Raw genomic sequence first — 144,179 nt, forward strand, 5'->3', positions numbered from 1 at the left:
TCCACCTCCACGACAACAGAAACACGCCCATGCTATTACGACACACACAAATCCATGAGGCGGTCTTTCAACCGTGGTATTCCATTGGCGGTACACACCGCTGCGCCCAAAATACACACACAGCTCCAAAACACCACCACATTGGACAATTCCAAATACACACACCTGATACACATACACACACCACTCCCACACACCCAACACAATATAAAACACACACACACATCACCCACAAAGCCCTACAACCAAAAATTCTGAGAGAAGGCCAGAGAGAGAGCACAGCTATTGACAACCCCATCACACAGAGGCACACAACACCATCACCCACACAACATCCACGCACAAAACACCACATACCACTACACTCACCACACTCATCACCACATACACCACCCCAAACCTCACACACACCACCCCATGTCACGCCAAAGACACCCCCGCTTCTCCGAGCAGCAGCTCAGGGTCATGGTGGAGGAAATCGTCCGGGTAGAGCCACAGCTATTTGGCTCACAGGTACAGCACATATCAATAGCCAGGAAGATGGAGCTATGGCGCAGAATAGTGGACAGGGTGAACGCCGTGGGACAGCACCCAAGAAATAGGGAGGACATCAGAAGAGGTGGAACGACCAACGGGGGAAGGTGCGTTCCACGGTCTCCAGGCACAACATCGCGGTGCAGCGGACTGGTGGTGGACCCCCACCTCCTCCCCCACAACTAACAACATGGGAGGAGCAAGTCTTGACCATCTTGCATCCTGAGGGCCTCGGAGGAGTCGGTGAAGGATGGGACACTGGTAAGTCAAATCTTAACTATCACATCCCCCACCCTACCTGCATGCTATCACACACCCCCACCCTCAGACCCTCCCCTATCACACCAAATCCTCACTAATGTACCCATACCACAAACCACCCATCCAACACCAAGCCCTGCATGACACAACTAAGCCTGGGCACCCCTCACTAAAGCATGCTCACTGCACATACCCAGAACACCCCCCAACCATCATCACACAAGCCCCCACACAGGAATGCCTGCACTGGGGTTCACGCACACCCACCCATTGCACACCTTGAAACACACACATGCAATAATCATGTTCTTATACCCCTGCAGGAACCCGAAGGACCGTCACCAAACCAGAGGGTCCAGACAACACCACTCCACCCCAGAAGAGGCCCACAGTGACGACAGCAGCTCTGCCCCACTGGATCTTGATGACCAGCCCGGACCATCGTGGGCCTCAGGACAGTCGGTTCCCCTTGCCCAGCCACATCCCAACACCGAGCTTCCACCCTCTGGTAACACCAGCACAGCACCCACCCAGCGGGCCCAAACCTCCCTACCCAGGACAGGTCAATCAGCGGTGTGTCCACCACTACAGGGCACCCAGGATAGCCCCCCACCCCAACAACAACAGGGACCTGGGGGCAGTGGTAGTGGGCACACAGTCCAGGGGAAGGAGGCACAGGAACACAGGGGAACTGGGAGGGCTGCTGTGCGACAGAGGGAGGACAGGCCAAGGGAACCAACTCTTCACGAGGCCCTCTCCTCCATCATAGGAGCATACCACCACTCCCAGGAGACGATGGCGACGGTCCTGGACAAGTTGCAGGAGACCCTGCGTCTGCAGGAGGAGCAGTATTTGGGGTTCAGGGAGGAGCTCAGGACCATCGGCTCCGCCCTGGGCACCATCGTAGGGGTGCTGACGGATTCAAAAGACCTTGAGGGACACCGTGGCACTCCAAGGGGCCCCTGACACTAGCCAGGACGATGAACTGCCCACCACCTCCGCCGGCGCTAGTGGACAGGACGTCCCGCCACAGGACCACCACACCAGCACCCCACCCCCTGCAGACAGACAACCACCACGCAAGCAGTCCCTGAGATCCAGGAACAGGACAGAGCAAGATGGCAAGACCCCCGCCAGGAAATAAGACCACCCTGATTGTCCCCCCACTGTCCCACTTTGTTACCCTGTCCAGATTGGAACTGCCCCAGCTCCACTTCCAATGCCCAGATGAGCAGTGCACCTGTGAGACTAATAGACTGGACTCTGCCATGGACATTCCTCCACCATCACCCATCACCATTTTAAAACCCCCCTTCATTTTTTGAGCACTTAAATAAACACCCTTGAAACACCCAAAAATCTGGAGACAGTCTATGATTTGGTACTTTGTATTATCAATCACAGTGTCATAATGGGTTACCCATTGTAAGGCTAACATACCTATGTCACACATCACAAGCCCCTGAAGGATGCAAGAAGTTGACACGTAGGTTACCACACTTGTGAAACTGAAATGGAAGGGTACAACTCAATTAACAAATAGTGAGTGAAATGTAGGTACAGGATAGAGGTAGACGTGTGAAAGTTAATGTAATGTTAAACCAGAAAATGTTCTCAACTGTGTGTCACTGGAAATATTGCTGTATGACTGACTCCCTGTTGTCGTTTTCTTCTTCCTCAGCTTCATCCTCATCACTGTCCACAGGTTCCACAGGCTCCACAGCTGCTACGACACCGTCATCTGGATCATCCTCCTGCAGAAAAGGCACCTGGCGTCGCAATGCCAAATTATGGAGCATGGAGCAGGCGACGATGATGTCGCACACCTTCTTCGGTGAGTAGAATAGGGATCCACCTGTCATATGGAGGCACCTGAACCTGGCCTTAAGGAGGCCGAAGGTGTGTTCGATAACCCTCCTAGTCCGCCCATGGGCATCATTGTACCGTTCCTCTGCCCTGGTCCTGGGATTCCTCACTGGGGTCAGTAGCCAGGAAAGGTTGGGGTAACCAGAGTCCCCCAATAGCCATACACGGTGCCTCTGGAGTTGACCCATCATATCAGGGATGCTGCTATTGCGCAGGATGTAGGCGTCATGCACAGAGCCAGGGAACATAGCATTTACCTGCGAGATGTACTGGTCTGCCAAACAGACCATCTGGACATTCATGGAATGATAACTCTTCCTGTTCCTGTACACCTGTTCACTCCTGTGGGGGGGACCAGAGCTACATGGGTCCCATCAATGGCACCTATGACGTTCGAGATATGTCCAAGGCCATAGAAGTCACCTTTCACTGTAGGTAAATCCTCCACCTGAGGGAATATGATGTATCTCCTTACGTGTTTCAGCAGGGCAGACAACACTCTGGACAAGACTTTGGAAAACATAGGCTGGGACATGGCCACTGTTGTCTGAAAAGAGCCACTTGCAAGGAAATGGAGCACTGACAGCACCTGCACTTCAGGGGGGATTCCAGTCGGATGGCGGATCGGTGACATCAGGTCTGGCTCCAACTGGGTACATAGTTCCTGGATTGTGGCACGGTCAAACCTGTAGGTGACGATGACATGTCTTTCTTCCATTGTCAACAGGTCCACCAGCGGTCGGTACACCAGAGGATTCCGCCATCTTCTCATATGTCCCAGCTGACATACAGGACAACAGCGAAGAACCAGTCACTATTCCTCCAGGTATGTACCCACAGTTACACACAAGACTACACCACTCACAGAACCCTTTCTGTATGTGTGTTGAGTGTAGGCCTAGCTATGTGTGACGCAGAGGTAAATTAAGCCATGTGGGCCCCTGAAATGGCGGCTGCCTGACCTCTAAACTGGGACAATGGGATTGTGGGATAACTGCGCTGGCGCTGCACACCGTCGCGGTAGGCAGTCGTAGAGCGCGGCGCAATGCTGCATTGGTTAACATTGGACCCTATGGGTCCCAGGAGCCAATGAACAAGTGCGCCGGCGGTGATGATGCGCACCGCCGCGGACGTCACCGCCATTTTCTATCTCTTCAATCACTAGATACCTGACCTTCGACAGGAGAGGACCTACACTGCTAGTGCTGCTCGGTCTGGAAGCGACGATGGCTGCTGCGTCTGGGGAAAGGGCCCCTGCCTTCACTGCACAGGAGTTGGAGAAACTTGTGGATGGGGTCCTCCCCCAGTACACGCCACACTACAGTCCTCCAGACCAACAGGTTAGTACACAGGGAGCACGTTGTATGGGCTAGGCCTGGGTGGAGAGGGCTGGGTGGAAGAGGGAAGGGGGCAGAGTTCATACAACATTAATGCATGGGAATTAATGGGCCACATGGCCAGAGTAGGGAGGGGGCCACTTACATTGACGGTGCACTTGGTAATGACTGCACCTCTTCCCTTGTGCATGTCATGTAGGTCAGCGCCCACCAGAAGAGGGACATTTGGCGTGCCATCGCCAAGGAGGTCCGGACCCTGGGGGCCCACCAGAGACGGGGCACCCACTGCCGGAAGAGATGGGAGGACATTCGCCGCTGCAGGAAGAAGACGGCGGAGGCACAGCTGGGGATGGCATCCAAACGTGGGAGGGGTGCCCGTCGCACCATGACCCCCCTGATGTTCCGGATCCTGGCGGTGGCCTACCCGGAGATGGATGGGCGCTTGAAGGCATCACAGCAGACACAAGGGGGTGAGTACAACCTCATTCTGCGGACTTTGCGTGGAGTGGAGGTGTCTGGGTGGGTTAGGTCGGCTGTGGGTGTCCCTAGGCCAGGGCGAGTTAGGTAGGCAAGGCCCCTCCGTAATGTAGGCCATGTGGCACTCTACCCCACCTCAGCAGAGGGCCAAGTCGAGGTATAGTTGCCCCTGTGGCATCCATGTGCGCCGATGTCCACCATTGCCATGTAGGCCATATCCCAGAAATTGCATGTGCAGAGGGCAGGAGCACGGCGTTATGCAGGGGGCTGCTGCGTCTGTCTTGTCCGCCAACGGTAGCGGAATGCCATGCACTAAAACTCTCTTTCTTCTGTCTCCCCCCCTTTTCCTGCTCTCCCTGTCCTTTTGTACATCAGCATCAACAGGCAGAGGTACAGTGGCACTGGAGCACGAGGGAGCTGCATCCCACATGGCCATGGAGGGCCACAACACAGACTCTGAATGCACCAGTGGGACAGAGGGCGAGGGGAGCTTCACGTTGGCCACCGGATCACCAACCAGCGACACGGACTCGTCCGCCGATGGGAGCTCCCCTGTGGTGGCGGCACCATCTGTGCGCCCCACTTCTACATGTACAGCCGCCACCTCCCCTACCAGCACCGCCCTCCCAGCAGCCCCTCAGTGTTCGCCCCGTGCCCGCTCACCCAGGAGGGTGGGCATCACCTTCGGCCCAGGCACCTCAGGCCCTGCCCCAGTCACCCAGCTGCCCTCAGTGAGGAGGCCATTGACCTCCTCAGGTCACTCACTGTTGGGCAGTCTACTATTGTGAATGCCATCCAGGGTGAAGAAAGAGAGTTGCAACATGGTAATACATTCCTGGAGGTGTAGGAGGCTGGACTGGCTTGTAGTGAGCACCAAGGGGTACTTACACCTTGCACCAGGCCCAGGTATCCATTATTAGTGTATAGGGTGTCTAGCAGCTTAGGCTGATAGATAATGGTAGCTTAGCAGAGCAGCTTAGGCTGAACTAGGAGACGAGTGAAGCTCCTACAGTACCACTAGTGTCATATGCACAATATCATAAGAAAACACAATACACAGATATACTAAAAATAAAGGTACTTTATTTTTATGACAATATGCCAAAAGTATCTCAGTGAGTACCCTCAGTATGAGGATAGCAAATATACACAAGATATATGTACACAATACCAAAAATATGCAGTATAGTATTAGAAAACAGTGCAAACCATGTATAGTTACAATAGGATGCAATGGGGACACATAGGGATAGGGGCAACACAAACCATATACTCCAAAAGTGGAATGCGAACCACGAATGAACCCCAAATCTATGTGACCGTGTAGAGGGTCGCTGGGACTGTAAGAAAACAGTGAGGGTTAGAAAAATAGCCCACCCCAAGACCCTGAAAAGTGAGTGCAAAGTGCACTAAAGTTCCCCAAAGAGCACAGAAGTCGTGATAGGGGAATTCTGCAGGAAAGACCAAAACCAGCAATGCAACAACTATGGATTTCCAGACGAGGGTACCTGTGGAACAAGGGGACCAAGTCCAAAAGTCACGACCAAGTCGAGAATGGGCAGATGCCCAGGAAATGCCAGCTGTGGGTGCAAAGAAGCTGCTACTAGGCAGTAGAAGCTGAGGATTCTGCAGGAACGACAAGGGCTAGAAACTTCCCCTTTGGAGGATGGATGTCCCACGCCGTGGGGAGTCGTGCAGAAGTGTTTTCCTGAAGAAAGACTGCAAACAAGCTTTGCTAGCTGCAAGTCGTGCGGTTAGGGTTTTTGGATGCTGCTGTGCCCCAGGAGGGACCAGGATGTCGCCAATTGCGTCAGGGGACAGAGGGGGCGCCCAGCAAGACAAGGAGCCCTCTCAGAAGCAGGCAGCACCCGAAGAAGTGCTGGAAAAGGCACTACAAAGTGGAGTGAAACAGTGCTCACCCGAAGTTGCACAAAGGAGTCCCACGCCGCCAGAGGACAACTCAGGAGGTCGTGCAATGCAGGTTAGAGTGCCGTGGACCCAGGCTTGGCTGTGCACAAAGGATTCCCTCGGAAAGTGCACAGGAGCCGGAGTAGCTGCAAAAGACGCGGTTCCCAGCAATGTAGTGTGGCGTGGGGAGGCAAGGACTTACCTCCACCAAACTTGGACTGAAGAGTCACTAGACTGTGGGAGTCACTTAGACAGAGTTGCTGGATTCAAGGGACCTCCCTCGTTGTGCTGAGAGGAGACCCAGGGGACCGGTGATGCAGTTCTTTGGTGCCTGCGGTTGCAGGGGGACGATTCCGTTGACCCACGGGAGATTTCTTCGGAGCTTCTAGTGCAGAGAGGAGGCAGACTACCCCCACAGCATGCACCACCAGGAAAGCAGTCGAGAAGGCGGCCGGATCAGCGTTGCAGAGTTGCAGTAGTCGTCTTCGCTACTTTGTTGCAGTTTTGCAGGCTTCCAGCGCGGTCAGCAGTCGATTCCTTGGCAGAAGGTGAAGAGAGAGATGCAGAGGAACTCTGATGAGCTCTTGCATTCGTTATCTAAGGAAATCCCCAAAGCAGAGACCCTAAATAGCCAGAAAAGAGGGTTTGGCTACTTAGGAGAGAAGATAGGCTAGCAACACCTGAAGGAGCCTATCAGAAGGAGTCTCTGACGTCACCTGCTGGCCCTGGCCACTCAGAGAAGTCCAGTGTGCCAGCAGCACCTCTGTTTCCAAGATGGCAGAGGTCTGGAGCAAACTGGAGGAGCTCTGGGCACCTCCCAGGGGAGGTGCAGGTCAGGGGAGTGGTCACTCCCCTTTCCTTTGTCCAGTTTCGTGCCAGAGCAGGGCTGAGGGGTCCCTGAACCGGTGTAGACTGGCTTATGCAGAAATGGGCACCATGTGTGCCCATGAAAGCATTTCCAGAGGCTGGGGGAGGCTACTCCTCCCCTGCCTTAACACCATTTTCCAAAGGGAGAGGGTGTAACACCCTCTCTCTGAGGAAGTCCTTTGTTCTGCCTTCCTGGGCCAAGCCTGGCTGGACCCCAGGAGGGCAGAAACCTGTCTGAGGGGTTGGCAGCAGCAGCAGCTGCAGTGAAACCCCTGAAAAGGCAGTTTGGCAGTACCCGGGTCTGTGCTACAGACCCGTGGGATCATGGGATTGTGCCAACAATGCCAGGATTGCATAGAGGGGGCAATTCCATGATCTTAGACATGTTACATGGCCATATTCGGAGTTACCATTGTGAAGCTACTCATAGGTAGTGACCTATATGTAGTGCACGCGTGTAATGGTGTCCCCGCACTCACAAAGTCCGGGGAATTGGCCCTGAACAATGTGGGGGCACCTTGGCTAGTGCCAGGGTGCCCACACACTAAGTTACTTAGCACCCAACCTTTACCAGGTAAAGGTTAGACATATATGTGACTTATAAGTTACTTAAGTGCAGTGTAAAATGGCTGTGAAATAACGTGGACGTTATTTCACTCAGGCTGCAGTGGCAGGCCTGTGTAAGAATTGTCGGAGCTCCCTATGGGTGGCAAAAGAAATGCTGCAGCCCATAGGGATCTCCTGGAACCCCAATACCCTGGGTACCTCAGTACCATATACTAGGGAATTATAAGGGTCTTCCAGTATGCCAATGTAAATTGGTAAAATTGGTCACTAGCCTGTTAGTGACAATTTGAAAGAAATAAGAGAGCATAACCACTGAGGTTCTGATTAGCAGAGCCTCGGTGAGACAGTTAGTCATAACACAGGTAACACATACAGGGCACACTTATGAGCACTGGGGCCCTGGCTGGCAGGGTCCCAGTGACACATACAACTAAAACAACATATATACAGTGAAATATGGGGGTAACATGCCAGGCAAGATGGTACTTTCCTACACAACCCCCCCCCCTACCAAACGAAGGGCAATAAGACTAGCCATGACCTGATGAGTCTTCATTGTCTAAGTGGAAATATCTGGAGAGTCCATCTGCATTGGAGTAGATACTCCCAGGTCTATGTTCCACTGTATAGTCCATTCCCTGTAGGGATATAGACCACCTCAACAATTTAGGATTTTCACCTTTCATTTGTTTTAGCCAAAGTAGAGGTTTGTGGTCTGTCTGAACAATGAAGTGAGTGCCAAACAGGTATGGCCTCAACTTCTTCAGTGCCCAGACCACAGCAAAGGCCTCCCTCTCTATGGCAGACCAACGCTTTTCTCTAGGGGTCAACCTCCTGCTGATAAAAGCAACAGGTTGATCCTGGCCCTCAGAATTAACTTGTGAAAGGACTGCCCCTACCCCTAATTCAGATGCATCACTTTGGACAATGAATTTTTGGGAGTAACAGGGGCTTTTCAGGACAGGTGCAGAGCACATGGCCTGCTTTAGCTCCTCAAAAGCTTTCTGACAGCTAGCTGTCCACAATACCTTTTTAGGCATTTTCTTGGAGGTCAGGTCATTAAGAGGGGCTGCAATGGAGCCATAGTTCTTTATGAACCTCCTGTAATACCCAGAGAGGCCTAAGTAGGCTCTCACCTGGGTCTGAGTTGTAGGGGGAACCCAATCTATAATAGTTTGGATTTTCCCCTGAAGTGGTGCAATCTGTTCTCCACCTACCAGGTGTCCCAGATAAACCTCCTTCCCCTGCCCTATCTGGCACTTTGAAGCCTTGATAGTGAGGCCTGCCTTTTGCAGGGCCTCCAAAACTTTCCATAGGTGGACCAGGTGATCATCCCAGATGGAGCTAAAGACAGCTATATCATCTAGATATGCTGCACTAAAAGCTTCCAGCCCTTGCAGGACTGTGTTCACCAACCTCTGAAAAGTGGCAGGTGCATTTTTCAATCCAAAAGGCATTACTGTGAATTGGTAATGTCCTCCAATGGTTGAAAATGCAGTTTTTGCTTTTGCATCTTCTGATAATTTGATCTGCCAATACCCTGCAGTCAAATCAAAAGTGCTTAGATACTTGGCAGATGCCAGTGTATCTATGAGCTCATCTGCCCTGGGTATAGGGTGAGCATCAGTTTTGGTTACCTGGTTGAGCCCTCTGTAGTCAACACAAAACCGCATTTCCTTCTTTCCATCTTTGGAATGGGGTTTTGGTAGAAGTACCACAGGAGAGGCCCATGGACTTTCAGAGTGCTCAACCACTCCTAGTTCAAGGATTTTCTGTACCTCTTGCTTTATGCAGTCTCTGACATGGTCAGGCTGCCTATAGATCTTACTTTTTACAGGCAAGCTGTCTCCAGTATCTATAGTGTGCTCACACCAAGAAGTGGTGCCTGGCACAGTAGAGAAGAGTTCAGAAAACTGACCCAGGAGATTTATGCAGTGGTCTTTCTGCTCAGCAGTAAGACAATCTGCCAGTACAACACCTTCCACTAGAGCATCTTGTTCTGTGGAAGAGAAGAGATCAGGGAGAGGGTCATTTTCTTCTTCCTGTCCCTCATCTGTTGCCATGAGCAGGGTGAGATCAGCCCTGTCATAGTAGGGTTTCAGGCGATTGACATGGAGCACCCTAAGGGGACTCCTGGCAGTGCCTAAGTCAACTAAGTAGGTGACTTCACCCTTCTTTTCAACAATTATGTGGGGTCCACTCCATTTATCTTGGAGTGCTCTTGGGGCCACAGGCTCCAAGACCCACACTTTCTGCCCTGGTTGGTACTGAACCAAAACAGCCTTCTGATCATGCCATTGCTTTTGGAGCGCTTGGCTGGCCTGAAGGTTTTTGCTGGCCTTTTTCATGTACTCAGCCATCCTTGATCTGAGGCCAAGTACGTGGTCCACTATGTCTTGCTTTGGAGCTTTTAAAGGTTGTTCCCAACCCTCCTTAACAAGTGTTAGAGGACCTCTCACAGGGTGTCCAAATAGGAGTTCAAAGGGGCTGAAGCCCACTCCTTTTTGGGGTACCTCCCTGTAAGCAAAAAGGAGGCAAGGTAATAGGATATCCCATCTCCTGCGGAGTTTTTCAGGGAGTCCCATAATCATGCCTTTGAGAGTTTTGTTAAATCTCTCCACCAGTCCATTTGTTTGTGGATGATAGGGTGTGGTGAACTTGTATGTAACACCACACTCCTTCCACATGGCCTTTAAGTAAGCAGACATGAAATTGCTTCCTCTGTCTGATAGCACCTCTTTTGGGAAGCCCACCCTGGAAAAGATTCCCAGGAGGGCCTTTGCCACTGCAGGAGCTGTAGTGGTCCTTAGAGGAATTGCTTCAGGATATCTGGTGGCATGGTCCACTACCACCAAGATAAACCTATTGCCTGAAGCAGTAGGAGGGTCAAGGGGGCCAACTATGTCAACCCCTACCCTTTCAAAGGGAACCCCAACCACAGGCAGTGGAATAAGGGGTGCCTTTGGACTGCCACCTGTCTTCCCACTGGCTTGACAGGTTTCACAGGACTTACAAAATTCCTTTGTGTCCTCTGACATTCTAGGCCAATGAAACAAGGGAACAAGCCTGTCCCAAGTTTTCATTTGCCCCAAATGTCCAGCTAAGGGAATGTCGTGGGCTAGAGTTAGGAGGAACTTTCTGTACTCCTGAGGAATCACCAATCTCCTGGCAGTTCCAGGTTTTGGATCCCTTGCTTCAGTGTACAAGAGGTTGTCCTCCCAGTAAACTCTGTGAGAGTCACTGACATCCCCATTTGCTTGTTTGACAGCTTGCTGTCTTAGACCCTCTAGTGTGGGACAGGTCTGCTGTGCCACACTCAGCTCCTCCCTGGCAGGCCCCTCTTCACACAAAAGCTCAGCAGTGTCTGCTTCCAGCTCCTCTGGTGTAGGTTCTGCACAGGGTGGAAATTCTTCTTCCTCAGAAGAAGAATCCACTGTAGAGGGAGGGATAGTAGGTAGTGCTTTACATCTACTAGCCCTAGCTTTAGGGAGCACTTGGTCCATTCTTCCAGGATCCAAGTCACCCTGTCCTTTTTGCTTTTTGGCCTGAGCCCTTGTCAAAGCAAAAATATGCCCTGGAATGCCCAGCATTGCTGCATGGGCCTCCAACTCCACAACTGACCAAGCTGATGTCTCTAAATCATTTCCAAGTAGACAGTCTACAGGTATATCTGAGGCAACCACAACTTTATTTGGACCAGTAACCACCCCCCCCAGTTGAGAATTACAACAGCCATGGGGTGGCTAAGTGTGTTGTTGTGAGCATCGGTTACTTGGTACTGGTGACCAAGTAGGTGTTGTTCAGGGTGGACCAGTTTTTCTATTACCATTGTAACACTGGCACCTGTGTCCCTGTAGGCCTGAACCTCAACACCATTTATTAGGGGTAGTTTCTTGTACTTATCCATGTTAAAGGGACAAGCAACTAAGGTGGCTAAATCAATAGCCCCCTCAGAGACTAACACAGCCTCTGTGGTCTCCCTAACAAGACCAACCCCAACTAAGTTACCATAAGTGAGCCTAGCTACTCCCTTGGATTGGCTATTAGTAGGTTTGCTCCCACCACCACTGCTATTACTAGGGGCACTAGGTGTAGCAGCAGGGGTTGTAGTGGTAGGAGGATTGGTGCTTTTCTTTGGACAACTGGGATCTGATCTGTTGTCCAATGGCCTTTTATTTTACATAAATAGCACCATGGTTTCTTTTCTTTGTTTTGATTTGAAGAGGATTTGGACCCACCACCCCCACCAGAGTGTTTTTGTGGGCCTGATGAAGACTCATTTTTAGATTTGTCCCCACCCTTGTCAGAAGACTTACCATCCTTCTTCTTGTCATCTTTGTCACCCCCTGTATGAACTTTTCTGTTCACCCTTGTTCTGACCCATTTGTCTGCCTTCTTTCCCAATTCTTGGGGAGAGGTCAGATCAGAGTCCACCAGGTACTGGTGCAACAAATCAGACACACAGTTATTAAGTATATGCTCTCTCAGGATTAAGTTATACAGGCTTTCATAATCAGTAACTTTACTGCCATGTAACCACCCCTCCAAGGCCTTCACTGAATGGTCAACAAAGTCTACCCAGTCTTGTGAAGACTCCTTTTTGGTTTCTCTGAACTTCATCCTGTACTGTTCAGTGGTTAAGCCATAACCATCTAGGAGTGCATTCTTAAGGACTGCAAAATTATTGGCATCACTTTCTTTCACAGTAAGGAGCCTATCGCTACCCTTTCCACTAAATAATAGCCATAGGAAAGCAGCCCACTGCCTTTGAGGGACATCCTGTACAACACAGGCCCTCTCAAGTGCAGCAAACCACTTGTTAATGTCATCCCCCTCCTTATAAGGGGGAACTATCTTGTGCAGATTCCTAGAATCATGCTCTTTTGCAGGATGACTATGGGGAATACTGCTGCTGCCACCATGGGTTTCTAAACCCAATTTCTGTCTTTCTCTTTTCACTTCTAAGGACTGTCTATCCAAATCCAGCTGTTGCTTCTTGAGCTTCAGCCTGGTTTGTTCCACTCTCAATCTATTGAGCTCCCTTTCTAACACTCTGTCATCAGGGTGGGTGGGTGGGACATGCCTTGAAACAGAAGTATGGTGAGAATGAACAGAAGGAGACCTGTCCCTAACAGATGGCACCCTAACAGCTTGGCTAACAGAAACATCACTTCTACTATGATGAGAAGGAATACTCTTACTATGATGTGAGACAACACTATCAGCATGGTGTGACTCTACATCAGTACCAGCTATGCTAGGTTGTCTGATAATGGGCAGGCTAGGAAGTTTCTTCTCTAAATCTTTTGCTAGGGGTGCCCCAGGGTCAGATTGGGAACCATCAGCTAATTTCTCAACAGAAGTGGCACCTTTGGCCTTATCCTGTTCAACAAGCATAATAACCAACAGTTCTCTAGAGGGATTCTTCCTCACACTTAAACCTCTTTCTATGCAGAGACTCCTTGCTCCTTTCCAGCTAAGGTGATCATAAGCAAGTTTGGACAGATCAACAGTTTGGCCTGTGCCAGACATTTTAGAAAGTGTTTAAGGGATAGAAAAAGTGAGAAAAAAGTTTTTCAGAACTTTTGGAAAGACAGAAAAAAAACTTTTAAAACTTTTAAAGAACTTTTTAGAATGTTTTAGAGGTACTTTTCAGCACTTTAGAAAAGAAGTGAGAAAAGAAAAGCAAAACTTTTTGGTTAGGTGTACATACACTGAACTTGTTTTGTATATTTTTCTCTTATGAAAAGTACAATGACAAAAGTGGTAAGTAGTTATAAAGTACTTATCCCACCGCTGCACAACCAATGTAGGAGGCTGGACTGGCTTGTAGTGAGCAACAAGGGATACTTACACCTTGCACCAGGCCCAGGTATCCCTTATTAGTGTATAGGGTGTCTAGCAGCTTAGGCTGATAGATAATGGTAGCTTAGCAGAGCAGCTTAGGCTGAACTAGGAGACGAGTGAAGCTCCTACAGTACCACTAGTATCATATCAAATCAAATCAAATCATTAACATTTATAAAGCGCGCTACTCACCCGTGCGGGTCTCAAGGCGCTAGGGGGGAAAAAGGGGGGGTTATCGCTGCTCGAACAGCCAAGTCTTTAGGAGTCTCCGGAAAGCGGAGTGGTCCTGGGTGGTCCTGAGGCTGGTGGGGAGGGAGTTCCAGGTCTTGGCCGCCAGGAAGGAGAAAGATCTCCCACCCGCCGTGGAGCGGCGGGTGCGAGGGACGGCAGCAAGTTCGAGGCCAGCGGAGCGGAGGGGGCGGGTGGGGACGTAGAAGCTGAGGCGTCTGTTGAGGTATTCCGGTCCCTTGTTGTGGAGGGCTTTGTGTGCGTGGGTGAGAAGACGGAAGGTGATCCTTTTGCTGACTGGGAGCCAATGCAGGTGTCTCAGGTGTGCGGAGATGTGGCTGTTGCGGGGTACGTCGAGGATGAGGCGGGCCGAGGCGTTTTGGATGCGTTGCAGGCGGTTTTGGAGTTTGGCGGTGGTCCCGGCGTAGAGGGTGTTGCCGTAGTCCAGGCGACTCGTGACAAGGGCGTGGGTCACGGTTTTTCTGGTGTCGGCGGGGATCCAGCGGAAGATCTTGCGGAGCATGCGGAGAGTGAGGAAGCAGGCGGAGGACACGGCGTTGACTTGCTTGGTCATGGTGAGAAGAGGGTCCAAGATGAAGCCGAGGTTGCGGGCGTGGTCTGCGGGGGTCGGTGCGGTGCCGAGGGCCGTGGGCCACCAGGAGTCGTCCCAGGCGGGCGGGGTGTTGCCGAGGATGAGGACTTCCGTTTTTTCAGAGTTCAGCTTTAGGCGGCTGAGGAACTTTGAAGATGATGGCGACACCTCCTCCTACTTGGTCATATGCACAATATCATAAGAAAACACAATACACAGATATACTAAAAATAAAGGTACTTTATTTTTATGACAATATGCCAAAAGTATCTCAGTGAGTACCCTCAGTATGAGGATAGCAAATATACACAAGATATATGTACACAATACCAAAAATATGCAGTATAGTATTAGAAAACAGTGCAAACCATGTATAGTTACAATAGGATGCAATGGGGACACATAGGGATAGGGGTAACACAAACCATATACTCCAAAAGTGAAATGCGAACCACGAATGGACCCCAAACCTATGTGACCGTGTAGAGGGTCGCTGGGACTGTAAGAAAACAGTGAGGGTTAGAAAAATAGCCCACCCCAAGACCCTGAAAAGTGAGTGCAAAGTGCACTAAAGTTCCCCAAAGAGCACAGAAGTCGTGATAGGGGAATTCTGCAGGAAAGACCAAAACCAGCAATGCAACAACGATGGATTTCCCGACGAGGGTACCTGTGGAACAAGGGGACCAAGTCCAAAAGTCAAGACCAAGTCGAGAATAGGCAGATGCCCAGGAAATGCCAGCTGTGGGTGCAAAGAAGCTGCTACTAGGCAGTAGAAGCTGAGGATTCTGCAGGAACGACAAGGGCTAGAAACTTCCCCTGTGGAGGATGGATGTCACACGCCATGGAGAGTCGTGCAGAAGTGTTTTCCTGAAGAAAGACCGCAAACAAGCCTTGCTAGCTGCAAGTCGTGTGGTTAGGGTTTTTGGATGCTGCTGTGGCCCAGGAGGGACCAGGATGTCGCCAATTGCGTCAGGGGACAGAGGGGGCGCCCAGCAAGACAAGGAGCCCTCTCAGAAGCAGGCAGCACCCGCAGAAGTGCAGGAAAAGGCACTACGAAGTGGAGTGAAACGGTGCTCACCCGAAGTTGCACAAAGGAGTCCCACGCCGCCAGAGGACAACTCAGGAGGTCGTGCAATGCAGGTTAGAGTGCCGTGGACCCAGGCTTGGCTGTGCACAAAGGATTCCCTCGGAAAGTGCACAGGAGCTGGAGTAGCTGCAAAAGACGCAGTTCCCAGCAATGCAGTCTGGCGTGGGAAGGCAAGGACTTACCTCCACCAAACTTGGACTGAAGAGTCACTGGACTGTGGGAGTCACTTGGACAGAGTTGCTGGATTCAAGGGACCTCCCTCGTCGTGCTGAGAGGAGACCCAGGGGACCGGTGATGCAGTTCTTTGGTGCCTGCGGTTGCAGGGGGACGATTCTGTCGACCCACGGGTGATTTCTTCGGAGCTTCTAGTGCAGAGAGGAGGCAGACTACCCCCACAGCATGCACCACCAGGAAAGCAGTCGAGAAGGCGGCCGGATCAGCGTTACAGAGTTGCAGTAGTCGTCTTCACTACTTTGTTGCAGTTTTGCAGGCTTCCAGCGCGGTCAGCAGTCGATTCCTTGGCAGAAGGTGAAGAGAGAGATGCAGAGGAACTCTGATGAGCTCTTGCATTCGTTATCTAAGGAAATCCCCAAAGCAGAGACCCTAAATAGCCAGAAAAGAGGGTTTGGCTACTTAGGAGAGAAGATAGGCTAGCAACACCTGAAGGAGCCTATCAGAAGGAGTCTCTGACGTCACCTGCTGGCCCTGGCCACTCAGAGCAGTCCAGTGTGCCAGCAGCACCTCTGTTTCCAAGATGGCAGAGGTCTGGAGCACACTGGAGGAGCTCTGGGCACCTCCCAGGGGAGGTGCAGGTCAGGGGAGTGGTCACTCCCCTTTCCTTTGTCCAGTTTCGCGCCAGAGCAGGGCTGAGGGGTCCCTGAACCGGTGTAGACTGGCTTATGCAGAAATGGGCACCATGTGTGCCCATGAAAGCATTTCCAGAGGCTGAGGGAGGCTACTCCTCCCCTGCCTTAACACCATTTTCCAAAGGGAGAGGGTGTAACACCCTCTCTCTGAGGAAGTCCTTTGTTCTGCCTTCCTGGGCCAGGCCTGGCTGGACCCCAGGAGGGCAGAAACCTGTCTGAGGGGTTGGCAGCAGCAGAAGCTGCAGTGAAACCCCTGAAAAGGCAGTTTGGCAGTACCCGGGTCTGTGCTACAGACCCGTGGGATCATGGGATTGTGCCAACAATGCCAGGATGGCATAGAGGGGGCAATTCCATGATCTTAGACATGTTACATGGCCATATTCGGAGTTACCATTGTGAAGCTACACATAGGTAGTGACCTATATGTAGTGCACGCGTGTAATGGTGTCCCCGCACTCACAAAGTCTGGGGAATTGGCCCTGAACAATGTGGGGGCACCTTGGCTAGTGCCAGGGTGCCCACACACTAAGTAACTTAGCACCCAACCTTTACCAGGTAAAGGTTAGACATATAGGTGACTTATAAGTTACTTAAGTACAGTGTAAAATGGCTGTGAAATAACGTGGGCGTTATTTCACTCAGGCTGCAGTGGCAGGCCTGTGTAAGAATTGTCAGAGCTCCCTATGGGTGGCAAAAGAAATGCTGCAGCCCATAGGGATCTCCTGGAATGCCAATACCCTGGGTACCTCAGTACCATATACTAGGGAATTATAAGGGTCTTCCAGTATGCCAATGTAAATTGGTAAAATTGGTCACTAGCCTGTTAGTGACAATTTGAAAGAAATGAGAGAGCATAACCACTGAGGTTCTGGATAGCAGAGCCTCAGTGAGACAGTTAGTCATAACACAGGGAACACATACAGGGCACACTTATGAGCACTGGGGCCCTGGCTGGCAGGGTCCCAGTGACACATACAACTGAAACAACATATATACAGTGAAAAATGGGGGTAACATGCCAGGCAAGATGATACTTTCCTACAGGAGGGCATTCACTCTGGTCAGGCTGTCCTTCAGCGAACCCTGCAATCTCTGGCCTCAGCACTGATGGCAGCCATTGTCCCTGTGTCCAGCCTCCCCCTCCAACTTCCTCCACCCAGACACAATCCCCTGTACCCCAGCCCATCCCAAGCACACCTACAGACCAGCATGCACACAAGTCACCACACACAAGTAGCTCAAGCAAACATAGGCATCACACACACCACAGGCACTCACGCAAGCCTCACCCACATACAGACACAGCAACAGCCGCTGTCTCCACTGTGTCCCCCTCCTCCTCTTCTCCCTCCTCCCTCCCAGTCTCGTCTACACACACACCTGCATGCACCACATCTACAGGCACTAGGACTCGCACCAGGACACCCAGCACCACAAGCCGCTCACCTGCACTCACCACCTCCACTGCCATTTACACGTCCCCTGTGTCCTCTCCCAGTGTGTCTGTGATGCCCCCTCCCAAAGTACACAAACGCCGGCAATCACTCACCCAACATCCATCCACCTCACAACAGCCTCCAGTACCTGCACCCAAAACACCTAAAGTGACACCTCCGACAACCACCTCCTCTTCCTCCACTCCCAGACCCCCTCCAGCTACCCATCCCAGTGTCCGTCAGAAACTGTCCCTATGTCAAATTGACCTTTTTTCCCCAACCCCCTCCCCTCCAATTCATCAGTCCCGTCATAGCGCCTCAGCCAAAAAGCCTCCAATACCAGTGGTGCCTGTTCAATGTTTGTGGAGTGCACCGGCCACCAGGGCAGGCAGTAGGACCCGGAGCCAAGGCACTGGCAGCCCACCCCCTGTAAAGGCTCTAAAATTGGAGAGTGGACGACGGGACCGTGCAAAGACAACAAGTGACATGGGTTCGAAGGGGATTGGTGAGTCAGCTGTAACTCCAACAAAGGTGGGGAAGGTCCAGAGGAAGTCTGCACAGCCTGTTGTGAGTGTCACGGCGGAGAAGTGCGCCATCATTTCCGGCGGTCCAGACACAACCTCCAGCACCGTCGTCACTGGTCCTGAGACCACCGCCACCGCCGGAGTCACAGCCCAGGAGGGCCCAAGTATCATCACTGGTCCAGAAACCACCGCCGGAGTCACAGCCCAGGAGGGCCCAAGTATTGTTACTGGTCAGGAGACCATCGCCGGAGTCACAGCCCAGGAGGGCCCAAGTATCATTACTGGTCCAGAAACCACTGCCGGAGTCACAGCCCAGGAGGGCACAAGTATCGTCACTGGTCCAGAGACCACCGCCGGAGTCACAGCCCAGGAGGACCCAAGTATCGTTACTGGTCCAGAAACCACCGCCGGAGTCACAGCCCAGGAGGGCCCAAATATCGTCACTGGTCAGGAGACCACCGCCGGAGTCACAGCCCAGGAGGACCCAAGTATCGTTACTGGTCCAGAAACCACTGCCGGAGTCACAGCCCAGGAGGGCCCAAGTATCGTCACTGGTCAGGAGACCACCGCCGGAGTCACAGCCCATGAGGGCCCAAGTATCGTTACTGGTCCAGAAACCACCACCGGAGTCACAGCCCAGGAGGGCCCAAGTATCGTCAGTGGTCAGGAGATCACCGCCGGAGTCACAGCCCAGGAGGGCCCAAGTATCGTCACTGGTCCAGAAACCACCGCCGGAGTCAGTGCCCAGGAGGGGCCCGGATGCCACAGCCCCGCTGGGCAATGATGGAACGTCATGCCACCCACCAATGCCCATTGTGGAGATCGTCATGCCACCCACCAATGCCCATTGTAGAGATCGTCATGCCACACTGTGAGAAAGTAGCCTCTTTCTAGCCTTGTTACCCCCACTTTTGGCCTGTTTGTGAGTGTATGCCAGGGTGTTTTCACTGTCTCCCTGGGATCCTGCTAGCCAGGGCCCAGTGCTCATAGTGAAAACCCTATGTTTTCAGTATGTTTGTTATGTGTCACTGGGACCCTGCTAGTCAGGACCCCAGTGCTGATAAGTTTGTGGCCTATATGTGTGTGTTCCCTGTGTAATGCCTAACTGTCTCACTGAGGCTCTGCTAATCAGAACCTCAGTGGTTATGCTCTCTCATTTCTTTCCAAATTGTCACTAACAGGCTAGTGACCATTTTACCAATTTACATTGGCTTACTGGAACACCCTTATAATTCCCTAGTATATGGTACTGAGGTACCCAGGGTATTGGGGTTCCAGGAGATCCCTATGGGCTGCAGCATTTCTTTTGCCACCCATAGGGAGCTCTGACAATTCTTACACAGGCCTGCCACTGCAGCCTGAGTGAAATAACGTCCACGTTATTTCACAGCCATTTTACACTGCACTTAAGTAACTTATAAGTCACCTATATGTCTAACCTTTACCTGGTAAAGGTTAGGTGCAAAGTTACTTAGTGTGAGGGCACCCTGGCACTAGCCAAGGTGCCCCCACATTGTTCAGAGCCAATTCCCTGAACTTTGTGAGTGCGGGGACACCATTACACGCGTGCACTACATATAGGTCACTACCTATATGTAGCTTCACAATGGTAACTCCGAATATGGCCATGTAACATGTCTATGATCATGGAATTGCCCCCTCTATGCCATCCTGGCATAGTTGGCACAATCCCATGATCCCAGTGGTCTGTAGCACAGACCCTGGTACTGCCAAACTGCCCTTCCTGGGGTTTCACTGCAGCTGCTGCTGCTGCCAACCCCTCAGACAGGCAGCTGCCCTCCTGGGGTCCAGCCAGGCCTGGCCCAAGATGGCAGAACAAAGAACTTCCTCTGAGAGAGGGTGTGACACCCTCTCCCTTTGGAAAATGGTGTGAAGGCAGGGGAGGAGTAGCCTCCCCCAGCCTCTGGAAATGCTTTGTTGGGCACAGATGTGCCCAATTCTGCATAAGCCAGTCTACACCGGTTCAGGGGACCCCTTAGCCCTGGTCTGGCGCGAAACTGGACAAAGGAAAGGGGAGTGACCACTCCCCTGACCTGCACCTCCCCTGGGAGGTGTCCAGAGCTCCTCCAGTGTGCTCCAGACCTCTGCCATCTTGGAAACAGAGGTGCTGCTGGCACACTGGACTGCTCTGAGTGGCCAGTGCCACCAGGTGACGTCAGAGACTCCTTGTGATAGGCTCCTTCAGGTGTTGCTAGCCTATCCTCTCTCCTAGGTAGCCAAACCCTCTTTTCTGGCTATTTAGGGTCTCTGTCTCTGGGGAAACTTTAGATAACGAATGCAAGAGCTCATCAGAGTTCCTCTGCATCTCTCTCTTCACCTTCTGCCACGGAATCGACTGCTGACCGCGCTGGAAGCCTGCAACACTGCAACAAAGTAGCAAAGACGACTACTGCAACTCTGTAACGCTGATCCTGCCGCCTTCTCGACTGTTTTCCTGGTGGTGCATGCTGTGGGGGTAGTCTGCCTCCTCTCTGCACTAGAAGCTCCGAAGAAATCTCCCGTGGGTCGACGGAATCTTCCCCCTGCAACCGCAGGCACCAAAAAGCTGCATTACCGGTCCCTTGGGTCTCCTCTCAGCACGACGAGCGAGGTCCCTTGAATCCAGCAACTCTGTCCAAGTGGCTCCCACAGTCCAGTGACTCTTCAGTCCAAGTTTGGTGGAGGTAAGTCCTTGCCTCCCCACGCCAGACTGCATTGTTGGTAACCGCGACTTTTGCAACTTCTCCGGCCCCTGTGCACTTCCGGCGGAAATCCTTTGTGCACAGCTAAATCTGGGTCCACGGCACTCTAACCTGCATTGCACGACTTTCTAAGTTGGTCTCTGGCGACGTGGGACTCCTTTGTGTAACTTCGGGTGAGCACCGTTTCACGCATCCTCGTAGTGCCTGTTTCTGGCACTTCTCCGGGTGCTACCTGCTGCTAAGAGGGCTCCTTCTCTTGCTCGACGTCCCCTCTCTCTCCTGGTCCAATTTGCAACCTCCTGGTCCCTCCTGGGCCACATCAGCATCCAAAAATGCTAACCGCACGATTTGCAGCTAGCAAGGCTTTTTGGCGTTCTTTTGGCGGGAAAACACTTCTGCACGACTCTCCACGGCGAGTGGGATCCGTCCACCAAAGGGGAAGTCTCTAGCCCTTTTCGTTCCTGCAGAAACCTCAGCTTCTTCTGTCCAGTAGAAGCTTCTTTGCACCCGCAGCTGGCATTTCCTGGGCATCTGCCCATCTCCGACTTGCTTGTGACTTTTGGATTTGGTCCCCTTGTTCCACAGGTACCCTAGATTGGAAATCCACAGTTGTTGCATTGTTGGTTTGTGTCTTTCCTGCATTATTCCTCTAACACGACTTCTTTGTCCTTAGGGGAACTTTAGTGCACTTTGCATTCACTTTTCAGGGTCTTGGGGAGGGTTATTTTTCTAACTCTCACTATTTTCTAATAGTCCCAGCGACCCTCTACAAGGTCACATAGGTTTGGGGTCCATTCGTGGTTCGCATTCCACTTTTGGAGTATATGGTTTGTGTTGCCCCTATCCCGATGTTTCCCCATTGCATCCTATTGTAACTATACATTGTTTGCACTGTTTTCTAAGACTATACTGCATATTTTTGCTATTGTGTATATATATCTTGTGTATATTTCCTATCCTCTCACTGAGGGTACACTCTGAGATACTTTGGCATATTGTCATAAAAATAAAGTACCTTTATTTTTAGTATAACTGTGTATTGTGTTTTCTTATGATATTGTGCAAGTGACACTTGTGGTACTGTAGTAGCTTCACCCGTCTCCTAGTTCAGCCTAAGCTGCTCTGCTAAGCTACCATTATCTATCAGCCTAAGCTGCTAGACACCCTATACACTAATAAGGGATAACTGGGCCTGGTGCAAGGTGTAAGTACCCCTTGGTACTCACTACAAGCCAGTCCAGCCTCCTACACACACACCAATGCCCAGTGTAGAGATCGTCATGCCACACACCAATGCCCAGTGTAGAAATCGTCATGCCACACACCAATGCCCACTGTAGAGATCGTCATGCCACACACCAATGTCCGTATCAGAACCGCCATGTCAAAGCACCGCTGAACAGTCCATAGACCGCCATGGCAAAGCACCGCTGAACAGGGCAATGACTGCCATGGCAAAGCATCGCTGAACAGTCCAGAACCGCCACGGCAAAGCACCGGTGAACAGGGCAAAGACCGCCATGTCAAAGCACCGCTGAACAGGGCAAAGACCGCCATGGCAAAGCACCGCTGAACAGGGCAAAGACCGCCATGGCAAAGCACCGCTGAACAGGGCAAAGACCGCCCTGGAAAAGCACCGCTGAACAGGGCAAAGACCGCCATGGCAAAGCACCGCTGAACAGTCCATACACCGCCATTGCAAAGCACCGCTGAACAGGGCAAAGACCGCCATGGCAAAGCACCACTGAACAGTCCAAAGACCGCCATGGCAAAGCACCGCTGAACAGTCCAGAACCGCCATGGCAAAGCACCGCTGAACAGTCCATAGACCGCCATGGCAAAGCACCGCTGAACAGTCCATAGACCGCCATGGCAAAGCACCGCTGAACAGTCCAGAACCGCCATAGCAAAGCACCGCTGAACAGTCCATAGACCGCCATGGCAAAGCACCGCTGAACAGTCCATAGACCGCCATGGCAAAGCACCGCTGAACAGGGCAAAGACCACCATGGCAAAGCACCGCTGAACAGTCCAGAACCGCCATGGCAAAGCACCGCTGAACAGGGCAAAGACCGCCATGGCAAAGCACCGCTGAACAGGGCAAGCACTGTGTAGGAATGAAGAGGCCGCCACATCAGGCATCCTTCTCCCATGTGCAGCTGGGACAGTGACAGGACATGAACTTTCACGGGGAGACTCATCCAGTCTGGGCACCAGTCCCCCCCAGTACCAGTAGAGAACTGCATCTACTTGAGAGACTGTGACTTTGCACTCCCCAGGATGGCAGAGTGGGCAAACCACCCACTGTAGAGACTTGCGAGATTGTGGCTTTGCACTCCCCAGGATGGCAGAGTGGGCAACCCACCCACTGTATAGACTTGAGAGACTGTGGCTTTGCACTCCCCAGGATGGTACAGTGGGCAAACCACCCACTGTAGAGACTTGAGAGACTGTGGCTTTGCACTCCCTAGGATACATCAATGGGCATGGAGCCCCGTCGTGGATCTGGCTTCGCATTCATCTGGCTGAGGTGCCCCCCCTTCCCTTCCCCCTGAGGTGCCTGTAGTGTTTCTATCTGATGCCCCGGCAGTGTTCTCTCCGATTTTGGTCAGGTATAGTTTGTGGGCCTCGCCCATGATTTTTTGGACTGTTGGTGCACGAATATTGTTGTGTACATATCTGCACTACTTCTCAGATTGTATGTGTAAATAAGAGTGATTTTGAGATATTTATATATGTATATTTTTGTATGACATGTATATTGGCACATTACAATGTTTGCCCGAATTTCGCATTGTCTATTCATTCTTCCGGGGGGGATTGTGGGTTGTTCTTGTGATTTTTATGAATGCATTGGTGTGTATGTTGTAATATGCGAGGGTGGGGGTGGGGGTGTTTGGTGGGTGTCCCCCTAACTTTTGCCTCCCCCCTCCCCGTGTCGTAGGTGCAGTACTCACCGGTGTCATCGGCGCCTACGTAGCTGAGTGCACAGGAGCCGGAGCAGCTGCAAATCATGCGGTACCCAGCAATGCAGTCTAGCGTGGGGAGGCAAGGACTTACCTCCACCAAACTTGGACTGAAGAGTCACTGGACTGTGGGAGTCACTTAGACAGAGTTGCTGAGTTCCAGGGACCACGCTCGTCGTGCTGAGAGGGGACCCAGAGGACCGGTGATGCAGTCTTTTGTTGCCTGCGGTTGCAGGGGGAAGATTCTGTCGACCCACAGGAGATTTCTTCGGAGCTTCTAGTGCGGAGAGGAGGAAGACTACCCCCACAGCATGCACCACCAGGAAAACAGTCGAGAAGGCGGCAGGATCAGCGATACAAGGTTGCAGTAGTCGTCTTTGCTACTTTGTTGCGGTTTTGCAGGCGTCCTGAGCCGTCAGTGGTCGATTCCTTGGCAGAAGGTGAAGAGAGAGATGCAGAGGAACTCTGATGAGCTCTTGCATTCGTTATCTAAAGAATTCCCCAAAGCAGAGACCCTAAATAGCCAGAAAAGGAGGTTTGGCTACCTAGGAAGGAGGATAGGCTAGCAACACAGGGAAGATCCTATCAGAAGGAGTCTCTGACGTCACCTGCTGGCACTGGCCACTCAGAGCAGTCCAGTGTGCCAGCAGCACCTCTGTTTCCAAGATGGCAGAGGTCTGGAGCACACTGGAGGAGCTCTGGGCACCTCCCCTGGGAGGTGCAGGTCATGGGAGTGGTCACTCCCCTTTCCTTTGTCCAGTTTCGCGCCAGAGCAGGGCTAGGGGATTTCTGAACCGGTGTAGACTGGCTTATGCAGAGATGGGCACCATCTGTGCCCATCAACGCATTTCCAGAGGCTGGGGGAGGCTACTCCTCCCCAGCCCTGACACCTTTTTCCAAAGGGAGAGGGTGTAACACACTCTCTCTGAGGAAGTCCTTTTTTCTGTCTTCCTGGGCCAAGCCTGGCTGGACCCCGGGAGGGCAGAAACCTGTCTGAGGGGTTGGCAGCATCAGCAGCTGCAGTGAAACCCCGGGAAAGATAGTTTGGCAGTACCCGGGTCTGTGCTAGAGACTCGGGGGATCATGGAATTGTCTCCCCAATGCCAGAATGGCATTGGGGTGACAATTCCATGATCTTAGACATGTTACATGGCCATGTTCGGAGTTACCATTGTGACGCTATACATAGGTGGTGACCTATGTATAGTGCACGTGTGTAATGGTGTCCCCGCACTCACAAAGTCCGGGGAATTTGCCCTAGTGCCAGGGTGCCCACACACTAAGTAACTTAGCACCCAACCTTTAATAGGTAAAGGTTAGACATATAGGTGACTTATAAGTTACTTAAGTGCACTGGTAAATGGCTGTGAAATAACGTGGACGTTATTTCACTCAGGCTGCAGTGGCAGGCCTGTGTAAGAATGGTCAGAGCTCCCTATGGGTAGCAAAAGAAATGCTGCAGCCCATAGGGATCTCCTGGAACCCCAATACCCTGGGTACCTCAGTACCATATACTAGGGAATTATAAGGGTGTTCCAGCATGCCAATGTGAATTGGTGAAATTGGTCACTAGCCTGTTAGTGACAATTTGGAAAGCAGAGAGAGCATAACCACTGAGGTTCTGGTTAGCAGAGCCTCAGTGAGACAGTTAGGCATCACACAGGGAACACATACAGGGCACATACTATGAGCACTGGGACCCTGGCTGGCAGGGTCCCAGTGACACATACAACTAAAACAACATATATACAGTGAAATATGGGGGTAACATGCCAGGCAAGATGGTACTTTCCTACACCAATGTAGAAGAAGTGACCTTGTCCCCTTGACCCAGAAAAAGTAAAAATGTCACAAATTTCACCAAAACAGGTGCCTGGGGGCTGGAAGTGGGCCAGAGGCACTGCAGGCTCAGTACTGACACTGGGCAGGAGTTTGGGAGCCTTTTGGACTATGCGAAGGTGCCTTTTGTGCACATCCGTGAAAGGGAAAATCCCATATTTTTACCCACCTCAGAGTTCCATAGCCCTGGGGAGAAAAGGTGACCTTGTCCCCTTGCAACAGAAAAAGTCGAAATGTCAAAAATGTCACAAAATAGATGCTGAGAGCCTTTTTTGGGCTATGTGAAGTTGTCTTTTGTTCACATCCACGTCATGGAAAATCCCGGAATCTTACCCATTGTCTTTATGAATTTCCTATGACTTTATATAAAAATATGTGTGTGTTTACAGCGTATTGCTTTCAAATGTTGTATATTGTTGATCCGTAAAACTGAATTATTATTTTTTATGGACAAAACGATGCTCGAGATTGTGACACAGATTGTAAAAGGTTTGTGAAACCCAACTAGAAGAATAAAAGACTAGATTTACAATATAGTTCATAAATATATACACTTGTAGCTTTACATCTACGTTTGGGTTTAGAGTACGGTTTAAAAAAAATCTTTCATAGACTTCCAGGCGTACTCTTCAGGAGCTGTAAAAAATAAACTAGATACAGAGGGTTGTTGCTGACTTTATTGTAATCCATATATGTTTGAAGAAACCTCTTTTTCCAGCCACACCGAGGACACGGATACTTACCTGTAGGCAGACTGGAATCAGAGCACCCCTGTTCTCCATAGGCACCTATGTGTTTTGGGCACCTCTTTGACCTCTGCACCTGACCGGCCCTGAGCTGCTGGTGTGGTAACTTTGGGGTTGCCTTGAACCCCCAACGGTGGGCTGCCTACGCCCAGGAACTGAGACTTGTAAGTGTCTTACTTACCTCACAATCTAACTAATACTTACCTCCCCCAGGAACTGTTGATTTTTGCACTGTGTCTACTTTTAAAATAGCTTATTGACATTTTAACAAAAATGGTATATGTTATTGCTCTAATTCAAAGTTCCTAACTTACCTGTGTGGAGTACCTTGCATTTTATGTATTTACTTCAAATCTTGAACTTGTCGTTCTAAAAATAAATTAAGAAAATATATTTTTCTATATGAAAACTATTGGCCTGGAGTTGAGTCTTTGAGTGTGTGTTCCTCATTTATTGCCTGTGTGTGTACAACAAATGCTTAACACTACCCTCTGATAAGCCTACTGCTCGACCACACTACCACAAAATAGAGCATTCGAATTATCTAATTTTGCCACTATCTTACCTCTAAGGGGAACCCTTGGACTCTGTGCACGCTACCTCTCACTTTGAGATAGTATGTACAGAGCCAAGTTCCTTCACAAATCTACTAACATGATGCTCTTGACACCCTAGATTGTTGCTCGCCAGCAGTTCCATTCTTCTGTTTGATTTGAGGGCGCCACAGAGAACAAATGTTTTTTGTGAGAAGAGCATTTGTACCACTAATTAATAAGTTTACTAATTTACTCTACTCACAAACTACGGGCCCGAGTCTCAAAGTTAAACTTCGACCAAAAGCCTAGGTTTAGACCAAAAGTCAAAACTTAGAACAAAAGTCTAACTTTACAATGTGTAAAGTTAGACTTTTGGTCTAAGTTTACCTTTGTGAATCGGGCCCCAGGTGCAGAGTTATACGAGTCCGTACTTTCTATATTTGTTTTACGACTCCCCACTCTCAATATACTTATGTACCCGGAGTTCTTTGCACCCAGAGACTCCCTAGTTGGGGCAACGAACTCCACACATATAAGTATAGGGAGTGTAGAGCTGTAAAACTCTAAACATGGTTTATGAACTGCATTTTGCAATATTTTGTAGTACTACTAAACAGACCACAAAAGTTTGAGGATCAGGCCCAGAATGTTTTTCTTTGTTGTCACAAACTGATTTCACACCTGGGTGTAGCTCAGTAGAGCATCTAGGGAGCCAGGGCCCAGCAGCCAGAGAAATGCTCTAATTACCAACAACGATTTTTCATTACCTTGAGCAGACTTTTCCTCATTCCAGTTCTAAGCATTGAAGGAGGATCCCCACCACAGACAGGCTCCTAAAATATATAAAACTGCAAGATTTTTGCTCTGCCCTTTCCAAGAGGAATAGATGGAGCTCTACCCTAAAGGCCTCCACAAATGTACAGCACAATCAAATACATCTACGCCTCCCCCCATTCCAAATCAGGAATCGAAGAAAGTAGGAATGGCACGAGGAAAAGTACTCTCTTAATATGGAGATTAAAGGTAAATAATCAAAGCATTACAACTTCACAGCACTTCTTTGTCCCAGTCCTAAACCTTTAGGCAATAACACACAAACAAGCATTGGCAATGACAATAGTTCTCACAATTGCGAGAGTTACAGCTATTGGTGTTGTAAATGCAATGTCTTTTACCCATGTGTTTTGGTTTGGAGTGGATGTACGTGGTTTAGAGTGGAATTGTGTGTGTTGGATTGGAATTGTTAGTTGTGCGATTGTGTGGAGTGCAATTGTGTGGTGCGGAGTGGATTTGGTAGTGGAATTATGTGGTATGGTGGATAAATAGGGGTGAGAGCTGCACATAATAGATAGACAGGAAGACAGAGAGGGATAGGTAGTTTGTGCACGAAGTGGTGAAAGAACTCCAGACAAAGGAGCAGAAAGCAAGTGCGAGAAAGAAATAAGGGGAGAGCAAGTGGCGGACGCATAAAGAGGGAGCGCCTGTGTACGCAGAAGACACCCCGAAAAGAGGAGGAAAGCTGGGGATTGGGGGACGGTAACCCTGAAATGTTGAAAAGGCATGGGAAAGAAACGGTGCTTGAAGACCTGAAGTCAACCACATGAGAGAGGTGGAAAGAGTGCCTGAGAGAGGGGCTGGTTACTTCCACCTTATTAACGGCAAAGTAAGGCAGGTGTCCAGAGAGGCAATGACCACCCGCCCGCCGACAGCGGGGCACAGGATCAAAAGAGGCGCATGAGCCGACAGAGTAAGCAAGGGAAGAGATGGACTGTGTACATCTCCCAGTTCACGAGTATAACTGGGAACAGCACTGAGACGAGTGGCCGGGGCACCCTGAGAAGAGTGGGGGTGGCGAGAGGTGGACGAGTGCACAGTGCGAGGAGGTACAGGAAGGCAGCACAGAGAGGAGACAGGGAGTGTGAGGGAGGGATGAGAGGAGGCGACGAGAGTGTGAGGGAGAGATGGGAGGTGACAGTGGGAGTGTGAGGGAGAGGTGAGAGGGGCAGTGGGGGCAGAGATGACAGGGTTGTTGGAAGTATGAGGGAGAGATGACAGGGTCAGTGGGACTGCGAGGGAGAGATGGGAGGTGACAGTGGGAGTGTGAGGGAAGGATGAGAGGGGCAGTGGAAGTGAGAGGGAGGGATGAGAGGGGCAGTGGGAGTGTGAGGGTGGGATGTGCAGTGGGAGTGAGAGGGTGGGATGAGAGGAGGCGATGGGAGTGTGAGGGAGAGATGGGAGGTGACCGTGGGAGTGTGAGGGAGAGATGAGAGGAGGCGATGGGAGTGTGAGGGAGAGATGGGAGGTGACAGTGGGAGTGGGAGGGAGAGGTGAGAGGGGCAGTGGGGGCAGAGATGACAGGGTTGTTGGAAGTATGAGGGAGAGATGAGAGGGTCAGTGAGACTGCGAGGGAGTGATGGTTGTTGACAGTGGGAGTGTGAGGTAGGGATGAGAGGGGCAGTGGGAGTGGGAGGGAGGGATGAGAGGGGCAGTGGGAGTGTGAGGGAAGGGGCAATGGGAGTGTGAGGGAGGGATGAGAGGGGCAGTGGGAGTGAGAGTGAGAGGGAGGGATGAGGGGGGCAGTGGGGGCAGAGATGACAGGGCTGTTGGAAGTACAAGTGAGAGATGATAGGGGCAGTGGGATTGCGAAGGAGAGATGGGAGGTGACAGTGGGAGTGTGAGGGAAGGATGAGAGGAGGCAATGGGAGTGTGAGGGAGGGATGACAGGGGAAGTGGGAGTGTGGGATGAGAGGAGGCGATGGGAGTGTGAGGGAGAGATGGGAGGTGACAGTGGGAGTGTGAGGGAGAGATGAGAGGAGGCGATGGGAGTGTGAGGGAGAGATGGGAGGTGACAGTGGAAGTGTGAGGGAGAGATGGGAGGTGACAGTGGGAGTGTGAGGGAGAGATGAGAGGAGGCGATGGGAGTGTGAGGGAGAGATGGGAGGTGACAGTGGGAGTGTGAGGGAGAGATGAGAGGAGGCGATGGGAGTGTGAGGGAGAGATGGGAGGTGACAGTGGGAGCGTGAGGGAGAGATGGGAGGTGACAGTGGGAGTGTGAGGGAAAGGATACAGGGTTGGTAGGAGTGAGGGAGAGATGAGGAGAGCCCACCAGAGACATTACACCACCTAGATTAAACCTAGATAAAACTTCTAAATAGTCTGTCGGATGCTGTCATTTAGTCAGGGCTTTAAGCTCTGAAATTAAATTAATGTACAAAGATACCAGTGCACATGTTTGCCTGAAGGGTTTTGGGGATGTAAGAATCTATGGGGAATATTTACAAGCCCCTTGCACCTGCTTGCACCCCATTAACATAATTTTTTATGCTAACGTGGCATTAGGTAGGCATTCCCGAAGTGCCATATTTGCAAAGCTTGCATTGCGCCACTTTTTAACCCCTTGCGCCAGGCATAATGTATGCAAGTGGAGCATTCCAGCGCTAGGATGCCGTAAATAATGTAGATGCCCTGAATCTTGTAGATTTCACTGCTTCATTTTTTGCGTCATTTTTAACGCCTGCTCATTGCAGGCATTAAAATGACGCGCCCATTATATTCAGTGGGCCTCCCTGTGCTTTGCGGCACTAGCGCCAACATTTTTAATGCTAGTGTAGCAAAGCACCAAAATAGCCTCAAAATTTTGACGCCATTGTGCTAACAACCGCCATGGTGCGCCGTATTGTAACTAGAGAGCAACCGGGGGCTGTTAGGTGTGGCCGGGGCGACGCAAGGAAAGTGGTTCATCATGTATGATGCGCTCCTTTCTTGTAAATCTGCCCCCATGTGTTATGGCTCACTCATGTGCAATACACTTGGATAAAAATATTAGCATTGCAATACAGGACATGCACAGCCCCAGTCGTTTAAAGCTTTATTAAGAAACCTCATATTTCTATTTTTTTTAAACTCTCGTTCCTGCCTGACACGTTAATATTACCTATTTCTGTTTTTTCTGTGTTTAAACTTCCATAAAGACAGAACTAGATGTTTTTCCGCCTTTATATTGAGAAAATAAAAAATAAGTGGGAGCCATTTCCAAAGTTATTGTCCACCTAGTGATGTTCGATTCTATTATACTATTAATTACTTTTAATTGCAGATTATTGCACAAGACAGGTTTGAGTACTTGGCTAGATCACCAGTTATGGATGCATACCCATGTAAATCTGAACATAAACTACGTATAAAAGGCAAAACAAGTTAGGATTATTGACCTTCCCTCAATGTCATGGTTGAAGTACGCAAGCATGCACATAAAAACTTCAGACAAATAATCGAATTAGCTTCAACTGTACTTGTAAAGGTCTGACCACGACTTGAACTTTCCAGACCAGCGGTTTCCAACCTTTTGACTTCTGTGGAACTCCACAATATCATTACTGGAGCCCGGGGACCCCCACTGAATAATTACTGGAACCGGGGGACCCCCCACTGAGACATTAGTGGAAGATGGGGACCTAATCTGTTAATATTATTTAATTTTCTAAGCAGTTGCGGACCCCCGAGGAGGCTTTGCAGACTCCCAGGTTCCCCAGACCACAGGTTGGGAACACCTGTTCCAGAGCGTCTGGCTGTAAACAGAGCGACATAAAAACCACCCTCCTGCTAAACTCGTGGTCTTTCTTTGACCAAACCATCTCAATAATGCAATCAAGAGATGCAAAGTGAATTTGCATACAGGAGGTTGGTTAAAAAAAAATTCAACAGTAGAAGGAAAGCTGTCTGGTGCATTCTATTACATGGCTAAGAATGATGATCCAACATTCTCCTTCTATAGAATGTGTCGTTTTGAAGGGCTGTGACTATTAAAATCAGTTTTGAAGCAAAACAGGGACAATTTGTTGGCGGTTCACTTAAAGATAGGCCATTGAGGTAGACTGACTAGTTTATTATTGCTGTCAAGCAGCTCAGTTGTAGGTTTCAACAGGCTCACTTTATATCAGTGCTGAGTCTCAAAACACATGAGAGTCACTGGACCGGGAACAACCGCATAAAACCTAGGGTCAGATGAGAAGATACACGTTTGTAGTCTATACTAATTAAATCTTAATTGTAATGCTTATGTTACCTGGTGGACACCAACAACAGGCTGCATCGCTGACCCACACTTGTCCTGCATTAGAGAAAGACACCCTGTCACTCTGACAAAACGAGATGCCACCAAACTTGAACCGATGGGATCTCATGGTATCCAACCGCGTCGAGAGCTGTGTTAACGTAGCCCAGGAAGGGCATTGCTCTGGCTACTAGAGATACACAGTGCAGTGATAGCGGCCTATCAGGAGCAGGTGCCCTTGTGAGATAACACAAGTGCCTTCTGTACCCATGACCTTTGTTAGGACGGACCTTGTCCAAGCCAGTCCTCCCTGGGCTCGCCTTGTGCCAGTGAACTTAGTCGCCATCTTGGAGGGACGGTCACCTTCCTGTTGATGCTCAGCTCAACCCTTGAGTGTTCAAAAAACTATAACACTTGAAAACAGAACATTGTATCATGTAGTCCACATTATTGTTTCCAAACAAACAATAAATGTACAACAATTGTATAGTAAAATAAGCTGTTGAACTTTTACATCACAGTAACTACACATTCACTATACATATAGCTCAGAGCCAGTGCTGCATTCAGGATTGTTTTTGTGCAGGAAGCTGCCCATGCAGGATTGTTTTTGTGCAGGAAGCTGCCCATGTGGATTTTGTTTTTTGTGCAGGAAGCTGCCCATGCGGGATTGTTTTTTGTGCAGCAAGCTGCCCATGCGGATTGTTTTTTGTGCAGGAAGCTGCCTCTGCGGGATTGTTTTTGTGCAGGAAGATGCCCATGCAGGATTGTTTTTTGTGTAGGAAGGGACAACTTCCTGCACAAAATAATGCTGAGAGGCCTTTTCCTCTATGTGTGCCGCAGAATGCAGCACACATAGAAAGAGGAAAACACAGGGAGAAATAAGGATATTTCTCCTTGTTATAACTCCCCTGGGCAGCCACAGGATTTTGTGCATTCCCAGATTTAGCAGGCTTTCTAAATCTGGGGATGTATAAAAAACCATGGGAGTTGCAGGAAAACACCCTTGCAACATCCATGGCATGCCTTCCCAGGGTATAGTAACGCAACACAGCGATTTGCGCTGCTTGGTGTTACTCCAGATTTATGAGGCTAGGCAGGGCCTTGAATGGCTTCATAAATCTGACTTATGGCTTGCGTCCCTTTTGCACCATGCAACACCTCGTTGCATGGTGCAAAAGTGATGCTATGGGGCTCATAAAGATGCCCCTTTCTGTTGGGGTCACCTAAAACATCACTTCCTGTCCATTGCGTGGTGGAATGGTTTGGAAGGTGAGTGTGCTTTGACGCTGGGGACCTTGAAGTTAATGTCACCTATGACTTAATTTCCTGCGCCTTGCATGGTGTGATGGGTGGGGGAGTGAGTGTGCTTGAGCCTCTGGGGATTCAGGTGTTAAAGCCATCTAAAATGTAATTTCCTGCTTTGATAATTCCTGTGTATTTCATGGTGAGATGGTTGAAGGGTGAGTGTGATATGACCTTTGAACCCGAATGATGGGTTCACTTTTGTTATGCACTTCCTGCTCAAATATGAAGACAGGTTTGTATTGATGTAATCCACTGAAGAGACCACAAGAAATTAGATTTAAATGTATTTATTCTCCACAGAATAAAGACTCCTTCCATCTCACTACCAGAAGGCCGGAAACAGACTGCCCCACCTGGAATCCCCCAGCTTCATCATGAGAAAACACTCTCAGAACTATATGACACAGTACCAAAGAGCATCTAGAGTGGTAACTAACAAACAAACCACTCACTTACTGTACCTTTATATCCCATTGTAGCGGGCTATACCGGCCATTAAAGGCCCACCCTAGTGTTAAAAGCTTGAGCCGAAGACGAGGGCCATTAACAAGGGAGCGGACCTTTAGTGGCTGATATGTCCAGCTGTGGCGGGCTATAAAGCTATTAGAATATTCCACCCCATCAATAAAGAATGTTCTAATTAGAAAAAAAGAGGCCTCACAGACCCGAGGGGGTTTAAATCCCCCTTGGCTCCGAAGACTTTGTTCACAGCTCTTGCTGTGAATGTTATACAGCTAACAGTGTACGCATGGACAAGGGTGTTAGCTGTTAAGCATTCACAGCAAGAGGCATGAAAGGAAGCTGAAGTCAGCCCAGGTTTTTCTGTGGCTTGGTTGAATTGCTTTTTGTAGTTCCTCCAAGCCAGGGAAACCAAGGGTCTGAGCAGCATTCCACCTCCCTCCTTCCGATGCTCTAGTGACTCTGAGCTGGGGAGGGGAAGGCTCCGGTGTGCCCTGTCGCACAGCCTCTGCCTTTCGCTTTCCCCTGACCACTCAATGTATTTTGGAGAGGCATTGGAAAGAGAAAGGCAGAGGGTGTTTATTAGTACATTGAAATGTTGAGAGCAGCGAGCCTCTACCAGTTCATGTAGACCGTTGCTGCTCCATTGCCTTCAATGGAGCTCTCAACATTCCAATGTTCTAGTGCTGCAGAGCCCACCCTAGTGGGCTATACTGGCTATTAAAGGTCCACTCCTGAGGGGGTTGAAATCCGCTCGGACTCCGTGAGGGCTTTGTTCGCAGCTGTTGCTGTGAACGAAAAACACTGGAATGTTGAGCCTCTGCGCTCTCAGCAGCAATTAGAAGCGCAGAGCACTCCACTGTTTCCAGTGGGGCTCCCAACATTTTAATGTTCCAATAAGGATTCCACAGAGGGTCACTTCTTGGGTGGGATTTCGTCTACAAGTAATGAATCGTCTGAGGAGGCTGCCATAATTGATGACACTTTCGAGTCAGTGTTCATGGGTGTTACCGCTTCCAGGTCAGGGATTGTGGATGACATGACCTCTGCATCAAGCGGGGCAGAAGAAACATCACTGCAGTCGGGACTTCCGGATCAAGTCCCTTAGGTGATGTCACCTGCAGATAAGGGGGCCATGTGTGATGTCACTCTTGGGGCAGAACTTCTAGGACATGGAAACGGAAAGGGTCACCTGCCATAGGGTGCAAACAACGCCTACTTTTGGGTCTAATGTAGAAGTTTCAGGTCAGCCATGCCATTCCTCATTGCTCACGCCGTTGTTACTGTTTGCTTTTTTTTCACCACTTTTGGCTTACAGGCTCAGGCTGGCTGTCCTTAAACCCTACTGGGTTGCAAAGCATGGTCTTGGTTGGTTCATGTGTGATCATGTTCCAGGGTGAAGAAATGACACTTGCCCAGTCAAACACCACTGCAGGAAGTTCCTGCACCTCCCCCTCTCCCCACTTATGCTGGTCTTATACTTTCCACTCCTTGGATCAACCATGCAAACTTCGGTTCAGTAAATGGCACATTATGACGAAAGCAAACTGAAAATGTTTTATACTTTCTTCTTCCACCAGGAAGTTTTATTCTTATAGGCTGTCATGCCTCTTGGGGAATCAAGTTAACATGCAAACTGTCAACTATTAGCAACATTAATAAATGTGCAGCTGGTGCTTTACACATACCATTCCGTTTGTTAGCATTTCTTATTAGTATTACCAAAGCCCAATGGTAAACAATAGCAGTTTGTATATAACAAAGGCCTCTGAAAGTCACAGAGGTGTTTTTGGCATCGCAAGATCATGGTTTTTAACATATAACATTTTAAGGTATAGGGGGTAGATTTATGAAAATTCACACTGCACCCAGTGCTGGGCCACTTTTCTTGCACCCTCCTAATGCCACCATATTTGCGCCGTATTTGAGATATGGTGCACCATGGTGGTAGTCAGAGAACGAACGTCAGAATTTCTGATGCTACTTCGGACCTTTGCAGGATTATCATCAAAAATTATCATGCTGATCCTGCAAAGCACCCAGAGGCCCATTGAAACCAATAGGAGCCGCCTTTTAATACTTGCTACGAGCAGACGTTAAAAGCGCCAAAAAAATAGCCCCTCTAGCGGGGAAACGCCCCCTTTGCATACATTATGCTTGGTGCATGCATGACATAGCGCAAAGGGTTACAAAGTGACGCAATGTATGCACTGCGCCCCTTTGTAAATATGGCGCAGCGTTTTTGGCCCTCTAATGCCATATTAGCATAAAAAATTATGCTAATGTGTCGTTAGGATGGCGCTAGGGGCTCTTAAATCTAGGCACAGGTTTATTAACACGTATCCCTGATGCAAGGTAACCAAAAGTGACGCAAACCGGTGCAAAGTGCTGATTTGTTATTCACTTTCCAGTGCAAGAGGAAGGTGGTAAAGTGATGCAAAGTAACAGTTTGCGCTAATTTGCTCTTCTTTGTGTCAAGGGGGCATCTTGTGGATGCAAGGTACATGGGTGTTCCCCACTATTGGCTATGATCTTGGACACAAAGCCCCACGTTCCAACATTTGTAAACAGGGTTTTGTGCAAAAACGTGAAGTCACCTGGAGGCTGGTGTTAACGTGGACAAACTTTATTACGCCTCCAAGTATTTCAGACTTTTGCTTGTATGCTGCACGGTACAGCACTGAATACAATGCTTGAAAGGTTTTAAAGGGTGTTTAAGCACCAGATTTTGTAATGGAAGGGCATCCTTTAGTACAAAGCTTGTGCTAGACATCTTGCAAACAGTGCAAACTGTGTAAATGATGCAGACATTGGTGCAAAGGTGTATGTCTGACACTAGGCAGGCTCACAGAGGACCATGCTTCCCACCCACCTGCGCCAGACCAACGTCCTCCTTACCTTCAGGAAACTTCTCAAGACCTGGCTGTTTGAGCAGTAGCAGCACCTCCCCTCCTTTCTCCCCCTTGCCCACCTCAGCGCCTTGAGACCCTCACGGGTGAGTAGTGCACTTTACAAATTCCTGATTGATTGATTGATGCTGAAGAAGAGAGCAGCATCACTAGCTCTTAGTACAAGGGCCCTTGGTGACCAATGAGCAAACAGTGCGAAACCAAATGTTGAGCAGCATTTGAACTACAACAAAACCTACTGACAGAGATGTGCATATAAAATGATTGAAACAAGAATAAACAATCTACTGGGAGATACTACATAGGATCTCCTACTATACTTTATCGAGAAACATGGAAAGATATATGATTTGGAAACTTAGTCGCAAAATGCATTTTGAATGCCAGCAACACTATTTGCAATTTGTCTTAAAGACTGAGGCATTAAAGGTCATTCCTGGGTAGCTTATGCCTTGTATTTATGTAGCACACGCGCAGCTGATGAGAAATGGAGTACATTTGAATTTCACAATAACATTACACATTATATTTTTGTCATTTGATGTAATTGTGCATGTGCTTGCCACTGATAAGAGCCTTGTCCTCGTTCTCAATGTGATGTTTACGTCGCTAGGAACGGTGATGATTCAGCTTTCTTAAAACATACATTGGGCATCTTTTCCTAAACAATGTGGTTGTCAATGTCTTTTAGCTCTGTCACATGTTGCCTTAAAACTTCTGGATTTCTTGTAAGATAATTTTTCTCCTGTTCACTCTGTTGTTATCCCCAGATGTCAACTTGCAGTTTCTGGGCTTTCAGTTCTACTTGGGGTCATTTCAGTTTTTTTCTTTTCTGGATTCTTGTCTTGTAAATGTTTTTTATTTCTGAAGCTTAAACCTCGATCCTGGGTTCCTTCTTGAGTTCTTCAGTTAGTCTAAAAGACTTTGCAGTTTTCCTCCTTTGAGCCATCTGCTAAAGTGACATTCTGGTAGCAGTCACTTCAGCTAGGAGAACTGGGACTTCTTAGGGGATGGTTCTACTTTTATCAGTAAGGTGTTTTCTGGCTTTCACTGTAACCATTGTAAACTTTATGTGCTGGACACGGTTACTGGGTTTGGCTCTGGAGCACTGAATACAAGTGTTTTTTCCCTTCAAGTATAGACACGTGCATTCAGCATTATTTCCTTTTGTTTGTTTCATCAATACCCCTTTTTGTTCAAGCATTCGAGACCTCGTGTAAATAATGTATTATATATTTCTTTGTGGGCTTCAGCCCCACCCGCTGCTTTTCATTTGTCTGTTCCAGTGTCCTTTAAAAATCCTCGCGTATTAGTGGTCAATTCTTCCCCTTTGTCCCTCGTTTTTGTCTTTCTTTCCTCCCATGGAGCAGGGACTAAGGCCCAGATTTAAGAGGGCCTAGCGCCGTCTTAACATCATTTTTCTGAAGCTAAAGCAGCGCTAAGGTGGCTTTTTCCCCATGCCAAATTTACAAAGTGCTGCAATGCATGCGCTATGCATAATGTATGCAATGGGAGCCGAAAAAATTACTCAAAAAAATCTAAGGAATTTCTTTACATCATTTTGTTTGGCACTTTTAATGCCTGCTCAGAGTTACATATCACTACACATAAGTTTAAGGCACCATTTTTATAGTACCATATATTATTTTCACTTGCTTTCAGTGGTAAAGTTTTCCTGTTTACTATGGCGGATGAGCAACAATTGGTTACATAAGGCTAAAAGAATTTGTGCCATGTAGTTTCCTCTCCATTTAAGGAACTGGAATGCTTCATGCGCTCCACTGAAACCTGACAGAACAGGGAGAGGGTTTGGCGTAACGACCCTAAACAGTACATAGAGCCATTGTAAACCGTGTTACTGGGCTGGTGAGAGCCCTGTGCTCATGTGTGTTTGGCCAGCCTGAGACGACCGGCCAAACATACATGCGCAGCAAGGGGGGAGTGCTATGCACTCCCCCCTCAGTGCACATCACCCCTGTGGCCCCACCCCTTTCAAAGAAACAATAATAAACATAGGGCCTCATTTATGAAAAGTTAACGTTGCCTTTGTGTCATTTTTTTACGCAAAAGTGGCACAAACTTTCAAAATATATATTTATATTTATTCTCTATTATATTGCACTCTGGGGGCTCCTTAGATGACCCCCAGCATTACAATTTCAGCCTTCTGAGGGTTTCCAGGCAGCCCAAGCTGCTGCCACCTCACAGACAGGTTTCTGCCCTCCTGTTGCTCAAGCAGCTCTAGCCCAGGAAGGCAGAACAAAGGATTTCCTTTGGGAGAGGGTTGTTACACCCTCTCCCCTTGAAAAAAAGGTTTTGCAGGCTGGGGAGGGGTAGGCTCCCCAAGCCACTGGAAATGCTTTGAAGGGCACATTTGGTTCCGTCCTTGCATAAATCTGGCATGAAACTGGACAAAGGAAAGGGGAATTACCTCTCCCCTGTCCATCACCACCCCAGGGGTGGTGCTCAGAGCTCCTCCAAAGGGTGCCTGGGTTTTGCCATCCACAGAGAAATGCTCACTTTCTAGAAGTGGTATTTCTGTAATAGCAATAAAAAATCCACTCACACCAGTAAGCAGCATTTCTCACCACCATTACAACCATACCAAACACGCCTACGCTACCCCTCATAGATCAGGCAATACCCCCTACACATAAGGCAGGGCATTTCCAATGCAATCCCGTGAGAAGGAAGCACTCACAGCAGTGAGAAACCAAGTTAGGCTGTTTGTCACTATCCGGTTAGGCCACGCTACTAGGCACATTTCCTGCCTTCTACATACATGGCACCCTGCCCAGAGGGCTAGCTATAGCCTACCTTAGGGTGACTTACATGTAGTAAAAGGGGAGTTCTGGACCTGGCAAGTAAATTTAGATGCCAGGTCCCTGTGGCAGCAAACTGTGCACGCAGACCCCGCACTAGCTGGCCTGAGACAGGTTTGTAAGGCTACTTCAATGGGTGGCGCAAGCAGGGCTGCAGGCCTGCTAGTAGCATTTAATTTACAGGCCCTGGGCATTGAGGTACCACTGTACAAGGGACTTACAGGTAAATTAAATATGCCAATTAGGTATAAGCCAATCATACCAACTTTAGAAGGGAGAGCACCTGCACTTTAGCACTGATCAGCAGTGATGAAGTGCTCAGAGTCCTACAGCGAGAGGTCAGAAAAAATAGGAAGAAGGAGGCAAAAAGTCAGGGGACGAACCTGCCAAAAGGGCCAGGTCCAACAGTGTGAATATTATCAGTACATACCACTGCAGGCTGACACCTCTAATGGAAATGGACTCTCAGCGGTGCGTCACCGTGATGTGAGGTACGCTGAGTTTGAAGATGAACTTGGCCAGAGTTTATCAACTGCAAGCCTTGTGCGCTGTGGCAGCAGAGAGTCCGTATGACAACGGTGTCTCTAAGAGAAGGAGACTTGAAAATGATACTGCTAAAATGCAAAGATCTATGGAGGCTCCTGACTGCCGATGTAGCATCCTCCCCAGCCAGGGTACACGTAAAGGACTTCACCACGGACGGACGTCTTTATTGCTCTGCGTGAAACTGCAAACTCAACATTCTAAACATGAAATCTATTCACCACACCCAAACAGTTCTACGGAGTCTAGTAGGGACCGAAAGGGACCTGTCATCGCTAACTGACAAGACACTACAACCGATGTAGGAAAATGTGGGATCTTTGGAGGAGCTGAGTCCGGATGTTGCTACGTCACATCATGAAGATTAAACAGCAGAGAATCTGTGAACTCCCAAAGGAGAAGCCACCTTTGAGTGATGGGAACACTTGCTTTTTTATACCAGACAATAAAAGGAATATGTATTCCAAGCTGTGATCTTATGTCTAATATCCCTATTGGACAGTTCAACATTTTGTGCTATCATTTGCAATACATTCCCTTTTGGAAGTGGGAATGAACCCCAGACGTCTAACTGTCTCCACTTTGACCAATCAGCACTAAAAGAGTGGACACATGTGTTGGCCAATTTTGTGCACATTTTTTAAGTTTAAGGATACGAAAGTTATATACAGTAAACCCCATATTCTGTACCTTTGAGCTGCTTTTCCCTTCCTCCAGTCACTTGTGGACTACACTCCTTTGTAGCTATTGGCCCAATGTTTTGGAACATAGACATGTAAACATGAAAACTTGGAAAATTCTGAAAATGACTTGGACAATGTTCGTATTTGCACCTTTTTGGCCCTAGAACCCAGACATTTCCAATGCGCTGGTAGGTGGGTGACAGAGGTGAGGACACCTGGTCCAGCCGGACTGCGGCCAGGTATGAAGCCTCAGGTACCCTCTTACCTGTGCCCTGTTCTACCCCCTGACTTTGCATCAATAGTCAGATGTGAACGTTGTGAATTCTACAGATCCATTCCTGAACCTCTGATCTGATCCCCCCAAATTCTGTCTTTTTTTCTATGTCCTGAATGGCGATGTGAATAAATTTTCCCCTATGTTTACTCCAAAGTCTGTTCTTTTTTTCTTTTCCTTGTGTTCCACCCTTTGGGTTCAGGAAAGGCCCTCTGCACCTGAAAGTACTCAGCAAACCATTCAACCAATTTTTCAGAGTCAAATACGATCGAACCATAATGACAGGCTTCTTTATAAGGGGTGATGCAGTTCCTCTTCTCTCCCTCTGGTTGGCACTGTTCCCCTTCCCAAGCCCAGGGTAAATGAGTTTCCTTCTCACTTTCACAAAAATCATTGCTTAATTGACTTTGCTGGATTGAGTCACTTCACCAAAAGCCTTTATTGTCCAAACATGAATCTTAAAAGCCCTTGATATAAAAAAATAAATACATTAAAAATTAAGGTAGTAGTTCTGGGGTAACTTTCATACAAAGAGGCACTTTTAAGTACAGCTGCTGCCAGACCTCCATGCATTAGAATTTGACACCAAACGTCTTCTGACTGAAAAGGTTAGATTCCTGGCCTGGCCCACTCGCAGGAAAGCAGGATTCTGGGGCCGAACTCAGGGCAAGGCCAGGGAAATCCGCGGACCCAGAGTCTCAGGCCAAGACGCCTACAAGGCAAGAAAGAAACAGTCAAAGAGAGCCTCCAACCACGAGACTTTACACAATTTACCAACAGAAATTACTGAGTGGGCTGCACTTGTACTGCAGACCACTGATGACTTGGGGTGTTTGAAATCTTCAGCTAAATGTCACTTAAAGGGTGTTGTTCTGTATCACTGCAAAAACCTGCTCCTTATGTGGAGTGAAAAAACCCGGCAAATTCCTCTAAACTCAGAATAAGGCTCGCCCTCAGAGTACCAGCACATTGGTAGACGGGTGTAAATTAATCTAAAAACAGTATAAGGCTCGCCCTCAGACTACCAGCACATTGGTAGACGGGTGTAAATTAATCTAAAAACAGTATAAGGCTCGCCCTCAGACAACCAGCAGATTGGTGGACTGGTGTAAATTAATCTAAAAACAGTATAAGGCTCGCCCTCAGACTACCAGCAGATTGGTGGACGGGTGTAAATTAATCTAAAAACAGTATAAGGCTCGCCCTCAGACTACCAGCACATTGGTGGACAGGTGTAAGTTCCTCCAGGCTCAGGTGTATATTCCTCTAAACTCAGATTAAGGCTCACCCTCAGACTACCAGCACATTGGTGGACTGGTGTAAATTCATCTAAACTCAGAATAAGGCTCGACCTCAGACTACCAGCACATTAGTGGACAGGTGTAAATTCCTCCAGGCTCAGGTGTATATTCCTCTAAACTCAGATTAAGGCTCACCCTCAGACTACCAGCACATTGGTGGACTGGTGTAAATTCATCTAAACTCAGAATAAGGCTCGACCTCAGACTACCAGCACATTGGTGGACAGGTGTAAGTTCCTCCAGGCTCAGGTGTATATTCCTCTAAACTCAGATTAAGGCTCACCCTCAGACTACCAGCACATTGGTGGACTGGCGTAAATTCATCTAAACTCAGAATAAGGCTCGACCTCAGACTACCAGCACATTAGTGGACAGGTGTAAATTCCTCCAGGCTCAGGTGTATATTCCTCTAAACTCAGATTAAGGCTCACCCTCAGACTACCAGCACATTGGTGGACTGGCGTAAATTCATCTAAACTAAGAATAAGGCTCGACCTCAGACTACCAGCACATTAGTGGACAGGTGTAAATTCCTCCAGGCTCAGGTGTATATTCCTCTAAACTCAGATTAAGGCTCACCCTCAGACTACCAGCACATTGGTGGACTGGCGTAAATTCATCTAAACTCAGAATAAGGCTCGACCTCAGACTACCAGCACATTGGTGGACAGGTGTAAGTTCCTCCAGGCTCAGGTGTATATTCCTCTAAACTCAGATTAAGGCTCACCCTCAGACTACCAGCAGATTGGTGGACTGGTGTAAATTAATCTAAAAACAATATAAGGCTCGCCCTCAGACTACCAGCACATTAGTGGACAGGTGTAAATTCCTCCAGGCTCAGGTGTATATTCCCCTAAACTCAGATTAAGGCTCACCCTCAGACTACCAGCACATTGGTGGACTGGTGTAAATTCCTCCAAGATCAGGTGTATATTCTGCCAAACTGAGCATAAGGCTCGACCCCAGACTACCAGCACATTGGTGGAAGGGTGACCCAGTTCCGAGGAGGGCAATTTCCGCAAAGTATTCTGTTTGCTGCCTAACAAGCACCGATTCTAATTGGTTCAGAGCCCGCGAATCACAAAGACTGTAAGAGATGGTTATGACAGCAAATCTGACAGGACTCCTTCCAGCCAGTGAGAGCTGTTCAGTGCCTAAGACATTTGATTGGCTCCTAGGTAGCTAATCAGTGCTACCCCCTGTGGGACACTGCTCGCTACTGCTTGCAATTTTTAGTTCCACAGAATTTGTTCTGTGAAAAGGCTGATGTGCTCAGTGATCCGCTTTCTTAAACTGCAAATGTAAATGTTTTTTAATTTCTTGATTGTTACAGCATGTGACACAAGGACCTAAAAATAGCCATTACATTAATGAATAAATAAACGAGTTGAGGGCCTGAATGTGTATTTATGGACAGAATAGGTAAATTCACACGTTATCACTGCTGCACCTTCAAAAGTTTGCCAATATGTAGGCCTTTTACCCCCATTTATTTTACAGAAAACACTGCGCTTCAAGCTTCAAAACTTGAGTAGGATTCTTCCAAAGCTCTTCTCTTGTATCTGAAATAGCTCATTTTGGCAACATCTCCAAAAACAAATGCTTTTTCCATTAAGGAAATGAACACTGTCATGCAAAATTTGTCAGAATACCACAGTCCATTTATAAAAAAATGTCCTTTCTACCCTGGCCTGCTTAGAAGTTTGAAATTTTGTTCCTCCTTACCCCATCCTAGCAGCCCCTGGTTTCTTTGTGCAGGGTCTAAAGGTAATTATTGTTGGTTCAGCTTGCATCATCAAACTTCATTTATTAGTGTTCAGTTCCTCTGTCCTCCCTTCTGCCCCCACTCATGTGTGCTGGCCCTGGACTAGTTAAGCTAGTAATCAAAGACCAACTAATGCTGCTTCTTTATGTGTGACTTAACCGCACAGCTGTCGCCAGACCTTATGTGATCCACATAAAAGAACTTTAAATAACACTACCAAGAGGCTTAGGTTCCGCCCCCATGGTGAGCCTCCTCTCCACTGGATTTCATTGGGCGGGAAGCTGTGTACTTCCCTTGAAAAACAGTTTTTATGTTTCACAGACTACGCTCAATAAAGTAGGCCAGAGCTGGAATATGGTGACAAGGCAATGCGCAGGGTTTAGGCCTCATTGGTTCTTTCGGAACAGTAAACCAGATGTCATAGGTCTGATCAGTTTATTATGAAAAACCATGACAAAGGCTGTAGGCCTGAATTATGTATTGTGCAAAGCATATATTAAGGACAAGACTTCTTTATGGGTCCATTCTTAGTACAGGGTTGACGCCTGTACTCTGTTATTAGGTATTATGTATCCCAACAAATTACCATAGTAAGTAAGGTTTAGTAAGCCCTTTTATGGCAAACCATATTTTAATGGAATTTCATGGGATTTGTTTAGGCCTTTTTAGATAGTGAAGTACACAAAAAGTGGGTCCAAAACGCGTTGGCATGGTGTGCAGAATAATGATGGGCTGGGATGTTACCTCGAGTGATTGTCAGTAGCTGAAATCAATTCAAGCATTCCACCCATCACTTTTGTTTATGTTTGATATTAAAGCCGTCTGCGAGGGCTTATGTGATCACCAGAAAACGAGTAAGACGTTGTACTAAGAAAGAGGCTTTGGCTCAGCCCACCCCTTGATGCTGTCTACAAGCATGAATAGTTGTACTAGTCCAGCAAAGAAGTAATTCCATTGCCCATAGCTGATAGGAAGTATGCTAACGCAGTCCCCAGATCAAAGATACTAGTAAGGGGCTTTGTATGGTGTAACCCCGCTGACCAATTCAGTAGGTAGGAGGTACACATTGGGAACTCTCTGGCAAATATTACAGAAAGAAGCTTTACATTCAACTGTTTACCAAAACACATATGAAGTTGCTTTGTGAACTCCTTGCCAAGCACCATCAATAGGGACTTTACATTGTGATCCCTCTGAGAAATACTAGAGGAAGGAGATTTCCTCTGTTATCTCCATAAAACAAGGTTTTACATTTGACAAATACACTAGGAATACGTTTTGGACTGTCAGCTCTCTGACAAATTCAATAAAAACAATAGACAGACCCTTTTTAAGTCCAACCACTGTAAAAGCTTGTGGTCTGAGGCAGAATAGATAATGATCATGTCAATGTTTACTTGGGTCTACCTACATTATTTGATTGTCCCCTCTAGGCAGAGATCATGTTTATGTTCAACTTAAAGCAATGGGTTTTGAAGAATGATTATGAGATAGAGTGGCAATGCAGTAGACGTTTCATGAACAACTTGACCTTGGTGATTGCGAAAACCATCATGTTTTGCAATAGACTCGTATAGGATAATTTATGTTTATTACAGTTGGAGCCTTCAGGTGCACGCATTCTTGTTGTATTTCACAGATAATGGGGGCACACTGCATACACAGGGTCAGATACCTCTCCTCATATTTCTTCAGAATACATGATTTGCATGCTGCTTAATCTCCCTGTAGGCGATGTTCCAATTTGTAACTCCATCTGAAATCCTGTAAATGTGTGTTTTGTTTATCATAGTATTTATTTGTGCGTGCATGCAATCAATCAATCAATCTTTTGTAAAGCGCAACACTATCACCCATTGGGGTATGTTGGCACTGAGGCTACTGCGCTTGTGACAAAAAGCCAGGTCTTGAGTTGTGTTCTGAAGTCTGCCAGGGAGGGTGCTGTTCAGAGGTGGAGGAGGAGGTCATTCCGGGCTTTGGCGGTGATGTAGGAGAATGCACAGCCCCGGTGTAGGTGTGATGGATGCAGGGGACATGTGAGAGGGTGAGTGAAGTGGAGCGCAGGTGTCTTGAGGGAAGATGGAATTTCAGCTGGTGGTTGATGTAGGACAGTCCACATTTGTGGAGGGCTTTGCACGCATGTGTGAGTGTCTTGAAATGGCATATTTTCTGGGGAGGGAGTCAGTGGAGTTTTCTGTGGTGAGGAGTGACGATGGTATGCTTGGGGAGGTCCGGGAGGAGTCTGGCTGCGGCGTTCTCTATTGTCTAGGGTCTTCTGAGGAGCTTGAGGAGCTGGGAGGAGATACAAGTGTACAGCGCATTGTTATAGTCGAGGTGGCTGGTGATATGGGCTTGTGCGACAATCTTTATGGTGTTTACTGAGATCCATCTGAAGATCTTGGGGTGCCTGCAGAGGGTGTGGAATCAGAAGGAGGCGACTGCATTGACTTGTTGTTTCATGGTCAGTTGGCTGTCCAAGATTATACCAAGATTGCAAGTGTGGTCAGTCGGTGTGGGAGTGGGTCTGAGTTCTTCCGGCCACCACTGTGATCCCAGGTGAAGGTGTTCTTTCCAAAGATCAGCACCTCGGTTTTCTCGGACTTCAATTTGAGGCCGCTGTCTCTCATCCAGTCGGCTATGTCAGTCGTGGTGTTGCGGATGTTGTTTTTTGGTGTTAGAGGGGTCTTAGGTGAGCGAGAGGGCGAGCTGAGTGTTGTCAGCGTAGGAGATGATGTTGAGTCAATGGGATCTGATACTGTCTGCTAGGAGGATCGTGTAGATGTTGAAGACATGGGGCTGAGCGATGATACTTGGGTCATGCTGCATATGATGCTCTTGGGAGCGGAGATCAAAGGAGGTAGGTGGATGCCCTTGGTGAGTCCTGAGAGGAATGAGGTGACCTACTTTAGGGTGTGTTGCTGAATGCTAATGTTGTGGAGTCTGACGATGAGGATGAGGTGGGCAACGGTGTCAAATGCTGCACTCAGGTCAAGGAGAATCAGACCCACTGTTTCACCTTGATCGAGGAAGGTTATGATGTCGTCTTTCGCGGCAGTGAGTGCGGTCTTGGTGCTGTGGTTGGCCCGGAAACCTGATTGTGAGGCATTGAGAAGGTGATTTCATTCTAGGTAGTTGGTGAGTTGTTGGTTAATAGCATTCTTGAATACTTTGGCTGCATTTATGAGCAGGGAGATTGGCCAATAGGTTTTGAGGTGGTTGGGGTCGGAAGAGTGTTTCTTTAGGAGGGGTCTGATGTCTGCGTGCTTCTAACCACCTGGGATGGATGCTATGGAGATGGAAGTGTTGAGCAGGTTGGTTAGTTCAGTGCTGATTATGTTGGATCTCATGTTAAAGAGATGGTTGGGCAGGGGTCGGTGGGTGCCCCAGAGTGGATGTAGGACATGATGGCAGCGGTGGCCTGAATGAGGACCAGATGGTTATGGCTGGAGTTCCCTGGTTGGAAGAGGTTGTCGAGGCTGAATGAAGTGGGTTGATAGGTAAGGTTGTTGTAGATGTTGGTAATCTTGCTGTTGAAGTAGTCTGATAGTGAGTTGCAGAGTTGTTAGACGGGGTGTACTGTGTTTTCTGTGGCATTCGGATTGGAGAATTCCTTGAGGACCTTGAAGAGTTAATTGGTGTGGTTGGTTTTGGCGTAGATGCGGTCCGTGGTGGCTGTTCTTTTGGCCTTCTTGATGCGCCAGTGGTAGTCGTTGAGTGATGTTTTGTGTGAGGCTATGTCGGAGGGGTTCTTGGAGAGCCGCCATCTCTTCTCGAGTAGGAGATAGTTAGGTTTGGTGGTTCTGAGCCCTGGGATGTACAAGCTGGCTTGTCTTGATATTCTGTTAGCTTTTGCCATTTTCAGAGGGGCGACATTGTCGGCACATTTGTTGTTCCAAGTAGAAAAGCTGTGGATGGCCTGGTTGAGGCTGGTTGATGTGTCAGGTGGTGTGCTGCTGACAGCCTGCATTCATTGGCTCTCAGTTACTTTTCCCCAGCTGCGGTGGGTGGCGCTTCGGTACTTGGTGATGGTGTGTTGGATCCTGGAGATGGTGAAGCGGACGATTGTGTGGTTGGTCCAGGAGAGTTTTGTGGTGTGGATGAATTTGGTTCTGTCACTTGAGTAGAAGATGGGTTAAGGGTGTGTCAAACTCTGTGGGTGGGTTTGGAGACTAGTTGGGTGTCGGATAATGTTAAGGTTCTCCAGTGGGGATGTGGAGTTGGCATCCTTGGGGTCCTCAATGTGGAAGTTGAGGTCACCAAACAACATGCAGTGAAGGGAGTCGATGCCAAGGGGGGCGAGGATGTTGCTGATGTCGTTGCTGAAAGCTGAACACTGTCCTAGTGGTCTGAATGCAAGGGTTCCTCTTGTGGTTGTCTTGGCATCGATGTGTACTAGGAAGTTTAGGTGCTCCATGATAGGTGTTGGGTCATGATTCATGACACATCATTGGATGGTTTCTTTGAATATTATGGTGATTCTTCCACTGTGTTTGTTCGGGTGGTCCCAGTGTTTCATCTTGTATCTGTCGGGGTGGCAGTGGTGATGCTGAGGTTGGAGTCGGGGTTCAGCCATGTTTCGATTTGTGAATAGAATTTTGTGATACGAGTAATACGGCTTCACATGTAACAAAATATACTTTTTTCGATAGGCCCTAAAATGTTAAAGGCGCTGTGTACTTTGAGTCTCCCTTAATATTTAATGGGCTTTTGAAGGAAGAGAACACATGATTTAGGGCCAGATGTAGGAAACACTTTGCGAGTCGCAAACGGCAAAATCTGCCGTTTGCGACTCGCAAATGCGTGTTTCCTATGCAGAAATGCATTTTGAGAGTCGTTACCGACTCGCAAAATGCATTTCCGAATCGCAAATAGGAAGGGGTGTTCCCTTCCTATTTGTGAGTCGCAGTGGTATGCAACTCCATTTGCGACCGCGTACGCGGTCGCAAATGGAGTCGCAGTTACCATCCACTTCAAGTGGATGGTAACCCACTCGCAAATTGGAAGGGGTCCCCATGGGACCCCTTCCAGTTTGAGACTGGACCCCAAAACATTTTTTCAGGGCAGGGAGTGGTCCAACGGACCACTCCCTGCCCTGAAAAAACCGAAACAAAAGGTTTCGGATTTTTTTGAAATGCAGCTCGTTTTCCCTTAGGGAAAACGGGCTACATTTAAAAAAAAAAAAACTGCTTTATTTAAAAGCAGGTCGCTAACATGGAGGCCTGCTGACTACAGCAGGCCTCCATGTTAGCGAGTGCCTATACTCGCAATGGGGCCGCAATTTGCGACCCACCTCATGAATATTCATGAGGTGGGTCATTGCGACCCCATTGCGAGTTGCAGTCGGTGTCTGAGACACCGTACTGCATAGCAATTTGCGACTTGCAAATTGCGAGTCGCAGGGACTCGCAATTTGCAAGTCGCAAATTGCTTTTTTGCTACATCTGGCCCTTAGTTTTTATTTATCGTGTGTTGTTGAATATTAAATATGGTGAAACAGGAAATATCCCTCTCACTGTAGATTGTAAAAGATATGGCAAAGCACAGATTGAATCTTTTTGGGATAATGCTTATGTTGTGTAGTAGGCTTAATAGGGGTATTGCTAGTTTTTAGAACTGAAGCCCAGTGGTTGGCAGATTGTGACAAGGACTCCACAGATACCAAAGAAGACCACAGTTGTATGGTTCGTTACGCACTGTGATATTTCTTTAGGGTATATGATTTGCACCCTCATTCACCTGCAAAGCCTACACAGAGGGCAAATTTTTTATTCCATCCATATTCTTCTTATATTTGTCATTTTGATTAAACTAAGGTAAAATTTAAATTATGCTGGCATAATTCACATAATCTCAGGAATTTTGCATTATCCTTGTGACGTGAAATTTCCCAAAATGATGTCACGTCATGTAATTGTGCTCAAATGTTACACAAATTTGCAAGAGTAACAAACAGAGCGAATGCGAGTGGTTGTTGCTGAGTCACTTGTGTTTTTCAAGCTCTTTTTTAACTGCGAAATGTGAAAAATTGATGTGAGGACGCATTTCGCACTAGAATATAGCTTTGAATGACGTATTTGTATTTTGTGTAAATTCATATTATTTTGCTAATTTTAACTAATTTGTATGTAATTACGTGAAATCAAATGACACAAATACCACATATTGCTAATTTTGAATATAGTATTTAGGTGTGTGTGCATTAAAGTACTTTTTAAAAGAAAAACAAGTGGTTGGACATTGGTTCATTATGTATTATTTTTGTGTAGTGCTCAGTTCTGATTTTATCGCCCACTTCTCACTGAGTCTGCCTTTGACTACTCTGCCAAAATACCTTGAAAGCCAGCTTTTAAATTGTGAACTCTTTGTCAAATACACCAGGAGGAGATTTTCACAGCCCTGTGACAATTACAGTAGGAAGAACTTTCTGCTAATAACCCCTTTGACACACACTATTGTAAGGGGCTATACATTATATAACAATAAGAGACTTTCTGCCACAGAGCTCTAGTTCAGGAGCTGCTAGAGGTGTCTTGTTTTCATTGTGTACAGTCATAATTTTATATTAATTTTTTTCTTGTGCATGAATTAAACTATTTTGTCTTTTCAAAAGTAAAAATAATGGACATTGATTTATTAAAGATTATTGTGCACTTTGTGAAATTCTTCAACATTTATTTAACCCCTTAGTTGATTTAATCTGTTCTTTTGCCATTACTTTTGGTTTTACTTCTAGATATTAAATTCCTGAAACACGGTGGTAGAAACTGACTTTGCCCTTGAAACTACAAGAATGTTTTGCTGCAATCACATCTTTGATGTCCAATATCCATTTGAAGTTGAGTGAAGGTAAAATGGAAGTGTTTGTTCCAGAGAATCATCCTTAGACCTGGACCTTGGTGTGGTAGTCACTTGCTCTTGGCACATCAACAACCCTGTTACTATAACCAGAAAGATTGGTGCTGCAATCAACACTGGTCTTGTCTTCTGCCCAAGTGTCAGCAAGGCGGCTGGTACATTTTATGTGAAGAGGTTTAGGGAAAATTCTTTCTTGCCTCTGAGTTGAAGGGATAAGTGTGGTGATTCGGGCAGCTATTTCATCCTGTTTGGAGTATAGTAATGCAGCCATACCTGGCTTAATTAAATATCTTATCTCATCCTGAGATGGTGCAAAATGCAGATGCCCCATCTGTTGCCTAATGTACTTCAGCTTGCTTCTGTTAAATCCAAGGTTGACTTCCCCCACAGGTTGCGGGTGAATGAATGGCTCTATGGATGTCGTTCAAGGCACTGCACTTGCTGGCGCTTGTCCCAGGTAGCTCAGTCCTTGGATTTTACTCGGTACACCCTCTTGGCTGTGCTCATCTTCAGACTCTCTATTTTGGTTCTCAATCCTATTCCCAGTGTATGAAAGGTACAAATGCTCTGGCTTTTCAGAGAAGGTGAGCGGTGCCTGTAGAATGTAAGGTGCAGCACATCAAAGCCAGACTTATTGGCATTGCCAATGCTTGTTTTTTAGGGATGTCTACTTCCTTCCTAGACGCTTTTTATTTTCAGGGGTGCCCAATCCCTTCATACATAACTCTTCATGTTTTCATCACCGCTCTGAGTTCATATTATTTTAGGAGCTTCAAGAGCGTTGCCCACGTCATGTTTTTAAGGTACACAAGGAATTCCCCTGCGGGGCTAGTTGCTTAGTTTTATTTCAATCAATCAATCAGTGGATTTCTTTAGCTGATCACCCGTGAGGGTCTCAAGGAACTATTTCCATTGATTAAACTTTAATAATTTGCCATTTTTCATCAATTTGGGCTCCACTTTTGTCATCACAGCCTGTACTCAGCCAGGTTTCACCAGCTTCATTTCGCAGTTATTTACGATTGGAAGAACAGATGCGTAAATGGGAAACTCTGCCTTTTTATTGAAAGTGCCAGTTGCTTTTAACAAGTTACATTACTCATGCACCAGACCTGGGCCTTGTTCCACACTGGGACGGATCTTTCTTATAATATTATATCTGTGATCAGGGCCTGCTTCCCACTCAACATTTCTCACCTTTGTTTTCTGTTTACAATGAAACAACTTGTGGCTAGCTTGAAATAATTACCCCCCCCCACTTCCTCCCCAACCCTCCCTTTCCTAAACCTTTTCCCCTGCCCCCCCACACTCAGTGCCAGCGTTTCTTTACCTTACCTGTGAACGTGTGTTGCCTGCTGAAAAGCCCTAGGTATCTTTCAGTACAGTTCTAATTAAATACCCTTAAACATGAAAGAAGTTGCCTGCTGTGTGGATTCACAATTTGCAGACAAGGGCATCTGATGTGAAAACACAACTGGCGCTGTGCCAGAGAGAGAACCCAGACAGATGTGAGAGCGGTGGGGCAGTGACGTGGAAACTGTGGCGCCCTCTGCAGAATCTGATGCGGGGTCACTGATTCTCCCTCATCTCACAGATATTCATTGGCTTTGGGTGAATGGGGGCCCCTGAAGGATCGGGGGCTCCCTACATTGCAGGGCCCCTAGTATGCCCATGGATGGAAGGCATCAGTGAAGGGAAAAGGGAGGGGCATGGGCTGCTTGATAAGTAGGACTGGTATAACCAAAAAGTACTTACAAGTAGAATCGGGGATCTCAGCCGCGAGGGGTGGCACATACCCTGTTGAAGACACAACAATGACAACACACTTTAGCAAGACTGAAACACCAATCACTAGAGACACAACAGAGGGCTTTTAATGGCTGCACAGGGAGGTGCTCGTCTACCACCAGAGGAATTACCGACTCCTACCCCCCTCCACCCTCAGTGTCATCGTAAGGATTTTTGGGGTCCTGGCAAGACATATTTTAAATGTATTTGTAACCTTGTTGAACACACTTTAGCACTGTCTGGCATCAGGCAGGCTGGAAGTACCCGGCAACCAATAATCAAGTTCAAGCTTGTTGCTTACCAGGACCTCCACAAAGTGTCACCCGCGGTGTCCCCAAAACCATAAAGATGACCTGTGTTCCCTAATCCTCCGAGTCTGGGGTGATCACATTACACAATGTCCTGAAGATGTGACCTTCATCTTCACATGGAAAACAGTGTATGTGTCCTGTGCCCTTTTCCATGTGTATAGCACATCTTCCACATAAGTGATTCAGGTGCAAGTTTAGAGGCGCATGTGTGGGTGTTCACCATACTTGCATTCACCGCCCCCCTGAAAACATCCCATCACTCTCGCATCAGGACCACTTCTGATTGCAGAAATACCCATCACTTGGCAGGGTTTTCCCACCATGATTTGTCTTCTTCTCATAGTAAACTCAGTATTTCTCGATTTTTGTGTATCAGGATTTCCAATACAGTTTTCCTTTTGTGTGTTTAGGTTTGAGGGGACTGATAATATCTATTAAAGGAAGTGATAGCAGTTCAGTGTGTGGAAGCATGAGTGCCAGCGGGATACTGTGGGAGAGAAAGCAGAAGGCTTACAGTAGCTAAGAACCTTGTATTTTAATGCATAATCATGACATTTGAATGCAGAAGTATGTGTAAGAGGACACATCAATGCATGTGCTTCGTGGCTACAAAGAACCCGTGTAGCAGACGCAGCGTGTAATGATGTCTGTTACTATAATGTCCGAATGCTCTTTGAGAAATGCACATTCTTTTCGGTCTAAGGTTAGCCAAGACTTTTTGATTTTACAAAATTTATAGGCATAATGTGCTTACTTGAAAGGGGTTTCAGCCAGATCTCTTCATCCATTGGTCTGTTGCTGTGTCATTCACATTTTGCCTCTGCCCACTACAGCATGCAGCTTGGGACAATGGGTCAGCCTACATAAGCCATTGGTTAACTTCACTTTGAGTGATTGCATTTAGCCTTTTCTCCATGAATGCATCCGCACAGGGGGTGGTTCCCTTCAGTGCCGGTGCTTTTGATCTTACTTTATAATTACTTTACTGATGCCCTTGTGTTTAGAGCCGGATGTCATAGCTCTTAATGTAACCAAGATACATTCCAGCCTGATGACTTCCTCTTTCCTGCCAAGGTTGTTGTAAATTGCTTTAGGGGTGCCTTTTGGTTATCTGACCACTGCTATATCAGGGTATTACAGATTGTGGGACTCATTACGACCCTGGCGGATGGGGGAGAAGTGGCGGTAATAGTGCCAACAGGCTGGCGAAAAAAAAAATGGAATTATGACCATGGCGGTTACCGCCTTGGTCATCCGCCACTTATCCACTCCGACCGCCAGGGCGGTGACAACCGCTGGGCTGGAGACTTTGGTCTCCAGCCCGGCGGCCATCACCAGACCGCCGGCGGTATCAGGACCCTGCATACCGCCATGGATTTCAGGTGGTTTGGAACCGCCACAAAATCCATGGAGGTAGGCACTATCAGTGCCAGGGAATTCCTTCCCTGGCACTGATGGGAGTCTCCCCCGCCCCCCTCCCCCACCCCAAGTCCTTCCCCCACACCCCCACCCCCTGCGATCCCCAAAGGTGGCAGGACCCCCCTCCCCACCCACCCCCAACATGCACATACACACACCCCCTCCCCACCCCCAACATGCACATATGCACACCCCTAGACGCACACATACACTACAGCAACACATACCCGCATACATAAAAACAGACATGCACACAGACCAACCCGCACACATTTCCCATACCCACAACACCCCTGCATACATACACGCACTCACACACCTCCTCTACATATTCACACATACACCCCCATGCACGCAGACAACACACAACATCCCCCCACCCCCCTCCCCTAATGGACGATCAACTTACCTTGTCCGTTGATCCTCTGGGAGGGGACGGGATCCATGGGGGCTGCTCCGCCGCCAGCACCCCGTCACCAGAACACCGCCACACCGAATCATGGAACATGATTCGGTGGGCGGTGTTCTGATGACCGGGCGGTGGAGGTGGAGCAGCCTCCACTTCCCCGCCGACCGCCAGTATGGCTGCTGGCGGCTCTCCGACCGAAAAAGGACGGAGGGCTGCCAGCAGTCATAATACGCTGCGCGGAAAACCGCCTGCACTGGAGGTCTTCAGCACGGCGGTACCTCGGCGGTCTTTAAAAAAGACCGCCAAGGTCGAAATGAGGGCCTGTGTCTATTTAAAACTGTTCTGTGTTAACTTATGCCTCCTTTACTTCTTCCTTTTGCTTTCTTGCTTTTTTCTTTCTTTTGTTCATTTTTCTTTCTTGTTTCTTTTTTCTTGCTCTTAACTTTCCTTCTATCATACATCTTTCATGCGTTCACTGTTCTTTCATTCTTTCACTGTTCTTTCATTCTTTCATTCTTCTTTCATTCTTCCTTTCCCTTTTTTCCTTCCTTCCTTTTTTCTTCCTTCCTTTTTCCTTCCTTCCTTCCTTCCTTCCTTCCTTCCTTCCTTCCTTCCTTCCTTCCTTCCTTCCTTCCTTCCTTCCTTCCTTCTTTCCTTTCTTCCTTCCATCCTTCCTTTCTTCCTTCCTGCCATCCTTTCTTTCTCATAGGGAAGAGGCTAGCAGCCAATGCCAGTTCAGATGACTGTTTTAGGTCTGTGCCAGCCAAAAGCTTTTGTTTTTGCTAAATGTATGCATATCCTTATAGGGGTTTCAGACAGACAACACCCATTGGTCTGTGGTTGTGTCACTCACATCCGACAGGGAGCAATGCATCAGCCGAGTTCAGCCATTGGCTGACTTCACTTGGAGTCACAGCTTTCTGTCCTTTCACAAGGAGCACATCCACACGCAAAGTAGTTCCCTTAACTGCCACGAAGGACTATGGTAATGTGTGTATTTTTGAGACCAAAAAAGAGTTTTGCCTTCAGCCAATATTTTATTTTACATTGCTTTAGGCTCGGCAGCTTCCTGAACACTGAGGGGCATATTAATGCTCTGTTTGCAACGAATTAGTGTCATTTGTTTTACTCTAATTTGGTGCAAAACTAACTCCATATTTATACTTTGGTGCTAGACCCGTCTAGTGCCAAATTTATGGAGTTAAAGTCATTTTTTGGAAGTGGAAACCTACCTTGCCTTAATGAGATGCAAGGTAGGTGTTCCTGTGCAAAAAATGATTCTATGGCCTTAACGCCATATTTATACTCCTGTGCAAAAATGGTGCACGGGAGGGAGGAGGGGTCAAAAAATGGGGCAAAGCTTGCCTGGGTCAGGGCAGATGTTAGGGGACCTGTGGACCTATTTCCATGGTGGAACACCATGGAATAAGCCCACAGTTGCCCTCCCCAGGCCCCAGGTAAACCCCCCCACAGCAGAGGGACTGCATAGGAAGGAGGAACCCCATCCCAGGTAAGTACAGGTAAGTATTGCATTTTATTTTTTAAAGTGCCATAGTGGGCCCGGAAATAGGCCCCCATAAATGGCACAGGGTGCAATGGCCATGCCCAGGGGACCCTGGCCCCCTGTGCTGGCCATTGGGGTGGTGGGCATGACTCCTGTCTTTTCTAACAGAGGAGTCATGTGGTATGGATTGTTTAGCATCAGAAAATGACTCTAAGCAGGTTAGAGACCTTTTTTTTTACTCTAACATGCCTAATGTCATTTTTTGGTGCAAAAACTCCTTCTGCCATACTTCCAGCCCCACCCAACTAACGTCATTTGTTTTTACGCTAGCCTACCCTTTGCACCGGCTTGCACCATTCCATAAATACGGTACCCGGCTGGTGCACAGAAATGGTGAAAGCTGGTGCTAAACATTTTGGTTCAAAACTGAATTAGTGCAGTTTTGCACCAAAAAGTATAAATCAGGGCCTAAGGGCCATATTCATGGCCAGTCAGGCAGTGCAGAGCAACAAGTCACCTTGTGGTGCTGCATTGCGTTACAGGGAAAGGGCAGGGAGGTGCTGTACTTATCCAATACGGTGCATTCTGTCCTTTTCTCGTGTGCTGGCGCCATTTTGGTAGCCTAGCGCCAACACAGACACCCTTACACCATGATGCCAGGGTGCCTGTGTTGTAGACAGGATTGTTTTTGTGCAAGAAGGGCCACCGTCCTACACAAATCAAAAGGGGAAAAAACAAGATGAAATAAAGATATTTCTCCTTGTTACGCCTCTCCTGGGGAGGAGTATTTTTTGGCACATTCCCGGGTTTACCAGGTTTGGTAAATCTGGAAATGTGTGAAAAGACATGGGACTTGCGTGGAAACACCCATGCGATGCTCACAGAATGATACCTGGAGCAGAGCAATGCAACACAGAAATTTGCACTACGTTGCATTACTCCAGATTTTTTAAGCCAATCAAAGCCATACAGGCCCATATTTATACTTTTTGCTAACGCAGTTTTGCGCCCAAAAAATTAGCGCCGGCTGGTGTGCGTAAAAAAAAACCACGTACACCAGGCAGCGCCGGCGTAGGGAAAAATGGCGTTTGGGCGTCCAAAAATGGGGCAAGTCAGGCTGAGGCAAAAAAATCGGCTTAACCCGATTTGCGCCATTTTTTTACGACGCCCATCCCCCATTGAAATGACTCCTGTCTTAGCAAAGACAGGAGTCATGCCCCCTTGCCCAATGGCCATGCCCAGGGGACTTCTGTCCCCTGGGCATGGTCATTGGGCATAGTGGCATGTAGGGGGGCACAAATCAGGCCCCCCTATGCCACAAAAAAAGATATAAAAAAATACTTACCTGGACTTACCTTAATGTCCCTGGGGTGGGTCCCTCCATCCTTGGGTGTCCTCCTGGGGTGGGCAAGGGTGGCAGGGGGGGTCCCTGGGGGCAGGGGAGGGCACCTCTGGGCTCATTCTGAGCCCACAGGTCCCTTAACGCCTGCCCTGACCCAGGCGCTAAAACCCGGCGCAAATGCGGGTTTTTTAGACCCGCCCACTCCCGGGCGTCATTTTTGCCCGGGAGTATAAATCCGACGCAATAGCATCGGAGTCATTGTTTAAGACGGGAACGCCTACCTTGCATATCATTAACGCAAGGAAGGTGTTCACGCAAAAAAATGACGCTAATTCCAGGAACTTTGGCGCTAGACGCGTCTAACGCCAAAGTATAAATATGGAGTTAGTTTTGCGTCGAATTTGCGTCGAAAAAAACGACGCAAATTCGGCGCAAACGGAGTATAAATATGCCCCACAGTGTCTTGATGTTTACATCACTCTGGCACTATGTTGCGTGGTAGAAGAGCGATGCAAACCGTGTCATAAATTTTGTTCTAAATTGTTGCAAAAAGTATGACAAAACCAAACATAAATGCCAGAAAGGCTAACACCAGACCTATGAGCTTTGCCAATGCTTGTTATTGAATTGTATTGTAATTGCATTTGTATAGCACTTACTACCACTGACAAGCAGTCAGTTGTGATCATTAGTTGGGGTGGGCATGGGCGGGAGCGTGAGTTCATACAGATGATTGATAGGGCTCATAGATGCGCCAGCGATTAGGTATTGTTCTATTTCAAGGGCATGACTTTCAAGAAACAAGAGTGTGTGATATTAGAAATAGGTTGTAGGACATTTGCAAAAATACCATAATACAAATTAGGGAAACATGCAGTGACTCAGAGAAGGTCTTGGTCAGGGAGAGGAAATGGCCATTCACAGCAACAAGCAGTGGTCTCATTTACCTTCAATGTCCCCCTCACATTTCCTCAGAGGGAATCCAGATGTGACATTTGGAACTAGATCAAGCACATCAGGGTTTGGAAGGCTCATGACGTTCTTTGGGAAGCAGGTACCCCTGAAAAAAAGAAAATAAACTTGTTGTCATGGTGTATGTGAGACTTACGTAACTGAGAGAAACGGATAGGACCTGAGTGACCACGGCTTCCCTGAGAAATCAATTATGTCATGCGCGCAGCTTCCCAATCATCCCTGCTCTCAGGAAGAGATGCGGCACTGCTAGTTAGCCGGAGGAGAACCCAGATTAGGTGTCACCTGTAGTGGGTTCAGACTCAGTCTCCCACACCGCGGGCGATTCTGCCGCTCAAATTCCAGTAGCCTCATTAGAATAATGAGAGCCTACGTGACACTGTGATGTCTGCTTCGAACATTGAAATGTAAGGGATTCAGGGAGGTGTGAAAAGAGGAGAACTGGAAGAGAAATTTGTGACCCCTCCATTACTCATAAGCCTCCGCGATAGATCATCATTTGTAGAAAACCTAATATCATAGGCCATCGAGTCAAAAGTTAGTGGAAGACATCCATCCCTTCTTGAGAAGGCCCCACCACAGTGAAGAGCTGGGACAGCTCCAGGACAAACTGCTTGCAGTGGACTGCACCAGAGATCTGGAAGAAAGAAGCTGGTGACATGGGATAGGCCTGATGGGCGCACCTTAAGTTAGGGATACACCTAGGCACATGATGGAGAATTGAGAAGCAGCCCACAACCGGATGCAATGTAGCCATTACACTAGGATGGCAGTGAAAAGGTTAAGGCTTGACAGCAACTTTAGTTCAGCAAGGAAGCCTGGGCCATGTGTACAAGGAATAAGTGCAGAAGCCTATATGATTGATGTAAGGAAATTCACCCTTCTGCATGTTTTCCCCTGATTATTTTGGTGTAGTTGGAATTTGATGCAGGTTTAGGACTCTGGGTACTGCAAGTATGCTAAACACCAACCACATCACAAGCGTTGACAATTAAACATGTAAATAATTGGCTAATTGTCATTGTCATATACGACTTCTAGGCACAGCCATATTTCAGAGCAGGAAAGTGGCCCCATTGGCCCCAAAGTCAGACGTCATATGTGGACTTCAGTGTGTGCAGACACTGTAGACCAGAAATGCTGAAGACCACAGCTGCAACATTCATATGTCAATGTAAGCCTTTTAGACATGTCTAAGAGCCTGTTTCACACACTAGCTAAGTCACATATAAGTGCTGCCTTGGAGAACAGAAGGCCTGGGTGACTAATGTTTTGAAATGAAACATGCCACACATGCAGTTTAGAAGCCTTTACAGTAAAAATATTCAAAACTGTGTTTGACTGAATAGGCCAAAACAGTTTACCATGTGGCTGAAGCAGGCTTTAAAATTAAACTTCATACTTTCATATGTCACGAAAAGCCAAAATAATATCCTTGTTTCATTGTGAAATGCACCGAAAATAATTTTTCGTTAAAAATTAATAAACAGGAATTTGCAAAAAAGAATGTATGGAATACATTTTGTTATCTATGTCTGATGGCTCATCTAGTTCTGCTAGTCTCTTCCTATACTGGCAGCAAACAGATTCCCCAGCCCAGAAGAAGCATGCGAGCACCTCCTAGCAATGACCAAAGGGGCACATTTATAAGCCCTTCTGACGCCTTAGCACCCCCATAACATCGTTTTCTTTATGCCTAGGCGGCGCTAAGCTGGCCTTTTCCCTGCACCAGATTTACAAAGTGGTGCAACACATGCATTGCACCACTTTACAACCCTTTTCTCCACATTATGCTTGCGCCAGACATAATGTATGGAAGAGGGGGCGTGCCAACGCGGGAGGCCCGAAAAACATGGCGCAGTGAAACTGAATAGATTTCACTGCACTATTTTTTCCATCATGTTTAATGCCGGCTCAACGCAGGCTTTAAAATGACGCATCATTAAAATCAACGGCTCCCTGTGCTTTGCTGCACTAGCATCACATTTTTTGATGTTAGTGCAGCAAAGCACCACAACAGCGTAAAAAATTCGACGCTGTTGTTGTAACGACCGCCATGATACGCTGTATTGTAAATATGGCACAACCATGGTGTTGTTAGGGCGACGCAAGAGAAGTGGGGGATTGGGACCAATGACTCACTTTCTCATAAATATGACCGAAGGGCCTTTGGGGACAGTTTAGTACAGGCAGCTCAATGGCAAGAACAGAACGCAAGGGATATTAATGCAGCAACTCCCACCTCAAGTTATGTAGGAATGTGATAGAAAAAGCACAGATAGCTTACAAAAGCAGAAAAGGGAGAAAACAAGCGAGCTGCAGGCTGCATGTTGTGCCCTACCCACCGCCAGGGCAACTCTTGTCACCCCAGAAGGCACCCTGGTCACTCACCCAGTGGAGAGGGCTTCTTGCCGGTGGAGACAGGGAGATTCGCTCATTGATTGCCCAGGGGTGACATAGCTCTACACTGTAGTGCCGGAGTCCTGACAACACTGATTCATATTTTCTGTCCTTGCTTTGTATGAATGTTACAGGAAGTGCTTAAAAAGAGAGTTGAATGTTGAATCCTTCTTAGGATTGGCTTTTGTGTCATCGGCAATCGCTAGTTAGTGTCAGCTATATGAAAGTCTCTTCGTCCAAAGAATTCAAAACACAACTGGACTTGGAGAAGAACAAAACTCTGTGTCAGCCTGAAGAAAGGACCAAACCTGAGCTGTGGGGGCACTTCTCAAGACCCTACAGTCCAAGGAAGATAAAAGACAAATGGACGAACCAGCTGAGCATTTTGTAGAAGGCTGAGCCCTGGGTGTAGAGACTGGTTGATCTTAAATCCCACTACTGTCTCTCAACTGGTCCCCTAGGAGCTGCCCTCACAGTTCAGACACTTACAACAGATCAGAAGGAACAACTTCAGCAGCTTAAGAAGCAAGTATTTATACTTCAGAATGACTAGGAGGAGATGCCAAGATTATGCAAGAAACCAGAAATAGGCATCCCTGCCCAGCCTGGGGTTTCAGCCTTGTCCAGAGAGATGATTTTAAGAAGTGAAAGAAGACAAAGCGCTTCTGTACAGTGAGAAAAGGTGGCAGTGTGATCCTCCTGGCAAAATGAAACAGGCAGCTTCATATTTCTAATTAGTCCCCCTTTGAGATTTCTGATTCAAAACTGAAGGTGAAAGCACACCCCTGAATTATTCACACTCAGCTTTGGGGACACTGTGTCCTGCCTGCCCCATTGGAGAAGTTTGCCCTTCATGTGAAAGACTTTGGCCCTCTTTATGAACACGGAGGTCGAAAACCCTGGATCCCCGCCGGCCGTATAATGTACATTCCTGTGGGCCTGCGGGCAGAACCATTGTTTCTGCCCACCAGCCCACAGGAATGCCTGGCCGGGACATTGACTGCCGCCAATGCAATCAGGCAGTGACCTCCGCGATGGGGCACTGCACAGGTGCCCCTGCACTGCCCATGCCAAGTGTATGGGCAGTGCAGGGGCCCCCAGGGGTGCCCCGGTGCACCGGTGCACCCCTTCCGCCAGCCAAAGGCTGGAGGGTGAGGAATCATTATCTGAGGGGCAGCACCGCTGGCCTGTCGGATAATGATTCCAACCGCCACCAGGCTGCCTGGCGGAGGCAGCCTGGCGGTGAGTGAGGGCTGCTGTTGGCGGCCCTCATGGTGTTCATAATGTGGCTGTGTGGCCCGCCATGCTGACTGGCGGGTTTACCCGCCCCCGCCGGCATGTCCGGCCACACCGCCAAGTTAAAAATGACCACCGTTATCTGAAGGTAAAACTATTGATTGAAGTGACCCATTAGGCAGTGACCTGTGACTGTGCTCCTCTGCAGTCTGAAGAGTTGCTTGGATCAGGCCCGAAAAATATAATTGACTTTTTGGAGCTTGTGGGCATTCTCTTTAAAAAATGTACCTCTACTGAGCCCCCTTTGTGAAGTTTTCATTTTGGTCATGCTTTGTATGTTACACTTTTAATCTTTTTTCCAAATTAGTTTGAGAATGTTTCTGTTGGATTTTTTTATTTTTATTTTGTTTTAGTACTAATTAAAAACTTTGCTTGCATTTGTCCAAGGAAATACAGTGGCTAAGCTACCAGAGGTGAACTCCTGATTGCTTAGTGACACAGTATTTACCTAACCCCTAGTTAACACTGTAAGATTTCACTGACGACCATCCCAAAATCAATCAGCCAGTACTTTTAGGTACCGGTTGCACTGGTGAGGCAGGCAAGTCACTAAATGAAAATATTTCCAACCCAAGGTTCTACCATCTGAGTTACCTCACAGCAACTCCAGGTCTACAAACAGAAGAGATCTACCACCAACATTGTTTTGTTTGCAGTGTTAAAGAGCACGGAATTGGCACAAAGGCTTTAGAGCACTTTACATGAGCACCAGACTACGTTACACAAGGTCAGGTGTTTTTTTAGATACAGGGAGATTGAGCGAATTTGCCCATAATCATATTTTGAAGTTTGAGACTCCTTCAGTCAACCCAGACCTGAAATTTGCAAACTAGCTCACTGCAGCTTTGCCTTTGGCACTGCCTGGGCAACATTTGCTTCTTCCGGGAAACCTGTTCTGTGGAAGTACCAGTGCTGGAGGGATTGCCTTCCTATGGAGGCACAGAAAGGCTGTAGAGATATTCTGATGAGGGATTATTTATTACATCATCTTAGACAATAAGGGTGACCTCCATGCTCCTGAATGGGAAATATGGAGAGCAAACACATCATATCCCGCTTCGTATGGGGTGATCCACAGATGTCATGAATTTGTTTAAAACTGCAAAAGGAGGCTAGAGTAACCTCCACAAAGGGTAAGGGTAAGGGTAGGCTACACTTATGATTGCTAATGGTGTTGTACTCAATGCTAACACCACCAACAGCCTACATGAATAGGCGGCCTATGTGGTACACACATAGCAATCAACGCTGCAAAAGGTGGTCTGCCTCAGAGGTCAAAGCATGAAGAGCCTCACCTTGACCTTTCACCCACCACCTCTACCCTGTGCTTTAGTTTTCCCAATAGGTCCATGACCATCATTAAGGGGGTCATTCCAACCTTGGCGCCCCCTGACAGGGCCCCGTGCAGCTTTTCAATGTCTGCATAGCAGACAGTGAAAAGCGTGACGGGTGCAACTGCACCCGTCGCACGGCCACAACTCCGCCAACTCCATTTGGAGCCGGCTCCTGTGTTGCGGCCGAGATCCCTGCTGGGCCGGCGGGCGGAAACTAGGCTTCAGCCGCCCACCAAGGTCGTAATGAGGGCCTAAGTGTCTATTCCTATGAGAGTTCCTTCCATTTCTGCATCTCCACCTTGGTGCTTGCAGTAGCAAAGTTCTAAAGGGACTACTTCTGGGTTGTTTACAAGTTTCACAATAAATTGCTATCCATACTAAAATAGTACACCCTAATGTTGGCCTTCCTGTAAACAATGCTCTTGATACTTGGAAATTTGTTTCAGAAGCCTGGTGTCGGCCTCATAGAACTAACTTTACATTTGCCTCTTATGTACAAAAGATCTGATGGCCTGACCCTATCCTATGTTACATCCTTGCTATCCATGCCAAGAGCAACAGCATTGTGTTCCAACATGCTCATCTGTGCTGCCTAGACATCACCGGCGTCTCCATGGTCACGGTCACCCAAATGGGTGTTCTGCAAGCTACCTGGAATACCAGACATAAAGGGTGGCACAAGACTCTGGAACTGAGCTTGGAATGTAAGACATCACACGTGGGCTTCTTCTTTATTCAGCAAGCACCATCACATTCTGAAAAGGGGCATTATCACTAGCCCTTTGCAAGATAGCAGTCAGTCCATATGATGTTATTTGACGTCAATCCAAGATAAAGTAAAGTCTTTTTCTGTTATGTCATTTCCAGTTTGAATCACCTATGATGGACGCAACCCCTTGTGGAAGATGCTTCACAATTTTTACTGCATTCTTCGCCCCTTCCTACTATTTTGTCCCAGATTTTTGGTTTTAGCAGCAGGGCTTTCTTCTGGAACTGAAAGCCTGGGGTTCTTGCTTGGCTCTTTTCCCCTTCCTTATATATTGTGCCATAATTATTTTTTTCTGGGGGGTTTTCTCCAAAGTGGGACCCTTTTAAGGAGAATCCTGGTATCTTTCATGTATACCATTAAGTGCATGGTGGATCGTTGCCTAGTGGTAGGAGTTTTCTTTTCCCCTGGCAGTCAGGAATGGGATTCAATGGACCTTGTCAGCATCTACTTTTTGGCTGCCTTTCAGACCCTCCACACTCTCCACCCCGCCTCCCTCCAGGCACGATGGCATTTTTCTAAAGCATTCCACCATTATCAACAACAAGCATTCGTCCTGCCGGTCACATCCCTACCACCAGCATTGTCATTTACCAACACTGAGCAGAAGACAAGATCGTCTATGTTTCTGCACATCTAGGTCTTGACACCAAGGAGCTTATTTACAAGCCCCATGGTGCTGGGGCAGCTCACCAAGTGACTTTGCTGAACTGTCTTGCACCATAGCGAAAGGGCAGAAATGCACCATGTTCACATGATACAATGCATTTCTGCCCTCTCCCCATGGGCTGCCTGGCACTGATGCAGGCCCCCTTGCACCATGGAGCAAGGAAGCCTGTGTTGTAAGCAGCATTGTTTTTGTGCAGCTAGGGACCCCTTCCTGCACAAAAACAATCCTAGGAGGCTTTGTTTACTTTCTGTGTATGCTGCAGAAAGCAGCACACATGGGAAGAGGACAAAACGAGAAGAAATACAAATATTTCTGCTGGTTGAGCCTCTACTGGGGATGCGTAAGATTTTGAAGCATTCCCACATTCACAGATTCTTGCAGTTCTGGGTGTGCATCAAAATCCATGGGTGTTGCGTGGAAATACCCTCCGTAAGGCCCATGGAATGCCTCTCTGATGCAGTGTAAAGCAGTGCAGAGACTTATACTGTGTTGCCTTACACTATATCTATGAGGCCATTCATAGCCATGCCAAGTGGATTTGCATGGCCTTGTAGGTATGGGCCTGCATTATGCGCCACCAGCGAGTCACAAAATATGACGCACTGACGGTGCATAGGGCTTGTAAATAGGCCCCCATATTTACAACACCAAGGAGGTAACCAAATGATACACAGACAAATTACTAACGTCCCCAGATCAGATCTGTGCACAGGGAAAGTCATTTAATTTGTCTTTCCACTGCGTGCAAAACACACCAAACTGGCTGATATGAAGCAACCTGCTATTTCACTAAAACCTCATGAATGATTGTATCGCAAGATTGAACCTCTTGCTGACTGCAGTACCTAAACAATGAGCAGCTGAATGCAGGTGAATCTATGGGATTTATATCAGGCTGTGTATGCACTCAGAAGTTAGATGTCCCCTCGAATGGTGAAAATGTAGAACTTGCATCCACTCTGGATCTGAGCCTTTGTTTGACATATTCATTAAAGTTTGGTTAGTTGTGCACCCAATTTTTTCAGCATCGCAAATAATTTTATGATCAGTCATCAATAGTCCGGCCAATTTGTCACATATTCCACATTGTCTGTGACACTTAGGGGGTCATTATGACTTGTTCGGACGGTCAGGTTGCTGCCAGTGCAAGCGGCTTCCTGCGGGTCCCAATAAGAGTTCCCCGCTGGGTCAGCGGGTGGAAACGGTGTTTCTACCCGCTGGCCCAGCGGGGAACAGCCCACAACATTGATGCCAGTAAATAATAGAGCCGGTGGCAATGATGTAGTGCGTAGGGTGCACCAGCACCAATTGAGATGTTTACTGTCTGCAAAGCAGACAGTGAACATCGTGACAGGGTTGGCCAGGGGGGCCCCTGCACTGCTCATACCAATTTCATGGGCAGTGCAGGGCCCCCCCGGGGCACCCTGCACCCCGTCTCTGCCAGCCTTTACATGTCAGTGCTGCTGCCATGTAAAAGCTGGCAGAGAGGGGGGTTGTAATCCCCAGGGTAGCGCTGCTTGCAGGACCGCGAGTCCCTCCTGTGGAGGAGAACTGGCGGTGATTGCAGTCTGACTGCGGCACGGTCATAATGTGGCGGTCAGACCGCCTGCAAAGCAGTTGGACCACCGGTTTGGCGGTGGTCAGACCGCCACCACAAGCCAGGCGGTCTGAAGAGCAACAGTGTCGTAATCAGGCCCTTAATATACTTAAGATAAATATTAATTTTCCTTAAATTGCTTACAGGTGTTTGCAAGATTTAGTTTAATTGAAGTTGGAAGTCACAAGACCTGCAACCACCTTTTACAACCCTTGAAGGGACGTTGTGAGTAAAGTTACAAGAGGTTTGTGAAAAGCATCAAGTGACATAAAATCTGGAATCACCTAAATTAGCGCATCCAAAAGGAGCCTGGAAGACTTCAGAGCATTGGCTTAGGTTGTAGTGCAAGATGTAAGGGAACATTTATTGTGGCCACACAGGCATATTTTTGTGCGAAGCATTCCACCTCAAAGTATATTACAATTAAGTACATAAGTACATTGTTTCATTGTATCATACACAAATCACGTATATTAGAGCCATTGCAAATATAAATACCACAACCAGGGCTATACACATTAGAGCAAAGGATAGCTAATCCTGAGTCACATTTCATTCCCCATTCATAATCCCCCCTTTGTAGCCTTGCCTAGGGCATGGCTAGTTGGTAATAATATGCCAAGGCATGTAAAGCCTCCCTGTGTACCTTCTTGTGTCATTAAGCCTAAAGGCGGAACTCCATATCTCAGCATCTCTCCTGCAACCGGTCCACATGTGTGGCTGTACACTGGTGTCCTATATGCTTTCCTATAACAAGTGCTCGGTGGAGCAAGGAGGAGTCAGTTCCTCTTAGGCTGCTATTTGTTACACAGGACACTGAACAATGCAATTTGTTCAAAATACTTGAAGTACAGAAAAGCTTGTTTCTCCCTTGTTCTTGCAAGATGGAACGTGCAAGGTCACATCTCCTTGCAGCCATATTTCAGTTGCTGTGATTATGAAAGACAGGAGGAGTGTTCTTGCTGCGCTGCCCTACGCCAATGTGAAGGGGCAGGAAATGCTCCACATTTAGCAAATACGGTGCATTCCTTTCCACCTGCGCGTACGCACAAACGTCTGCCTAGTGCCAACGCAGGCACGCTTGCATCATGGTGCATTGCATGCAGGGTTGTTTTTGTGAAGAAGGGACACCTTCCTGCACAAAAACAATTCAAAGAGGCATTTTCCCCTTTCCATGTGTGCTGCACAATGCAGCACACATGGAAAGAGGAAGAAACCAGAAGAAATAAAAATATTTCTCCTCTTTACGCATGCTTTGGGGAGGCGTAATGGGTTGGCGCTACCTCAGGTTTATGTGACTGAGTAAATCTGGGGCAGCATGAAAATCCCACCGCAACACCTGGCGCAGAGTAAGCAACGCAGCGGATTGCGCTGCTTTATCTTACTCCATATCTACGAGGCCAAGAAAACCAAAGCAAAGTGGCTTTGCGGGTCTTCATAGACATGGTTGAGAGCTTTGCACCGTTGGAGCATGAAAAAAAGTGACGCTCGAGCAGCAGAAGCCTCTCATAAATATGCCCCAGAAAGTTTGCTGAAAAAAACAGCAACACCATTTACTGAATGGGAAAGGTCAGGAAGGAAAATGAACTTACTGTACAGCGGCAACAGCGTAGTAAGCAGTGGCATATGTGAAAAACTGGCAGGAGGGGTCCTGTGTGCACGCATCCCTGCACAACTCAAAGGATGCTGTACGAAGAGTGCGTTCGCCATATCCATTAAAATCTATATTAGTGTACGCTTGTGGGATGCAGGCTGTGAAAGATCAGAGAGAGGTGAAACATCAGGGACACATAAGCAATATACCTGAAGCAATGAAAGAGCAGGGACTGAAGGGACACCATTTTATTTTGTTTTACCAAACGTACGCAGTGGGATTCAGGGCACATGCATAAGATTGTTTCACAAAACATACAAGACTCCAGAGAAATAAAGTACAGGGATGAACATTGAAATTGGTATGTAAAACATGTAAACATCTCATGAGATGGATAAAAAACAACTAACCTTTTTGTTTCCAAAGCACAAATAATAAGGGAGTAGATCATTTATCAGGAGCCAAACGAACAGCATTGCTGCAGACCTTGTGAACGACTGAACAGGGGCTTTCCATTTACAAGAATAGAACATCATCAACCTGAGTATTACTCGACTGCAAGAAAATCCCAGCGCTACAGGAAGAGCCAGTATATAGTCCAGGTAGGTCGTCATGCTAAGATATGCAGAAATGGGAAGAATGTGCCACTTTTAAGGCAATATGGAGCATTCTCGCCTTTGTTCCTGCATTGGCTCACTTTGAGCAGCCTAGCACCAATGCAGGCACCCTTCCACCATGGTGCAAGGGTGTCTGTGTTGTATGCAGGATTGCTTTCGTGCAAGAAGGGACAACTTCCTGCATAAAAACAATAGTGAGAGACTTTTCCTCCAACTATGTGTGCTGCAGAATGCAGCACACACAGAAAGAAGAAGTAACAAGGAAAAATAAGGATATTTCTCCTCGCTACGCCTCTCTTGAGAAGGGGTACTGTTTTTGTGCATTCCCATGTCTGCTGGTTCTGGTCAATCTGGGAATGCGTCAAAAACCATGGAGGTTGCGTGGGAACATCCATGCAATGGCTATGGAACGACTTCCAAGGGCAGAGTAAGGCAACACAACTATTTGCCTTGCATTACCTTACTCCAGATTTATGGAGCCCGTCAGGGCCACACAAAGTAGCCTTGTGTGTCTTCATAAATCAAATGTAAGGTTTGTGTCGCTCTTGAACCATGTTGGGCGATGCAAGAGAAGTGCAACCTGGCTTACAAATAGGCACCATGACAGTAGAACTGGAAAGACAGTGAAGAAAGTGTATAACGGGAGTTAGATAACTTCACGCATTGGTACCTTCAACCTCTCTTTTGACTGATTGTAATATATAAAATTAGGGTCTGAGAAGTTGAGCTACTCCATCAAAACTGAGTTCACGGTATTCTAGTGTGAGAAGATCAATGGCTCGATAACTCCTCTTAAGCCCTGATAGAGCGGTCCGTAGTAATAATTTACCTGTGTTCGGATGCTCTTTAGGCCGATGAATCTTTTGACTTAGTGGGAACTCTTTGTACTCTTAATCGATCAGTCTCATCAAAAAATCAATAATCAATAACGAACATAAGCAACACCTTGATCAACATAACACTTAACAATTAGTCCAGAATACATTTCGGCGAACCTGACCTCTCAGCCAGGAATAACCACACCAGTTTATTGCAAAGTTAGTGAATTTTATTTCCCTATATTAACAAAGCTAGCACAATATAAATGTGTCTCAACACCAAATGATAAACATATATGAACATTAATAGCTGTCCATAGCGGCGAAACAGGTGCAATCTATGTAGCATTTGAATCACAAGGCATTCGATAATAGCAATGCAAATCACTAATACTATAATCTGTAATGAACTAATTGCATACATTTAGTCAGCATAACAAGATCTCAAATTGCATCGTGCGACATATGGAATCCTCATCTAACCTCAAATTAGCATCGGCATGTGGGACTTCATGCAAAAACGATTTAGCAACATTAATTTAGAAAACTCCTAGCTAGGGACCTTATCAAAATCAGCAGTTGGTTACCTAAAAGAAACACAATGCAATTTTACAATTTCCTTTCATATTTACCAATTACGATCAGCATACAAGGAAGTCTTCGTCTCACAGGTACCGTCCTTCGGTCAGCATGGGTACCATTTCTTGCTCAGCATGAGACGGGACAAAGGGGCAGGGGTGGACAGGACAAATGCCTCACGGCGGCAAGGTAAAACTACTACTTCATGCAAAGGGACAAATCAAAGTTAAAGTCTCTAGGGCAAGAATCATCAAAGTCTCTTTCTCTCGATTAGAGAAAGCATCAAAGTCTCTTTCAAAATGGCATCGCAGCAAAGTGGGCCATAATAGCTACAAAGTCAAAATGGCGGGTATCGAGCTGGTAATGGCTGTAATGATCGCACAATGGCAATCAGAGCGTGTAATGGCTACCTTCTTCTCGTGCACCTGGGTTTTATAGACAACAGTTCAAGTCCAGTAGGGTCTTCCATTGGAGGGTTCATAGGTTAGCTTCAAATTGACCAATCAAAAACGACAGTTCTCAAGCTTTTACTTAAGCATACATTATCCTTGGAGATGGGTACGCAAATCGCAACATTGTCTCCCAATTAGCTCACTTTCAGAGCCTCCATTGTCCGCACCTGCAAGTCGACCTTGAATTAAAGAGAAAATATGCCAGGCTGGCACTAACTTTAAGATAAGCATGTGAACAGTTTCTGTGGAAAAGTACAGCTTCAAGCAAAAATACACGTTTAATAGCACAGTGGAAAAATACGAGCATCTAAACCGTGAGACCAGGCCACTAGGCCAAAGCCTCCGCTAAAGTAATGTTAAGCTAAAACATTTCAAACAAGCAAATCATAGCACACGTTTATGATTATGTCGGATTAGTGCAATTCTAATACACCATGTTATATAAAGCACGCATATAAACGTTGGCAAACTACTCTGAGGGCACATTTTGTCCCCGTACAATCTTTATTAGTTAGGTTAAAGTCACACATGATTATTTCAGCACTACGTTTAAGCGTTAATAAATCAAAACCTTCCTTTTCTGCTTCATCAATCCCTCCTCTGATGACTACTTGTCATCACACCAAACCACGCCCACAAATTTTATTCCATTAAAATTCTGTCAGTTCCCTTTTCCTTTTAGTTCCCCTAGTTTGCGCTTTGTATTCTTCTGCCATTCTTTTCATAATTGTCTCTTCTTTTCTTCTTTTAATTCTTTCCATAATCATTATTATTCCCCTTTTTATTCCCCAAATTCCGAACACACAAATTATAACTATTAATATTCCCTCTATTATTTTCAATAATATTCCATTCCAAATTCCCCCAATCCAATGTCCCACTGAAGCAAGTCCTTTTCCAACCTTCTCCCACACTCCTGGCTCTTTCAATTCCTTCAAATCTGCACTTTCTTTTGTTAGATTAGCAAGCATAGTTTTAATTTTCACACTATTATCGGGTATATAGGTACAACAGTGTCGTGCACCAATCATTTTGCAAACGCCTCCATCCTTTGCTAAAAGAATGTCTAAAGCAAGCCTATTTTGAAGAGTCATGGCTCTTTCCGCTGCAAGTTCAGCATCTATCAGGATTATAGCACCTGAAAACTTTGTCAGCATGTTATCCACTATAGTAGACAACTTTCTTATTTTGATGGAATTCAACACAACTCCCAATGAAGGAATCATGGCTCCAAATATATCACCTACCACAGCAGCTGCGGTCTCTCTCTTCTGGATACGATGGGATCCAGATGTCTTTTGAATCATCGATACGTCATCCAGTTGATAAACCTTTGGGAACACTATACCCAAATAACATCTCCCCCACCATCCCTTTGGAAGACGATAATAGGCATTATGCCCACAAATGTAATATACACCTGGAATGACAGGGTCAAGTCCGTTCATCATGAATGTCCATTTGGCCTTAAAAATAAACGTATGTTTACACTCACTCACTCCTACAAAAATATTGTCATAATAAGATTCACCTCGATATATACAAAATTTCCCTACATGCCAAGCATCTAAAGCTATTTTCCCTTGTGTCTTTATAGCAGCAAAATCATAATTATCTACTGAAGTCCTCTTATGTAGCTCTTTTTCTAATTTCGCCTTCATTTGTGCCCTTCTATCATCTGTGCGATCTAAAAAGCTTATTTCTACAGCAGAGACTGAGCAAGTAAGGTTCTCCCTATGAGCATGAGCCGTTTCAAAAGGTTGCATTGGCTCGAAAAATTCCCTCATTATTTTAGCATCCCAATCTTTAGCAATCTGGCTTAGCTGTGCTATTATAGGAACATAAGCAAAGGTAACATCATAATTCGAGTAAAAATACTGTATGTTAGTTTGACCATAAAACCTAGACATCACTATACTACATGTAATCCCATATGTAAGAGGCATGTGGTGATAAGTTACCCCTTCCTTTACTGATGTCGGTATCTGTGTACACACATAACAATCTTTCGCATCCATGGTTTCAACATAAACTGTTAGCAAGCGATAGAAAACGTTATACGAAAGCTCTTTCTTATCGTGCAAGAGCCTCTCATCCAATGCTAGTCTTTTCAATGGGGTTAGTTCAGTGACAGTAACAGGAGCAATAGTAGAAGCCTCGATATTCTCACTTTCACCCTTCCCATGCATTCCAAACACAATTGCCATTATTATTATTACACATGTAATTACCAAGCCTATATACACATATTTACAATATCTCTTTCTATTATTTTGCGTAGCGTACCTAGTCATGATCTGTATAGAATCAGAGAGCTAGAAGCACTTATAAATGAAACTATTTAGCAATTCAGTTACAAAGCTGAACGAGCGCAAGGTTCACACCGTCTTCTTCAAAAGGCCAGTCACTTATCGGTTAGCAGCATTTGTCTCAATTCGGCAATAACTCAGTCTTTATCAGTTTAGCAAGTCTCGTCCGGTTTAGCAATGTCTCAGCTGGTTGTTTCTTTCACGTTAAATCGTAGCAAGCAATATCATTTACTACTCTTTCAATCGACAGAGTCTATGAAACTTTTCTTTTCTATTGGTATCTCTTCTTCTTCTTCGTTCTCGATGCTTAGAGATACAAACTCGTCAGTCCAATCGTCATTGACTGCATATGCCCATTCAGGACCGGAATATCTCCTGTTTGGTATCCTTTTCCTTTTCAATTTTGCTTCCCTTTTCGACTCTGCTTCGCTGGCACTTTCCTCTTTTGTCAAGTCTTTTTCTTCACTTGACGATTGTTCCACAACCGCCACTTCCTTTCTTTTCTCTTTCACTTTTGGCCTTCCTCCGTCACCCAAACTTTCTTTACCCTTTTCTTTTATTGGTGAGATACTTAGGCCCTCATTCTGACCTTGGCGGGCGGCGGAGGCCGCCCGCCAAAGTCCCGCCGTCAGCTTACCGTTCCGCGGTCGAAAGACCGCGGCGGTAATTCTGACTTTCCCGCTGGGCTGGCGGGCTGTCGCCTTCAGGCCGCCCGCCAGCCCAGCGGGAAAGAGGCTTCCACGATGAAGCCGGCTCGGAATCGAGCCGGCGGAGCGGAAGCTGCGCGACGGGTGCAGTTGCACCCGTCGCGTATTTCACTGTCTGCGCAGCAGACAGTGAAATACATTTAGGGGCCCTCTTACGGGGGCCCCTGCAATGCCCATGCCAGTGGCATGGGCACTGCAGGGGCCCCCAGGGGCCCCGCGACCCCCCCTACCGCCATCCGGATCCCGGCGGTCGGACCGCCGGGATCTGGATGGCGGTAGGGGGGGTCGGAATCCCCTCGGCGGCGCAGAGGATTCAATGGGGCGGCGGTACACTGGCGGGAGCCCGCCAGTGGTGCCGGTCCGACCGCGGCTTTACCGCCGTGGTCGGAATCCCCATTGGAGCACCGCCGGCCTGTCGGCGGTGCTCCCGCGGTCCTCCGCCCTGGCGGTCTTTGACCGCCAGGGTCAGAATGACTGCCTTAGTCTTCTCTTTGCACCATGTCCATTTGATGGACCTGCTGTCTTTTCTGTGGAAGCTTGAACCTTTTTGTTCTTTTCTGCCTCGTTCCCTCCTTCTGGGGAATCAATCACGTTCTCTTTTTCTTTTTCTGTATCGTCTGCTTCTGGGAAAGCCCTCCTCTGATCAGGCTCTCCTGCTTTTTCACCTTTTTCGAGCCCTTCGTCACCGTTACTTTCTTCAGGCTCCTTATCACTTTCAGCTGCTTCAGGCTCCTTGTCACCTTCAGCTGCTTCAGGCTTTTTGCTACCCTCAGCTGCTTCAGGTTCTTTGTCACCTTCAGCTGCTTCGTCGCTGTCTGAACTTTCTCCTTGGTCTCCCCCAAGCGAGTTGGTGTCTTCGTCGTCAGAGAATATCTCTTTCTCTCCCGTTTCTGCCTGCTCGCCTTCAGTTCGGTTTTGTTCCGTCTCAGCACTCAGCGCTGTTTTATCAGGCACTGGTAGTTTCAGCGCTTCAACTTCCTCATCTGTGGGACACAACACCTTCTTTGTGTGACTGGCGTGAATCCAGTTGGGAACCCCCGCACACTTCACAGCGGTAGTTGTCGTCAGGATCACTTGGAAAGGGCCTTTCCAACGGGGTTCCAGACACGACTTTCTCACGTGCTTCTTTACCACGACCCAGTCACCTGCTTTCAGTGCGTGTCCTGGACCTTGGATCGGTGGCAAGGTGGTCGCTTCCACCTGGTGAGAGAAAGAGCGAACCACGTCAGCCAGTCCTTTGCAGTAGTCTAACACCATATCATCTGTAATATTCAAAAGCATGTTTGCGGGAACTGCAGGAAGTCTCATAGCCCTGCCCATGAGTATTTCATGCGGAGACAATCCAGTTTTTCTATCAGGAGTGTTTCTCATTGACATTAGCACTAAGGGCAATGCGTCAGGCCATTTCAAATTTGTCGATGCACATATTTTTGCCATTCTTGATTTCAGCGTACCATTCATCTGCTCCACCAGTCCTGAGGCTTCAGGGCGATAGCTACAGTGCAGCTTTTGCTCAATGTTCAGCGCTTCGCAAAGTAACTTTATCACCTCGTTATTGAAGTGACTTCCCCTATCTGATTCTAAAGAGATCGGGAATCCGAAACGTGGTATCAACTCCCTCAACAATAGCTTGGCAACTGTAAGGCTGTCGTTTCTACGTGTGGGGTATGCTTCAATCCAGTGACTAAAAATGCACACAATCACCAACACATATTTCAGACCCCCATGCACAGGCATCTCAATGAAATCCATCTGCATTCGACTAAAAGGCCCGCTTGCCCTACCAATGTGACTCGCGTTCACAACCGTTCCCTTTCCTGGGTTCATCTGCTGGCAAGTGACACATCGATGGCAAACTGCTTCTGCAGCTTGACGAAATCTGGGGTTAAACCAATCAGTTTTGAACAATCTTATCATGGCATCTCTCCCTAGGTGAGCTTGCCCATGATAGAACCGCGCAAGCTGTGATAAGAGACTATTTGGCAAAACAAACGTTCCCTCATGTGAAACCCATAACTCGTCTTGTCTCTTTATACATTGTGATTTAATCCAGGAATCTCTTTCATCCTCCCTGACATTGTTCTGCAGTGCTTTTAGTTCATCTATTGTATCTACGACCTTCAAGGCAAATGCTTCAGCTGGTTCGAGTTCTGGCTCATTTATCGTATTCCAATCATCCCTGAGTAATATACAGTTCAAGGCACAAAATCTTGCGACTTGATCCGCATATGCATTTCCCAGAGACACATAGTCCTGTCCTTTCGTATGGGCACTACACTTTACCACTGCAACTTCGGCTGGCACTTGAATGGCATGTAACAATTCCCTTATCCTCTCCCCGTTCTTCACTGGGGATCCTGAAGAAGTCAGGAACCCTCTCTGTGACCATAGTTGTCCAAAGTCATGCACAATCCCAAACCCGTATTGACTATCAGTGTAAATGGTGACTTTCATCAATGCAGATAGTTGACATGCTCTGGTAAGGGCTACAAGTTCTGCTACTTGTGCAGAATAGACTCCTTGAAGCCATCCCGCTTCCAAGACCCCTGTCACAGTACATACAGCATATCCTGCTTTCAAAATCCCCATCCCATCTCTTAGACATGAACCATCAACAAAAAGAATTTGGTCATTTTCATCAAGTTTAGTATCCTTGATGTCCGGTCGAGGTTTTGTGCAAAATTCAGTCACCTGAAGGGAGTCATGCTCGACGTCTTCAGCGTTCTCAATTTCGGCATTTTCTCCAGGAAGCAAGGTTGCTGGATTCAACGTAGTGCACCTTTTCAGCTGCACATTCGGTGAGCCCAGAATAATCGTTTCATACTTTGTGAGTCTTGCTCCAGTCATGTGTTGCGTTCGGGAGCGGGTCAAAAGTATCTCAACTGAGTGAGGGACCATGACTGTTACTGGGTGTCCCATCACTATTCCTTCACTCTGAGTGAGGCTGATACCAACTGCTGCTACGCCGCGCAAACACCCTGGGAGTGCTGCTGCGACCGGATCCAAAGTAGCTGAAAAATACGCTACTGGTCTGTTTACACCACCATGGGCTTGGGTCAAGACAGACAAAGAACATGCATCACGTTCATGACAAAACAATGTGAAAGGCTTTGTGTAATCAGGCATACCTAAAGCTGGAGCCCTGCACATGCATTCCTTCAGTTCAACAAAAGCATCCATCTCATCTCCTTTCAGCTCAATTTCATCCAAAGCATCCTTCTGGGTCAGTTTCAGTAGGGGCTTTGCTAGAGTCGAGAAGTTGGGAATCCACTGGCGACAGTATCCCACCATTCCCAAAAACTTCCTCACCTCCCTCCTTGTCTTTGGTGGACTCATTTGTAGTACGCTTCTTATTCTTTCCTTCATTATTCTCCGTGACCCTTTCTCTATCTGGTGACCCAAGTATTTCACTTTCTTCTGACAGAACTGCAATTTGGAGGGGGACACTTTATGTCCATTCCTTCCCAAATGATTCAACAGAGCAATGGTATCGGCTGTGCAGCCACTTTCTGTCTTTGATGCAACCAGTAAGTCATCAATGTACTGTACTAGGGTTGACTCGAATGGCAATTCTAATGCTTCCAAATCTTTCTTTAGAATCTGATTGAATATTGACGGTGACTCAGAAAACCCTTGAGGAATTCGACACCAACTGTACACTCTGTCTAGGAATTTGAAACAAAAGAGGAATTGGCTGTCCTCATGAAGAGGCACGGAAAAGAATGCTTGTGACAAATCGATGACTGAGAACCATTCGGCATCGCAAGGAATTTGAAACATTATTACAGCTGGATTCGGTACTACTGGGCAGCACTTGACTATGATGTCATTTATTTTCCTCAAATCCTGCACGAGTCGGACCTTTCCACTCGGCTTTATTAGTCCCATTATTGGTGAATTACATTGACTGCTTAACACTTCTTTCAGTACCCCCTGCTTTACAAATTCGTCAATGAGTTGAGCAACTTTCATGAGGGTGTCTTGTGGCATGTGGTATTGTGGGGTCTGGGGAAAGATTGCATTGGGCTTTACAGTCACTTTTACTGGTTCTACTCCTTTCATCAATCCCACCTCTTTCCCTGTCATGTCCCACACTTCCTTTCCGACTGTTTCCCGTAATTCAGCTGGGATGTCCTCTTCAGTTATCATCGGGAAAAGACAAATCAGAGGATACTCTTCATCTACCGTTTCCATTTCATCCCCCTCTACACTGTCCTCTTCTTCCCCATCACTGCTCGTCTGGATTGTTATTCCTTCGTTCGAACACATGATCGAACAACCCAATTTGCACAATAGGTCTCTCCCTAACAGTGCTATCGGGCTTGAGTCACATACCACAAACTGATGTACCCCTTGATAGTTACCGATGCTGACTGGTACCGGATCTGTTATTGGGTTCGTCAGATGTCTGTTTGCTACTCCCACCACTTGAACTGTCCTCCCTGAGAGTGGCAAGTTTGGTACTTCACTGCTCTTAACAGTTGAACGCGTGGCTCCCGTGTCAACCAAGAATGAAACACGATGACCCATTACTCTTCCCTCTACGTACGGACCCCTTTGATCAACTTCCAAGGATGCCGCAAGCACACAATCTCCTTCTTCTCCTGAACTTTCACTCTCCCATACGTTGTTTATTCCACTCTCACTGTGTAATGGGAACTGTTGTACGGTGCCATTTGTGCTCATTACCTGACCCGAGACCTGTGGAGGAACCATCACTTGCTGCTGACTCATTGGTGCCAAGGGTATTTGCATTTGCTGATTAGGTACCATAGGTAACTGCTGTTGCATTGGCTGCATTTGCGTCATCTGCATACGGGGCATCTGCATCTGCTGCGGCTGCATAGGTTGTAATCCCTGCAATTGATTTACGGTCTGAAAATTTGGGCTTGGACCTCTCAGTTTCGGTCCCCTCATTGTCTGAAATGCATTGACATCATTGTTTTGCTGACCAACACCCGCACCTGTACCTGCACCTGCACCTTCCTGCACCACCATCGGGCACTCGCGTTTCCAATGACCTACGATTCCGCACACGTGACACGGCATCACCTTCTTCATTGCCTGCACACCCGTCACAACAGTGTTCAAATCCGGACCATTATTCACAAAACCTCCTCTTCCTCTGCCTCTGGCCTGTGGCTGAAACGCCATGTTTCCCGGCAACTGCGGCTGCGGTTGCGGTACCTGCTGTTGGAACCCTTGCATCCCTTGCAAACCTTGCAGACCTTGCAAACCTGTCTGAGCTGCCTTAAGCTGCATCATCATCACCTTCTCTTTCAGCCTTTTCTGTTTCACTTCAATTTCGTCGCTACAGTATTTCGCATAAGTCAAGACTTCGTCAATCGGTTTAGACTGCCAACAAATCAAATGTGACTTTATCATTTGACTTATTTCTGGTCTCAGCCCTTCCACAAATCTGAACACAAAATGAAGCATATCCTTCGCCTCTATTGTTTCCGTGCCACTGTAATTCTTGAACGCCTTCAACAACCTCTCATAGTAACTATGAATCGATTCTTTAGCCTCTTGGGCCGTTCGATCAATCTTCTGCCAATCCACATTCTTCGCGGGTACCTGAGTCTTCAAATGCTCAATCACCTTATAGTACAAGCTCATCACCAAAGGTGATGGTGCGCCCGTCTCCCTGTCTCTCTCTGGTTCACTTGTCGGCCAACCTACAGCTCTTTTGCAATCCTCCCACAAATCTGCCGGAACCACAATCTCAAAGAGAGTGTTCAGATCTTCCCAGAGACATTTTGCAAGCTTCACAAACCTGTCAGTCTGCTGATACCATTCAATCGGTTTCTCTCTTAGTTTGGGAAAATCGTCCGTAAAGGACTGAATGTCGCTTCTGTGCCATGGTACATGTACTAATTTTCCCCCTGCTGTCTCCCTCATTGGTAACATTGTTACTGTATCACTACTCTGCGGTCTTTTCTCATTGTGCTCTGTAGCACTGTCCCTCCTCTTTTCCTTCCTCTTTACCCATCTGCTTTCCCACTTGTCTAAGCACCTCCACACTTGTGCACTCTGCAGCAATTCTCTAAGGTGTGTCTTCATGCCTGCTGACCTCATGTGTTCAAAGTCTGTGGCCCCAAAATCTAACCTGTAGCTTCGGCTTAAGTGTTTCATCATGTCTATGTCAACCCCGTTTCTGTCGGCTGCTTCTTGCAGACTCTTATGTACCTTGTTCACTTCCTTCGTAATCCTGGGACATAGATACCTCAGCTCTTCTTCCGTGTAGGACTCTAACCTGTTCACACCCATAGTCCCTTCCACCAATTCTTGTGCTTCCATGTTCAACCTGACCCTATTCATATAGTCTTCTCCTTTCCCACTAGCTGAATTTTGTGTGGAATTCAGATTGTTGAACCACTGTGTCAGCTGTTGCGCATTCACCCCCATCAGGGTAGCGTTCACATCGACTGCCATCGATGGTTGCGGCAACTTTTCAGTGTTCGATGTTAGGGGTATTATCAGTGGGGGGCTCGACCTCACCAGTGTTGACTGAGCACATATGGGACTAAACTCCATCAAGGACCCAGACCCAGTTGGCTGAGCCGCTATCGGAGTTATCCCTGGAGTGTTTTCTATGCACCTCCTTTCGGTCCCATTCTGCAGCATTGATCCCTGACTGCTCGGACCCAAGTTAGGCTGACTATACAGAGGTACCGGTGGACCTACAGTAATGGGTAGTGATATAGCGTCTGGGTTCTGTCCATTTCCCATGTTCTGTGGCATGTTCATGCCCACACCATGGGTCATCATTGTCGGCATGCCCATCTGACTCCCCGTCATCTGAGCATGTGCAGTTCCTCCCTGCATCTGCTTTTGAGGCATCAAAAACTGAGTTGATTCAGCTTGTGCCATTGTTTGGTTGTAACCATTCTGTACTCCCCTTACGGTTGGATCTAGAATCATTCCTGCACTGTTATCACTGTTGTAGTACCCTGGCATCTGCGGCTGATAATTTTCTGCTGGTTTCATCTGGATATATTCTCCTAACCTGCGGTATCTGCGGGGTGAACAGCAGACTCGGGTCCTTAGATCCCGATGACGCTCCTGAACTCTGGGTTTCACTGTTCTGTACCGGTGCCGGAGGGGCAGAACTGGTACTTGGACCTTGTCCATTCTCTGCATAAGGCGGTGGACGGTCGTTCAGCAATTGCATTATCAACTCCTCATCCTCTAACTCCTCTTCTCTTCTCAACTTTTCCTCGTCCTCTCTATCCTTGGAACACTTCCTGTCTGTCTTACAGGTAGCTTTCTTCCCTGTCTCCTCTCCTTCCTTAGTAATTGCTGGAAACAATTTTATCCCCTGTAATACATCTGATCTCCACACCTTCTGTGCATTATCCCACCTAGCATCCGCTAGTGTCCGCTAGTGTCTTTTCTACCTTCCTCATTCTGGTCTCGAACTTCTTTTGCTGTTGCTGTTGCTGCCTGGCCATTAGTTCCCAAATTGCTAGAGCCTCAAACTGTGCTGGCCTTGGAGGCACCTTCATGTCATACATCGTGAATCTCAAATTCTCTAAAATCCTTATATTGAATGCCCCATGTATCGGGAACGCTACGCTCCCATGTTTCTCTGTCAGTTTGTGCCATTGCTTTAGCCAAAGGCACGGAGCTACCCCCTTCTCTTCCATTACAATGTAAGCTGGTGTACCCTCGGGCGGCGTCTCCTCTCCTACGCTCGCTTTAATGTAAGACTCCCCCTTCATCGCGCTCCTGAATGCTTTAAAGAATTTCATTTTCTCGTCTTTTATTTCACAAAGTTTGTAATCAATAGGTGACTTTAATTCCCGGAATACTCTTCACCTGCCTTTCCCCTTCCAATCGAGCCCCACGGACTGCGTCCAATCCGTGCGCGACCCTTCCCTGCAACCAACCTATCCCAGCGCGGCTCTTAGTGACGTCACACTCCCACACACTGCGGCTGACAAAGCCTCGCGGCTAGTCTTCCTTCACTCACCTCCTCTCGTAACAACTTCTTGCATATATTGCGAGCTACCAAAAAATAAAACAGATCTGTCGATTTACTATAGGAAGGGTAACACAATCGCTTCAGAACCTTAGGGACCTTTCACTAGCCTCGGGACCTTTCACTAGCCTCGGCCGCTATTCCGTCTTTCTCAGTCCCCACATTCGCAAGCAAATCTGACCCGCAGACCTACTCTCAACTTGTCAATGATCTGTTCTAGTGCACTTAGAATCTTGTCAAAGCCCGAAGTCGAAGTTTCTTTCACTCCCTAACATACGTACTGACTCGTTGACCACGCCCGATCAACCTACTAAACCGCCCAGACCACAACATGGATCAACATACTCCGGAGTCTCTTGACCTCGCAGGGCCCGTCTCAACAACAACAACCACGTGGACCTTTTTATGCACAAAGCGCCACACGCACATGAAGTTCGACGACTTCCCTACTCTCACACTCGGAGCCGCACCTCCGCTATCTCTATAAAGTTCGACGACTTCACTACTTCTACACTCGGAGTCGCATTTCCGCTATCCTCTAAAAAGAAAAATCCTCGCAACCTTTTCACACACCCTGCGGCAATAAGCTGTGCAAGCGCAAAACCCTAACTTCACTCATACCATCACTAGTACTGCCAACGCTGATCCCACACCTCCGTTCTCTCCATTCGCAAGCTCCGAGATCCCGGGAAAGTCGCGGTGGACCTAGCCCATCATCATTTTGTCAATCTATTTTATCCAAGAAAAATCTAATTCAACTTCTCGAGTGGGGGTCTCAAAATGCGTAACCGTTAATTCAACACCATGTACTTTAAGAGTACAGGGTCCCAAAAGACGTAACCGTCCTCTGCTACCATCTACTGATAGAGCGGTCCGTAGTAATAATTTACCTGTGTTCGGATGCTCTTTAGGCCGATGAATCTTTTGACTTAGTGGGAACTCTTTGTACTCTTAATCGATCAGTCTCATCAAAAAATCAATAATCAATAACGAACATAAGCAACACCTTGATCAACATAACACTTAACAATTAGTCCAGAATACATTTCGGCGAACCTGACCTCTCAGCCAGGAATAACCACACCAGTTTATTGCAAAGTTAGTGAATTTTATTTCCCTATATTAACAAAGCTAGCACAATATAAATGTGTCTCAACACCAAATGATAAACATATATGAACATTAATAGCTGTCCATAACGTCGAAACAAGTGCAATCTATGAAGCATTTGAATCACGAGGCATTCGATAATGGCAATGCAAATCACTAATACGATAATCTGTAATGAACTAATGGCATACATTTAGTCAGCATAACAAGATCTCAAATTGCATCGTGCAACATATGGAATCCTCATCTAACCTCAAATTAGCATCGGCATGTGGGACTTCATGCAAAAACGATTTAGCAACATTAATTTAGAAAACTCCTAGCTAGGGACCTTATCAAAATCAGCAGTTGGTTACCTAAAAGAAACACAATGCAATTTTACAATTTCCTTTCATATTTACCAATTACGATCAGCATACAAGGAAGTCTTCGTCTCACAGGTACCGTCCTTCGGTCAGCATGGGTACCATTTCTTGCTCAGCATGAGACGGGACAAAGGGGCAGGGGTGGACAGGACAAATGCCTCACGGCGGCAAGGTAAAACTACTACTTCATGCAAAGGGACAAATCAAAGTTAAAGTCTCTAGGGCAAGAATCATCAAAGTCTCTTTCTCTCGATTAGAGAAAGCATCAAAGTCTCTTTCAAAATGGCATCGCAGCAAAGTGGGCCATAATAGCTACGAAGTCAAAATGGCGGGTATCGAGCTGGTAATGGCTGTAATGATCGCACAATGGCAATCAGAGCGTGTAATGGCTACCTTCTTCTCGTGCACCTGGGTTTTATAGACAACAGTTCAAGTCCAGTAGGGTCTTCCATTGGAGGGTTCATAGGTTAGCTTCAAATTGACCAATCAAAAACGACAGTTCTCAAGCTTTTACTTAAGCATACATTATCCTTGGAGATGGGTACGCAAATCGCAACATTGTCTCCCAATTAGCTCACTTTCAGAGCCTCCATTGTCCGCACCTGCAAGTCGACCTTGAATTAAAGAGAAAATATGCCAGGCTGGCACTAACTTTAAGATAAGCATGTGAACAGTTTCTGTGGAAAAGTACAGCTTCAAGCAAAAATACACGTTTAATAGCACAGTGGAAAAATACGAGCATCTAAACCGTGAGACCAGGCCACTAGGCCAAAGCCTCCGCTAAAGTAATGTTAAGCTAAAACATTTCAAACAAGCAAATCATAGCACACGTTTATGATTATGTCGGATTAGTGCAATTCTAATACACCATGTTATATAAAGCACGCATATAAACGTTGGCAAACTACTCTGAGGGCACATTTTGTCCCCGTACAATCTTTATTAGTTCGGTTAAAGTCACACATGATTATTTCAGCACTACGTTTAAGCGTTAATAAATCAAAACCTTCCTTTTCTGCTTCATGAGCCCTTAATCGAAATGTTTAACGTCCATTAGGACTTATAAGAATGACAAAATCCATGAATATATAGTTGTAGGTGATGAATGACTTTGCAGTCATCAATGGTCCGGAGGAAGCATCCCCAATTGTCAAGCATCCTCAACAGATGACAGTTCAATGGGAAAGAGATTAAATTGCACCATGAGAAACTTTAGTGTGGACATAGATCGGGCCAGATTCACTTATCCTTACAAAATGGAAACCCTCAGCTAGAAAGTGGAAACCCTCAGCTAAAAAGCAGATGAGTCCAAAGTTCATTGATCCTCAAACTGGTCTTTGGGATGCATCTACAAGAAAATCACAAGAGCTCAGAGAGCGGGATGAGAAACCACATTATTCTTTAACTGAACACAAACCCAGCACTGCCTGGGTTTCCCCAATCGACACAAAGAAGTAACTGGGCACAAAGTGTCCTGGATCAAAAGTTAGATTCCTTGTGGTGCCATTAACTGCCTACTCTTTAACAAGCATAGAAGGATCCCAGGACTTGGGCTGAAAAATGTACTGCACATGTTATTCTGTTGATGTAAATGGACAGATGGTGCCCATCTCTGCATAAGCCAGTCTACACCGGTTCAGGGATCCCCCAGCCCTGCTCTGGCGCGAAACTGGACAAAGGAAAGGGGAGTGACCACTCCCCTGACCTGCACCTTCCAGGGGAGGTGCCCAGAGCTCCTCCAGTGTGCCCCAGACCTCTGCCATCTTGGATTCAGAGGTGTGCTGGCACACTGGACTGCTCTGAGTGGCCAGTGCCAGCAGGTGACGTCAGAGACTCCTTCTGATAGGCTCTTACCTCTCTTAGTAGCCAATCCTCCTTCCTAGGTAGCCAAACCTCCTTTTCTGGTTATTTAGGGTCTCTGCTTTGGGGAATTCTTCGGATACCGAATGCAAGAGCTCACCAGAGTTCCTCTGCATCTCCCTCTTCACTTTCTGCCAAAGGATCGACCGCTGACTGCTCAGGACGCCTGCAAAACCGCAACAAAGTAGCAAAGACGACTACTGCAACCTTGTATCGCTTCATCCTGCCGGCTTTCTCGACTGTTTCCTGGTGGTGCATGCTCTTGGGGTAGCCTGCCTCCTTCTTGCACCAGGAGCTCTGAAGAAATCTCCAGTGGGTCGACGGAATCTTCCCCCTGCAACCGCAGGCAACAAAAGACTGCATCACCGGTCCTCTGGGTCCCCTCTCAGCACAACGAGCGTGGTACCTGGAACTCAGCAACCCTGTCCAAGTGACTCCCACAGTCCAGTGACTCTTCATTCCAAGTTTGGTGGAGGTAAGTCCTTGCCTCCCCACGCTAGACTGCATTGCTGGGTACCGCGTGATTTGCAGCTGCTCCGGCTCCTGTGCACTCTTCCAGGATTTCCTTCGTGCACAGCCAAGCCTGGGTCCCCGACACTCTAACCTGCAGTGCACAACCTTCTGAGTTGTCCTCCGGCATCGTGGGACTCCCTTTTCTGACTTCGGGTGGACTCCGGTTCACTCCTCTTCTAAGTGCCTGTTCTGGTACTTCTGCGGGTGCTGCTTGCTTCTGTGAGGGCTCCCTGACTTGCTGGGTGCCCCCTCTGTCTCCTCATCCAAGTGGCGACATCCTGGTCCCTCCTGGGCCACAGCAGCATCCAAAAACCCTAACAGCGACCCTTGCAGCTAGCAAGGCTTGTTTGCGGTCACTCCCCTTTCCTTTGTCCAGTTTTGCGCCAGAGCAGGGCTGAGGGATCCCTGAACCGGTGCAGACTGGCTTATGCAGAGATGGGCACCATCTGTGCCCATCAAAGCATTTCCAGAGGCTGGGGGAGGCTACTCCTCCCCAGCCCTGACACCTTTTTCCAAAGGGAGAGGGTGTAGCACCCTCTCTCTGAAGAAGTCCTTTGTTCTGCCTTCCTGGGCCAAGCCTGGCTGGACCCCAGGAGGGCAGAAACCTGTCTGAGGGGTTGGCAGCAGCAGCAGCTGCAGTGAAACCCCGGGAAATGCAGTTTGGCAGTACCCGGGTCTGTGCTAGAGACCAGGGGGATCATGGGATTGTCCCACCAATGCTAGGATGGTATTGGGGGGGGCAATTCCATGATCATAGACATGTTACATGGCCATATTCGGAGTTACCATTGTGAAGCTATACATAGGAAGTGACCTATGTGTAGTGCACGCGTGTAATAGTGTCCCCGCACTCACAAAGTCCGGGGAATTTGCCCTGAACAATGTGGGGGCACCCTGGCTAGTGCCAGGGTGCCCACACACTAAGTAACTTAGCACCCAACCTTTACCAGGTAAAGGTTAGACATATAGGTGACTTATAAGTTACTTAAGTGCAGTGGCAAATGGCTGTGAAATAACGTGGCCGTTATTTCACTCAGGCTGCACTGGCAGGCCTGTGTAAGAATTGTCAGATCTCCCTATGGGTGGCACAAGAAATGCTGCAGCCCATAGGGGTCTCCTGGAACCCCAATACCCTGGGTACCTCAGTACCATATAGTAGGGAATTATAAGGGTGTTCCAGTATGCCAATGTAAATTGGTGAAATTGGTCACTAGCCTGTTAGTGACAATTTGGAAAGAAATGAGAGAGCATAACCACTGAGGTTCTGGATAGCAGAGCCTCAGTGAGACAGTTAGTCATAACACAGGTAACACATACAGGGCATACTTATGAGCACTGGGGCCCTGGCTGGCAGGGTCCCAGTGACACATACACTAAAACAACATATATACAGTGAAATATGGGGGTAACATGCCAGGCAAGATGGTACTTTCCTACACAACCCCCCCCCCCCAAACGAAGGACAATAAGACTAGCCATGACCTGATGAGTCTTCATTGTCTAAGTGGAAATATCTGGAGAGTCTATCTGCATTGGAGTGGGTACTCCCAGGTCTATGTTCCACTGTATAGTCCATTCCCTGTAGAGATATGGACCACCTCAACAATTTAGGCTTTTCACCTTTCATTTGTTTTAGCCAAAGTAGAGGTTTGTGGTCTGTCTGAACAATGAAGTGAGTGCCAAACAGGTATGGCCTCAACTTCTTCAGTGCCCAGACCACAGCAAAGGCCTCCCTCTCTATGGCAGACCAACGCTTTTCTCTAGGGGTCAACCTCCTGCTGATAAAAGCAACAGGTTGATCCTGGCCCTCAGAATTGAGTTGTGATAAGACTGCCCCTACCCCTAATTCAGATGCATCAGTTTGGACAATGAATTTTTTGGAGTAACAGGGGCTTTTCAGGACAGGTGCAGAGCACATGGCCTGCTTCAGCTCCTCAAAAGCTTTCTGACAGTTTGCTGTCCATAATACCTTTTTAGGCATTTTCCTAGATGTGAGGTCATTAAGAGGGGCTGCAATGGAGCCATAGTTCTTTATGAACCTCCTGTAGTACCCAGTGAGGCCTAAGAAGGCTCTCACTTGAGTCTGAGTTGTAGGGGGAACCCAATCTATAATAGTTTGGATTTTCCCCTGAAGTGGTGCAATCTGTTCTCCACCTACCAGGTGTCCCAGATAAACCACCTTTCCCTGCCCTATCTGGCACTTTGAAGCCTTGATAGTGAGGCCTGTCTTTTGCAGGGCCTCTAAAACTTTCCATAGGTGGACCAGGTGATCATCCCAGCTGGAGCTAAAGACAGCTATATCATCTAGATATGCTGCACTAAAAGCTTCCAGCCCTTGCAGGACTGTATTCACCAACCTCTGAAAAGTGGCAGGTACATTCTTCAACCCAAAAGGCATTACTGTGAATTGGTAGTGCCCTCCAATGGTTGAAAATGAAGTTTTTGCTTTTGCATCCTCTGATAACTTGATCTGCAAATACCCTGCAGTCAAATCAAAGGTGCTTGGATACTTGGCAAATGCCAGTGTATCTATTAGCTCATCTGCCCTGGGTATAGGGTGAGCATCAGTTTTAGTTACTTGGTTGAGACCTCTATAGTCAACACAAAATCTAATTTCCTTCTTTCCATCCTTGGAATGAGGTTTTGGTACAAGTACCACAGGAGAGGCCCATGGACTTTCAGAGTGCTCAACCACTCCTAGTTCAAGCATTTTCTGAACCTCTTGTTTTATGCAGTCCCTGACATGGTCAGGCTGCCTATAGATCTTACTTTTGACAGGCAAGCTGTCTCCAGTATCTATAGTGTGCTCACACCAAGAAGTGGTGCCTGGCACAGTAGAAAAGAGTTCAGAAAACTGACCCAGGAGATTTATGCAGTGGTCTTTCTGCTCAGCAGTAAGACAATCTGCTAGAACTACACCTTCCACTAGAGCATCTTGTTCTGTGGAAGAGAAGAGATCAGGGAGAGGGTCACTCTCTTCTTCCTGTCCCTCATCTTCTGCCATGAGCAGGGTGAGAGATCAGCCCTGTCATAGCAGGGTTTCAGGCGATTGACATGGAGCACCCTAAGGGGACTCCTGGCAGTGCCTAAGTCAACTAAGTAAGTGACTTCACCCTTTTTCTCAACAATAATGTGGGGTCCACTCCATTTGTCTTGGAGTGATCTTGGGGCCACAGGCTCCAAGACCCACACTTTCTGCCCTGGTTGGTACTGAACCAAAACAGCCTTCTGGTCATGCCATTGCTTTTGGAGCTCTTGGCTGGCCTGAAGGTTTTTACTGGCCTTTTTCATGTACTCAGCCATCCTAGATCTTAGGCCAAGTACATAGTCCACTATGTCTTGCTTAGGAGCTTTTAAAGGTTGTTCCTAACCCTCCTTCACAAGTGTTAGAGGATCTCTCACAGGGTGTCCAAATAGGAGTTCAAAGGGGCTGAAGCCCACTCCTTTTTGGGGTACCTCCCTGTAAGCAAAAAGGAGGCAAGGTAACAGGATATCCCATCTCCTGCGGGGGTTTTTCAGGGAGTCCCATTATCATTCCTTTGAGAGTTTTATTAAACCTCTCAACCAGTCCATTTGTTTGTGGATGATAGGGTGTAGTGAACTTGTATGTCACACCACATTCCTTCCACATGGCCTTTAAGTAAGCAGACATGAAATTGCTTCCCCTGTCTGATACCACCTCTTTTGGGAAGCCCACCCTGGAAAAGATTCCCAGGAGGGCCTTTGCCACTGCAGGAGCTGTAGTGGTCCTTAGAGGAATTGCTTCAGGAAATCTGGTGGCATGGTCCACTACCACCAAGATAAACCTATTGCCTGATGCAGTAGGAGGGTCAAGGGGGCCAACTATGTCAACCCCTACCCTTTCAAAGGGAACCCCAACCACAGGTAGTGGAATAAGGGTTGCCTTTGGAGTGCCACCTGTTTTGCCACTGGCTTGACATGTTTCACAGGACTTACAAAATTCCTTTGTGTCCTCTGACATTCTAGGCCAATGAAACAAGGGGACCAACCTGTCCCAAGTTTTCATTTGCCCTAAATGTCCTGCTAAGGGAATGTCGTGGGCTAGAGTTAGGAGGAACTTTCTGTAATCCTGAGGAATCACCAATCTCCTGGCAGCTCCAGGTTTTGGATCCCTTGCTTCAGTATACAAAAGGTTGTCCTCCCAGTAAACTCTGTGAGAGTCACTGACATCCCCATTTGCTTGTTTGACAGCTTTCTGTCTTAGACCCTCTAGTGTGGGACAGGTATGCTGTGCCACACTCAGTTCCTCCCTGGCAGGCCCCCCTTCACCAAAAGCTCAGCAGTGTCTGCTTCCAGCTCCTCTGGTGTAGGTTCTGCACAGGGTGGAAATTCTTCTTCCTCAGAAGTTGAATCCACTGTAGAGGGAGGGATAGTAGGTAGTGTTTTACTTTTACTAACCCTAGCTTTAGGGAGCACTTGGTCCATTCTTCCAGGATCCAAGTCACCCTGTCCTTTTTGCTTTTTGGCCTGAGCCCTGGTTAAAGCAAAAATATGCCCTGGAATGCCCAGCATTGCTGCATGAGCCTCCAACTCCACTTCTGCCCAAGCTGATGTCTCTAAATTGTTCCCTAGTAGACAGTCTACAGGTAAATGTGAGGCAACCACAACTTTCTTTGGACCAGTAACCCCCCCCCCCAGTTGAGATTCACAACAGCCATGGGGTGGCTAAGAGTGTTGTTATGAGCATCGGTTACTTGGTACTGGTGACCAAGTAGGTGTTGTTCAGGGTGGACCAGTTTCTCTATTACCATTGTAACACTGGCACCTGTGTCCCTGTAGGCCTGAACCTCAACACCATTTATTAGAGGAAGTTGCTTGTACTTATCCATATTAAGGGGACAAGCAACCAAGGTGGCTAAATCAATAGCCCCCTCAGAGACTAACACAGCCTCTGTGGTCTCCCTAACAAGACCAACCCCAACTAAATTACCAAAAGTGAGCCCAGCTACTCCCTTGGATTGGCTATTAGTAGGTTTGCTCCCACCACCACTGCTATTACTAGGGGCACTCGGTGTAGCAGCAGGGGTTGTAGTGGTAGGAGGCTTGGTGCTTTTATTGTACAACTGGGATCTGTTGTCCAATGGCCTTTGATTTTACATAAATAGCACCATGGTTTATTTTCTTTGTTTTGATTTGAAGAGGATTTGGGCCCACCACCCCCACCAGAGTGTTTTTGCGGGCCTGATGAAGACTAATTTTTAGATTTGTCACCCCCTGAATGAACTTTTCTGTTCACCCTTGTTCTGACCCATTTGTCTGCCTTCTTTCCCAATTCTTGGGGAGAGGTCAGATCAGAGTCTACCAGGTACTGGTGTAACAAATCAGACACACAAGTATTAAGAACATGCTCTCTCAGGATTAAGTTATACAGGCTTTCATAGTCAGAAACTTTACTGCCATGTAACCACCCCTCCAAGGCCTTCACTGAATGGTCAACAAAGTCTACCCAGTCTTGTGAAGACTCCTTTTTGGTTTCTCTGAACTTCATCCTGTACTGTTCAGTGGTTAAGCCATAACCATCTAGGAGTGCATTCTTAAGAACTGTAAAATTATTGGCATCACTTTCTTTAACAGTAAGGAGCCTATCCCTACCTTTTCCACTGAAAGATAGCCATAGGATAGCAGCCCACTGCCTTTGAGGGACCTCCTGTACAACACAGGCCCTCTCAAGTGCAGCAAACCACTTGTTAATGTCATCCCCCTCCTTGTAAGGGGGAACTATCTTGTGCAGATTCCAGGAATCATGCTCTTTTGCAGGATGACTATTTGGAATACTGCTGCTGCCACCATGGGGTCCTAACCCCAACCTCTGCCTTTCTTTTTCTAAGTCAAATGCTTGTCTATCTAAATCCAGCTGTTGCTTCTTGAGCTTCAGCCTGGATTCTTCCACTCTCAATTTATTGAGCTCCCTTTCTAACATTCTGTCTTCAGGGAGGGTGGGTTCGGCATACCTTGACACAGAAGAATGGTGAGAATGAACAGAGGGAGACCTGTCCCTAACAGATGGCACTCTAACATTCTGGCCTACAGAAGTAACACTCCTACTGTGATGAGAAGTAACACTCTTACTGTGATGTGAAGTCACATTAGTACCAGCCATGCTAGGTGGCTTGCTAGAGGGCAGGCTGGGAAGGTTTCCTTCTAACTCCTGTACTAGGGGTGCTCCAGAATCAGAGTGGGAACCATCAGCTAATCTCTCAACAGAAGTGCCAACTAAGGTCTTATCTTGTTCAATGAGCATGTTAACTAACATTTCTCTAGAGGGATTCTTCCCTACCCCTTAACCTCTTTCAATGCAGAGACTCCTTGCTCCTTTCCAGTTAAGGTGATCATAAGCAAGTTTGGTCAGATCAACAGTTTGGCCTGTACCAGACATTATAGAAAAGGTTTAAGGGACAGAAAAAGAAAGAAAAGGTTTTCAGAACTTTTTAAGGAACAGAAAAAAAACGTTTAAAACTTTTTAAGAACTTTTTGAAAGTTTTAGAAGTACTTTTCAGCACTTAGCAAAAGAGTAAGAGAAGAAAAGCAAAACTTTTTGGTTAGGTGTACATACACTGAACTTGTTTTGTATATTTTTCTCTTATGAAAAGTACAATATGACAAAGTGGTAAGTAGTTGCAAGTACTTATCCCACCGCTGCACAACCAATGTAGGAGGCTGGCCTGGCTTGTAGTGGGTACCAAGAGGTACTTACACCTTGTGCCAGGTCCAGTTATCCCTTATTAGTAGATTAGAGGTGTTCTAGCAGCTTAGGCTTATAGAAAAGGTAGCTTAGCAGAGCAGCTTAGGCTGAACTAGGAGACGAGTGAAGCTCCTACAGTACCACTAGTGTCATATGCACAATATCATAAGAAAACACAATACACAGATATACTAAAAATAAAGGTACTTTATTTTTATGACAATATGCCAAAGTATCTCAGTGAGTACCCTCAGTATGAGGATAGCAAATATACACAAGATATATGTACACAATACCAAAATATGCAGTAATAGCAATAGAAAACAGTGCAAACAATGTATAGTCACAATAGAATGCAATGAGGGCACATAGGGATAGGGGCAACACAAACCATATACTCTAGAAGTGAAATGCGAACCACGAATGGACCCCAAACCTATGTGACCTTGTAGAGGGTCGCTGGGACTGTAAGAAAACAGTGAGGGTTAGAAAAATAGCCCACCCCAAGACCCTGAAAAGTGGGTGCAAAGTGCACCTAAGTTCCCCAAAGAGCACAGAAGTCGTGATAGGGGAATTCTGCAAGGAAGACCAACACCAGCAATGCAACAACAATGGATTTCCTGACGAGAGTACCTGTGGAACAAGGGGACCAAGTCCAAGAGTCACGATCAAGTCGGGAGTGGGCAGATGCCCAGGAAATGCCAGCTGTGGGTGCAAAGAAGCTGCCACCGGATGGTAGAAGCTGTGGATTCTGCAAGATTGACAAGGGCTAGAAACTTCCCCTTTGGAGGATGGATGTCCCACCTCGTGAAGAGTTGTGCAGAGGTGTTTCCGTGCAGAAAGACCGCAAACAAGCCTTGCTAGCTGCAAGGGTCACGGTTAGGGTGTTTGGATGCTGCTGTGGCCCAGGAGGGACCAGGATGTCGCCAATTGCGTGAGGAGACAGAGGGGGCGTCCAGCAAGACAAGGAGCCCTCTCAGAAGCAAGCAGCACCCGCAGAAGTGCCGGAACAGGCACTATGAAGTGGAGTGAACCGGAGCTCACGCGAAGTCACAAAAGAGGGTCCCACGACGCCGGAGGACAACTCAGGAGGTCGTGCACTGCAGGTTATAGTGCCGGGGACCCAGGCTTGGCTGTGCACAAAGGAAATCCTGGGAGAGTGCACAGGAGCCGGAGTAGCTGCAAAACACGCGGTTCCCATCAATGCAGTCTAGCGTGGGGAGGCAAGGACTTACCTCCACCAAACTTGGACTGAAGAGTCACTGGACTGTGGGAGTCACTTGGACAGAGTTGCTGAGTTCAAGGGACTTCGCTCATCGTGCTGAGAGGAGACCCAGAGGACCGGTGATGCAGTTCTTTGGTGCCTGCGGTTGCAGGGGGAAGATTCCGTCGGCCCACGGGAGATTTATTCGGAGCTTCTAATACAGAGAGGAGGCAGACTACCCCCACAGCATGCACCACCAGGAAAACAGTTGAGAAGGCGGCAGGATCAGCGTTACAAGGTCGCAGTAGTCGTCTTTGCTACTTTGTTGCAGTTTTGCAGGCTTCCAGCACGGTCAGCAGTCGATTCCTTGGCAGAAGGTGAAGAGAGAGATGCAGAGGAACTCTGATGAGCTCTTGCATTCGTTATCTAAAGAATGCCCCAAAGCAGAGACCCTAAATAGCCAGAAAAGGAGGTTTGGCTACTTAGGAGAGAGGATAGGCTACTAACACCTGAAGGAGCCTATCAGAAGGAGTCTCTGACGTCACCTGCTGGCACTGGCCACTCAGAGCAGTCCAGTGTGCCAGCAGCACCTCAGTTTCCAAGATGGCAGAGGTCTGCAGCACACTGAAGGAGCTCTGGGCACCTCCCAGGGGAGGTGCAGGTCAGGGGAGTGGTCACTCCCCTTTCCTTTGTCCAGTTTCGCGCCAGAGCAGGGCTGGGGGATCCCTGAACCGGTGTAGACTGGCTTATGCAGAGATGGGCACCATCTGTGCCCATCAAAGCATTTCCAGAGGATGGGGGAGGCTACTCCTCCCCAGCCCTGACACCTTTTTCCAAAGGGAAAGGGTGTAACACCCTCTCTCTGAGGAAGTCCTTTGTTCTGCCTTCCTGGGCCAAGCCTGGCTGGACCCCAGGAGGGCAGAAACCTGTCTGAGGGGTTGGCAGCAGCAGCAGCAGCAGCTGCAGTGAAACCCAGGGAAAGGTAGTTTGGCAGTACCCGGGTCTGAGCTAGAGACTCGGAGGATCATGGAATTGTCTCCCCAATGCCAGAATGGCATTGGGGTGACAATTCCATGATATTAGACATGTTACATGGCCATGTTCGGAGTTACCATTGTGACGCTATACATATGTCGTGACATATGTATAGTGCACACGTGTAATGGTGTCCCCGCACTCACAAAGTCCGGGGAATTTGCCCTGAACAATGTGGGAGCACCCTGGCTAGTGCCCACACACTAAGGCCCTCATTCTAACCCCGGCGGTCGGCGGAGAGGCGGCGGTCGGACCGCGAACAGACCGGCGGTCCAAAAAATGGCATTCTGACCGCGGCGTTCACCGCTGCGATCGACCGCCACTTTCCCACTCCGACCGCCACGGCGGTCATGACCGACGGGCTGGAGTTTGCGCACTCCGGCCCGGCGGTCGACCCAAGACCGCCAACCGCATCATGACCCTGCTTACCGCCGCGGTTTTTGGCGGTCGGGAACCGCCATGCGAACCATGGCGGTAGGCACTATCGGGGCCAGGGAATTCCATCCCTGGCACTGATAGGGGTCTCCCCCACCCCCCACTACCCCCCACGAGTCCCCCCCCCCCACACCCTCCACCCCCTGCCACCCCCCAGAGATGTTACAAACCCCCTGCCCCCCCCACCCCGACATGCACATACACGCACCCCGACATGCACGCACCCCCAACATGCACATATGCACACCCCCTACACACACACATACACAACGGGGGCACATACCCGCACACATACATGCCAACATGCGCACCCGCCGAACTACACACATTGCCCATAGGCACAGCAGCACCCCCCGCCCGCATGCACGCACTCACACACCCCCTCTACACACCCCCATGCACGCACACATCACACAACACCCCCCCACCCCCTCCCCTCACGGACGATCAACTTACCTTGCGTTGGTCCTCCGGGAGGCGACGGGAGCCATAGGGACGTGACCGCCAACAGAAGACCGCCACACAGAAATGTGGGTCGTAATTCTGTGGGCGGTGTTCTGCTGGCGTGGCGGTGGAGGTTGACCAGTCTCCACTTTCCCACCGACCGCCAGTGTGGCTGCTGGCGGTTTTCCGGCGGAACGCTCCCAGCGGTCGGAATACGCGCCGCGGCATACCGCCGCGGTCGGCGGTCTTTACCGCGGCGGTAACTCGGCGGTCTTGCGAAAAGACCGCCAAGGTCAGAATCACCCCCTAAGTAACTTAGCACCCAACCTTTACCAGGTAAAGGTTAGACATATAGGTGACTTATAAGTTACTTAAGTGCAGTGGTAAATGGCTGTGAAATAACGTGGCCGTTATTTCACTCAGGCTGCACTGGCAGGCCTGTGTAAGAATTGTCAGATCTCCCTATGGGTGGCACAAGAAATGCTGCAGCCCATAGGGGTCTCCTGGAACCCCAATACCCTGGGGACCTCAGTACCATCTACTAGGGAATTATAAGGGTGTTCCATTATGCCAATGTAAGTTGGTGAAATTGGTCACTAGCCTGTTAGTGACAATTTGGAAAGAAATGAGAGAGCATAACCACTGAGGTTCTGGATAGCAGAGCCTCAGTGAGACAGTTAGTCATCACACAGGGAACACATACAGGGCATACTTATGAGCACTGGGGCCCTGGCTGGCAGGGTCCCAGTGACACATACACTAAAACAACATATATACAGTGAAATATGGGGGTAACATGCCAGGCAAGATGGTACTTTGCTACAGGAGTGTCACCCCCATTAGAGGGGGGTGTCACCGGCATTAGAGGGGGAGTGTCACCCGCATTAGAGGAGGACTGTCACCCGCATTAGAGGGGGACTGTCACCCGCATTAGTGGGAGAGTATCACCAGCATTAGAGGGGGACTGTCACCCACATTAGAGGGGGAGTGTCACCCGCATTAGAGGGGGAGTGTCACCCGCATTAGAGGAGGACTGTCACCCGCATTAGAGGGGGACTGTCACCCGCATTAGAGGGGGAGTGTCACCAGCATTAGTGGGGGACTGTCACCCGCATTAGAGGGGGAGTGTCACCCGCATCAGAGGGGGATTGTTACCCGCATTAGAGGGGGACTGTCACCGGCATTTGAGTGGGACTGTCACCGGCATTAGAGGGGACTGTCACCGGCCTTAGAGGAGGACTGTCACTGGCTTTAGAGGGGGACTGTCACCGGCATTAGAGCAGAAGTGTCACCCGCATTTAGAGGGGGACTGTCACTGTCATTAGAGGAGGACTGTCACTGGCATTAGAGGAGGACTGTCACCGGCATTAGAGGGGGACTGTCACTGTCATTAGAGGGGGACTGTCACCGTCATTAGAGGAGGACTGTCACCGGCTTTAGAGGGGGAGTGTCACCCGCATTAGAGAGGGGCTGTCACCAGCATTAGAGAGGGACTGTGAACGGCATTAGAGGGGGACTGTCACCGGCATTAGATGGGGACTGTCACCAGCATTAGAGGGGGAGTGTCACCGGCATTAGAGGGGACTGTCACTAGTATTAGAGGAGAACTGTCACTAGCATTGGAGAAGGACTGTCACCCGCATTAGAGGGGGACTGTCACTGGCATTAGAGGGGGATTGTCGCCGGCATTAGAGGAGGACTGTCACCGGCATTAGAGGGGCACTGTCACCGGCATTAGAGGGAGACTGTCATTAGCGGATGATTGTCACCTGCATTAGAGGGACTGTCACCGGCATTAGAGGGGGACTGTCACCGGCCATGGAGAAGGACTGTCACCCGCATTAGAGGGGACTGTCACCGGCATTAGGGGGGACTGTCACCAGCATTAGGGGGGGACTGTCCCGGCATAAGAGGGGGACTGTCACCTGCCTTAGAGGAGGACTGTCACCGGCATTAGAAGGGGACTGTCACTGGCAATAAAGGGGGACTGTCACCCGCATTAGAGGGGGACTGTCGCAGGCATTAGAGGAGGACTGTCCCAAGCATTAGAGGGGGACTGTCACCGGCATTAGAGGGGGACTGTCACCCTCATTAGAGGGGGACTGTCACCAGCATTTGAGGGTGTCACCGGCATTTGAGGGGGACTGTCAGCATCATTAGAGGGGGAGTGAGACCCGCATTAGAGGAGGACTGTTACCAGCATTAGAGGGGGACTGTCACCCACATTAGAGGGTGATTGTTATCCGCATTAGAGGGGGAGTGTCACCAGCATTAGAGGGGGAGTGTCACCCGCATTAGAGGGGGACTGTCACCCGCATTAGAGGGGGACTGTCACGGGCATTAGAGGGGGACTGTCGGGCATTAGAGGGGGACTGTCACAAGCATTAGAGGGGGACTGTCACTGGCATTAGAGGGGGACTGTCACTGGCATTAGAGGGGGACTGTCACCCTCATAAGAGGGGGACTGTCACCGGCATTAGAGGGGAAGAGTCACCCGCATTGGAGGAGGACTGTCACAAGCATTAGAGGGGGACTGTCACTGGCATTAGAGGGGGACTGTCACTGGCATTAGACGGGGACTGTCACCCGCATTAGAGAGGGAATGTCGCCCGCATTAGAGGGGGACTGTCACCGGCAATTGAGGGGGACTGTCACCAGCATTAGAGGGGGACTGTCACCCGCATTAGAGGGGGAGTGTCACCCACATTCCCACATTAGAGGGTGATTGTCACCCGCATTAGAGGGGGAATGTCACCCGCATTAGAGGGGGGTGTCACCGGCATTAGAGGCGGAGTGTCACCCGCATTAGAGGAGGACTGTCACCCGCATTAGAGGGGGACTGTCACTGGCATTAGACGGGGACTGTCACCCGCATTAGAGAGGGAATGTCACCCGCATTAGAGGGGTACTGTCACAAGCATTAGAGGGGGACTGTCACCGGCATTAGAGGGGGACTGTCACTGGCATTAGACGGGGACTGTCACCCGCATTAGAGAGGGAATGTCACCCGCATTAGAGGGGGAGTGTCACCGGCATTAGAGGGGGAGTGTCACAAGCATTAGAGGGGGGTGTCACCGGCATTAGAGGGGGAGTGCCACCTGCATTAGAGGAGGACTGTCACCCGCATTAGAGGGGGACTGTCACCCGCATTAGTGGGAAAGTATCACCAGCATTAGAGGGGGACTGTCACCCACATTAGAGGGGGAGTGTCACCCGCATTAGAGGGGGAGTGTCACCCGCATTAGAGGGGGAGTGTCACCCGCATTAGAGGAGGACTGTCGCCAGCATTAGAGGAGGACTGTCACCGGCATTAGAGGAGGACTGTCACTGGCATTAGAGGAGGACTGTCACCCGCATTAGAGGGGGAGTGTCACCCGCATTAGAGGGGGATTGTTCCCCGCATTAGAGGAGGACTGTCACCTGCATTAGAGGAGGACTGTCACCTGCATTAGAGGACGACTGTCACCAGCATTAGAGGGGGACTGTCACCCGCATTAGAGGGGGACTGTCACCCGCATTAGAGGGGGACTGTCACCCGCATTAAAGGGAGAGTGTCACCCGCATTAGAGGGGGACTGTTACTCGTATTAGAGGGGGACTGTCACCGGCATTTGAGTGGGACTGTCACCGGCACTAGAGGGGGAGTGTCACCCACATTAGAGGAGGACTGTCACCCGCATTAGAGGGGGAGTGTCACCGGCATTAGAGGGGGAGTGTCACCCGCATTAGAGGTGGACTGTCACCCGCATTAGAGGGGGAGTGTCACCAGCATTAGAGGGGGACTGTCCCCCGCATTAGAGGGGGAGTGTCACCCACATTCCCACGTTAGAGGGTGATTGTCACCCGCATTAGAGGGGGAGTGTCACCCGCATTAGAGGGGGTGTCACCGGCATTAGAGGGGGAGTGTCACCTGCATTAGAGGAGGATTGTCACCCGCATTAGAGGGGGACTGTCACCCGCATTAGAGGGGGACTGTCACCAGCATTAGAGGGGGACTGTCACCCGCATTAGAGGGGGAGTGTCACCCGCATTAGAGGGGGACTGTTACTCGTATTAGAGGAGGACTGTCACCGGCACTAGAGGGGGAGTGTCAACCGCATTAGAGGAGGACTGTCGCCAGCATTAGAGGGGGACTGTCACCCGCATTAGAGGGGGAGTGTCACCCGCATTAGAGGGGGATTGTTCCCCGCATTAGAGGGGGACTGTCACCAGCACTAGAGGAGGACTGTCACCCGCATTAGAGGGGGAGTGTCACCCGCATTAGAGGGGGACTGTTACTCGTATTAGAGGGGGACTGTCACCGGCATTTGAGTGGGACTGTCATCGGCACTAGAGGGGGAGTGTCACCCACATTAGAGGAGGACTGTCACCCGCATTAGAGGGGGAGTGTCACCCGCATTAGAGGGGGACTGTCACCAGCACTAGAGGAGGACTGTCACCGGCATTGCTTACCCCCTACCAGCAGCAGCGCACGTAAGCTGCTCCCAACTGTTTTCATCGCTCCGGGAGAAAGAAAGTGGAAGGAACATCCCTTGGAGAACTGGAAGGAAATCTACAGAAGCTTGAATGGGAGTAGGGGAAGCAGACATAGTTCACCAAATAATAGAGGCGTGTGTTTCTTCCACTCACCTTATCTCTATTGCTGACAATGAGGAGAGTAGCCTTTCCTCTCTCTCGGACTGCAGGCCTCGCCGGACATGAGCGACTCCGACAGAGAACTTCTTATTCTCCACGTTTTCTGGCAATTTCCAATGCCAAATCTCCCGCACTGTGTGGGGCAAGCTTGCTGCGCCCCCTAGCGGTAACTGAATAAATTGTACCAGGACTCAGCAGCAGCCTGTACCTTTAAGTGGCCCCCACAATAGCTAACATCAGAAAGTAACCTACATGGCCAAAGAGTCCACGGTGCTCTTTAACCTCGCCATAAGCAATAAGGCCAGGAAACTGAAAAACTCACCCCAGCTCCGCTCGCCTGCAGTGAAAAAAAAAGACTGATACCAGCAGTGGACTGAACTTGTTTGACACATCCATTGTTTACAGCCTACCACCCCAAGCAGCCTATTAATAAACTGCTGCATGGCAAAGCACACAAAAGACTGACTTGCAAGACTCCAAGATCCAACAGCACATCCTGCATACCCATGGGCACAGCCCTCATTTGCCCATCTCTACACCGACTGAGGTCCGACGCTGTCCCACTGCCACACCGGTGAAACATAACCAAGAAAGGCATGTACACTAAAGGCGCTACAAGAGGTGCCCAAGCCAGCCAGAGAGACACCACCTCAGCACTGAAGGACATCATTGGCCTGCCAAAGAGAATGCCACAAGGAGTAGGTAACCTGCAAAGCACACCCGAGGTCAAGCAGGACCTGGTGCCACAACAGCGCTGCCTTGAGGCGCAAGCACTGAGCCCTCGAGTGAAGACACGAAGAAGGACACAGTGACCCTCCAGTCAGGGAGCGGACCACCAACAAGATCTCGGAAGAGACCGGGCCTGCAAGAAGTCCGCGAGGAGAAAGTATCATGTCCTACTGACAGGACTAAGGGGGTGATTCTGACCCCGGCGGTCAAGGACCACCGGGGCCAGGGTCGGCGGGAGCACCGCCAACAGGCTGGCGGTGCTCCGCAGGGCATTCTGACCGCGGCGGTATGGCCGCGGTCATAACAGGAAAACCGGCGGTGTCCCGCTGGTTTTCCGCTGCCCTGCTGAATCCTCCATGGCGGCGCAGCTTGCTGCGCCGCCATGGGGATTCTGACACCCCATACCGCCATCCTGTTCCTGGCAGTTCTGCCGCCAGGAACAGGATGGCGGTATGGGGTGTCATGGGGCCCCTGGGGGCCCCTGCAGTGCCCATGCCAATGGCATGGGCACTGCAGGGGCCCCCGTAAGAGGGCCCCACAAAGAATTTCAGTGTCTGCTGAGCAGACACTGAAATTCGCGACGGGTGCAACTGCACCCGTCGCACCTTTCCCACTCCGCCGGCTCCATGCGGAGCCGGCTTCCTCGTAGGAAGGGGTTTCCCGCTGGGCTGGCGGGCGGCCTTTTGGCGGTCGCCCGCCAGCCCAGCGGGAAACACAGTCACCGCAGCGGTCTTTGTACCGCGGAGCGGTGTTCTGTCGAGGGAACTCTGGCGGGCGGCCTCCTAACCCCCTAAGTCTGCGAGTCGCTGCGACAGAAGAACGTGCACGATCTGAGGTGCAGCACAAGCCATCAAATGGTCCATGTGCTGCATGCAACATGCGACCCGTGGCACAACGCCACATCAAGAAAGCAAAAGGAGAAAAGAGAGGAACGTGGCACGATGCCATGTCGTAAAGGTTTGAAAGAAAAGGGGTGTGACAGACCTGTTACACAGAAGATCAGGAACACCACTGGTGCACAAGAGAAAGGGAGAAGAGCAATACGAATGAGGCCTCGTAGCAGTACCAGAGAGGACATCAATAATTGCAAGCCACCCACCAGGGGGAACATATGTCACTGGAGACAGCTCTGCGAGAGGACCAACTGTAAGCTGCCAGCATGCCCAAACCATGCCCAGGCCCCACGCGTCTCAGTTTGACCATCCTGCCACCTGTCACTGGCTGCTTGACATCGATGGCGTCCCTGTTGCCAACTGCACAAGCCAAGCACCGGCACTTATTTTTTAAGCCCAGCGCTTATTCTTCTGCCTCAAGCATTTTCTGTGAGCAAAAGACACATATGGGAAAGACGGAGGAAGGGAAAAATGAAAAAGAGCCACAAAAGGATAAAGCAGAAAGCTGCTTGAGTGAACTGAAGTGGCAGGGAGTGGCTGTAAATGGATTGACGAGGCCTGAGATGGCTTCAGGATTACGCCGAACAGTATTCCGTGTTCCCACATTTAATTGCAGCAGCCGCGTGTTTAAGAGGAGGGCTATGGGCACCGGCACATTTTTCTTTACAAATTAAGCACTGTACAAGGGTGATGAAAAAGCTAGATGAGATTTACTAAGCCAGGCAAGGCCACATTGTGTGGCCCTGCTTATCTTGGTAAATCTGGAGTAACGCAAGGCAGCATAAGTTGCTGTATTGTGTTACTCTGCACTAGGGAGGCATGCCATGGGTGGAGCGTGAAAGATCCCACATAAACCAATGGATTCTGAAACATTCCCAGATTTATCAATACTGGTAGACCTGGGAATGCATCAAAATGTTCTCCCCCCCCAGAAGAGGCATAAGGAAGAGAGATGCAGCACACATAGAAAGAGGAAAAAAGACTCGGACGATAGTTTTTGAGCAGGAAGATGTCCCTTCCTGCAGGAAGATGTCCCTTCTGTCAACAACAGAGGCCCCCTTGCACCATGATGGTGCAAGGGTGCCTGCCTTGGAGCTAGGCAGCACTTTGTGTGCCAGAGCAGACAGAGAGCGGGAAAGGGCTGTATAGTGTTAAATACAGTGCATTTCTGCCCTCTACCTTTCACGCAGCAAAGTGCTGCGTGAATATTTGATAAATATGCCCCTCATTTTTTCCTTGTTAAGAAGGTGAAACTCACCCCAGATAGTGTTTGAGAGAAATGTGTGCACAACACTAACATGGCTGGGGCCTAATTCTTCAGCCATCCTGTTTCTAATATGTCTAATTTTTGTCTGAAAGAATTTAACCAGTTATTGGCAATAAATGGGGCAGGCATTGTTGTGTGCAATGACACACCTTTAAGAATCTTAAACAGATATTTGTGTCCATTGTTGTCTTTAGGACTCAAATATATTAATGTAATACTGCGAATGAGCTTCTTTTGTAATCATTTTATATTTTAAAAAGGCATCTTTCTAGACTTAGAGGGTCATTACAACATTGGCGGTAAAAGACGCTTACCGCCGTGCAGAAGACCGCCAATACACCGCCGCAGAATTCCGCCACAGCTATTATGACACACATCTCAGAATCCGCCGAAATTCAGACACCCACACAAGTCCGCCACACCAAAGGTTAGTGTTAAACTGGCGAAAACAATTCCTCCACCGTCACGCCAACAGAAACATGCCCATGCTATCACGACCCACAAATCCACGCGGCGGTCTTTCAAACACGGTACTCCATTGGCGGTACACACTGCCGCGCTCAGAATACACACACATCTCCAAAACACCGCCACATTGGACAATTCGAAATACACACACCTGATACACATACAAACACCACTCCCACACACCCAACACAATATAAAACACACACCCACATCACCCACAAACCCCTACAACCTGAAATCTTGAGGAAGCCGAGAGACAGAGAGCACAGCAATTGAGAACCCCACCACACAGAGGCACACAACACCATCACCCATACAACATTCCACGCACAAAACACCAAACACCACTACACATCACCACACACATCAACACATACACCACCCCACGCATCCACCCCATGTCACGCCAAAGACACCCCAGGTTTTCCGAGGAGGAGCTCAGGGTCATGGTGGAGGAAATCCTTCGGGTAGACCTACAGCTATTTGGCTCACAGGTGCAGCACACCTTCATAGCCAGGAAGATGGAGCTATGGCGCAGAATCGTGGACAGGGTCAACGCTGTGGGACAGCATCCAAGAAATCGGGAGGACATCAGGAAGAGGTGGAACGACCTACGGGGGAAGGATGCGTTCTGTGGTCTCCAGGCACAACATCGCCGTACAGCGGACTGGCGGCGGACCCCCACCTCCTCCCCCACAACTAACAACATGGGAGGAGCAAGTCTTGACCATCATGCATCCAGAGGCCCTCGGAGGAGTCGGTGGAGGAATGGACACTGGTAAGTAAAATCTTAACTATCATATCCCCCACCCTACCTGCATGCTATCACACACACCCACCCTCACCCACTCCCCTATCACTCCAACTCCTCACTAATATACTAATAACACAAACCACCCATCCCTACACCAAGCCCTGCATGACACAACTAAGCATGGTCACTCCTCACTCACTAAAGCATGCTCACTGCACATACCCATAAAAACCCCCTAACCATCATCACACAAACCCCCACACAGGAATGCTTGCACTGGGGTACACGCACACCCACCCATTGCACACCATGACACACACACATGCAATAATCATGCTCTTATACCCCTGCAGGACCACTACGGAACTTCACCACACAGGAGGGTCCAGACATCTCCACTCCACCCACAGAAGAGGCCCACAGTGACAACAGCAGCTCTGGCCAACTGGATCCAGATGACCAGCCCGGACCATCGTGGGCCTCGGGACAGTCGGTTTCCCTCGCACAGACACAGCCCAACACTGACCTTCCACCCTCTGGTAACACCAGCACAGCACCCACCCAGCGGGCCCATACCTCCGTACCCAGGACACGTCAATCAGCGGTGTGTCCACCACTACAGGGAACCCAGGATAACCCACCACCCCAACAACAACAGGGACCTGGGGGCAGTGGTAGTGGGCACACGGGCCAGGGGACGGAGGCACAGGAACACAGGGGAACTGGGAGGGCTGCTGTACGACAGGGGGCGGACAGGCCAAGGGAACCCACCCTCCACGAGGCCCTCTCCTCCATCATGGGAGCATACCACCACTCCCAGGAGACGATGGCGACGGTCCTGGCCAAGTTTCAGGAGACCCAACACATGCAGGAGGACCAGTATTTGGGGTTCAGGGAAAAGCTCAGAACCATCAGCTCTGCCCTGGGCACCATCGTAGGGGTGCTGAAGGACATACAAAAGACCATGAGGGACACCATGGCACTCCAAGGGGCCCCTGACACTAGCATGGATGATGAACTGCCCACCACCCACGCCGGCGCTAGTGGACAGGATGCCCGGCCACAGGACCACCACACCAGCACCCCACCCCCTGCAGAGGGAGAACCACCCCGCAAGCGGTCCCTGAGATCCAGGAACAGGACAGAGCAAGATGGCAAGACCCCCGCCAGGAAATGAGACCACCCTGATTGTCCTCCCACTGTCCCACCAAAGTCCAGATTGGAACTGCCCCAGCTCCACTTCCTATGCCCATATGGGCAAAGCACCTGTGAGACGAATAGACTGGATTCTGCCATGGACATTCCTCCACCATCCCCCATCACCATTTTACAACCCCCCTCCATTTTTGAGCACTTAAATAAACACCCTTGAACCACAAATTAATCTGGAGTCAGTCTGTGATTTGGTAAATGTGTATTATCAATGACAGTGTAAAAATGTGTTTTCAATTGTAATGCCAACATACCTATGTCACACATCACAAGTCCATGAAGGATGCAAGCAGATGACACACGTTGGTAACCACACCTGTGAAACCGTAATGAAAGGTACAACTCAGTTACCAAATACTGCTACTAAATGACAGACAGGATAGAGGTAGAAGTGTGAAAGTGAATGTAATAGTAAAAAAAAATATTCTCACCTGTGTGTCACTGGAAATATTGCTGTATGACTGACTCCCTGTTGTCTATGTCTTCTTCCTCAGCTTCCTCCTCATCACTGTCCACAGGCTCCACAGCTGCCACAACACCGCCATCTGGACCATCCTCCTGCAGAAAAGGCACCTGGCGTCGCAAAGCAAGATTGTGAAGCATCGAGCAGGTGATGATGATCTGGCACACCTTTTTTGGTGAGTAGAATAGGGAACCACCTGTCATATGGAGGCACCTGAACCTGGCCTTCAGGAGGCCGAAGGTGCGTTCGATCACCCTCCTAGTCCGCCCATGGGCCTCATTGTAGCGTTCCTCTGCCCTGGTCCTGGGATTCCTCACTGGGGTCAATAGCCATGACAGGTTGGGGAAACCAGAGTCGCCTAATAGCCACACACGGTGCCTCTGGAGTTGACCCATCACATAAGGGATACTGCTATTACGCAGGATGTAGGCGTCATGCACAGAGCCAGGGAACATAGCATTTACCTGGGAGATGTACTGGTCTGCCAAACATACCATCTGTACATTCATGGAATTTGAACAAGATGGCCACAGCACACAGAATATATAGTCCAATGGTGTAACAGGGAGAATATCCCTGAAAGTGTAATGTTGAAGTGAAAAGTAGACTGGAGTCCAAGTTCTTTGTTTTGCAGATGTTGCCTTTAATTGTAGATGCCAGAGATCATTGCGTCATCAACGAGATACAGCCAACACGTGTTTCGTCACACAAGTGACTTCATCAAGGCTGCAAAACAGTAAGGAAATACAAAAAGGAAAAAGGAGAAAAGTTCTATTGTTTTGGCAAATATAAGTGTATGCAGGTAAGCATGGGCTCATCAAGTGAGCACACGGAAAGACTCCAGGCAGATGGATGTCATAACCCAGTGTTTTGTATGTGAGTACAGTGGACCTAATGTGGTGAGTAGGTGAGTGTTGAGAAAACACAGCAAGCAAAGGTTCTTGATAGGGACCCTAGGTGTAGAGCATAAGAAAGAAAGTGAATCACTGTGGTATAAATCTAACGTAAACTAAACAGTAAACTAAACAGTTGCGGCAATGTTACGAAGTGGTAACCATGAGCCTATAAAGTAAAATGTACCATATCGACGAGAAGCGAAGGGCTGAGAGAAAGAACCGACAGATGGATAAATAAGAGAAAAACAAGTAAGTAACGTGAGTGAGCCGACGAGGTGAGTGGCAGTAACTAAGTACGTGGATCATACCTGGGCCGTCCGGCCAGAATGGTACGTGACAAAGGTAGGTGGCGGGGGAGCCCCGTGATCAGTTGGCTGGGCTCCAGAAGGTCAATTGAAACTGGTAAGAGAGATAACAAGGACTTAGAGTACGCAAAGAGACAGTACAAAGTGAAGATGAAAGGATGAAAGTGGAAGCACAGAGTAAAACCAAATAGATGAGAGAAAAGGTATAGATGAATGGTGTGAGAATAAAGAGGGAAAGAATGAGAGAAATAGGTCACACAATACATACCTACTAGGAGTGGATCTGTCAGTGGTGTACCTGGGTGAGGTAATGAGCACGTAAGGCGAGGGCAGTAGTAGTAGACCCTGATAAGTCTGTGGTCAAGAACCTATGGAAGTGTTGGAGAAAAAAAGGGAGGGGGGGGGAAAAGGAAGGGACAGGGAACGAGAAATGAGACAGTAAAACCTGAAAGGGAGAACAGGAACATAGGTAACTGGTATAAATGCAGGTGAAGCTAAGGCGGTAGGGAGTGCGGAAATTGAATAAAGAGGAGTAAGCAGTGAGATCCTATTTAGATGGTCGAGTAGTCATAGCCTCATCAGTTAAGTCCATAGGGTCAGAAGTAGTTATTATGTTAAAGAAAACGATTATGGTGAAAACTAAACGCGGTACGAAATAGCTAGGACAAGTTTGGCGGTGACCAAGCAAACCGTCCAGTCACGAAAAAACGGGTTGGAGGTTCGAAGGCAAGCGGAAAAAGCCCAAGTGTGCAGGGCTGCAAAATTGGCGTGGGACAAGTAAAAAAAGACGCTACTTAGGAATGGGGCAAGGATTAAATGCGCAAAGCAGAACAATTAGTCAAAGAAGGTTGGGCTGTGCCCAAAATTAAAAGTTAATCCACAGACGGTGAGGGAGCGAGCCAATGAATTAAACAGTAAAGTCAAACGGTAACGGCATACGGTAACAGGGCATAAAAGCGCATGGTTATCAAATGTGAGATGGTGGTGGAGTGTGGCAAGTCATCAGCGCGATACGAAACATATTTAAAAAACAAAACATGGGGATGGAGCAAAAGCGTAGGAAGAATGGGCTGTTTACACATAAAAAGTAAGTATGCAAAGGATAGAAAATCGAACCGCTACACTGTAGGGAAGGTAGATTATTAACGACGTAAGGCGATGCAGCATAAAGACAGGAGAAGAAGAAAACATACCTGTAAGAAGGAGGAGAGTGGCACCAAGTATTCAGAACGTAGTAATCGGCCGAGAGGGCTTGCGATCTCGTTTTAAAGATCGCGAGAGGGATTGTAGTAGAAATAAAAGAAGGACTAGAATTCGAGAAAAGCTAGTCAGTTTGGCGGCCATATCTGATCCTGACCAGAGATGGTCAGGATCAGACGTAACTGCACTGACACGCACATCTTCAGACAAGAACTAAATAGCCTAACACACCGTTTCCGAGCTAGGGGCTATACTGATAAACTCATCTCGGTTGCCAGTAAACGCATATCTAACAAGAACCAGCACGCCTTATTGCTAAAAACCCCCCAAAAAACTGCCGCCAATGGTTCGCCCAACAGGAGACCGGTCGCTTTCATCACCCAATACAGCCCTGTGAGCAAGACGGTTCTGCGATTCCTAAAGAAACATTGGCACTTGTTAATGTTGGACACCTGCCTTAAAAACTCAGCAGGGACGTCACCCACCATTGTGCACACCAGAGGTCGTACGCTAAGAAACATTCTGTGCCCCAGTTTTCTCGGCCCCTCCCCCTCTAATCGCCCATTGGGTTGGTTGCCAGAAAATCCTAACGGTTTCTACAAATGTGGCTGCTGCATATCCTGCCAATTGGCCCTCAACAAAACAGTATCATTCTCCTACAACACTGGTATTACGTATCAAATCAAATCCTTCATTAATTGCAACACAAAGTTCACTGTTTACTGCTTGATATGTGTATGTGGTTTGATCTACATTGGTAGCTCCATACGTCCACTCAAGGAACGAATACAGGAGCATGTCAGAGCCATTAGAAATGTTAACACCAACTATCCTCTTGCTGTCCACTTCAATACTCTGCACGGGGAAGAGGATCTTTTAAACATCAGATTCCATGGCATCACGCATGTTTCCAACCCCCCAAGATGGGGGGACAGAACAAGGGACTTGCGCAGATGCGAGGCTAAGTGGATCTTAAAACTTCGTAAAGTGGAATCAGGCCTAAACACTGACCGTGAGCTACATTACTTTCTCTCATGAGTTCTGTGATATACTCCTGCGTGTTGTTTCATTGATTATTTGGGCCCCTCCGTGGCCAAATATCCATTAATACTTTTATTTATACACCACTCTCCTCATGTGTCAGGACATCCCTGTATTTATCATATTGCATGTCTGCATCTTTGTACTAATGCTTTGTCACCTACTCATGACCACACATCACCATCGAATGTACTAAACCACCATGCTCCATGACCTCTGTCCTTATATGCTCCATTGTTTTTTGAAATACTGCATCTATCACCTGTACTGTGCTCCATGACCTCTGTGTTTTTGGGTTTTAACCCATTCCATGTACTGTTGTACCTGCTTTATACTCACCTTAACCATGCACCACTACATCTCTTAACTGATCTGGTTTCACATTTTTCACCGACATTACAACTACATTACTTATCTCGATCCTTACTCAGGCATACTACATCTACTTACCAGTTACACCCATTGACGCGCACCCATGCACTACTATCACTATACCATCCGTGCTTCACTTACACATTTATTCTTCACATCTTCGGTTTCATCATCTTGCCCTTACTATTGAAATATGGCCGCCTCTTCGATTTTTTACAGACATGCGCGGACGCATCTAAGTCTAGGTGCCCGGATCTTTATCTTTCACATGCAATATGGCCGCCAAACTGACTAGCTTTTCTCGAATTCTAGTCCTTCTTTTATTTCTACTACAATCCCTCCCGCGATCTTTAAAACGAGACCGCAAGCCCTCTCGGCCGATTACTACGTTCTGAATACTTGGTGCCACTCTCCTCCTTCTTACAGGTATGTTTTCTTCTTCTCCTGTCTTTATGCTGCATCGCCTTACGCCGTTAATAATCTACCTTCCCTACAGTGTAGCGGTTCGATTTTCTATCCTTTGCATACTTACTTTTTATGTGTAAACAGCCCATTCTTCCTACGCTTTTGCTCCATCCCCATGTTTTGTTTTTTAAATATGTTTCGTATCGCGCTGATGACTTGCCACACTCCACCACCATCTCACATTTGATAACCATGCGCTTTTATGCCCTGTTACCGTATGCCGTTACCGTTTGACTTTACTGTTTAATTCATTGGCTCGCTCCCTCACCGTCTGTGGATTAACTTTTAATTTTGGGCACAGCCCAACCTTCTTTGACTAATTGTTCTGCTTTGCGCATTTAATCCTTGCCCCATTCCTAAGTAGCGTCTTTTTTTACTTGTCCCACGCCAATTTTGCAGCCCTGCACACTTGGGCTTTTTCCGCTTGCCTTCGAACCTCCAACCCGTTTTTTCGTGACTGGACGGTTTGCTTGGTCACCGCCAAACTTGTCCTAGCTATTTCGTACCGCGTTTAGTTTTCACCATAATCGTTTTCTTTAACATAATAACTACTTCTGACCCTATGGACTTAACTGATGAGGCTATGACTACTCGACCATCTAAATAGGATCTCACTGCTTACTCCTCTTTATTCAATTTCCGCACTCCCTACCGCCTTAGCTTCACCTGCATTTATACCAGTTACCTATGTTCCTGTTCTCCCTTTCAGGTTTTACTGTCTCATTTCTCGTTCCCTGTCCCTTCCTTTTCCCCCCCCCTCCCTTTTTTTCTCCAACACTTCCATAGGTTCTTGACCACAGACTTATCAGGGTCTACTACTACTGCCCTCGCCTTACGTACTCATTACCTCACCCAGGTACACCACTGACAGGTCCACTCCTAGTAGGTATGTATTGTGTGACCTATTTCTCTCATTCTTTCCCTCTTTATTCTCACACCATTCATCTATACCTTTTCTCTCATCTATTTGGTTTTACTCTGTGCTTCCACTTTCATCCTTTCATCTTCACTTTGTACTGTCTCTTTGCGTACTCTCAGTCCTTGTTATCTCTCTTACCAGTTTCAATTGACCTTCTGGAGCCCAGCCAACTGATCACGGGGCTCCCCCGCCACCTACCTTTGTCACGTACCATTCTGGCCGGACGGCCCAGGTATGATCCACGTACTTAGTTACTGCCACTCACCTCGTCGGCTCACTCACGTTACTTACTTGTTTTTCTCTTATTTATCCATCTGTCGGTTCTTTCTCTCAGCCCTTCGCTTCTCGTCGATATGGTACATTTTACTTTATAGGCTCATGGTTACCACTTCGTAACATTGTCGCAACTGTTTAGTTTACTGTTTAGTTTACGTTAGATTTATACCACAGTGATTCACTTTCTTTCTTATGCTCTACACCTAGGGTCCCTATCAAGAACCTTTGCTTGCTGTGTTTTCTCAACACTCACCTACTCACCACATTAGGTCCACTGTACTCACATACAACTCACTGGGTTATGACATCCATCTGCCTGGAGTCTTTCCGTGTGCTCACTTGATGAGCCCATGCTTACCTGCATACACTTATATTTGCCAAAACAATAGAACTTTTCTCCTTTTTCTTTTTTGTATTTCCTTACTGTTTTGCAGCCTTGATGAAGTCACTTGTGTGACGAAACACGTGTTGGCTGTATCTCGTTGATGACGCAATGATCTCTGGCATCTACAATTAAAGGCAACATCTGCAAAACAAAGAACTTGGACTCCAGTCTACTTTTCACTTCAACATTACACTTTCAGGGATATTCTCCCTGTTACACCATTGGACTATATATTCTGTGTGCTGTGGCCATCTTGTTCAAATTTGTCTACGGGTATTTTGTTACCCGTCTTTGTGCCTACCGGGTAGTAAGGCACTGGGCCAGGCTGCACCAGACCCTGCTTTCACTTTGTTACGTGCCTTAAAACAACTGTTTTACTGCTCAGATGTGCGGCTCCTTTCACCCTTACTACCCTTGTGTGTTTTCTCTATGATTATGTTCTACATTCATGGAATGATAACTCTTGCCGGGGGGACCAGAGCTACATGGGTCCCATCAATAGCACCTATGATGTTGGGGATATGTCCAAGGGCATAGAAGTCAACTTTCACTGTAGCCAAATCCTCCACCTGTGGGAAAACAATGTAGCTCCTTACGTGTTTCAGCAGGGCAGACAACACTCTGGACAACACGTTGGCAAACATAGGCTGGGACATCCCTGATGCCATGGCCACTGTTGTCTGAAAAGACCCACTTGCAAGGAAATGGAGCACTGATAGCACCTGCACGTCAGGGGGGATTCCTGTGGGATGGCGGATTGGTGAGATCAGGTCTGGCTCCAACTGGGTACACAGTTCCTGATTGTGGCACGGTCAAACCTGTAGGTGATGATTAAATGTCGCCCCTCCATTGTCAACAGGTCCACCAGCGGTCGGTACACCGGAGGATTCCGCCATCTCCTCACATGTCCCAGCTGACGGTTCCTAGGAAGGACAACAGCGACCACAGAGTCAACAAATTCCCAGGTATGTACCCACAGCTACACAGAACACGACACCAAATACAAAACTCTTCCTGTATGTGTGTTGAGTGTAGGCCTAGGTATGTGTGACGCAGTAGTAAATGAAGCCATGTGGGCCCCTGAAATGGCGGCTGCCTGGCCTCTAAAGTGGGACAATGGGATGTGAGGTATCTTAGCTGGCGTTGTACACCGTCGCGGTAGGCGGTCGTAGACCGCGGCGCAATGCTGCATTGGTTAACATTGAACCCTATGGGTCCAGGAGCCAATGATGAAGTGCGCCGGCGGTGATGAGACGCACCGCCGCAGACGTCACCGCCGCGGACGTGACCGCTATTTTCTATCTGTTCAGTCACTCAATACCTGATCTTCGACAGGAGAGGACCTACACTGCAAGTGCTGCTGTGCCCTCGGTCTAGAAGAGACAATAGCTGCTGCGTCTGGGGAAAGGGTCCCTGCCTTCACTGCTCAGGAGTTGGAGAAGCTCGTGGATGGGGTCCTCCCCCAGTACATGCTACTCTACGGTCCTCTAGACCAACAGGTAAGTACACAGGGAGCACGTTGTATGGGCTATGCCTGGGTGGAGAGGGCTGGATGCCAGTAGGAAGGGGGCAGAGTTCAGGGAACATGAAGGACTGTGAATGCATGTGCCACATGGCAAGGGTAGGGATGGGGGCCACCCACTTCGACGGTGCGGTTGTTAATGACTTCTCTTCTTCCCCTGTACATGTCATGTAGGTCAGCGCCCACCAGAAGGACATTTGGCGTGCCATCGCCAAGGACGTCCGGACCCTGGGGGTCCACCAGAGATGGGGCACCCACTGCCGGAAAAGATGGGAGGACATTCGCCGCTGGAGCAAGAAGACGGCAGAGGCTCAGCTGGGGATGGCCTCCCAACGTGGGAGGGGTGCCCGTCGAACCATGACCCCCCTGATGTTCCGGATCCAGGGAAAAGACCGCCATGGTGAAGACCGCTAAACAGGGCAAAGCACCGCTGAACAGGGCAAAGACCAACATGGCAAAGCACCGCTGGACAGGGAAAAGACCGCCAAATCAAGCATCGTTAGCCCATGTGCAGCTGGGACAGTGACGGAACAGGAACCGTCACGGGGAGCCTGATGCAGTCTGGGCACCAGTCCCCCTCCAGAACCAGTGGAGACTGTTATCCACTTGAGAGACTGTGGCTTTGCACTCCCCAGAATGGTACAGTGGGCAACCCACCCACTGTAGAGACTTGAGAGACTGTGGCTTTGCACTCCCCAGGATGGTACAGTGGTCAACCCACCCACTGTAGAGACTTGAGAGACTGTGGCTTTGCACTCCCCAGGATAATGCAGTGGGCAACCCACCCACTGTAGAGACTTGAGAGACTGTGGCTTTGCACTCCCCAGGATGGTACAGTGGGCAACCCACCCACTATAGAGACTTGAGGGACTGTGGCTTTGCACTCCCCAGGATAATGCAGTGGGCAACCCACCCACTGTAGAGACTTGAGAGACTGTGGCCCTCATTCCAACCCTGGCGGTCTATGACCGCCAGGGTGGAGGGACACGGAAGCACCGCCAACAGGCTGGCGGTGCTTCAGTGCCCATTCTGACCGCGGCGGTAAAGCCGCGGTCAGAAAAGGGGATCCGACGGTTTCCCGCCGGATTACCCCTGGCTGGGCTGAATCTCGCCATGGAGATTCCGACCCCCTTCCCGCCATCCTGTTTCTGGCGTTTTTTACTGCCAGGAACAGGATGGCGGGAACGGGTGTTGTGGGGCCCCTGGGGGCCCCTGCACTGCCCATGCCACTGGCATGGGCAGTGCAGGGGCCCCCTAACAGGGCCCCAGAAAGATTTTCACTGCCTGCTTAGCAGACAGTGAAAATCGCGACGGGTGCAACTGCACCCGTCGCACCCCTGCAACACCGCCGGCTCCATTCGGAGCCGGCTTCAATGTTGCAGGGCCTTTCCCGCTGGCCCGGCGGGCGCTCCTTTGGCGGGCGCCCGCCGGCCCAGCGGGAAAGCCAGAACGGCCTCCGCAGTCTTTTGACCGCGGAGTGGCCAAGTGGCGGTTCCCGTTTGTCAGAATGAGGGCCTGTGGCTTTGCACTCCCCAGGATACATCAATGGGCATGGAGCCCCGTCGTGGATCTGGCGTGGTGCTGAAATCCGGCTGAGGTGCCCCCTCCTTCCCTTCCCCCTGAGGTGCCTGTTGTATTTCTATCTGATGCCCCTGCAGTGTTCTCTCTGTTTGTGGACAGGTATCTAGTGTGGGCCTCGCCCATGCATTTTGGGCCCAGTGGTGCACGGACATTGATATGTGCATACCTGCACTACTAATCGTAATGTATCAATTCTGGAATGTGTATATATATCTGTATATATTAGCTTACTGTATTTTGATACATTACAATGTTTGAACTGATTTCCTTTTGTCTTTGCATTCTTCCGAGGGGGGAGGGGGTTGTTACTTTGCTTTTTGGACATGCATTGGTGTGTGTGTTGTAGTGGGTGAGGGTCGGGTTGGGGGTGGGGGTGTTGCGTGTGTGTCACCCTGACTTTTGCCTCCCCCCTCCCCTATGTCATAGGTGCAGTACTCACCGTTGTCTTCGGCGCCTACGTAGATGGTGATTGTAGAGGAGCAGAAAGACAAGCGCAGGGAGTATTTGTAGTTCGGGCTCCATGGTGGCCTCCTTCCTCGTGGAGTGTGTTAAGGTGAGCGTTTTCCCAATGCAAAAGCTGTTTCCGCCGTGTTTTTATCCACAGTGAATCCTCCCCGGAAAAGGTGGCGGATTGGCGAGTTGTGATACTGTGGGCGGTACATTGTCTTCCGCCTGTCTGTTGGCGGTGACTGCCGCGCTGCTTGTCTGTACCGCCATGGCGGTCGGAGTGTTAAAGTGGCTGTCTATGTTGGCGGTTTCCGCCACGGTCATAATTCCCTTTTTTTTTCGCCGGCCTGTTTGCGGTATTACCGCAGCTTTAACACCAACCGCCAGGGTTGTAATGACCCCCTTATTATCTGATTTCATAACTATGACACCCAGTGTGTTTAGAGTGTTTTACTCTGTGTAATTGAACAGAAGAATTAATAAACCAAAGAGAGCATTTGCTGTTCCATTTATTAAGTTTATTTGAGGGGATGTTATACTTGTCAGAAGAGGAAGTCTGAGACCACATGTTACTGTGCAAAGCAGAGCAGCGAACTAAAGGACGCTGAGATTAGATTTTCCCAGTTTTCAGCCATCCCTAATGTAGAGCGCACAGTGGTGGTAAGAGTAGATGGTAGAAGGTGGAAAGTCACACCAGAGTGGTCAGCCCTTCTATGAGACAGACTAGAAATAGAACAGGTAATGCACTAGGAGCAACAGGAATAGAAGAGGCAATGCCGCCAGGAGCAATAGAAATAGAGAAAGCCGTGCCACCAGGAGCAATAGAAATAGAGCAAGCTGTGCTGCCAGGAGCAACCGAAATAGAATAGGCTATGTCACCAGGAGCAAGAGAAACAGAACAGGCCCTGCCGTCAGGAGCCACAGGAATAGAAGAGGCCATGCCACCAGGAGCAAAAGAAATAGAACAGAGCATGCCACCAGCAGCAATAAAAATAAAACAGGCCATGCCACTGAGAGGAACCAAAACAGAACTGGTCATGCCACCAGGTGCAACAAAAATAGAATAGGCCATGCTGCCAGGAGCAACAGAAATAGAACAGGCCAAACCACCAGGAGCAATACAAATAGAACAGGCCATGCCACTTAGGAGCAATAGAAATAGAACATGCCACGCCACCATGAGCAATAGAAACAGAACCGGCCATGCCGCCAGGAGCAATGAAATGGAACATGCCATGCCACCAGGAACAAGAGAAATGGAACAGGCCGTGCCACCAGGAGCAACAGAAATAGAACAGACCATTCACCAGGAACAAGAGAAATAGAACAGGTTGTACACCAGGAGCAATAAAAATAGAACAGGCTGTGCCACCTGGATCAACAGAAATAGAACAGGCCACCCCTGGAGGAGCAACAGAAATAGAAAAAGCCATGCCTCCAGGAGCAACAGAAATAGAACAGGTCATGTCGCCAGGAGCCATAAAAATAGAATAGGCCATGACTCCAGGAGCAACAGAAAAAGAACAGGCCATGCCACCAGAAGCATTAGAAACATAAGAGGCCATGCCACCAAGAGCAATTGAAATAGAACAGCCCATGCCACTAGGAGCAATAGAGATAGAAGAGGCCATGCCACCAGGAGCAATAGAGATAGAACAGGCCATGCTGCCAGGAGCAATAGAAATTGAATAGGGCATGCCACCAGGAGCAACAGAATTAGAGCAAGCCATGCCACCAGGAGCAGCAGAAATAGGACAGGCCATGCCACCAGGATCAACAGAAATGGAACAGGCCGTGCCACCAGGAGCAGCAGAAATAAAACAGGCTATGCCACCAGGAGCAGCAGAAATAGAACAGGCTGTGTAACCAGGAACAACAGGAGTAATAGAGATAGAACAGGCAATGCTGCCAGGAACAATAGAAATAGAATCGGGCGTGCCACCAGGAGCAACAGAATTAGAGCAAGCCAGGCCACCAGGAGGAATAGAAATAGAACAGGCCGTGTCACCTGGAGCAACAGAAATAGAACAGGCTGTGCCACCTGGAACACAGAAATAGAACAGGCCATGCCACCAGGAGCAACAGAAATGGAACAAGCCATGTCACCAGGAGCAATACCAATAGAACAGGTCTTGCCACCAGGAGCAAGCTTCAGGTCTAATGCATGGCTCCACATGGGAGTAACAGGAGGAGAGAGGTGTAGGGATCAGCAGGTCCATGGATATTAAAATCACCCGGTATAACAGGGTGGGTGGGAACAAGAACTGAAATTGACAAGTAGGTCAGAGAGGTCAGTAACCATCTTCTAGGCATTAAGAGTAGCTTCTGAGGGTGCTGCAAAGGATCCTGTTACAGAAAGGAGATCTAGGTGCAAAATCTGGCACCTCTCTAGAATGTCTGGAGCAAGAAAACATGTTCAACAGGGCCTCTCTCAGACCAGCAGCAGGTTGATGAAGGGAGGCAGGTTTTTTTAATTTGCAAACTTAGGGCCTCATTCACTAGTCTTTTGTGCCACCGCTGAGTCTTTTTTCTTTTTGACACAGCAGGGTCACTAGCAGAGCACTGCACTGCTCCATATGTATAAACTAATGCAAGGGCTCAATGTTTCAGTTTGTAAATCCCTTTATACCTGTTCCAGGTGTAATGTACACATGGTAGGCATTCCCACAGGAAACGCCACGCAGAACTGACGCATTGAAATATACAACTTTTCACTGCATCATTCTGCAACTTCACTGCATCAGGCGTAAAATTGATGCAGGGATTTTTTCCTATGGGAGATGTCTGGCATTGCTGGAGTTTCATCAGCAGTGCATGAGCAATGCATGAGTTTATTGTTAACAGATGCGTCAGAAGTTCTGACGAACCTGTGAAAACATGCGCCATGGGGCTCTGTATTGTAAATACAGCGCATCCATTGCATTGTCAGGGGATGTGCGGGAAGAACAAGAAATCTGATACATTGATGGCAATGCGCCAGGCACCCTTGCACCCTTGCACCATGATATAAGGGTCTCTGTGTTGTAGGCAGGATTTTTGTGCAGGTAGGGGCACCTTCCTACAAAAAAACAATCCTTACATTCTTATTCCTCTATTCTGCAGCACACATAGAAAGAGGAAGTAACAAGGAGAATAACTATATTTCTCTGTGTTACGCCTCTCTTGGGGAGGAGTATCTTTTTGGCACATTCCCAGGTTTACTAGGTTTGGTTAATCTGGGAATGAATCAAAAACCCACACCCACACAAAGCTTATGGAATGCCTCCTTTGCACAGAGTAATGCAACACAGAAATTTGCACTGCTTTGCTTTACTTCAGATTTTTGATGCCACGCAAGGTGGCTTTGTGTGGCTTCAAAAATTTGATTCAAAGGTCTCACAAATATGTCCCTTAGTATTTCTCAGTAAACACATACGATGGCAAGATTTACCATTTCATTATGTGTGGGTGTTTGCCTATGTGTGTTTTTCTGTGAATGCCTGTGGGGACGTCTGTGCTTATGAACATGTACATCATCTGTGTCTATGTACTAATGTCAATATGCCTGCATGTGTGTGTGCAGACACGTGTGTGGCTGCATTTGTGTATGTGTGTGTGCGCAGAGGATTCTGCTTGAGAAAGTGTGTATGAACAGTGTGGATGATTCGGTGTGTGTATATGTGTGCATTGGTGTGGTGATGTATTAACTACGTGTGAGTATGTGTATGTATATATGTTTGTGTGTGCGTGCGTGGCTGAGATTACATATGTTTGTCTAAATGCTTTGTATAACAAGACCATATGTTCAGATGCTTTTCAAAAATAACTTTCAGTCCACTTTACGTGGGAGAAGGTGTGCTACTCACGCTTCTGGGTGCCGTGATAAGAGTAAGGAAAGCCGCTGACACATCCTGAATTAGATGAGACTGATGGTGGCAAGTTAAAGGTTCTCCCCTTCAGAAAGCAAGCAAATCTAGAAAAATGGATACACAACAGTACCCAGTGTTACTGCATGGGCAGGAGGCAGGTGTCTGCAAACAATACAACAGGACCCACTGTAACTGCAAGGGCAGGAGGCAGGTGACTATAGGCAATACAAGAGGACCCCCTCTCACTATATAGGGCAGGAGGCACCCACTGTCACTAAGTGGGCAGGAGTCACCTGTTGTGTAGTCATTTTAGTAATGTCTCTAGACAGGTTATTTTACCAACTGGGCCGGCTGCTTGTGCCCTTTAGCCCAGTTACAGTTTATTCTGCTTCAATTTTATTATTTCATAATTAGCCACATTTGTGATGCTGTTTTATTATCTAGTTGTCTTTTCACCTAGAAAAGCATTGCGTTTCTTAGCAAGACATTCTTTTCACTTTGTGCTTTCGTCAAGGCTGCAGCGAGATAGGGTTGCCGGCAAAGTGGTACACTGAATTTCCAACATTCACACAGACATACGCATACACAGAAAATCATCTGTTTTATTATAAAAACACTTCTCCGTCCCATGCACGTTAGAGGGAGATTCCAGTCAGATGACCATGACTGCATGCTGATTGACGTTGCTACAGATGCTTGCTGAGACTACCGGTTACCTGGCCTACATGGAGATGGTGTCCCTGTAGACAACAGGCTTCCTTGCTCAGGTATGGGGGTTGATGACTTCCCAGAGGGGTCCTGAAGGGTGGATAAGGGCTTGTCATCCTGTGCTCTAACATAGCTTAGGCAGGAACTGCATATATCACACGCATATTGACAGTATAGTGGGACTTTTCCTCTGTTTCACTTTTCTCATCACCATTTTGCTTCTAGCATGTTTCATCAATCTAATTATTGCAATACATGCCATGTATCTAAGGTGCAGGTGATTCAATAAATCCTTTTGAACTATTTTCTGCCTCTGCTTGTCTTTGCATGTGTGAGACTAATGTAACTGAGAGAAAAGGATGAGATCTGGATCCACCACAATTACCCTGATAAGTCATTATGTCATGCGTCCGGTTGCCACAATTATGCCTGCTCTTGAAAAGAGATGAGGCGCTGCTAGCTGTCCGGAAACAGATTAGGTTGACAGTTGTCACATGGTGTGGGATTGGACTCAGTTCCGCACTGTAGGAAGCTGGCTCTGTATATACTATATCAAAATGAGATATAGTGCACACAGAGTCCAGGGGTTCCCCAAGAGGCAATAATAGATAATACTAATGCTCTATGGTAGTGTGGTCGGGCAGTTAGGCTTATCAGAGGGCAGTGTTAAGCATTTGTTGTGCAGACACAAACAATAAGTAAAAACACACACTCAATGACTTAACTCCAGGCCAGTAGGTTTTTAAATAGAAAGATATCCTTTTGTTAATTTATTTTTAGAACCACAAGATTCAATTAGCAGGTAAGTACATTAAATGAAAGGTAGTTTGCATAGTAATACTTAGGACTTTGAATAGATTCAATATTGTACACAGTTTTCTTTAAAATGGCAAACAGCTATTTTTAAAGGGGACACTGCAAATTTTCAACAGTTCCTGGGGGAGGTAGGTAAAGTACAGTTTCTGAGGTAAGTACCACACTTACTCAGTCTCCGGTGCATAGGTATCCCACCGTTGACAACTCCAAACACCCAGCACCAGCAACACAGGGCCGGTCAGGTGCAGAGTTCAAACAGGAGCCAAAATAACATGGGCACCTATGGGCACAGGGGGTCCTCCGGATCCAGTCTGCTTGCACGTAAGTATCTGCTCTGATGGAAGGTAGACCAGGGGGGTTTGGAGAAGTACTGGAGAGGCCCCAAGTACGCACAAAAACCACACCCTCGTCGGCATGGGGGCGGCCGGGTGCAGTGTGCCAACAGGGCGTTGGGTTCTCAATAGAACTCCATGGACGGACACTTAGGCACTGCAGGCAGGGCACAGGGGGGCCTCTAGGGCAAGCCACCAACTGGGCAAGGGTGAAGGCCGCCTGCTGGTCGTTGCTGCACCAGTGATCGGTTTCTCACAGGCCTAGGGGCTGCGGGTGCAGTGCTTCGGATATCTTTGTCCAGGGCAGTCATGGTCAGGGGAGACCTCGGGATTCCCTCTGGTCATGGGCCGGGGGTGTCGGGTGCAGAGTAGTTGGACTCACGTTTCTGGAGTGAGGTGAGAGTCTCTTTAAAGTTGGTTTCTTGATCTTCTTTTTGGACAGGTCCGCTGTCCATGGAAGTTTCTTGGTCCTCGGTGATGCAGGCAGTCCCCTGGAGGCTTTTCGGGGATCGCTGGTCCTGCGGAACGCGTTGCATCTTTTCTTGCAGCTTCTCAAAACAGGAGATGGGCCGATAGGGCTGGGGCTGAGTCAGTTGTTGTCTCCTTCTCTTCTCTGTGGGGTTTTCAGCTCAACAGTCATTCTGCTTTCTTGAGGTCGTCAGGAAATCTGATGATCTGGGTTCAGGGTCGCCCCTAAATACTAAATTTAGGGGTGTGTTTGGGTCAGGGGGCAGTAGCCAATGGCTACTGTCCCTGAGGGTGGCTACATTCTCCTTGTGCCCACTCCCTCCGGGGAGGGGTGAACATCCCTATTGGTCCTACTCCTCCAAACCAAGATGGAGGATTTCTCAATCAGGGGGTCACTTCAGCTCTGGTCACCTAAGGGGTGGACCTGGCTGGAGGGGTGACTCCTCCTTGTTTTTCTCATTATCCCTCTACACTTGCTGCCAAAAGTGGGGGCTCGTCCGGGGGCTGGCATCTCTACTAGCTGGGGTGCCCTGAGGGCATTGTAACACCAGGCCTGAGCCGTTGAGGCTCACTGCCAGGTGTTGCAGTTCCTGCAGGGGGGAGGTGTGAAGCACCTCCACTCACTGCAGGGTTTGTTTCTGGCCCCAGGGAGCACAAAGGCTGTCACCCCATGGGGTCAGAAACCCGTCTCTCGGTGGCAGGCTGGCACAGACCAGTCAGACTTGCACTGAAGGATTGGGTAAAAGACAGGGGGCATCTCTTAGATGCCCTCTGAGGGCATGTTTTTAATAAATCCAACACTGGCACCAATGTGGGTTTATTATTCTGAGAAGTTTGATATCAAACTTCCCAGTATTCATGTAGCCATTATGGAACTGTGGAGTTCGTTTTTGACAAAATCCGAGACAATATACTTAATATGGCCACACTGTAAGAATAGACTTAGACACCGAAGGGGCATATTGCTCATGCAGCTATGCCCTCACCTGTGGTATAGTGCACCCTGCCTTAGGGCTGTAAGGCCTGCTAAAGGGGTGACTTACCTATGCCACAGGCAGTGTTTTGTGGGCATGGCACCCTGAGGGGGATGCCATGTCGACTTTGCTTTTTTCTCCCCAGTAACACACACAATCTGCAATGGCAGTGTGCATGTCTTAGGTGAGGGGTCCCTTAGGGTTGCACAACACATGCTGCAGTCCTTAGGGACCTTCCCTAGTCACAGGACCCTTGGTACCACTGGTAACTTTTACAAGGGACTTATCTGTGTGCCAGGGGTGTGCCAATTGTGGAAACAAGGGTACATTTTTAGTGAAAGAACACTGGTGCTGAGGCCTGGTTAGCAGGGTCCCAGCACACTTCTCAGTCAAGTCAGCATCAGTATCAGGCAAAAAGTGGGGAGTAACTGCAACAAGGAGCCATTTTCCTACACCCACAATTCAGGTGATATTGCCACCTGAATCCAGCAGCCTCATTAGGGTAGTGAGAGCCCACGTGACGCACCCACTGTCACCTCATGAGCATGAGGCAGGAGACCATAGACAATACAACAGGACTCACTGTCACTGCATGATCAGGGGGCAAGTGTCTATAGGAAATACAACAGGACCCACAGTAACTGCAAGGGCAGGAGGCACCCACTGTCACTGCATGGACAGGAGGTATCTGACTATAGGCAATACAATAAGACACAGTGTCACTGCATGGGCAAGAGGCATCCATTGTCACTGCATGGGTAGGAGGCATCCAATGTCACTACATGGGCAGGAGTCAGGTGACTAGAGAGAATACAATAGGACCCAGTGCCACTGCAAGGGGCAGAAGTTAGGTGACTATAGGCAATGCAACAGAACACAGTGTCACTGCATGGGCAGGAGGCAGGTGACTATTGACAATGCAAAAGGGCCCACTGAACTGCATGGGCTGGAGGCAGGTGACTATACGAAATCCACCAGGATTCAGTGTCACTGCATGGGCATGAGGCAAGTAATATAATACCTGAAGACAACTGGTAACTAACATGACCTTGTGAGTAGTTTTATCAGTGATTGAACAAACACAGTAAACCAAACAGACCTAGCATGAAAAACAAAAAACAAACTGACAGTTCATCAAGCACAACAATATGTACACAGCTCTTGACCTTCAAGGACTTTAATGCCAAGTAACTTTCATGAGAGATTGTCACCCACTGGGAATGCCTCAATCTACCCAACAGTGGGTCTATCTGTCTGCAAAGGGTTCTGTTCATATGGCAATCGGCCTATGTATCCAGCATTCTGCCCACCTACTGATAATGTATCTACCCACACAGCTTAGTGTCTAGCTACCCAAGAATGGGCCTCATTTACAAGAAGCTGGTGCATCGGAATCAATGCACCAGTTTTCTTGCACCAGCCCTGTAGGAAGGTATCCTCTTTCTAGCCTTGTTACCCCCACTTTTGGCCTGTTTGTGAGTATATGTTAGGGTGTTTTTACTGTCTCACTGGGATTCTGCTAGCCAGGGCCCAGTGCTCATAGTGAAAACCCTATGTTGTCAGTGTGTTTGATATGTGTCACTGGGATCCTGTTAGCCAGGACCCCAGTGCTCATACGTTTGTGTCCTATATGTGTTCCCTGTGTGGTGCCTAACTGTATCACTGAGGCTCTGCTTACCAGAACCTCAGTGTTTATGCTCTCTCTGCTTTTAAAATTCTCACTGCAGGCTAGTGACTAATTTTACCAGTTCTCATTGGCACACTGGAACACCCTTATAATTCCATAGTATATGGGACCCAGGTTCCAGGAGATCCCTATGGGCTGCAGCATTTCTTATGCCACCCATAGGGAGCTCAGACAATTCTTACAAAGGACTGCCACTGCAGCCTGAGTGAAATAACGTCCACGTTATTTCACAGCCATTTCCCACTGCACTTAAGTAACTTATAAGTCACCTATATGTCTAACCCTCACCTGGTGAAGGTTAGGTGCAAAGTTACGTAGTGTGAGGGCACCCTGGCACTAGCCAAGGTGCCCCCACATCCTTCAGGGCAACTTCCCGAACTTTGTGAGTGCGGGGACACCATTACACGTGTGCACTACATATAGGTCAATACCTATGTGTAGCTTCACAATGGTAACTCCGACCATGGCCATGTAACATGCCTAGGATCATGAAATTGTCCCCCCAATACCATTATGGTATTGGGGGGACAATCCCATGCATCCCGGGGTCTCTAGCATAGAACCCGGGTATTGCCAAACTCGCTCTCAGGGGTTTCACTGCAGCTGCTGCTGCTTCCAACCCTCAGACAGGTTTCTGCCCTCTTGGGGTCCAGGCAGCCCTGGCCCAGGAAGGCAGAACAAAGAATGTCTTCTGAGAGAGGGTGTTAAACCCTCTCCCTTTGGAAATAGGTGTGAAGGGCTGGGGAGGAGTAGCCTCCCCCAGCCTCTGGAAATGCTTTGAAGGGCACAGATGGTGCCCTCCTTGCATAAGCCAGTCTACACCGGTTCAGGGAACCCCAAGCCCCTGATCTGGCGCGAAACTGGACAAAGGAAAGGGGAGTGACCACTCCCCTGACCTGCACCTCCCCTGGGAGGTGTCCAGAGCTCCTCCAGTGTGCTCCAGACCTCTGCCATCTTGTATGCAGAGGTGTGAGGGCACAATGGACAGCTTTGAGTGGTCAGTGCCAGCAGGTGACGTCAGAGACCCCTCCTGATAGGTGCTTACCTCTCTCAGTAGCCAATCCTCCTCTGAGGGCTATTTAGGGTCTCTCCTGTGGGTTTCTCTTCAGATTCTGAATGCAAGACCTCACCAGAGTTCCTCTGCACTTCTCTCTTCGACTTCTGCCAAGGATCGACCGCTGACTGCTTCAGGACCCCTGCATAACTGCAACAAAGTAGCAAGATGACTACCAGCAACATTGTAGCAACTAATCCTGTCGGCTTTCTCATCTGCTTCCTGGTGGTGCATGCTCTGAGGACTGTCTGCCTTCACCCTGCACTGGAAGCCAAGAGGAAATCTCCCATTGGTAGACGGAATCTTCTCCCTGCTACCCCAGGCACCACATTTCTGCATCACTGGTCCTCTGGGTCCCCTCTCATCTGGACGAGCGTGGCCCCTGGAACACAGGAGCTGGATCCAAGGGACCCGACAGTCCAGTGGTCCTTCTGTTCACATTTGGTGGAGGTAAGTCCTTGCCTCCCCACGCCAGACGGTAATCATGTGTACTGCCTGATCTGCAGCTGCTAGGGCTTCTGTGCACTTTTGCAAGGATTCCTTCATGCACAGCACAGCCCAGGTCCCCAGCACTCCGTCCTGCATTGCTCACCTCACTGAGTTGACCACTGTGTTCGTGGGACCCTCTGTTGTAGTGTTGAGACGACCGATGTGCTCAGATTTCTTGAACACCTGTTCAAGTGCTTCTGCGGGTGCTGCCTGCTTCTGCATGAGCTCTCTCTGTTGCTGTGCGCCCCCTCTGACGCCTCCTCCAAGGGGCGACCTCCTAGTCCTTCCTGGGCCCTGGCAGCACCCATAATCTTCAACCGCGACTCTTGCAGCTAGCAAGGCTTTTTTGCGGTCTTTCTGCGTGGAAACAGCTCTGCATCCTTCAGCACGCCGTGGGACATCTTCTGAACAAAGAAGAAGTTCCTGGCACCTTCCATTGTTGCATCTTTGGCTTCTTCCACCCGGAGGCAGCCCTTTTGAACCTTCATCCGGGGTTTAGGGGGCTCCTGCCCCACCAGACACTTGCGTGGCTCTTGGACGTGGTCCCCTTCCTTTGCAGGTCCTCAGGTCCTGGAATCCATCTTCAGTGCTCTGCAGTCAGTTGTTGGCTTTGCAGAATCCCCTATCTCGACTTTACTGTCTTTCTGGGGCAGTAGGGTAACTTTACTCCTACTTTTCAGGGTCATGGGGTGGGGTATCTTGGACACCGTTAGTGTTTTCGTACACTCCCAGCGACCCTCTACACACTACACTAGGCCTGGGGTCCATTCGTGGTTCGCATTCCACTTTTGGAGTATATGGTTTGTGTTACCCCTAGGCCTCTTGTCTCCTATTGCGTTCTAATGTGTTCTACGGTGTTTGCATTACTTTTATAAGTGTTTTACTTACCTGATTTTGGTCTGTGTGTATATTTTGTGCATTTTACTTACCTCCTAAGGGAGTATATCCTCTGAGATACCTTTGGCATATTGTCACTAAAATAAAGTACCTTTATTTTTAGTAACTCTGAGTATTGTGTTTCTTATGATGTAGTGCTATATGCTATAAGTGGTGTAGTTGGAGCTTTGCATGTCTCCTAGTTCAGCCTAAGCTGCTCTGATATAGCTACCTCTATTTGCCTAAGCCGCTAGAACACTACTAATCTACTAATAAGGGATAACTGGACCTGGCACAAGGTGTAAGTACCATCCTGTACCCACTATAAGCCATGCCAGCCTCATACAATAACTACCTACACAGTACTGTGAGTACCTACCTGGCAATTTGCCTACCTACCCAGCACTGTGACTACCTACCCAGCACTGTGACTACCTACCCGTCATTGTGTCTAACTACCCAGCACTATGACTACCTACCCAGCAATGTGTCTACCTACCCAGCACTGTGACTACATACTCAGCATTGTTTCTACCTACTGCACAATGTACCTACCTACCTGACAATGTGCCTACCTGCCCGGCATTGTGTCTACCTACCCAGCACTGTGACTACATGCTCAGCATTGTGTCTACGTACTGCACAATGTACCTACCTACCTGACAATGTGCCTACCTGCCCGGCATTGTGTCTACCTACCCAGCATTGTGTCTACCTACCCAGTACTGTGACTACCTACCTGACAATGTACCTACCTGCCCGGCACAGTGTCTACCTACAGAGCATGGTACCTACCTACCCCACAATTTGTCATTCTACTCGACAATGTACCCACCTACCTGGCATTGTGTAAACCTACTGGAGAAGACTGGAACAACCTTCCCCTGCACCTCAGGAATGCCGCACCACTCCAGGAATTCAGAAAAGGACTCAAGACCTGGCTGTTTGAATGAACAGAGCTCCGTGAGGCAGCTAGCAACTCCTGTGACTTCAGACCCTCATGGGTGATTTGCCACGCTTTATAAATCCTGATTGATTGATTCATTCTATAGTTACAGTGTGCTTCCGACCCAGAAACAAATGTGATTCATGAAATGGTATTATAGCACTTGCAAAGGCGCATATTATATATCAGCAGTGAATGCCTGCACTGGGAGCCAGAGGGGAGAGCATGACACCAGTTTACATCCCCAAACAAGTGAAAAATGTAAGGTGCACTCTTGCTCTGTAAACAGTTGAGGGCACATCTCCAATACCTGTAGTACTGCACCAGTCCCAGGACCGGCAGGCCCCTATGGATTGGAAGCATGCGCCTGTGGGAGGAGTGGGCCATGCCAGAGACTGAAGTGGGTGTCGGGCTCCTAATAATATTTCTCTCACATAGCACTGTTTTTTTCTCAAATTCAGCCATGCTGTACACGTTCATTCAGAGTTTGGTGGAAAGGATGCTCCATCTGCACCGTGACAGAGTACTCTCTCTGCCCAACCTTTGGTCCACCCACCTGGGTCTCTAAAACCTACCCTGCCTTAGGTAGAAGTGATTGGAATATGAGTAAGATACCAGACCACCAGTGACCTAAAGGAAAGTACCTGCTTCAGGAAGTTCCTTCATTTGTAAATAAGTAAGTGCCAGAGCCATTCTCAGGAGGGCAGGGCTGCCGGCACTACCCAGTGCCATGCCAGCGCTGCCAATAGCAGAATGGATTTAACAACTAACTATCACGTTCCTGCAAGTGTGACAATTCAGCCTTTTCTCAGCCATCAAACGCTATAATAATGGTGTGAGCAGCAGAGAATGTTCATTTTTAGGTCGAGCGTTAGCGTTCGATATGTTGTATACTTTTAAGTATACTTATACTGTGGGTTCAAGTGATTTCATTTGTTGGTTCCAGTGTCCTTTAAAAATCCTTGATTGCTAGTGGTCAGTTCTGCCTCTTTGTCCTGCCTTTTTCTCTTTGGAAGCATCACAAAGTACTGTAGAATTACTATATGACCTGTTTGGGGGTTATTCCAACTTTGGAGGAGTTGTTAATCCGTCCCAAAAGAGACGGTAAAGTGACGGATATACCACCGGCCGTATTATATCCTATGGAACTCGTAATATGGCTGGTGGTATATCCGTCACTTTTTCGTCACTTTTGGGAGGGATTAACACCTCCTCCAAAGTTGTAATAACCCCCTTTATCTCTTCTGTAAGGGTGATTTGTTTTTTACTATTTGCCTGTTTGTCTTACACTGTTGGTGTGTGTTCAGTTCCTCCTCCCCAATAGCTCCCTTTGTAAACATAAACCAGCATCAGAGGGCGGCTTTTCCAGGGCCAGCTCGCCCTCGCTCTCTTTGTCTGGTTGTTTTCAGTCTGTGTGGCAAGAAAAGTCCAGTCAGTAATTTACAACGCTAAGAGCTGTAACTCGAGCAAACACAGGACCATAGCATTCCAAATGCTTGTATAGACTTACATTTTATTAACATTTCGATATCCTAGAAATGCGCTCCCCTCTCCTGAATCCATTGAAGCTGCACTGCAGGACCCCATGACAGCATCTGGCTTTAATGCGGAAAATGGGTGGGGGAGGGGGTGCTTATCTCCCTGCTTTCCAGCCCAGGGGCTTCTCAGCGCCAAGCAGAACTGAAAAGTGCACGCTATCACCTCCCACAATTTTATTGGGGTAGCTCTTTTCTTTCTCTAGTTTATTTTGAAGCTCAGCTCAGACTCGGGGAGAAGCAGAATAAGTGCTGTACAGCACAGCCACCCTGCGCGTTCTTGTCCCTGTGCTTTTCCACTCACACTGCAGATATTTCATGGGGGTTCTAGATATCCGGTACTGGCTTTCACCTCTGCGGTTCGGAAAATATGTATGCACCGCATGATTGTAGCCCGACTGGATTATATTTTTGGGCTTAACAATGGGCATCTTCGGTGCGCTAGCATCCAGCTCAGAGTGCACCCTGGGCTATACTTCGAGTCATGAGCGCTTCACTGTGGCTCCCACGTCTCTTCAGTCGCTCCTGTGGTCCACCTTGGGGCAGAGGTAATGCGGTGGGATAATAGCTAATGATTGTGGCCCTCTAGCACTTCATATACCACTCCATAGGACTGGGTTTCATCCCCAACGCCCCCGCAGTACGAAACAAGGCGACTGACTGCTTATTGGCATACTGATAGGGCCACCAGAATTACAACAGGCAGCTGTGCGATCTGCATATTTATGAGTTTACCTCACTTGTAGCCTAACATATCACCTGCGCAATTTGAAGTTTTAACCAAAACATGTTTTTGGCCCATATTGATACTGCTGCATAGTGGAAGGTCCTTTGAAAAGAAGGCTGTTCACCTTTCAGCTGTCTGCTGTGTGTACGAGATCACCTGGCTATGAACGAGGCGAAAAGGCTCTCCAGGCAAGCATATCTTGTTATAAAATCTAAAAAAATGAAGCAGTACTGTCAGAAAATGTTCCGTTGTTACACTGCATAATTTGACTTTTCTTCACTCAGTTTACTCAAACCTATCCCATAACTTTGTTCTCCCCACCTTATAATTCAAGTGGCCCTGGTCATAGGATAGAGTCCAGACATACAGACTGTGGTGGTGTTTAAAACGTTTTCCTTCCTGCCACAGCCATCACACACTTCCTTTTCTGCTCACCTCGCCTCAGCGGCAGTAGCTTGTGACAGCATCCAGCGGGCTAATTCAAGAAAAAAATACTAATAATAAACTGTAGATATGACTGTGGATACCACTGGCACAACTCCAGCAATTCCTGAGGAAATTAACAACATGAGAGCATGGGTCCCTCAATACTCCTAGCTGGAGGGTGTGAAGTTTCCTTGGCCCAGGCGCATTCCTTTCAGTGACTGCATATAGTGGGAGGAGGGGGAGCGGATGTTTTGAAAGAGTTTGCTTGAGGGCGCTCCCTCCATCAGTAGTGTAACTGCTCAGAGTCACAGCCCCCAGCCTCTGCTCTCCTGCATGTACGGGAGATGTTTACTCCCATGTGGTGCACATTCTTCCCAGCTTCCTTCTGTTAACTACTGTCTCCTTCGGTCCATCCCGGAGGACTTTCTGAGCACAGTAATGTGAAGAACCCCCAGCAAAGGCGTGAGTATTTTAATGTGCTCCTAGTTTTTTTTTGTTATTGCAGGAAGAGCGTGCCAAAACTTGAATCCTGTTCCCCAGTCTTGTTCAAACCTGCAGATGACAGAGCCAAACCCTTGTGCACAGACTAGTGCTCAGTGGGCCTGACATCGTCTTCTCAGCGCTTTGGGAAAGTGCTGGGATTTGGCTTCATGCTCACTTGTATGGTGCAGCATAAAACAAAGGAAGGAAACAAATTAAATCTGCCTTTGTACATTTCGTGGTGTTTGAACAGCAGACACAGTGCTCTACAGTATAGATTCAAGACATTGGCAAAGCCAATAGCTCTGGCTAAACACTCATAAGGTCCCAAAGGCAAGACCTATTTTCTATGCCAATAGTTTGTGCTCTGCTGCTTTGCTGTATCTGTGCTGTGTATGAGGGAAGCTTGCATTGCTGCCTTTACTGTATGTGCGCTGTGTGTGACAGGAGCTTGCACTGCTACCTGTGCTGTGTATGCGCTGTGTGTGAGGGAAGCGTGCACTGCTGCTGCCTGTGCTGTATCTGCTCAGTGTGAGTGAAGCTTGCCCTGCTTCTGTGCTGTATCTGTACTCTGTGTGAGGGAATATTGTACTGCTGCTGTGGTGCATCTGCTTGTGTGTCAGGGAAGCTTGAACTGCTCTTGTGCTACATTTGCATTGCTGCTGCCTGTGCTGTATCTGCTCTGTATGTGAGGAAAGCTTGCACTCCTACTGGGCTCTATCTGATGTGCCTGAGGAAGCTTGCACTGCTGACTGTGCTGTATCTGCTCTGCATGTGAGGAAAGCTTGCACTCCTGCTGTGCTGTATCTGCTGTGTGTGAGGGAAGCTTGCACTGATGCCTATGGTGTATCTTCTCTGGGTGTAAGTGGAAGCCTGCACTGGTGCCTGTGCTCTATCCGCTGTGTGAGGGAAGCTTGCATTGTATCGTCTCTGTGAGGGAGCATGCATTGCTGCCTGTGCTGCATCTGCTCTGTGTGAGGGAAGCATGCACTGCTACTGCCTGTACGGTATCTGCTTTGTGTGAGGGAAGCTTACAGTGCTGCCTGCACAGTATTGGATGTGTGTGAGGGAAGCTTAAATGGTAAAATCTGTGATGGCAGCTTGCCTTGTACCTTCTATGTGAGGGAAGCTTATATTGTATCTTCTCAGTTAAGAAATAAACTACCTTTCCCTCTCTATCTTCCTTTCTATCTATTATATGCTGCTCTCACAAATACATATTCACCATGCCACATAATTCCACTACACAAATACACTCCGTACCACACAATTCCAAAAGTAACAATTCAAATACAAACCACAAATTTCGACTCCACACCACACACATCCCCTACACTCCAAATCAAACCGTCGACCGTCATATTATGACCGTGGTGGCTCCGCCACGGTCATACCGCAACACCGCCAGGCTGCCGCCAGCCTGCAGCCTGGCAGTCCCGGTGGTTGTAATCCACCAGGGCAGCGCTGCAAGCAACGCTGCCCTGGGGATTACGAGTCTCCATCCGCCAGCCATTCTATGGCAGTAAATACCTCCATGGAACAGCTGCCAGAATGGGTGACTCTGGGGGCCCCTTGGGGCCCCTGCACTGCCCATGCACTTGGCATGGGCAGTGCAGGGGCCCCCATGCACAGCCCCATCGCGCAATCCACTGCCCGAATCACAGGCAGTGCACTGCGCGACAGGTGCTACTGAACCAGCTGCACTGCCACATTGCCGCCAGCTCCATTAGGTGGCGGCTGCAATGTTATGGCCGCACTCCAGCAGGGATTTCAAATTACGGCCAGCAGATTTCAGGCCGCATTGGTGGCCTGCTAGCGGTCCAATATTGGCGGGCGGAGGTAATGAGGGCCATAGTCATTTACAGCGCCAATAGCTTGCACTCTCACAAATGCGGGACTTATTGCATTGCAAATGCTTGTTTTATGTATATTGACTTATTAAAGCCTGTTGTTGTCCTTATCTCAAAATTAGGCAGACAGTGCCACCACCTGCTAGGCTACATCAAAAGCCTCAGCCTGCCTCTGGCTGCGTTGTGGGGATGTGGTTGATACCTCCTTTAAAAGAATACCCCAGGCGATGGGTTAGGTGAATAGATTCCCATACCTCCAACTGGATGAGGTCCTCTCCATGGGATAATATGTGAAGAATCGACAGCGAGGATGATAAGTGCAGAGGAGCTGACAGTACTTGGCATCAACAGCGGGGACCTTTTCAATATCATCGCCACCAAAATTAAAACCAGGGAGGACAAAATCAGAACAGCCTTTGGAACCTGAATATAAAGAAAAAAATTGACAATCAGCATTGTACAAATAACCTTCACTCCTTGGGCACAGCCACTTTGGTTGGAATGCTCCGTCATGCAGGTTTATTGGACAAGGAAGGCTCTGATGTAACAAGAATAGATTATGTGATGCAGATCTCTCAGCCTGAAGGACAGCAATGACACTGTCACTGGCCAGCCAATTATTCTGTCTCATTCTGAATGAAAAAACAAAATGGAGAACAGCAGGCTGATGAGCACAAACTGGAGAGACTGCATTTTGTGACTTGTAAAAATTAGAAAACACATTTTTCTCGTGAAATTTGAGGAAATGAAATAAAACATCAGACAAAACAACCGGTACAGAGAACGTGTCAGGAGTAATTGATAGGGCCGAGGGTGAGAATTATAAAAGCAGAGGTGAAAGTACCAGTGTAATGATTTGGCCCTATATACAGGGGCTAGAGATAATAAGGTATAGGAAGTCGTACAAGTACAATGGTAAAAAAAGCATGGGCACAGTTTTTGAAATTGGATTTTGGTTGACTGGGGTATGAGCCCTGTTCAAGCAGCAGCAACAGTTCTAGTCAAGATAAGGTGAAGGTAAATCCTAAATTTACCTTAGCTCACCCTCTCGTAGCTTGTTACAGAGCAGTCAGACTTAACTTGGGGGCAGTATGTAAAGAATTTGTGCAACACATCAAACAGTAAAACAGGGCAAACATCACAGAAAAAGACTCGGTACCAGGGTAGAAAAAGAGAGCATCTTTTAATAAATAAACAGGACAAAAAAGAAAAAAAATCCAATCAGTAGAACAGGTGGTCTGAATTTTTAAAGAATAAACTGCAGTACAGAGCCTAAAAACATAAAGTTCCAACTGCGGCAATCTGGTCGCGCTTTACCGGGTCAAAGTCAAATGTCCAAGCCGATCGCGCAATGGAGTGCAGGTCAGATACAGTCCCAGATTAGTCCTCCTAATGTTTTGTCTTCTCATAAATTGTGCCAAAAGTCCCATTTATGGGGAAGAAGTGCACCAGGAGCAAAGAGACCGTTTCTGGCAATGATTGGCGGGACACGAGAAGCAGGCTGGGCATTCAGACGAACAGGCTGGAGCCTTGTGGTGGCGATCCACATGGGGTGACAGTGCTTGCTGTGTGAAGAGATAAGTTTCAGCTGCCCACGCTGGATTTCTGGCTGAGTGACAAGGTTCTGGAGTGAATGGCCCATTCATGTACTCGCACAGACCAAAAGATTGACTTTAAGAGCTTAAAAAACACTTCCACGTGACATGCTAAGCACCTCTTGGGGGTCCCAGGCTTGTTGAAGATGGGTCCAGGAATTGTGGGGAGCCTGTTGCGTCCCTGATGCTCAGATCAGGAAGCCATCAGACTTGCCCTGTGAGTTTTCGGGGGTCCTGGGTTCAAGATGGGCTCAAGATGGTTTCCAGGTCTAGTTCTTCCTCTCCAGGCAAGAAGGCAGCAGGTCAGCATAGTCAGTCAGCCACTCTTTCAGAGTGTGAGTCCAGCAGAGTAGCATTCCTCTCAGCAGCACAGCAGTTCTTCTTCCTGGCAGAGTACCCACAAGTCCAGATGTATACTGAAGTAGTGGTGTCTGAGATCTAGTACTGATACCCACTGGTTCCTTTGAAGTAGGGGAGACATCAAAGACAGGCCTTTGAAGTGCACAGAGGTCTTTCCCTTCCTACCCTGGCTCCAGATGTACTACAGGGGGTATGCAGCCCTTTATGTGTGGATAGCACACAGCCTATTCAGGTGTAGCTGAGGCTGTGCCAAGCACCTCCCTCCCATCCTGCAAGGATAGCCCATCAAGCCACATCTCCCATTGACTGTGGCTGTCTAGAAGGAATACACAAAGACCAGCTGTCACCCACTCCAGACATGTCATCAGAGACAGATAGCAGGCACCAAATGGCTAAAGTAAGAAAATACCAACTTTCTAAAAGTGGCATTGTCAGAATTGAAATTTAAAGTCAGAATACACCATATGTTTTTATTTTAAATTGTGACACCTAACTTGAAAAAGTCTATCTCTTCACAATTGGGAATTACATTATAAAATGTGATCAGATAATCCCAATGTTATCCTATGGAAGAGATAGGCCTTGTATTAGTGAAAAACAACCTTGGGAGGTTTCCTGTACCACAACATGTAACACCTAAGAGTACATGTCCTACTTTATAAATATATTGCTCCCTGAAGGATGGTTTGGGCCTGGCACCACAGTTATTTTGCCAATTTTGAAATGGCAGCTTCAAAGTGCAAATAAAAGCTCTGCACATGCAGGCCGGTGCCATGGTTAGAGGGCTACTTAAGTGGGTGGCACAACCAGTGCTGCAGGCCCACTATTGGCATTCAGTTTACCGGCCCTGGGCACACGAAGTGCACTTTACTAGGGACTTACAAGTAAATTAAATTTGCCAATTGGTTTTTGTCAATGTTACCACGTTTTAAGGTGACAGCATAAACACTTGTTAGCAGTGGTAAACTGCACACAGTCCTAATACCAACTAAAATGAATTCAGCAAAAAAGTAGTAGGAGGAAGGTAAGAATTTTGGGGGTAACCCTACAGAAAGTGCCAGGGCCACTACAAAGCACTGGGTATAGGTGGATGTAACAGTAATGGTAGGAGGTAGACTTCATAGTGTTTATGACGGGTTGGAAGTACTAGGTTACGAACAGATGTACTAGAGTTCTAATAGACGGTGCGGAGGGGCGGGTCACTCGACAAAAGGGCAATAGCTGATCCATTTCCATATTCAACATTATAAATACGATTTATTATTTAAAAACTCAAGGCAACAGGTTGGCAAACAGTTTCTCAAGAACAGGTTTCCTTATCCATCCCAGCTGATTCCCTAGTGCTGATCCACTTCCCTCGCAAGATGCAGGGTGGAGCTTATATGACTTGTAACCATAGAAACAGCACATTTAGGGTAAAGGCAGCACTGGTCTGACGCACAAGACCCCGTTGCTTGACTGGACTTAGTAGCTGGCATGTGCCCTGAGCATGCAGTGTGCCAGGGTAAGAATCAGAAGGATTATCAGGAGAGGAGAAATCTTTTTAACTGAGCGTTTTTTTATCAGAATTTCAAGGGTACCGAGATGGCAGTATTTGATGGGACCGTACAGTCACATGAAGCTTCAGAGCTCTAGAAGATTCCTCTCAGTCAGACTATGATCTATGGAGTTACCCCATAGATGTATTTTTCTTCTCTGTAGGTAGCATCTGAGATTGTATCCCCCACTGGTTTCTTCAGTGAATCACAAATGAAGACACATTCCAGAGAGGTAGCAAGAGACCCCAGCAGAGTCCTGTGAAAGTGCATGTCCCATGCTGGACTCATATAGTATGTGCGCCTTATACAGTAAGAAGTTGTGACAGTAAGTTCTGGTGGCTCTGCCTAGTACAGAGGATCATTGTAGGCCATTTGTTTTGAAATGTATTGCACTATACTTTTAATCACACCCTCACCAGTGAGGTCATCCTGGCACTGAGCAGGTGGGTATGTACCTAGCCCTACTTATGTCGGCTGGTTACTTGAAAAGCCAGGCTCCAGCTTCTTGTGGAACTCAAGAAGAGGGGAGAAGGCTCTGATGTGGAGTGGGAGCTCCTTCCACCCTTTGGAAGCAAAGTAAGAGAACAGACACCCCTGGAAGGATCCGAAGCACTTCAACTGGATGTGTAAAAAACAACTCTTCGCTATCCATGGTTGGTAATGCCATGTGGGTCATAGAATGGCCTATGTAGGAGGAAAAGGTTTGATTTTGTGCATATGATCAGAAGAAATGCCCCATGTCTGTTCTGTAAAAAAGTGCATTTACTTGACAACTGGGCATAGAGTGAAGCAGAGAGGTTTAAGAGAGACAAATCTGCTTTTGCAAGGGAACACCATCTTCCGAGGGTTTGGTGAGTAGCTGTCTTGGGGCAGGTGCGTGATAGGTAGGCATGAATTTGTCAGCAGGACCCAGCAGGGACAGATGGATGTTGTGTCTGGGTTTGAGGCGGTTATGATATTGTTGCTCAGCCTTATAGCTGTGTCTGTGTCTTGAGTGTGGTGGTGGGATATAGGAAGGGAGTGTATGGCAGCATTGAAGTACCATCCTCCTCTGAGGTGACCTTGTCATGAGAGAGGTAATGATCTAAGTTATCAGTTTTAATGTCACTCTGGACTGCTGTTAAGTTTAAGAGTAGCTCCCTTCTCTAGTGCCTCATCCAGCATCACCTGTAGGGGAGGTTTGACTCTCCACAATAGAAAATTTAATAGTTCCACCAGGGACCAATCAGGGACTGCTGTTTCACCCCTGAAGTTACTGTAGAGCAGATGATCCCTTTCCTTCCATCATCCCTGATGTTGTCCTCCAGGAACTCTGATTCCACCACAGAAAAATACATTTTGGAGAGATATGACAAGATCTTTTCATCCCGAGGACTGAGGGTGTTTTATTATCTTTCACTCTTGAGGGCTATACTGGTTGTTAAAGGCCTTGAATCCAAGTTATAGGCCGAGCCTCTGTGGAGGGCTATAACGAGGGCAGGGGCCTTAAACAACCGGTATAGCCAGAAGCATAAAGTCTTTATGGCTATTCAAACATTTCACCCAATCATGGTAGAATGTTCTAAATTAAAAAGGGAGAAACATGAAGCCAAACTTTGAAATGTTGATGCTCTGGGCTTTTACCAGCCATTATAAGCGCAGACCTACTCCAATGTCTTCAATAGAGCTTCAGCGGCCTGAGAGTATACAATATCTAGTAGAATGCTGGAAAGGCCTGGCCTATGGATCGACTGCCCAAGACCAGATAGTCTTCTCAAAACTGTGTTCAAATTTAAGAACATTTGTCCTGTCTCTGACATAATCTATGCAGCATTTTACTGGATTTTTTCCAAATTGGTAGATAAGGCTTTGTGCAGTAAGCCACACTGTTCAGTGTAAGTGTCTCAGTGTTAGTACCTCTACCCACATCCCAGTGTCCGAGAATTAATGTCCTTTCTCAGTGTCAATGACGCCATGGTATATCTTCCGTGTCATTGTCCATGCTCCAGTGTAAGCATCTGAATGTCAATCTCAATGTCCCCATGTTAGTTCCTGGGTCTTTGTGTCAGTTCCTCTTGCCCCAGTGTCAGGCAGCATCATTGTGGTAGTAATTTTAGGCAGTGTTGCAGTGCTGCATCGTCCTGTAACTGTGTCAGTGTCAAGCATACACAGCATGTGTCTCTATCTCTGTGTCTACTTGTCACAGTCCTTGACTCAGTACTCATGTGTCACCAGCCTGTTGTCAGTAACCACAAGTTAGCACCCCAGTACTGTTTCCTCTCTCAGTCAGTGCCAGTTTGTTAGTGTCCTCATGTCATTTTACTGTCCTGGTGTTGTGTTAAAGTGTCATTACCTCAGGGCCTGATTTAGAACTTGGTGGACAGGTTATTCCATCAAAATGGTGACAGATAACCAGTCTCTCGAAGTCTAAATCCCATAGGATGGAATGGGATTTATATTTTGGCAAGCAGGATATCCATCTCCATTGTGACTTTAGTGACCTGTCCGCTGAGTTCTAAATCAGGCCCCTGGTGTCAGTATTGCAGTGTTACTGCCCCACACCATGGTTCCAGTATCAATGATTGTTATCCTTGTCCACCTTCCAGTGTCAATATTCCCAGGTCAAAATCCCCATGTCAATGTTTGCATTTCTGTGTCACTGGACCAGAATCTGGGTTCCGGTGGCATTGCTCTAGTCTCGGTGCCCTTACGTCAGTGCTGTGTATGCTTGCTGGTGCCACAGTCACTGTTGTACTCTCAGCATCCCTGGATCAGTGCACTAGAGTTCATATTTGAGACCCATGTCAATATTCCAGTGCACTATGCCCATTGATGTGGTAGCCCTGTGTCGGTGTTCTGGTGTCCCTCACCCAGTGGCAATGCCTCCATGCCTGTGACCTTGAGTTAGCACCCCATGTCAGTATCTACATGTCAGAAGCATCACACTCACCGGTCAAAGTCTCTATATCCCGCAGTGTTGTGTTACTGTGCCTGTATCCTATTGGCAGTGCCCTTTTGCCAGTGCCCATGTCTCAGTGTCCCCTTGTTAGTGACCTAATTTAAATGCCCCTTGTCCCTGTACCCATGCCAGCGTCCCCATGTCAGTGTTGGTGCTCCTTTGGTAGTTTGCAAGTGACAGTGTTGGAGTCATTGCTGATGTCTCTGTGAAAGTTTCTTAGTGTCAGCATGTCCCCTGTGTCAGTGTGGCACAAGTTGGCCCACATTACGAGTGGCCTGTTAAAATCCCCTTTATTTCACTGCCCTAGAATTGCAGTTACTGGGGATTCGCACTAATTCTGGTGTAGGTAAATATTGGGGAAATCATGTCTTTTGGGAATAACATGGAGAATCGATGTTTCCACATGTATATCTACATGTTTCCCCCCTTTTTCACACCAAGATGTCTCAGTGTGCAAAACAATAATTTGTTATTCCAATGGCCCCAATAACTTTTGTTATTAGTCCCACTGGAATTTACAAGCCTCTCATAATGAGGAACTTAGAGTCTCATTGTGGCCCTGGCGGCTGGCGGTATACTGGTGGTAACACCGCCAACAGGCTGGCGGTGCACCGGCAGTGAATTATCACCGTGGCACATTAGCCACGGCCATACTGCCGGCCCCTCCAACTGACCGCCAGGCTTCCGCTTGGCGGTAATAATCCTCAGGACAGCAGTGCAAGCAACTACCGCCATGGAAAGGATGGCCGTAAGGGGGACTCGGGGTGCCCCTGGGGGACCCTGGACTGCCCAGCACTTGGCCTGGGCAGTGTAGGGGCCCCCAGGCACAGCCCCATCGCGCATTTCACTGCCCGAATTTCGGGCAGTGAAATGCGCGACGGGTGCTGCTGCACCCACTGCACATCAACATTGCCGCTGGCTCTATTATGAGCCGGCGGCAATGTTGATGTTACTTTTCTGCTGGGCCAGCGGAGGGAAAGGCTATTTCCATCCGCTGACCCAGCGGAAAAGTCATAATAGGGTGTCACATATACCGCCAGTACCTTGGTGTCCAACATGATGCCATTGTTTGTTTATAAACTACTTTTACCATGCTAAGTCCTCCTTGAGGCATTAAAAAGGATGAGGGTAAAGATAAATGACAGAAGAGGGCTGGTGTTTCAAATAGAGCACACTGGACCTGTCTGTTCGGTGACACACCTTAAATTGGAGGCCATACTTTTGGCCTGGGTTGTGTCACTCTTGTACCACACAACGTGGAGCACGAGTGACGCAATCCTACATTATATTCTTGAAGTCATGCAAAGCTGCTTCAAAAAGCCATCCAAAGCTGCTTCCCCACACAATGTGGTGCACGAGCAAGGCAAGTCATATTTTTGAAGCCACACAAAGCCTCTTCAAAGCAGTTTTGCGTGGCTTTGAATGGCTTAAAAGCCGGGGTAATGCAACACAGCGCAAATTGCATTACTCTGCGTGATGGAGGCATTACATGGGTGGTGCTTCAGTGTTCTCATGCAACTCCCATGGTTTTTGATGCATTTTCAGATTTACCAAACCTGGCAAACCTTGGAATGCGCTAAAGATATGCCTCCCCGGTACAGGCATAACAAGGATAAATATTTTTATTTCTCCTCGTTTCTGTTTCTTCCTCTTTCTGTGGGGGCTGCATTTTGCAGCACAGATAGAAAAAGGAAAAGTTTCTCAGGATTTTTTTTGTGCAGGAAGGTTCCCCTTCCAACACAAAAGTAATCCTACCTGCAACACAGGTACCCTTGCACCACGGTGCAAGGGTGCCTGCATTTGAGCCAGGTTGCTAAAACGGCACCAGCGCACGGGAAAAGGACAGGAGTGAACCATGTTGGATAAATATGGCACATTCCTGCCCTTTGCCTGTCATGCAGTGCAGGGCAGCAAGGTGTCTTGTCTCGCTGTGTGATTTGGCCAACAATATGGCCCTGGGTACGCTGGGTGAAGATCAGGACAGTGCATCCTATTACATTGAATACACAGTTCACAGAGCAGGCTCAAACTTACGCTTGCACTGGGAACAGCACAATAGAGAGAGGCAGATGGGGTGGTGGAAGCCACTGGTCTCCCTTTCACTGTGCCGGTGGCATTGTGGTCTGCATTTCAAAGGGGGACAGAGATTGCCCTGCAGTCGGGTGCAGTTAGTGACTACTCCCTCCTTCAGGGAAATATCTAGTGGGTCCATGTGAACCCCTACTCTTCTTTCAAAGGTGTGCCCACTAACGGACAACTGACTGTGCTGCACCTCTCTGTGACACAGTGTGCCACACACAGACCCATAATTATGGGGAATTGACGTAGGGCAGCTCCGCAAGTCTTCTTGCAGTGCTGCCTTATGCCGACCTGAAAGGGCAGGAATGCACCATATTTTTGAAATACAGTGCATTCTTATCCTTTACCCCTGCGCTGGTGCACAATTGACTGCCTAACCGTCTCATGCAGGATTGTTTTTGTGCAGGAAGAGCAACCTATATTTGAATTTAAACAAGTGCACAGGTGAGAGATCATTACAGCTGATGCTGTTTGCGCAAATAAACTTCATACCTCTGGACCCGCTCGGGCAGGGTTCTCAATCAAAGACAGATGACTATTGAATTTGATTAATCAGTATCTTGGAATTGTTTAAGTAAATTACAATTTCTATGTAATAATGTAATTAATATCTAAAAGTTACCTCAACATTAACAATGAGAGGGGGCGTCGCTTGCTAGCAGCCAAGATGGCCGCACTGTAACGGAGTTCCAATAACCACACATACTTAACCCCGATATCCACTCAAAATCCAACAACATTGACACAGGAGAAACTGCTCCATAATAGAAGGAATCACACCCGGGTAAACCGCACGGGTGTGGAGGTCCAATTCCCGTCTGCGGCGATGGAGCGAGCTGCGCGGTGCACTGGAAAGGGACGATCACTGGCACCCGAGGGAGAGGAGTGCTTGTGAGCTGACCGGGCCACGAGAGAGAAACTGGGAGGTGGCTGGTCGGCAAACAGCCCATTTAATGCTGGCAAGTAAGGAGGGGGGCCTGGGAGGATGTAGCTCGGCCCGTGAGTCATATTAATGGAGGCCGATGAGGGGGGTGTTGCCCTTGCGGCCTGAAAGGGGCTCGGCGGCCAGCGGGAGAAGGGGGCCTGCCCGGTGTGAGTTGGAAGGGGGACCCCCCAGATCTCCCCCCACTGCAGTATGTTTGGGGAGAAGTGGTGTAGAGTGTGTAGCACTGTGGCCGGGACGGGCCAGCCGGCCTAGCTGAGCACGGGCCGCTGGGACCCGGGTGCACCATTGAAGCCGGGGAGACAGAAAGGAAAGCGAGCGGGCTGGGAAAGGAGGAAGGCCCGGCTCGTTGAAGCAGGTGGTGCCTACCCGGCAAACAGCCGGATTGAAGGCCGTGGGGTGAAGGCAGCCAAAGTAAAGAGAGTGAACACGCAGCAAGGAATGGAGGGACGTGGCTGGGCCATAGGATGCAGGGAGAGGACCAATACAGGAGCAGCGGGCCTTGAGATGGAAAGGTGACAACGGTGGGGGCCGGTGGGGCCGGATCCGGACCAGCGGGGCCAGTGAGCAAGTGCATGTGGGACACAGTGAGTGATGGTGAGAAGCTGCAGCCTGGGAGAGGTCACAGCGGAGGGGAGTCCCCTACCCAGAGGACGTGTGGGGGGGAAGAAGGAAAAATGGTAGAACCAAAGAGTCACCCAAATGCACAGTTAAATAAAACAGACAAGTACACAGTGGCGAAGCAACTGGCGGCGAGTGTGGGGGATGGAGAGCCACCGGTGATGCAGAGCCCTCTTTGGGAGCCATAATGGAGGCCATTTGAGATCTCAAGAGCTCGCTAGAACCTAAATTAGACGCGGTGAAGCTCGATGTCAATCTCCTGCGATGTCAATATCAGGCAGTATGCGCTCTACGGGCGACTGGAATGTAAAAACCCAGCACTTCCAAGACAACATAATTCATGCATTATGCTGATGTGTTGTTGTTTAACCTTTTGCATTGCAGAGTTTAATCCTGAAGACTTATATTCAAGGTGCTTATAAACACTGTTTATTTGCAATGTATTGCTGCAGGCTTTCAGAGTGTGTCAGGGTGTGGTCTCTTTCCAGGGCCTTCTAGAAGCTTCCTCTGCAGCATGACTGGGTGTGGTTTGTGGGCTGGGCCAAGACTCTATATAAGGGAGCCAGCCCAGCTCCACGTGCTCACTATTCAGAGGTTCCTGAGCTCCTGTTCCGGAGGCCTACTTTGATCTTCCAGGCCTTGCCCTTCATTTGTGCTGGTGATCCTTGAGCAGGGCGGTAAGACGGAGGTCGGGCTGGGCCCCCAATCCCGTTCTTGAAGGTTTTCGAGTTCTTAGGACAAATTTTCATGATATAGGATTTTACCTTGTGTGTGTGATTGTGCCCTACCAAGGTAGCATTCGAGTCGGCAAGACGCGCGATTCATTTCTTGTGCTTAATCCATGTTATTCATTGTGCCCTACCATTTCATGGCATTTACAATGTAGCATTTCAATCGGCAAGACGCGCAATTCATTTCTTGTGCTTAATCCATGTTATTCATTGTGCGCTACCATTTCATGGCATTTACAAGGTAGCATTCGAATCGGCAAGAGGCGCGATCCATTTCTTGTGCCTAATTCATGTTATTCATTGTGCGCTACCATTTCATGGCATTTACATGGTGGCATTCGAATCAGCAACACGCGCGATCCATTTCTTGTGCTTAACTCATGATATTCATTATGCGCTACCATTTCATGGCATTTACATGGTGGCATTCGAATCGGCAAGACGTGCGATTCATTTCTTGTGCTTAACTCATGATATTCATTGTGCACTACCATTTCATGGCATTTACATGTTCTGGTGGAAATCAGCAATCAGCATTTTAGAAAAACTAAGGCCCTCGTTACAACCCTGGCGGTCGGTGTTAAAGCGGCAGTAAAACCGGCAACAGGCCGGCGGTAAAAAAAAATGGAATCAC

General features: G+C 48.2%; 1 long non-coding RNA gene across 1 annotated transcript; it reads right to left on the reverse strand.

The window, feature by feature from the left end:
• Window positions 1-58,884: 58,884 nt before the first annotated feature.
• On the reverse strand, window positions 58,885-119,450 carry LOC138250895 (uncharacterized). The gene is made up of 3 exons (XR_011198231.1): window positions 119,370-119,450; window positions 68,559-68,718; window positions 58,885-58,991 (listed from the first exon to the last, which is right to left on the reverse strand). It is a non-coding gene; the product is annotated as an uncharacterized lncRNA (long non-coding RNA).
• Window positions 119,451-144,179: the final 24,729 nt, after the last annotated feature.

The sequence above is a fragment of the Pleurodeles waltl genome, chromosome 1_1 (genome assembly GCF_031143425.1).
Source record: "Pleurodeles waltl isolate 20211129_DDA chromosome 1_1, aPleWal1.hap1.20221129, whole genome shotgun sequence".
NCBI lineage: Eukaryota > Metazoa > Chordata > Amphibia > Caudata > Salamandridae > Pleurodeles > Pleurodeles waltl.